Consider the following 144,179-nt stretch of genomic DNA (forward strand, 5'->3'; position numbering starts at 1 on the left):
GAAGCTCAGTGTGCTACAATGCGGCCTAGCCGGCCGGGCCAACCACCGTCTGCCATATCTTGTGCATCCGCGGCCTCTTCATCCTCTGTGACTGGGGGGACAGCAGTCACACCTGTTTTGGGGCGCAGACCTGCCACCTCTTTACCCGCAACAGCCAGCGTGATTGGCAGGTCATCATTTTCTTTGGAGGTGGGAACACCAGCTGGTGTTGAGCGCTGTCCGACATCGATAGCACAACCTTTGGATCAAGGCAACCTAACATGTCCGCCTGCATCTTCCTCACAGACCGGCAGTTTGCCGGGGACACCCTTATCAACCCCGTCTAAGCACAATAGCCAGCCCTCGGTCCCTCAGATGTGGACAAGTAAAAGACCATTTCCTCCTAGCCATGAGAAAGCTAAGAGGTTGAATTTCACCATCTGCAAGCTCTTGGCTACAGAAATGCTGCCTTTCCGCCTGGTGGACACAGAGGATTTTCGAGACCTTATGTCCGTCGCAGTGCCCCAGTACCAGATGCCCAGTCGGCACTACTTCTCAAAGAAAGGTGTGCCTGCGCTCCACCAGCATGTCGCACACAACATCACCGCTTCTTTGAGAAACTCTGTGTGTGACAGGGTGCATTTCACCACAGACACTTGGACGAGTAGGCATGGACAGGGGCGTTACATGTCGCTGACTGGGCACTGGGTAACTATGGTGACAGCAAGACAAGGGGCTGCTGTCCAAGTCTTGCCGTCCCCACGAGTTGTGCGTCAATCCTCTTTATGTCAAAGTTCCTCCACTGCTTCTGCCTCCTCAACCTCCTCTCGGTCTTCCACCTGCACCCAAAGCCTGTCTGGTCATGCCACAAGCTTTCTAACTGCGCAGAAGGGATCCTGCACACCTCCTTACTATGCTGGCAGTAGGGCTCAACGTCATCAGGCGGTTTTTACATTGAAATGTCTGGGAAATGTGAGTCACACAGCTGAGGAGTTGTGGTCAGCTCTGGAGAACCAATTTCATGAATGGTTGTCTCCACTGGACCTGAAACCAGGGAAGGCCGTGTGCGACAATGCTGCAAATCTGGGTGCGGCCCTTCGCCTGGGCAATGTCACACACGTGCCTTGTATGGCTGTCCAGCAATTTTTAGCCCACTATCCCAGACTATCCCAGACTAGATGGCCTTCTGCAGAGGGCACGGTCGCTGTGTGCTCACTTCCGCCGTTCGCATCCCGCAGCTCAGTGACTTACATCTCTACAGAAGTCGTTGGGCCTGCCACTTCACCGGCTAAAATGCGATGTGCCTACCCGGTGGAATTCAACTCTGCACATGTTGCAGCGACTGTGGCAGCACCGACAAGCCCTGGTGCAATACGTTCTGACGTACAGCCTGGGCCAACGAGATTCAGAGGTGGGGCAAATCACGCTGGAGGAGTGGTCTCAGATCAGGGACCTATGCACCCTTCTGCACAGTTTTGAAATGGCGACGAAGATGTTTAGTGCTGACGATGCCATTATCAGCATGACTATTCTGGTGATTTACATGCTGGAGCACATGTTAAACAGAATTCGGAGTCAGGTGGTGGCACAAGAGGAGGTGGAGGAAGTAGAGGAGGAGGAGTTGTATGCGGAAGGGCTAACATCTGCAAGGTCCAGACGGTCGGCAGCACCAAGGCGGCAGGCATGTGAGGGTGGGGGAGATGGTTTTACCAGGGCGCATGGTAGCAGCCAAACTAGTGAGGAAGGTGCAGGAGCCCAGGAAGAAGTGGAGGACGAACTGATGGAAGACTCATCAGATGAGGGAGACCTTGATCACATTTCTGTTGTGCGAGGTTGGGGGCAGAGGACAGAGGAAGGAAGCATGATTGTTACCTCGCCACCAACACAACAGGGACTTGGTGCTCCTGGATGCACAACACACATGAGTGCCTTCTTGCTGCACTACCTGCAACATGACCCTCGAATTGTGAGAATTAGAAATAATCCTGACTACTGGGTTGCCACACTGTTAGATCCCCGGTACAAAAGTAAATTTGCAGAAATTATTCCTGCCATAGAAAGGGATGCACGCATGCAGGAGTATCAGCAGAGACTGTTGCAGAATCTTACATGTGCTTTTCCACAAAATACCAGTGGTGCACGTAGTGAATCTCACAGTTCCAACTTGCCAACCGTGGGACCGTCAAGTGTTCAGCACTCAAACCGTAACAGAACCACAGTATCTGGTGGTAACATCAATTTTGCGGAATCATTTCACCACTTTTTTAGCCCATCCTTTGCAAGGCCACAGGAGACAAGAAGTCTGACACATAGTCAACGCCTAGAGACGATGGTACAGGAGTATCTCCAAGTAAACATTGAAGCCACGACTGTGTCACTGGACCCTTGCTCTTTTTGGGCTTCCAATCTGGATAAATGGCCGGAGCTAGCCACTTACGCCTTGGAGATCTTGTCATGCCCCGCAGCCAGCGTTCTGTCTGAACGTGTGTTCAGCGCTGCTGGTGGTGTGCTGACAGATAAGCGCACGCGGCTCTCCACTGATAATGTAGACAGACTCACGTTCATAAAGATGAACAAATCATGGATCCGAAACGACTTTTCTACCCTTGTGTCATCCTGGGAAGAGTAAAAGCTTGATGATTGTTTAAAATCACCCTACCAACCGTTTTAAGCTTTCAAATTACTAATCATGTTTATCTGTATCTTGACTGGAAAATAATTTGGGCTTTGTAGCAGTGTGCAGCACTGATCCTATTAGGCCATCTATAATAAGCTCCACCAGATTTAAAATTAAAAATAATTTTTAGCTGCATGTAGCCCGGAAAATAATTTTGGGGCTCCGAGATGCGCAAGACACATAAGTGCCTTCTTGCTGCACTACCTGCAGCATGACCCTCATATTGTCAGAATTCGAAGTAATCATGACTACTGGGTTGCCACACTCTTAGATCCCCCAAACTTTTCGATCAACCTTTTCATTTTAATAAAGACCAAAAAAATGGTCATTTTTGAAATTATAAGCATTAGCAGGTTGTTAGAAACTGAAATCAAACAGTTTTCAACTCAAAACTTTATTCTAGGTGATGTTACATTTTCACATAGGACCCCTTGTTCGAAAGGAGCTTCTGAACTCTCTCGTCCATTGAATTTGTCAGGTTTTGGATGGTTTCTGCTTCAATTGTTTTGCATGAGGACAGAATACCCTCCCAGAGCTGTTACTTAGATGTGAACTGCCTCCCGCCTTCATAGACACTCCTTTTAATGATGCTCCAAAGGTTCTGAATGGGGTAGAGGTCAGGGGAGCATGGGGGTCACACCATAAGTTTGTCCCCTTTTATGCCCATATCAGCCAGAGATGCAGATGTTTTATGTGCAGCATGAGATGGTGCATTATCATGCAGAAAAATGATCTTGCTGTGAAATACACGGTTCTTCTTCTTGAACCATGGCAGGAAGTGCTGTTTGAGAAAATCCACATACATTATGGAGTTCATCTTTAGCGCCTTCAGGGATCCTAAAGGGGCCGACAATCTCTCTCCCCATGATTCCAGCCCAAAACATTACTCCACCTCCTCCTTGTTGGCGCTGTAGCCGTGTTTGCGTGGGGTGTCCATCAACCAGCCATCCTCCACTCCATCCATCTGGACCATCGAGCGCTGCACGGCACTCATCCGTGAACAAAACTGTTTTGAAATCAGTCTTCATGTATTGTTTGGCCCACTGGAGTGGTTTCTGCTTGTGTGAAGTGGATAGAGGAGGTCGACAGGATGGCGTATGCACAGCTGCAAACCTCTGAAGGACCCTGCATCTTGTTGTTCGGGGGACGTTGGAGGCACCAGCAGCTTCAAAAACTTGTCTGCTGCTATGACAAGGTTTTTTTGCCGCTGCTCTTTCAACCTGACGTAATTGCCTGTAGGAAAGAGTCCTCAATTTGCCCTTATCAGCACGCACACGTGTGTACTGTGAATCAGCTACATACTTCTTGATTGCCAAGACACTTCATCCTGATCATCGCACAATGTTGATTGTAGTCATGCCTTGACCTAAACACTCCACAATTTGTTGCTTCTCAGCAGCCGACACATCCTTTTTCTTTCCCATTTTGGCAGAAAATGTAGGCTGCTTAATCATGTGAGAGAGCCTTCTTAAGTAGTCTTGCCTTTCATTGGACACACCTGCCAAACTAATTAGCACAGGTGTCTGCAATTGCTTACAGTGATATAAAGAGCCCTGACACACATCACCATCAATGAGTTTAACTGACAAACAAACAAATTCTTCCCTTATCACTCCTAAACACTTTTTGCATAATAATTTGGAACGCAGTGTACATGTGCTTTTCCACAAAACACCAGCGGTTCACGTAGTGAATCTTACAGTTCTAACTTGCCAACCGTGGTCTGTATGGAGTTGTTCAATAAAGGGCCCAAAATTAAGATAACATAGATGGGAGAGGTCTCTATGAATAGGAATTCCTAAGTATTTGATACCCTGTGAGGGCCAGGCAAAGGGAAAGTTGGACTGGATTTAATCCTATATGGATTTGGGGAGGGAGACATCGAGGGCCTCAGACTTCGCTGCATTGATTTTAAAATTTGACCATGTAACAAAGTGATCTATTTCAGCCATAACAGCATGGATGGATATATGTGATTGAGTGATGTATACTAGGACATCATCAGCAAATAGAGAGCACTTGTACTCGGTGCCTCCCACCTCAATCCACCTAATATTGGGGTTATGGCGAATTGATGAGAGCAGGTGCTCTGTCACTAGGATGTATAAGAGAGGGGACAGAGGACATCCCTGCCTTGTCCCATTGGTGATTGTGAAAGGTGATGAAAATGTTCTGACGCACCCCCTGGGCCTTGGGACACCCGGAGCCGGACCCTTTTTGGTGGATGCTGGTGGTTGTAGTCTTCGTGGCGGCGACCCAGTTCCGTGGCTCAGGGCGGTCAAACCATTGGAGAACTATTTATGTGGTTTTGATGTTTAAATGTATGACTACGCCACCCGTGGATTGCGGTCAGAGTGAACCGCCGCTACAGGGCAGACCGCTGAGGCTGGTGTTGTGTGTGCAGCAGAGCATAGCATAACTCCCCACGGGAGGAGTATAGCCTCAGGGCAGTGTATGCGGAGGATGGGGGTGATGGTGCAGGGCAGCAGCAGTAACGACACGGAGTCAGTGATGCAGTTCAGGGCCTTTACTCACAGTTCTTATTATCCAGACCACGTCTGCAGGTAACGGCTGCCCACGTCGTACTGTGCTCACCAGGTGAGGGGCTCAGACAACTCCCAGATAACTTTGGAGCACTTCACAGGACCCCCTTTGTGTGTCCTTTGTCTGGCCTTTCTTACCAACACTTCTGTCCGGCTGCCTCGGGCCTCCTCTTGGTAAACTTGGCGCCAGTTTCCCTGACCCTATGTGGTGCCTTCCTAGCGGGTGTAGCGAGGGGCTGCGCCACATAAAATGTCAGAGCCTCCGGTTTCTAGCTGAGGGTCATTTCCTGCCTCCACTAGTTCGGGGACCGGTCTCCCCCTTTGGCCTGACCCCTCCACGCAGGTGGATTCGGGCGTGCGGTGGCGACTCGCCCGTCCGCACCCCTGGGATCCCTTCATTCCTCGTTACTGGAGCCTTCTCCGCTCCTCTTCCTTCCTTCTCCCTCTTCCAGGCCTGGACCTCTGTTACTAGGCCCGCCTCCGGAGCAGTGCTCATGCAGAGCCCCTGCTCCCTGCCACTTCTGCTCAGACTTCTCTGCACTGAACTAAGATGGTGCCCACCTTTTATACTCCCTTCTCAATGCACCCAGGAACTGCTTCCTCCCTGCTCCTGCACTACAGGGTTCCCCTTCCTCAGTGTTCCCTCCCCCCACTCCAGCCAGGGACAGGGACTGTCGTGCCCATCTCAGGGGCATATTGGTCGCCCTGCCCCACGGCAATGTGGTGTAATGCATGCAGGTGTCGGGTCCTGATTCACACTCCATCCTTACCTGAGAGAGAGATATCACACCTCTGGGTGAGGTGCAATACGTCTGTAGCAACCGAGCCCTCAGGGTGCTACAGTTCCATTTATCTTCAGCCTAGGTGACGTATTGTGATACAGGGCCGTGATTTTGGCTATAAAAGGGTCCCCTAGACCCCTACCCCAAGCTTTTTAAGAGAATCATATATGGCGTGCCAGGAGACTCTATGGAATGCTTTCTCAGCATCCAACGAGAGTATCTAATTACAAATTTTTAACTGCATCTAGCCCAGGAAATACTTTGTGCCTAGTAGCAGTGTCTGCTAGTCAGCGGATTATCCCGGCTGTTAAGCAAGCTACACCACCTGTAGTTTAGACACTTAATTTTTTCAAAGGAAATGCTTCGGGACCATGGGATACTTAGTGAAGAGCATCAGGAGGCACCCCAAGGCATAGGGGCTGGGACTGGCAGTAGGATGCCTTGCGGTGGACAGCCGAGCTCGATCCTTATAAAAGCTTTTTAACTGCAGTAGCTTTAGTGGACGCTACTGGAGCTGGAATTACGCGGCTGCTGGCATGAGACTTGCCCTCCAATAGATCCTTGTAAATGGATTTAAAGTGTATTCATTCAAATTAGAGAGACAATTTAAATTAAAAAGCTTAGAGCTGCCTCCACCACAGGGGGGCTCGCTCGACCCACCAGCGGACAGGCACCAGTATTGGGAGAGGGGGGCTGGCCATCAGGGTTCACCGCGGCTCTGGCACAAACCCGGCGACACGGAGGTGGCACGGGCAGGAGCGGACTGGCCGTGTCGGCTTCTCACTTTTTGGATTTTAGAAGGGCATGACATGCCTATATCTGTGTCTCCCCCTCCTTTTACTCCTCCACCTCTTTTATTTTCGCATGACTATATGTACTTGTCACTTTTCCATGTGTTAGTTATGTCTTCTGAGCAGTTTGTCAGCTTTTGGACACCTTTGAAGGTGTTTTCTATGTGTTTCTATGTGTTTTTGTTTGCCTGCCATTGGTTTTAACGGTGTTCGAAGGTGTTCGACGAACAGTTCGGCGAACACACGGGTGTTCGACGAACCGAACCGAACTCGAACACTACGGGGGTGGCTCAACACTAGCGTATACCTATGTGTGGGTGTGAAGCGGTGCATGGGAATACACCTCCCGAAATAACACAGTGAATGTGACTTTATGTTACTCTGCTGTCATTTGGTGGTGATGAGAAGTCTGGCCCATTCTAGCCCTTGTTCATTTTGATAAGGGTCAGCTTGTCAGCATTGTCAGTTGACAGTCGAGTGCGCTCATCAGTTATAATTCCCCCAGGGGCACTAAAAACATGCTCCAATAACACGCTAGCGGCAGGGTAGGCCAGGACCTCCAAGGCGTACAGAGCGAGTTCATTCCAAGTGTCCAGCATGGATACCCAATAATTAAAAGGCACAGAGGAATCACGGAGGATGCTGGTACGGTCGGCAAGGTACTCCCTCACCATCTTTGAAACTTTCCACTCCATGTGAGAGTACCTCGCGCCTCAGGGCCTGTAAGCTGGGCGGGTCTCATAAAACTGCCCCAGAATGTTGACAGGGTTCCCCTGCCTCTGCTGGATTGGAGTTGCGTCTCTCTCGCTTGTATGCCTTGGTTGGTCAACGAACTGTGACCTCTGCCGCTAGCGTGTTCAGATGGGAATTTTTTTAACAGTTCTGCAGCAAGGGCCTTCTGGTACTGCCACATTTTTGTAGACCTCTCGACCTCAGGAAAAAGAGAGTGAAAGTTCTCCTTGTAGTGGGGGTCTCAAAGTGTCACCAACCAGTAAGGACTGTCACCAAACATTATGACAACGCGAGTGTCATGGTTAAGGCAGCGTAACATAAAGTCAGCCATGCGTGCCAGACTGGTAACGGGAAAGACTTCCGTGTCCTCACCAAGATGACAACTGACCATGCTCTCCTCCTCTTCCTCCCCCTTGTCCTTAGGCCACCCATGCTGAACCGACTGTATGACAGTTGTACAGGTACTACAGTCTACAGTGCATGACACCAGCTCCTGTACTTCCTCCTCCTCCTCCTCTCCCTCATTGTCCTGAAATGCACATTGGGATGAGATATGGCTGAGCTGTGTGTAATCGCCTATTACATCTTCTTGATCCATCTCATCATACTTTGGCTGCAATGCCTCCTCTTTAATTCTCTGCAGAGAGCGTTGCAAAAGACAGACAAGTGGGATGCTGACGCTAATGGTGGCGTCATCACCACTCACCATCTTGGTGGACTCTTCAAAGTTCGTCAAGATGGTACATATGTCAGACATCCAGGTCCACTCCTGAGGTCTTATGTGTGGACTCTGACCTGAATATCGACGGCCTTGTTGCAGCTGGTACTCCACAACTGCTGTCTTCTGCTCACAAATCCTTTGCAACATGTGGAGGGTAGAGTTCCAACGTGTGGGGATATCACACACCAGTCGGTGTGCCGGAAGCTGCAAACGCTGCTGCAACACAGCAAGGGCGGCGGAATCTGTAGCCGACTTGCGAAAATGAGCTGACAGGCGGCGTACTTTCACTAGAAGATCTGGAAGCTCAAGGTACGATTTAAGAAACGGTTGAACCACGAGGTTAAGCACATAAGCCAGGCATGGTACGTGTGTGATCTCGCCTCGCCTCAGAGCCGACACCAGGTTACGGCCATTGTCACACACGACCATGCCTGGATGTAGGTTCAGCGGTCTCAGCCACAGATCTGCCTGCTCTTTCACAGCTGTCCACAACTCACAAGCAGTGTGAGGTATATCACCTAAGCTTATGAGTTTCAGCACAGCCTGTTGCCGCTTGACTAAGGCTGTACTTCAGTGCTTCCAGCTTGTAACTGATGTGGTGATATCTGAGATGGAGGCTGAACATGAGGAGGAGGAGGAGGATGATGCGCAGGAGCTGTACACTGTGGGGGCAACTCTGACTGACATAGGGTCCGCAATCCTCGGTGTGGGGAGGATGTGTTCCGTCCCAAGGTCCGACTGGGTCCCGGTTTCCACTACGTTTAACAAGTGTGCCGTCAGGGAGATGTATTCTCCCTGGCCACAAGCACTTGTCCACGTGTACGTTGTCAAGTGGACTCTCCCAGTAACTGCGTTGTTGAGGGCACGGCAGATGTTTTGGGACCCGTGCTTGTGTAGTGCGGGGATGGCACACCGGGCAAAATAGTGTCAGCTGGGGACCGAGTACCGAGGGACGGCCACCGCCATAAGTTTGCAGAAGGATTCCGTCTCCACCAGCCTAAAAGGCAGCTTTTTCAACGCAAGCAGTCGTGAAATGTGCAAATTTAGGACTGTGGCCTGTGGGGCGTTGGCTGTGAATTTGCGCTTTCGTTCAAAGATCTGGGATATGGACAATTGAACTCTGGGTTGGGACGTGTACGTGGACGTTGATGCTGTTTCTTGAGAAACTGCCATAACAAGTGAAGACTGAGAGGAGGGGGCATCTTTGCATGCAGTATGGACAGGGGATTGTCTTGCACGCACAACAGGGGGTTCTCTTACACGCACAACAGCTGAAGAAGCAGTGGTGACACCCACTGACACTGGTCGTAGACCCTGGGGTTCGCCCCACAAAGTCTGATCATGCTGGTGGTGGTCAGGCTGGTAGTTTTGTCACCCCTGCTGATGCTGGCATGGCAGGTGATGCAAATGGCCTTTTTGGGGTTATCAGGAGAGTCTTTAAAAAAATTCCAGACTCTGGAAGACCTATAGGTTGTACTGCAACGTCCTTCGTGTTGGTGTTACGGGGAACTGTTGCCCGCCTTCTGTGTGCAGCCACCATACTGCTTCTTCCTGCCAGCGAAATGTGCGTCAAGGACGTTTATCCTAATATTTTTAATGTGGTGACATATTCCAATACCCATATACCACTCTCTGTCATGCTGTGTGCCGTCGCTATCTCACTCCAATTTCCACTCTGCCGGCTTAATATATAAAGCGGCATTGACCACGTGCAGATAACCGGCACGCGACCTGAGTGAGAACGCTGTGGGGGAGATAGGGTGCTCTGACCTCCATGTGCTTAAGCTAATGATACAAACTGGCGGTTGACCGCATGCTTAATCTCTGTAATCAACAAAAGTGATTGTAAGCAGACCATCCGCACACAGCCAGAACGAACACGCTGCGGGAGAGACAGAGCACTTTTATCTCTAGGGGCATGATTTAGTAGACCAGCGGTATTAACCGCTTACATTACCCATATGAGATTAACGCTTGGCTCTTAGGTGTAAGCTCAGCCATAATAGCTGTTGCTTTAATGCCATCTGCAGCAGTGAGATTGTACAAGCATAACATTTATATCTCCCTATGCAATACTCTTACTAATTTACTTACAGCTTAGAGAATGTAAGAAGCCACAAGAGGCTCACTAGTGGAGAATAAATGATCACCCCTCACTTTTCAACGGTATCCCATATATGGAATTAATAATAACAAAATTATCTGACAGAAAGGGTTGGGATACTTGGGATATATAACTTATAATACCCAGCCAACAATTATAGGGACATTGGCTGTGGACAATTTATCTCTGTGTCCTCACATTTAAAATAGAAACTTTTGGGCTATAACTGCTCAAAATTATATAGCAGTAGCCCTATATACATCCTTAGATGTATGATAATTCATTTACAAATAATTTTTATTAAACAAGAGTTTTTAATTATACTAATAAAAGCTAAATTTTATTCACACATCTTTCCTTTCCTTATACCCTTTCCAATTTACATTAGCTATTTGAATCAGTGGTGACCACTAGTGTGAATTTTGTCCATTATTCTAATCATTATTCTATGTAATTCTTCCTGCCTGTTGGGGTACTCTGCCTCCCTCCCCCTGTGTGCTGCTGGTCTCACTCTTCATGTCCTCCTGCCACGTTGGGTCAGTTACTAGATCATCCACCACCTCCTCCTCTTCAACTTGCGCACCACGATCCTCCTCCTCACTTCATGGCAATTGTGTCTTGTCACCGTCCACCTCTTGTGACAAATTGCCAGCGTCGACATCCTCTGGCCGTGGCTGTTCAAATATTTGGGCATCGCTACATGGGATCTCCTCTTTCACCACTTCAAGCGGAGCAGGCGAGGGGCACAAATATGGAAATGGACCAGTGAACAGCTCTTCAGAGTGTCCAAGTGTGGGATCAGTTGCTGTCTGACGACACTCGGCATGGTGGGAGGAAGGAGCATTAGGGTGAGGAGGAGTATGCGGTCGAGACTCACGGCTACTAAAACTTGACCATGTGGAAGACAGACCAAAGGTGGTGGTGCCCAGGTAACTGGAAGTATTATCTGCTATCCAATTAATAACCTGTTCACACGGATCAGTTCGCAATAGTGGTCTTGTTGTTGTGTGCTTCCCTAGTCATTCGGTCAAGAAGTGGGAGCGAGAAGATGTGGCTGTTGGTTGTGGCACATTTTCACCTTGGCCAGGGCCCCGACCTCTACACGTACCATCACCAGAACGTCCAGTTCCACGTCCCTTGCCACGTGCCTTGCCCATTGTAAATGAAGTAAAATAGCTTACACTCGCACTATCAATGGAAAAAGGGTAATAAAAAGGAGATTAGAACCATGGAAGAGGAAAACCACAGTTCTATTTCTCTGGCCTACACCAGAATCTTTTAAACAGATATATTTGTGTCTGAACACTGAGCGAGACACTCAATTTTTTTATTTTTATGTAAAAAAGGCAAAAAGGTGGATAATACAGAGATTTGAAAGGTGGAACTGCAAAACCACAGTTCTAGTTATCTGGCCAACACCAGACTCTTTTAAACAGATATATATGTGTCTGAACAATCAGAGAGACACTATTACTGTTTTTTTTTTCGGAAAAAATGCCAAAAGCAGGATAATACAGAGATTTGAACCGTGGAACTGCAAAACCACAGTTCTAGTTATCTGGCCTACACCAGACTCTTTTAAACAGATATATTGGTGTCTGAACAGTCACAGACACACTCAATTTTTTTTTGGGGGGGGGAAATATCAAATGGTTAATAAGATGCGTATTTGTACAGTCTAACTGAGGAAAAAAAAAATACAGGATTTAGATGAAAAAAAAAGGATTTTTCCTGGCCCCTGAAACCGGGGAATAAGTCTAGCAATTTGACAAGCAGGAGACACAGGACTGTAATGCAGCGTTTGTTTGTATAACCACTGTCTCCTATACAGCCTGCCTGTCTGCCTGATATCTGGGATGGATATTAGTCCTGAGAAGGACTGTTTGCTTGATTAGGCAGGCTTTAAAGACCCTACACTAACTTTTTCGGAGTATAAATCTCTCCCTAGCTTAGCAGCACTGACCCTACACTGGCTGATCCGGAGCGACTGTGTCCAAGATGGCGGCGCCCGGTTTTAAATACTCGAGGTGACTCTGTGCGGCCTGCCAATCACTATAATGCCCACAAACAAAATGGCTGCGGCATTACAGTGACTGGCTGGCAATCCCTGTATGTTCATTGGCTCTGTAAAGAGCGCCAAACGTGCAGGGCGGAGACCCGAGCTCCAGGCTAGTAACCCGGAAATGCTCGGTGCTCGCCGAACATCCCGAGTAGTGAGATGCTCAGGCGAGTACCGAGCAGTGTCGAGCATGCTCGCTCAACACTAATTATGGTCTTTCAGAGTAATTTCATTAAGCTCTGATTTCATCAAGCCCTGATTTTATGCATGGTCTCAGAGATCCATCTTTCTTTTTAACGAAGAAGAAACCTACACTGGCTAGGGATGAGGATTTTCAATAAATCCCTTCTCTAGGTCCTCTTTAATGTAGACAGTTATTGCCTCTGGAAGAGATAAAGGAAAAACTCTCCCTTTGGGTGCTTCTGTGCCTGAAATAAGGGGAATGGCAGTTATATGGCTGAGTAGGAGGTAGTGTCTCAGCCCTCTGCTTGGAGAAGATATCTGATAAGTCCTGATAGGGCACAGGCAAATTGGAGCAAGTTGATGCAGAGCAGAGTTTCAGAGGAGGTGGCTCTGAAAGAACTTTGAGGCAATTGCATAAACAAGATGGCCCACACTAGGTAATCTAGTCAGTCAACCAGTGACATGAATATGAAACCATAGCCACAGAAGTCCCAAAAGCACTGATGCATCAGAATGTGGCAAAATTAAAAAATAAATGTCCTCAATGTGTAGTGCACCAATCTGAGGAGTTATCTTCTCTGTTTGGAATTGGATGTGACCACCAGGAATTGCAGAGTCATTTGAGGAGAGAGCTTTAGATGGGTCAGCATCAAACAAAAGCCAAAGAGAAGATCATGAATTTTTCTGCTGCTCTAGAATCAATGAATGCTTGTTCTGTGAGCACAGAGGAACCAAAGGAAACAGGGAAATTTATCTTTAGTGGAGGACAGTTACTCTCAGGGCGACGATGCCTCCCTCCTTGCCTAGGAGCTGAAGTTCCCGCTTTTCCCTTTTTGGCCTTCAGTTTGGAAAAGTCTGTGCAAGAGTGATCCCATTCACCACAAAATAAATACATTTTTTGTGAAAGTTGCTGGGATCTTTTGACCGTGATGACAACCTCTTCCAAGCAATTTACATAAGTTGAGTGCAGCCGGCCAGGGAGGGGATTTTGAAGATGCTCTTGAAGGTGAGACACTAGAACCCAGAGTTCTTTCTCTAGATTGTTCTTTAAAATGTAAGTTCACATGAGTAGTGAGGGAAATGAAATTGTCAATTGAAGAAGGTAAATCTCTACCCACAAGTTCATCTTTGACATGGCTAGAAAGGCTAGCATAGAAGACAGACAAGAGGGTGTGATTCCAATTCAGCAGGCAGGGTATGGAACTGGATAGCATAATGTCCCACTGAATTATTCCTTTGTCTTAGGCCACGGCCCCACTATCAGTATTTGGTCAGTATTCAATCAGTATTTTATTTCAGGAATGGAAGACAAAACCTGGAGTGGGTGATAAATGCAGAATTGATGACTTGTTTTTATTATACCTTGTCTCTGACTGTTCCTCACCTGGTTTTAGCTCCCACTCCTGAGAAAAAATACTAACCCAATATTGACCAAATACTGATAGCGAAGCCATCGCCTTAGCAGCAGTATGGAATTAGCAGCTGAGTGAACGTGACTGGGTTCATCAAACACTCGACAAAATGCAGTCAGAAAAGAGCGTAGAGAATGCATCATCGGGTTGTCCTGTTCCACAAGGGCACAGCCCATGCCAAAGCATCTCTAGACAGTGAAGAAAAAATATATGGCACTTTGGGCTGGTCTGAAAAAATCTGCTGAGGACACAACTCAAAGTGTATATAGTTTTCTAGATTCACAAAACCCCCGCAGGCTTTAGGATCGCTATTAAAATGTGAAGGAGTAGGCAAATGTGGAGATGTTTCAGAAGCGGAGTGTAGCACATTAGGGTGTGGCAGGTGGTGAGAATGCAGGAGTCTGAGGCAGTGCATCCATGTGGGTTAAGAGGTTTTACACGACCTGACCAAGTTCACGTTGACAGCAAATTGAACCACAAGTCCAGGCAAATCGCCTATATCTCATGGCAACAATGTTGTTGCAGTGCCTTTGAGATCTATGTTCTTAAGATTTTGTAAGGCTCACCTTGTGATGTGGACCCACTAAACCCAGGTCCACCCGGATGTCAATGGCATGTGAGGAGCGAGGACGAGACTCGCTTAGGAGTCTTGAAAGCAACAGGAGTGTTGCAGTGAAGTCAGCAGCAGGATGATTGTAGCAAAGTCAGCAGTAGGATCAGACATGGATTACTACGGTGTGCACAGGAGGAGAATAGTAACACACTATATTCTATGATAACAATCAGAAGACACTGGTGTGTGTATCCTAATGGATCTTAAAAAGCCTAGGGAGATGATGTCAAATGCTAGACAACCTACAAAGTCCGACGTGAAGCAGAACAGAGGTCAGCTGACCGAGGCAAAGGGAGAAGAACCTGGACCCAGAACTTGTGTGTAACACTTCAAGTTACTGCTTTAATCAATTTCAAACCTCAAAATTTATTCACACAAGTCATTATGTTTAGATCTGAGGTATTGTTTGGCCGAGTGACATGTTGTAACCCTGTACACTTGAATAAGTGACAATATGTTCCCTAACACCAATAGTACTGCTCACTTGGGTGCCGGTGGCAACGGCCTGTGATGTAGTGTGGTGGAGGGTTCGAATAAGGAAGCAGGAGAGGCCATCAAAGTTGCCAATAAAACATCTGTTACTTAGGTAGATGTACGTGAACAGACATAACAAATGACTGGCATAAGATTAGATGGTATTCACACTTGGATTTAACTGTTTCCATACAGATAATTGTACATGGCAGCATTTTAAATTTCCTCTTCAAGACGTTCTCACGGTCAATTCATTTAAGCAAAACTAATATTTACTACATTCTTCACATCGATTACAGCAACTAGCTTTTCAGATGCTCCCATGTGTCAGGAAATAGAATTCCTTCTCTAAATTGTTCACAATAGGTTGGCAACTTTAATCCGCCAAGGTATACTTGTCTAACCCACAGTAGTCTCAAGACTACTAATAGCTCTGTATCACCATGGCTCCCAACTATCTTCCCGTTCAGGTTTCCCAGCTTCCCACTAAGCTGTACTCACTTCCAAGATGATGATTCTGCAGCTTTCTTGTAGTATTCATGGTTAATAATAATAATAATTTTTATTTATATAGCGCCAACATATTCCACAGCAGTCAGAAAGGTAGAAGGAGAACCAGGAGAGAAAAGTGTCCTTGAGGGGTATAGAGCAGAGCATAGCAAGGAGGAGCTGGTGATCCACAATCCACAGTGTCAAATGAGGCAGATTGATCCAGGAGAATCAGCAGGGAGCAGTGACCTTTGGATTTAGCCGTTAGTAGATCATTAGAGACTTTAGTGAGGGCAGTTTCAGTCGACTGTAAAGAGCGGAAACTAGATTGTAGAGGGTCGAGAAGAGAATTTTCTGAGAGATAGCGGATTAGACGGGAGTGGACCAAGCATTCCAGGAGTTTAGAGATGAAAAGAAGATTAGAGACAGGTCTGCAGTTAGCAGTGCAGTTCTGGTCCAGGCATGGCTTTTTAAGTAAAGGGGTTATGATGGCATGTTTAAATGAGGAGGGAAAGATACCTGAAGAAAGAGAGAGGTTAAATATTTTAGTCAGGTAAGTGGTGACCACCGGTGAGAGAGACTGCAGGAGATATGAATGAACGGGGTCAATGTTGCAGGTTGTAGGCCGAGAAGAAGTGAGGAGTAGAGATGAGCGGTGTTCGACTAGAACTGTTCGCCAATCTCAAATTCGAGCTGTTTTGGGCGGTGTTCGAGTTGTTCGACGAACCCGAACGATTTGCAAAAAATTCGGCTGTTCGAGGTTATGTTCGATAACTGTTCGTGCACCAAAAGCGTGTCCTGCATGTCTGGCGCTATTTAGAGCACCAATCATGCAGGGATTGTCTGCCACTCACTGTAATGCCACAGCCATGGTGGTTGTGGCATTACAGTGATTGCCCAAATCGATGGGAACAGTGCCAACAGTGAAACATGAAAAGCCGGCAATTCAGCAGCGGCATACACCTGTACCCGACAATTTAGAACAGAAAGAATAGAGCTTCACACATAGATTAGATAGATATAAACATGTCAGCCACATATATACGAAGTACAGTGAAAGTGCTGCTTACTGTACTTGTCATTTAGCATAAAGGATTTATCAAAAAAAATAATAGTGTTTTCATGCACCGTCTCTTTAAAAAAGCCGGCCGGCAATTCAGCAGCGGTACCCGACAATTTAGAATAGAAAGAATAGAGAATCACACATAGATTAGATAGATAGAAACATGTCAGTCACATATATATGAAGTACAGTGACAGTGCTGCTTACTGTACTTGTCATTTAGCGTAAAGGATTTATCAAAAAAAATAATAGTGTTTTCATGCACCGTCTCTTTAAAAAAGCCGGCCGCAATTCAGCAGCGGTACCCGACAATTTAGAATAGAAAGAATAGAGCTTCACACATAGATTAGATAGATAGAAACATGTCAGTCACATATATATGAAGTACAGTGATAGTGTTGGTTACTGTACTTGTCATTTAGTATTAAAATAAAGGATTTATTATTAAAAAAATTGGCGTGGGGTTCCCCTTAATTTTAGGCTCTAGCGGAGGTTAAGCAGACTGCTGGGGCAGATGTTTGAAGCCTGGGAAGGGGGTAATACCCACGGAGCTTCCCAGGCTACTAATATCAGCCCCCAGCTGAATACATAGCCTTTACTAGCTATTAAAATGGGGGACCCCCCCAAAAAAATGACGTGGGGTCCCCCCTAATTTAATAGCTAGCAAAGGCTAGGCAGACAGCTGGGGGCTGATATTAATAGCCCAGGAAGGGAGCCATGAATATTGGCCCCCTCCCAGGCTAGAAACACCAGCCGTCAGCCGCCCCAGAAATGGCGCATTCATAGGATGCGCCAATTCTGGCACTTAGCCTCGCTCTTCCACGCTGCCCTGGTGCGGTGGCAGGGGATAATAGGGTTGGGGTTGATGTCAGCTTATAATGCCAGCTGACATCAAGCCCAGGTTAGTAATGGAGAGGCGTCTATAAGACACCCCCATTACTAACCCCATAGTCAAAGTTAAAAAAAACACAAACACCCAGAATAAAGTCCTTTAATTGAAATAAAGACACAATCCTTTATTGTTCTAAATTAAACCATACTTACCGTCACGCCCATTCCAGCTGAAGCCAACGATCTCCTGCAATAAAAGAAAAATAATAAAGCAACCTCATCCTTACCTTTCCATGGTTCCCACGACAGCTTCAGCTCTGCTACATCGAGATGACAGGCTGGACCGCAGCAGAACGCCGCCATCCAGCCTCTCATCCCGCAGACACTGAGAAGCGCAGGCTTGCTTGCGCTGCTCAGCGTCTCTCTGTGACGACATCCAGATGAGCCGAGTTCATGTCCAATGAACTCGGCTCACCTCATGCACGTCACTGACAGCGTGGGAAAATTCTCACGCTGAAGCGGTGAGTGCAGGAGAATTCTCCCACGCTGAAGCGCTGAGTGCAGGAGAATTTTCCCACGCTGTCAGTGACGTGCATATGGTGAGCTCATGTCCAATGAACTCAGCTCACCTCCTGCACGTCACTGACAGCGTGGGAGAATTCTCCTGCACTCAGCGCTTCAGTGTGAGAATTCTCCCACGCTGAAGCGCTGAGTGCAGGAGAATTTTCCCACGCTGTCAGTGACGTGCATGAGGTGAGCCGAGTTCATTGGACATTAACTCGGCTCATCTGGATGCCCTCACAGAGAGACACTGTGGAGCGCAAGCAAGCCTGCGCTTCTCAGTGTCTGCGGGATGACAGGCTGGATGGCAGCGTTCTGCTGCGGTCCAGCCTGTCATCTCGATGTAGCAGAGCTGAAGCTGTCATGGGAACCATGGAAAGGTAAGGATGATGTTGCTTTATTATTTTTCTTTTATTTCAGGAGATCGTTGGCTTCAGCTGGAATGGGCGTGATGGTAAGTATGGTTTAATTTAGAACAATAAAGAATTGTGTGTTTATTTCAATTAAAGGACTTTTTTCTGGGTGTTGTGTTTTTTTTAAATACTTTACTAGAAATTCATGGTGGTCATGTCTAATATTGGCGTGACCCCATGAATTTCGGGCTTAGGGCCAGCTGATAATGCCAAGCTGGCCCTAACCCCTTTATTACCCAGTGAGCCACCGCATCAGGGCCCTGGATGAGTTGGGTACAGCGCCAGAAGATGGCGCTTCTATGAACGCGCCATTTTCCGGGGTGGCTGCGGACTGCAATTTGCAGCGGGGGTGGCCCAGAAAGCTTGGGCCTCCCTGCGCTGCGGATTCCAGCCCCCAGCTGCCTAGTTGTACCTGGCTGGACACAAAAACAGGGCGAAGCCCCACGTCAATTTTCTTTAAATTATTTCATGAAATAATTAAGAAAAAAAGGGCTTCCCTATATTGTTGTGTCCGGCCAGGTACAAATAGGCAGCTGGTGGTTGGGGGCAGCCCGTTCCTGCCTGCTGTACCTGGCTGGACACAAATATAGTGCGAAGCCCCACGTCAATTTTTTTTTAATTATTTCATGAATTTCCTGAAATAATTTAAAAAAATTGAAGTGGGGCTTCGCACTATATTTGTGTCCAGCCAGGTACAGCAGGCAGGAACGGGCTGCCCCCATCCACCAGCTGCCTATTTGTACCTGGCCGGACACAACAATATAGGGAAGGCCTTTTTTTCTTAATTATTTCATGAATTTCATGAAATAATTAAAAAAAAGTACGTGGGGCTTCGCCCTATTTTTGTGTCCAGCCAGGTACAACTAGGCAGCTGGGGGCTGGAATCTGCAGCGCAGGGAGGCCCAAGCTTTCTGGGCCCCCCCCCGCTACAAATTGCAGTCCGCAGCCACCCCGGAAAATGGCGCGTTCATAGAAGCGCCATCTTCTGGCGCTGTACCCAACTCATCCAGGGCCCTGGTGCGGTGGCTCACTGGGTAATAAAGGGGTTAGGGCCAGCTTGGTATTATCAGCTGGCCCCAAGCCCAAAATTCATGGGGTCACGCCAGTATTAGACATGACCGCCATGAATTTCTAGTAAAGTATTTAAAAAAAACACAACACCCAGAATAAAGTCCTTTAATTGAAATAAAGACACAATTCTTTATTGTTCTAAATTAAACCATACTTACCATCACACCCATTCCAGCTGAAGCCAACGATCTCCTGCAATAAAAGAAAAATAATAAACCAACCTCATCCTTACCTTTCCATGGTTCCCACGACAGCTTCAGCTCTGCTACATCGAGATGACTGGCTGGACCGCAGCAGAACGCTGCCATCCAGTCTGTCATCCCGCAGACACTGAGAAGCGCAGGCATGCTTGCGCTCCTCACTGTCTCGCTGTGACGGCATCCAGATGAGCCGAGGTCATGTCCAATGAACTCGGCTCACCTCATGCACGTCACTGACAGCGTGGGAAAATTCTCACGCTGAAGTGCTGAGTGCAGGAGAATTCTCCCACGCTGTCAGTGACGTGCATGAGGTGAGCCGAGTTCATTGGACATGAACTCGGCTCCTCTGGATGTCGTCACAGAGAGACGCTGAGCAGCGCAAGCAAGCCTGCGCTTCTCAGTGTCTGCGGGATGACAGACTGGATGGCAGCGTTCTGCTGCGGTCCAGCCTGTCATCTTGATGTAGCAGAGCTGAAGCTGTCGTGGGAACCATGGAAAGGTAAGGATGAGGTTGCTTTATTATTTTTCTTTTATTGCAGGAGATCGTTGGCTTCAGCTGGAATGGGCGTGATGGTAAGTATGGTTTAATTTAGAACAATAAAGGATTGTGTCTTTATTTCAATTAAAGGACTTTATTCTGGGTGTTTGTGTTTTTTTTAACTTTGACTATGGGGTTAGTAATGGGGGTGTCTTATAGACGCCTCTCCATTACTAACCTGGGCTTGATGTCAGCTGGCATTATAAGCTGACATCAACCCCAACCCTATTACCCCCTGCCACCGCACCAGGGCAGCGTGGAAGAGCGAGGCTAAGTGCCAGAATTGGCGCATCCTATGAATGCGCCATTTCTGGGGCGGCTGACGGCTGGTGTTTCTAGCCTGGGAGGGGGCCAATATTCATGGCTCCCTTCCTGGGCTATTAATATCAGCCCCCAGCTGTCTGCCTAGCCTTTGCTAGCTATTAAATTAGGGGGGACCCCACGTCATTTTTTTTGGGGGGTCCCCCATTTTAATAGCTAGTAAAGGCTATGTATTCAGCTGGGGGCTGATATTAGTAGCCTGGGAAGCTCCGTGGGTATTACCCCCTTCCCAGGCTTCAAACATCTGCCCCAGCCGTCTGCTTAACCTCCGCTAGAGCCTAAAATTAAGGGGAACCCCACGCCAATTTTTTTAATAATAAATCCTTTATTTTAATACTAAATGACAAGTACAGTAACCAACACTATCACTGTACTTCATATATATGTGACTGACATGTTTCTATCTATCTAATCTATGTGTGATGCTCTATCTTTCTGTTCTAAATTGTCGGGTACCGCTGCTGAATTGCCGGCCGGCTTTTTTAAAGAGACAGTGCATGAAAACACTATTATTTTTTTAAATAAATCCTTTACACTAAATGACAAGTACAGTAAGCAACACTATCACTGTACTTCATATATATGTGACTGACATGTTTCTATCTATCTAATCTATGTGTGATGCTCTATTCCTTCTTGTCTAAATTGTCGGGTACCGGTGTATGCCGCTGCTGAATTTGCCGGCCGGCTTTTTTAAAGAGAGTGTCTTCTGAGCAGTTTGTCAGCTTTTGGACACCTTTGCAGGTGTTTTCTATGTGTTTCTATGTGTTTTTGTTTGCCTGCCATTGGTTTTAACGGTGTTCGACGGTGTTCTAAGGTGTTCGACGAACAGTTCGACGAACAGTTCCTCGAACATCCCGGTGTTCGACGAACCGAACCGAACCCGAACACTACGGGGGTGGCTCAACACTAGTGAGGAGCAGGTTAACTTCTTCTTCTGCAACAGGCTCAAAGATGGCTAGTGAGCTTGAAGTGTGGCAGGGAAGGGGATCAAGGCACTGAGGAGATTGGGCTGAGATGTCCTGATGAATGTGGTTGATTTTTTCTAGGAAAAAAGTGGCCAGATCCTCACCTCACCAAGGGGCCTGTTCTTTAGGTTTCAGGGGGAGTTTAAGGTTTCAAAAAGTCATTTTGGATTGTTGAATAGTGAAGCGATGAGGGTGGTGAAATAGGATTGTTTGGCCAGATGAAGGGCAGAGTTATAGGTTTTGAGCATAAACTTATGGTGGATGAAATCCTCTGCTAAAAGAGATTTTCTCCACTGACGCTCAGCACACCTTGAACAATGCTGAAGAAAGCATGTTTGCATCGCGTGCCAGGGCTGCCATTGTCTGTGTCCGGTCTTTCTGCTTATAGAAGGTGCTGCTTGCTTCATCTAGGGCACTCTTTAGTGTATTATTGTGACTGTAAGTTAGTTTATTACACACAAACCGTGCGTTCCAGAGAGCACAATGGAAAGCGATAAGAGAGGGCATGCACTGAATGTTAATAAGATTAGCAGAGTTGCTATATGTAGCTGGAGGAGAATAATATATGCTAATGGAGGGAGGCCCAGGGTTGGGGGAGATGTCACCAGCGACTAGTAAAAGGAGAAAAAAAAGAAAGCGCAGGTGGTGCAATGATTTGTATGAACATCTTAAGTGCTGTATGGAGGTAGTGGATGGTTTGGAATGGGTGTGAAATTTCAGCAGAGCCTCAGAGTTATACATCGGAGAGGGGAGAAGGGAGGGGTGGATATGGAGAGAATGAACAGAATGTGTTAAAGGGAAGGTGAGTTTTGAGAAAGCAGAAGTTAAAACAAATAAGAAGCAGAGTGATATTACCAATGCATAATGCAGTATGACTGACCAAGAAGCATGTTTGTATGAATATCTTATGCACCTTACCTGTCTCCTGCCCTGTCCAACTGCCATTTTATAACTGCTAAAAGCACTTTAAACTATTGCACACGTGACCCCGCACGTGTGCTATCCCTAGCCAGAGCTGAATATATATGAAATGAAATGTCTGCTACAATCCAGCACCAATTGGCCACACTGAGTAATTAGCCAATTAGCACAAGGCCAGAGCAGGCATTACTATGCAGGATAAACAACCAATGTTGAACAAAGAGGTCAGAAACAGTGAAATAGATGGCTTTGAACACTTTAAAACAGAAACAAAAAAAAACCACAGGAGCAATGAATACAAAAATACCATGTAAAAAAAAACTTGCTAGATAATTTGACTCTGTTCACACTTACCAGATAGCACACAACGGATGTATGAATGAAATACCATGTAAAAAAACTTGCTAGATAATATCACTCTGTTCACCCCTATCAGACATCACTCAACGGCTGGATGAATTAAATACCATGTAAGAAAAACTTGCTAGATAATATGACTCTGTGTACACTTACTTATACTCAACAGATGGATGAATTAAATACCTGTGTGAAGAAGAGAGGAGAGAGGAGTATCAGCTACATGCCATTGTAAAACTGCTAAAAGCACTTTAAACTATTGCACTTAAAATCTATTGCATGACCCCGCATGTGTGCTATCCCGAGCCAGAGCTGAATATATACAGTATCTGGTTGACAGAACTTGCTTTCTGTATTGCTGATGTTCACTTGTGTTGCAACTATAGACACTCTGATGTAATAGGCCTCAACAGCACCTTATATGAAGTAGTGACGAAAAGTTTTGCATTTTTTTTAAAGTGTGATTACTTCTGTCTCGTTATTGTGAAGTCATTTCCCTGATGATGAATTGAAAGTGCATGTGGTTGTCAACAACATTGACCTTAATTTTAAGCAAAATGCTTTTGAATATAGGCAAGGTCATTTAATTAAAGAAAACTGACTGCCAAAAGTTTTGCATATACTATTTATTGATCATAACATAGAGAGTAATTCATTGTTTACAATGTCATAACTTCGTATTTTGTAGCATAAACTCTTGCTTTAATTACTGCACCACACCGATGGGGCATTAAAGCCACTAGGGTATTCAGGGTATTCAATACATCTTAAGGGATCTTGCTCCATTCCATTTCAAATCTGCAAACAATTCATCTTTATTGCTCTGGGTACGAGCTCTAACTCATCACCCTAACTCATCCCAAAGGTGCTCTATAGGGTTTAAATTAGGTGATTGGTTGGCCACTGCAACAGGCAAACTTATTTCTTTGCTAACCAATTTTTGACTAAATTGGATGTGTGCTTAGGATCATTGTCTTGCTGAAATTTCCATCCCTACCTACTTTGGTTTTACCATGTGGCAGCATTACTTTCTTCAGTATATCCTTCTACATGGTAGCATTCATATTTCTATCAATTCTATGCAGAGGGTCAATGGCAGATACAGAAAAGCAGCCCCAAACAATGACATTGCTACCACCATGTTTCACTGTAGGTGTTTGGTACCTTCCATCCTTATGTTTTCCAATTCGGGGGTATATATAGTGCTGCCATCACTACCAAACAGAATGAACTTGGATTCATCCGACCACAACACCTTAGACCAATCTGTCTCTTCCCATTGGCTGTGTTCTTTGGCAGACTCAAGTCAGGCCTTCTGGTTCTTTGCAGAGATGAAAGGCTTCTTGACTGGAACTCGTGCAATCAACCCTACTGCTCTTAGCTGTCGCACCACAGTTTGGCTACTCACTTTAACCCGATATTCTTCATTCATTTCATGCAAAATCTGTATAGCACTTTTACGCACATCAGATACTGACTTTTTCTGTGATCAACTCTGGAGGAAGTTTTCCTTGGTCGTCCGCTTCTAGGTTTGTCAGCTGTTCCATAACCTTCTTTTTCTCTCTTTAATATACAACCCATGGCAAAAATGATGGAATCACCGGGCTAGGAGGATGTTCATTCAGTTGTTTAATGTTGTTGAAAAAAAGCAGATCACAGACATGGCACAAAACTAAAGTCATTTCAAATGGCAACTTTAGGGCTTTAAGAAACACTAAAAGAAATCAAGATTAAAAATGTGGCACTCAGTAAGGGTGATTTTTTTCAGACCAAGCAGAGGGAAAAAATTATGGAATCACTCAATTCTGAGGAAAAAAATGATGGAATCATCAAAAACAAACACACAAAATAACACTCCAATACATCACTAGTATTTTGTTGCACCACCTCTGGCTTTAATAATAGCTTGCAGTCTCTGAGGTATGGACTTAATGAGTGACAAACAGTACTCTTCATCAATCTGGCTCCAACTTTCTCTGATTGCTTCTGATTGCTGTTGCCAAATCAGCTTTGAAGGTTGGGGCCTTATCATGGATCATTTTCTTCAACTTCCACCAAAGATTTTCAATTGGATTGAGGTCCGGACTATTTGCAGGCCATGACATTGACCTTATGTGTCTTCTTTCAAAGAATGTTTTCACAGTTTTTGCTCTATGGCAGGATGCATTATCATCTTGAAAAATGATGTCATCATCCCTAAACATCCTTTCAATTGATGGGATAAAAAAAACGTCCAAAATATCAATGTCAACTTGGGCATTTATTGAAGATGTAATGACAGCCATTTCCCCAGTGCCTTTACCTGACATGCAGCCCCATATCATCAATGACTGTGGAAATTTGCATGTTCTCTTCCTGCAGTCATCTTTATAAATCTCATTGGAACCGCACCAAACAAAAGTTCCAGCATCATCACCTTGCCCAATGCAGATTCGCGATTCATCACTGAATATGACTTTCATCCAGTCATCCACCGTCCACGATTGCTTTTCCTTAGCCCATTGTAACCTTGTTTTTTTCTGTTTAGGTCTTAATGATGGCTTATGTTTAGCTTTTCTGTATGTAAATCCCATTTCCTTTAGGCGGTTTCTTACAGTTCGGTCACAGACATTGACTCCAGTTTCCTCCCATTCGTTCCTCATTTGTTTTGTTGTGCATTTCCTGTTTTGGAGACATATTGCTTTAAGTTTCTGGTCTTGACGCTTTGATGTCTTCCTTGGTCTACCAGTATGTTTGCCTTTAACAACCTTCCCATGTTGTTTGTATTTGGTCCAGATTTTAGACACAACTGAGTGTGAACAACCAACATCTTTTGCAACATTGCGTGATGATTTACCTTCTTTTAAGAGTTTGATAATCCTCTCCTTTGGTTCAATTGACATCTCTCGTGTTGGAGCCATGATTCATGTCAGTTCACTTGGTGCAACCGCTCTCCAAGATGTGACCACTCCTTTTTAGATGCAGACTAACAAGCAGATCTAATTTGATGCAGGTGTTAGTTTTGAAAATGAAAATTTACAGGGTGATTCCATATTTTTTTCCTCAGAATTGAGTGATTCCATAATTTTTTCCCTCTGCTTGGTCTTACTGAGTACCACATTTTTAATCTTGATTTCTTTTAGTGTTTCTTAAAGCCCTAAAGTTGCCATTTGAAATTACTTTAGTTTTGCGCCATGTCTGTGATCTGCTTTTTTTCAACAACATTAAACAACTGAATGAACATCGTCCGAGCCCGGTGATTCCATAATTTTTGCCAGGGGTTGTACATGACACTTGACTGTGAGAACAGTTGAATTCCATAGCTACCTCTTTTTGGCTTTTGCCTGACTTCACTCTCAGAATAATAACCTTTCTGACATCTGGTGATAAATTTAGCTTTGTGTTTGCCAAAAACACATGCACACACACAAAAAATTAGCCAAAATTTGACTACCCATGACAAAATATGCAAAACATTTTGGCCCAGCAAATGTTTAAATCTAACATATCTTGGATCTCTTCAGATCACACACCACCTCCTCATCTCGCCCCTATCTGTCGGTGTCCCCATGGTTCAGTTCTAGGGCCCATGCTCTTCTTCAGCTACACCTTTGGCAAGTAAAAAACCTTCAAGAAGCAAAATGAGCATAAACCCTGCTGTAAATAAATAAAAAGCAAGTGCATTTCAATAAAATAGGGTTCTTAGTAACACTGTTTTTGATCAAAAATAATATGAAAGTTATCCCACGAGCGACAAGGTGAACCCGTTTGGGATAAACCTACACTGTCTAATATTAAAAACCTTACCATGTGTCAAAGTTGACCTCTGTGTGAATAAGGGCAGACAAAGGCCCGGGCCCCAAACTGTGAAAACCAGCCAAGGGAAGCTTTTTAAATGTATTATCCAACTCTAGGAAGGGAGGCCACACCCAGGTTTGCACAGAATACAAAAAATACAAAGAAAAAAAACTGAAGGGTTCAACTCCACGTGGTTGACAGGCGTTAGCCGTGAACAGGACATCTGCAGGCTCCTCGGGGTGATAGATGACCCCTTTGGCTGAGCCAGGCTGCTAGATGAAGCTACCTGCCTCTATGGAGCTAACCTGCCTAAGCGACCTGTGCTAATTAGCCGAGCGAACTCTGGCATCGGCAGGTCACGGAGTGAACAGCTAGGGAGCACGTGGAACAGAGTTGTCCTCACAACAGCATCACTTGCTCAAATGATCAGAGCACATCGCCATGTTTGTGGGCGGGCCTTTTAAAGACTAAGCCCTGCCCACCGACGCGCCATTGGTGACGTTACCCGTGGACCAATCAGGCGGTGCCAGGTCACCGGGTCAGGTGGGGGCCAACCCCCCAATCACGATCCGCTAGGTCACGGGCATGCTCAGTACGATGAATCCTGGACTTAAACTCCAAGCAGCCTGTCTCCCTCTGCAACCTATGCTTAACCTTGCTAGGTGCCAATACATGGGAGACAATCTGTATCTCTCGTGGACCAGCTAGGTGTTGTGGCTGATGATAATGCTGAGCAGCATCAGCCTTGGCTTGACTGAAATGGGAGACCACAGAAGGTCCTGGACCCATTTTGAATCCAGAACCAGACCGACGCCTAACATTATCCCCCCTCTAATATCCCCCTCCAGTTGACGCTCATTTTCCTCCATGAGCCGGGGGGCAAGGATGTGGTCCATCGAGTCACAGAGAGGATTCACAAAACTGTGACCCCTCCGGTGTACAGGATACCCTTTTTTAGGACGGGAAGCAGGATGGCAAGAAGTGACAACTGGTTCTCTATGTGTGGAATCCTTCACAGGTGACAGAGGGAAAGGACCCGCCGGTCTCTGGTGGAAAGATTTATCTCTCGCACAGATGGAACACGCGAGAACAAAGTCCTTGACGTCCTGGTGCCACCGGGGCCACCAAGAGGACCGTTGAAGGGACTTAGTGGTACGTTTGACCCCCAGGTGAGCTCCGGTTTTAGGGACATGAGCCCAGGAGAGCACCATACTCCGTAAATTAGGGGAAACAAACGTCCTCCCCGACGTAACCGAGTTGGAGGACACTGCAGTCACCCTCTCCTCCTGAGAGTTCTTTGCGACATAATATGACAAGACCTGGGTCCTGGAAACAGACAAGGAATCAGTACCGGATGGCGCAATGATAGGAGGATCAGAGACTACCCTCCGGGTGACTTTGACCAAACACTGAGATGCACAATTCTCTCTCCAGGAAGAAATTCTCCCCGTATTCCAGTCAATGTGTGGAGTATAACAACGTAACCAGGGGAGACACAATAACACCTCCTCTAATCCACCAGGAATAATAAGAAAAGAAATAATCTCCTGGTGGCCCTGAGGAAAAGACATGGTGAGAGGGATCGACTGATGGGTGATTTGCACATCCAGGAGCGAACCATTGGCCACACTAATGTTCATTGGACTAGAGAGTAGCTCAATAGGGATGGCATGCCTCTGGGCAAACATAGATGATAAAAAATTGCCCTCAGCACCAGAGTCCACCCATGCCTTGGCAGAAACAGCAGATTTACCAAAGGACAATGTCACATTATATGATAACTGGGAGGAAGAAGTCCCGGAATTTAATATACCTCCACCAATGGTGGTAAGACCTACTCGTTTTACCGACTGCTTGGAACCCTTATTTACGGGGTGCTCCAAAAGATGTGCAGGTCGGGAACGAGGGGGACTAGACTCAGTCCGGAAAATATCCATAGCCTCAGGCTCCGGGTCGAGAGTCTTGGGTTTGGATCTAAAGACGCCTGGTGCCAAAAGATACTGAGGACTGCCAACCTCTAGCTATAACTTGTGTTCTGCATGACACAAGTCTATATGGTCAGCGAGAGATATTAACTCCTCCAGAGAGGTTGGAATCTCTCTGGTAGATAAAGCATCTTTAATATGCCCGGCCAGACCCTTCCAGAACACCGGGATAAGCGACCGCTTAGACCAATCCAGTTCAGCAGCTAAGGTTCTGAACTGGACGGCATAGTGACTGGCGGTGTCCGAACCCGGGACCAATGTGGGGAGCTTAAGAGCCGTATCATGCGTGACCTGAGAACCCAGGAAAACACTTTTTAGGGTCTTAAGGAAAAGACCCGCATTTACTACAACTGGGTCGTTCCGCTCCCATAGAGGAGTAGCCTACTCCAGAGCCCTGTGAGAAAGCAATGAGATGATATATCCCACTTTGGCTCTTTCGCAGGGGAACCGTGCCTCCATCATCTCCAAATGAATGGAGCATACATTAATAAAACCCCTGCAGAGTTTACTATCCCCAGAAAATTTCTCCGGGAGAGCAAACCGGGGTAATGGAGTACTTGCAGTGGATGCAGTATTCACCGCAGCCAAGTTAATAATATTGGCTGCTAGAGTAGCCTCCTGGGAAGCTACTGCAGTGATATCAGCGTCTGGAGCAGTTTGTTCCAGAGTTCTAAGTCTGGTCTCCAGTTGCTGTATATAACGCTGCAGTTGCTGGTTGTCGGCCATGTTCGGCAAGACCCTGGCGCTCTGTTACTGTTAGGAGGGTGGTTGCAGACAACTTTAATATAATGGAACGCAACCAACCCCGGGGTCCGCGATGCAGCCTGGTGGACTGCTGCCGAACACTTTCCGGGTGGAAAGAAAAACAACCAACTTTAATGTAAAACCCTTCTGTGTTTCTGCACACTGGAACGAGTATAGCAATTTGCACTATCTCTGTTAGCAGCATGAGAGATAGGCAGAGAAAAACTATTTGTAGTCCTGTTACAGCACAGGGACTACACTGACGGCGCTAGGATGCATGTATGACTACGCCAACGGGTACTCGTGCCTCCAGCTGGCGTGCTACCGGACTGAAGGGTTCAACTCCACGTGGCTGACAGGCGTTAGCCGTGAACATGACATCTGCAGGCTGCTCGGGGTGATAGGTGACCCCTTTGGCTGAGCCAGGCTGCTAGATGAAGCTACCTGCCTCTATGGAGCTAACCTGCCTAAGCGACCTGTGCTAATTAGCCGAGCGAACTCTGGCATCGGCAGGTCACGGAGTGAACAGCTAGGGAGCACGTGGAACAGAGTTGTCCTCACAACAGCATCACTTGCTCAAATGATCAGAGCACATCGCCATGTTTGTGGGCGGGCCTTTTAAAGACTAAGCCCTGCCCACCGACGTGCCAGGTCACCTGGTCAGTTGGGTGCCAACCCCCCAATCAGGATCCGCCAGGTAATGGGCTTGCTCAGTACGACAAATCCTGGACTTAAACTCCAAGCACCCGGTCTCCCTCTGCAACCTATGCTTAACCTTGCTAGGTGCCAATACATGGGAGACAATCTGTATCTCACGTGGACCAGCTAGGCGTTGGGGCTGATGACGATGCTGAGCAGCATCAGCCCTGGCTGGACTGAAAAGGAAGACCACAGAAGGTCCTGGACCCATTTCGAATCCAGAACCAGACCGATGCCTAACAATCACCTCTATGCTGATGACGCACAGATCTACCTCTCTGGACCCAATATCAACTCCTTACTAACTAGAATCCCACAATGTCTGTCTGCTATCTCATCTTTTTCTCTGCTAGATTTCCAAAACTTAAGATGGATAAAACTGAATTCATGATCTTTCCCCCACCTCACTCAACCCCCTCATCTGACCTATCTGTGGCACCCCTGAGGGTTCAGTCACCACAGAGGTGCTGCACCTCACTTGAGGTGTGGCATTTCCTTCTCTCAGGAAAGGATGGAGTACTGCCCGGGACCCCAACACTCGCATTCAACACTACACTACACCAGGCCGGCTGGAAGGGCATTATGCACTTCTTCTGTTGCCCTGTCCCTGGCTGGAGTGGGGGGAACCAAAGAGAGGATGAGCCAGTAGTGGGTGTGGGTGGAGGACGCAGACCAGGGGAGCACTTGAATAGGAGGTATATATAAAGGGGAGCCATCTTAGGGTGGCAGTGCAGTAAGTAAGTAGCAGCAAAAGGAGAGGAGGGGAGCAGAGTCTCTTGAGGAGCTATGCTCCAGAGTGGGGCCTAGTAAGATAGAGGCTCGGGAGAGGAGTGGGAGCAAGGGAGGAATGCTCCGGTAACAGAAGGGATCCCAGGGGGTACGGTGAGTGCAGGACGGAACCCGTACGCCCGAATCTGCCAAGCATCAGAGGGATCAGGCCGCAGGAAGGGAACCGGTCCCTGGACCAGCCATGTTACTTCAGGTCTCAGCTGGAAAACCGGAGGCTTCTGCACTTCCATGGTGCAGTTGCCACAGCCTCACCCTAGTTGCCGTGAAGGGCACCAAGTAGGTCCGGGAACTCCAGGTTGCCCAGAGGGACCTCAGAGCACCCGATCGGGACTGTGTGTGGGGAGCGCAGGGCAGGAGGGAGAAGGCGCAGGGCAGGAGGGAGAAGACCCAGCGCAGGAAGTCAGCCAAGGAAAGATCATAAGGAAAGGGGGTCCCGTTAAGTGCTTCTAATATACCTGAAGGAGTGCTGAACCCCTGCCTGGCAAACGCAGTGCGACGCAGGAGTCTGACACCTGGACAGTGTACCCGAGGAACCTAAAAAGAACTGTGAGTAAACTCGGATGACTGCACTCTACTGTCTCTGTCAGTTATTTCCACCACGCTACCGCACCTGCACTACAACGCCCAGCATCACCATCTGCAACTACCCTGCCCCGGGGGCCCGCTCCACCTGTGGGGAGCAGAAACATCCCAGCTGCCATCCCATCACCCCCGGAGGTCTGCAGCAGCGCTGGTACTCATTACCAGGAACCACAGGCGGCGTCACGAGACAAACTGTTAACAAAAAAACCCTTTCAAAGAGTGACTCCAGAGGACGAGCCAGGGAGCCGACTGCCGTGACATCCTACAAAGAAGGTAAAGGCCCGGGTACCGAGTCGCCCCCATATCCCCCCTGGGCGAGTCATATCCATCACCGTTAATGACTGCCCACTCTCCCCAGTCCCACAAGCTCACTGCCTCGGGTAACCCAGGACTCTGATCTCTCCTTCAAACCACAGAATCCAAACCGTCTCCACTTCCTGCCGACTTCAACTCAAAAATATCTCCCGAATCCGCACAGTCCTCAGCAAAGACTCTGCAAAAACATTAGTGCATGCCCTCATCATCTCCCACCTCAACTACTGCAACCTCCTGCTCTGTGGCCTCCCTTCTAACACGCTCATACCCCTCCAATATATCCTAAACTCTGCTGCCTGACTAATCCACCTCCACAGCCTACCCCCTATGTCAATCTCTTCACTGGCTCCCCATTACCCAGAGACTCAGGTTCAAAACCCTAACCTTCGCATACAAAGCCATCCACAACCTGTCTCCTCCATACACCTGTGACCTAGTCTCCGGTATTTACCTACACGCAACCTCCGATCCTCACAAGATCTCCTTCTCTACTCCCCTCTTATCTCCTGTTCCCACAATCGCATAAAAGAGTTCTCCCATGCATCCCTCCTACTCTGGAACTCTCTACCCCAACACATTAGACTCTCGCCTACCGTGGAAACCTTCAAAAGGAACCTGAAACCCAACTCTTCCGACAAGCGGACAACCTGCAATAACCACCGCTCCACCATACCGCTGCATGACCAGCTCTACCCTCACATCCTGTATCCTCACCCATCCCTTGTAGATTGTGAGCAGTGATGAGCGAATATGTTCGAAATCCGATCTCCAAAGTTAAGTTCGACACGAATGTGGCACATTCGCATTTGTGATCGGAAAAGCGAGCAAAATTTGTTAAATTTGGGAAAATGGGTAACGTTCAGCGAATTTGCATGGTTACGTGATTGTGGGGCAACTACAGCATTTTTAACAGTTTTGCTAGCATAGTGCTTGTGTATGATGAGTGGGGGGACATGGTAGATGAGTGGGGGGGCTGGTGATGGGTCAGAACAAGTCAGATCAGCGGCGCCCTGTTTTTTTTTTTTTTCCTGTACCTTTAAGTCAGGAAACGTAACTAGCCAATCAGAGCGCAGGAAGCATCCACAGTGTTCCAGACACAAGGACTTCTGCAATTGGCTGCTGAAATCACATGTCATCTCCATATAAAAACCGGCCATGTTCCATCAGCGCCATTTTATGCATGTCACTCATGTTAGACGCTGCTCCTGCTACTGTGTAATGACAGATATTAGCTACATAGATGGGCGCTTCTGTGGAAGTCAGATAGTGTAGATTAGTCCTGTGCTGTGAAGCTGTTCAATCGACCTTGCAGCACTTTTTTTGTTTTTGTGCAGTTACTGAGATTCTAACAGAAAGAGCAGGGCCTATGGCATAGAACAGTGTTGTGCACCGGTTGTACTGTCTGTGCTCCATGCAGACCTTCAATCTATTTTTACACTTGCTAATATGATAAAGCAAGCAAGCAAGCCCTTGTAGGCCACTTTTTGATTTTGTGGGGTTGAAATTCAGCTATCTGCAGAGCTTGTCAGTGCAGATCTTCTGAGTGCAAGCTGAGTTAGCCCAGTGTGTCATTTTTTTTGGTGAGTGAACTTCAGTTGTATGCACAGTAAAACAAATATTTTTTTCCTATTGCTAGCCACAGTCCACCAAAGAATTTTTTGAGTGGCAAACATCATACACTCTGCTATATGTTAGCTACTACGTTAGTGGCGGTGAACTTCAGCTGTTTTCAGAGTAAAAAAAATATATTTTTTCTGTTGTTAGCCACAGTCCACCAAAGATTTTTTTGTGTCGCAAATGTGATACAGTCTGCTAAAAGCCACCTACTATCTTTGTGGCGGCGAACCTCAGCTGTTTTCAGAGTAAATAAATTGAGTCCAAAAAATATTTTTTCTCTTTTGCAAACATGTTACACTCTGCTATAAGCCACCTGATTCCATAATTTTTTCTCTCTGCTTGGTCTGAAAAAAATTACCCTTACTGAGTACCACATTTTTTATATTGATTTCTTTTAGTGTTTCTTAAAGCCATAAAGTTGCCATTTGAAATGACTTTAGTTTTGTGCCATGTCTGTGATCTGCTTTTTTTCAACAACATTAACCCCTTTAAAGCCCATGACGTACTAATACGTGTCTGTGCCCTGGGCTTTAAGAGCCTGACCCGTATTAGTATGTCATCGCGATCGCGAGCGCACACAGGCTGTGCGGGCGCGATCGCCGCCGAGTGTCAGCTGATTGTCACAGCTGACACCTGGTACTATGTGCAGGGAGCGGTCCTGCACCACTCCCAGCAAATTAACCCCCGCAATGCTGCGATCGAAGTCGATCGCAGCATTGCGGTGGCAAGGGGAGGTGATCGCAGATACTCACCTCCTCTTCCGGCCTCCAGCGCTGTCTGCCGCGGCTTCCCGGGTGTTGACTTGACGACCCGATGTCGTCATGACAACATCCGGGTCACCAGACAGCAGGAAGATTGTTTGGACATGCGCAGTGCATCTCCAAACTATCTTCTCCCTGTCCAACGCTGACAGCCTGCATGGCACAGGGATGGTGCTTCATTCCTGTGCCATGCAGGCGATCAGAATAAAAAAAGTGAAAGTCCCATAGTGGGACAAAGTAAAAAAGATAAAAAACTGTCTGAAAGTGAAAAAAAAAAAAAAATTGTAAAAATATTTTTAAAAAAATAAAAACAATAATCCACTAAAAATAAAAATATAATGTACCCATCAATGAATATTATTATGAAAAAAAACCAAACAAACAATAAAAGTACACATATTTGGTATCGCCGCGTCTGTAACGACCTGGCCTATAAAACTGTTCCACTAGTGAACCCCTTCAGTGAACACGGTAAAAAAAAAAAAAAAAAAAACAAAGCAAAAAATAATGACTTATCATTATACCGCCAAACAAAAAATGGAATAACACGCGATCAAAAAGACGAATATAAATAAAAATTATACCGCTGAAAATGTCATCTCGTCCCGCAAAAAACAAGCTGCCATACAGCTCCATCATCCGAAAAATCAAAAAGTTACAGCTCTCAGAATAAAGTGATGCAAAAAAATATTTTTTTCTATAAAATAGCTTTTACTGTGTAAAAGCGCCAAAACATAAAAAACTATATAAATGTGGTACCGCTGTAAACGTACTGACCCGAAGAATAACGCTGCCTTATCAATTTTACCACACCCGGAGCAGAATAAAAAAATTTAAAAAAAACACAATTCCTGAATTGTTGGTTTTTGTTTTTTCTGCCTCCCAAAAGCTGGAATAGAAAGCGATCAAAAAATGTCACATGTCTGAAAATGGCACCAATAAAAACGTCAATTCATCCTGCAAAAAACAAGCCGGCACATGACTCTGTCGGCCAAAATATGGCGATGCAAAAACTAGATTTTACAAAATGTGTCTTTTAGTGTGTGACAGCTGTCAATCATAAAAACCCGATATGATTCTGGTATCGCTGTAATCGCACCGACCCAAAGAATAAAGTCATCTCATCAATTATACCGCATGAGTAACGGCGTAAAAAATAAACGCTAGGGCTGGGGTTGGGGTTGTGCTAATGTTAGGGTTTGGGTTGTTTTTTTTTTCAAAAGTAAATAAAAAAAAAAAAAAACAGATGACGATATGGCAACTAGTGTTGAGCGCAAGTGCTCACTACTTGAGTTTGCATCGGGTGCTCGGGTATGCACTGAGTATCGCGGGTGCTCGAGTCTCTGCCCCATATGCTTCGTGGCCAAAAAAACCTTGCGGGGATTGCCTGCCATGCACGAGTGATCCCCGCATGTTTTTTTGGGGGTGTCTAATAACCATGAAACATGCGGGCGGGGACTCAACCATTTCACTTGAGCACCCATGAAACATGGTGCATACCTGAGTACCCGATGCAAACTCAAGTAGCGAGCACTTGCGCTCAAGACTAATGACAACTTATTCAATATGATGACCTAATGTTATCAAATTCTGTGTCGTACCTCTGGGTTCAAAATGTTCGCTATACCCCTTAATAAAATCCTTGAGGGGTATAGTTTCCAAAATGGGGTCACTTGTGGGGGAGCTCCACTGTTTAGGCAAATCAAGGCTCTCCAAACGCGACTTGGTGTCCGCTAAAAAATTGAATGGAAAATCGGCTCAAATTGTTAGCGTACACCATGTTGCGTTTGGAGAGCCCCTGTGTGCCTAAACATTGGAGCTCCCCCACAAGTGACCCCATTTTGGAAACTAGACCCCCCAAAGCACCTATCTAGATGCATAGTGAGAACATGGAACCCCTAGGTGCTTCACAAATTGATTCGTAAAAATGAAAAAGTATTTTTTTTCCCACTTTTTCATTTTTCCGAATCAATTTGTGAAGCACCTGAGGGTTCCAAGTGCTCACTATGCATCTAGATTGGTGCCTTGGGGGGTCTAGTTTCCAAAATGGGGTCATTTTGAAATGACTACTAAACTAGTTAGCGCTGACAATGATGTCATCAGCATCACTATTCCGGTCATCTACATGCTGGAGAAGATTTTGAATAGTGTGCAGCAGGAGGTGGTTGTTCCAGAAGAAGAGGAGGATGCGGAAGGGATAAGAATGTCTCAAAGTTACAGATAGTCGTCACACAGGCAGATGCCAAGTGACGGTGGCTTCCTGCGATCGAGGAGGTTTGGTGATACCAGACATACTGTTAGTGAAGGTGCAAGGGCCGTGGAGCAAATGGAGAAGGAAGAGGTGATGGGCGAGCAACAATCAGAAGATGAAGAGGATAATCATCCCCTCTCTTGTGAACGTGAAACATGCATCAGTGTTACGCAGCCAACAATAGAATGTGGCTTTGGACCATCTGGAAGAGCCCGACTTATGATTGCCTTCTTGCTGCACTTTCTGCAACATGAAACTCGTGTAATTAGGATTCAAAATAATGCTGAATACTGGGTTGCCACTCTGTTAGATCCATGTTATAAGAGTAAATTTTGCCAGATGCTTCCCGCACTGGAAAGGGACACGATAATGTTGGAGTATCAAAACAAGAGAGAAACAAGAGAGAGAGAGGCTTCAAAAAGACCTAAATAAACTGGAGCAGTGGGCAGCAACTAACAGAATGGTTTTTAACAGGGAAAAATGCATAGTACTACATCTGGGCAATAAAAATGAAAAAAGCATATACATAATGGGAGGAAAAGAGCTAAGCAACAGTACATGTGAAAAAGACTTAGGTATACTAATGGATCATAGACTGAACATGAGTCAGCAGTGTGATGCAGCAGCAAAAAAGGCAAATACAATTCTGCGATGTATTAATAGAAGCATACAGTCTAGATCATGTGAAGTCATTATTGCATTTTACTCCTCTTTGGTCAGACCTCATCTGGAATACTGTGTCCAGTTTTAGGCACCACATTTTAAAAAAAACATTGACAAACTGGAGCAAGTTCAGAGAAGAGCGACCAGAATGGTGGCCGGTCTGCAAACCATGTCCTATGAGGAACGGTTAAAGGATTGGGGAATGTTTAACTTGCAAAAAAGAAGACTGAGAGGAGACTTAACAGCTGTCTACAAATATCTCAAGGGCTGTCACATTGTAGAAGGATCATCTTTATTCTCATTTGCACAAGGAAAGACTATAAGCAATGGGATGAAACTGAATGGGAGGAGACACAGATTAGATATTAGAAAAAACTTTTTGACAGTTAAGGTGATCAATGAGTGGAACAGGCTGCCACGAGATGTGGCGAGTTCCCCTTAATGGACGTCTTCAAACAGAGGCTGGACAGACATCTGTCTGAGATGATTTAGTGAATCCTGCTTTGAGCAGGGGGTTGGACCAGATGACCCAGGAGGTCCCTTCCAACTCTACCATTCTATGATTCTATGATTCTATGAACAAGCTTTTAAGCAACCTTAATAGAGCTTTTCCCCAAGATAGGAGTGAGGCACACAGTGTGCATCGCAGCTATAGTCTTTCAACCTCCCGCACATCAGTTCGTCAATGCAAAAACATTAGCAGCAGCAGCAGCAGAGTAAGTGGCAGAAGCAATTTCTGTGAGTGTCTGACTCTGAGGGTGAGGAATGGGATAACACAATGGATGATGATGAGGTTGCACATCCAACTTGATGTGAACCCAGAGGCACGCAGCTGTGTAGCTTATCTGAGGAGGTGGAAGAGGAAGACGAGGAGGTTACGTTGCATCCTATGGCACAGAAACGGAGTGATGCAAGCACGAGGAGCACTACATCCTTAGCCACAAATGTGGCAGTGATCAGCAGCGGTCGTGGGTCTCACATGGGGGGCAAGGGATGCCTAGCCTGGGCCTTTTTTGAGGCTGCAAAGAATGAGCCAGCTCATGTTATCTGCAAATTTTGCAAGAAAAAACTCAGTAGAGGGAAAAAGAGCAATAATTTGACTACTACATGCATGAACCTTCACATGTGCAATCAACATGCGTTACTATGGCAATCTCACTGCGATAAAATGCGGACCAGTGCACCTCAACAACCATCAGCTGCCCCATCAACTGCATCCACTGCTTCTTCCTCCTCCTCTGTTATCGTGCCAATTATTGGCAGGTCTCCCACTGCAGAACGTCTGCTTCTCTACTTGCTCCAGTCAGGCTGAGTGAGAGCCAGTCAGCTGTAACGGAAGCGGACATGTATGCTGTGTTTGTTTCACTAAGCACACCACATGTTTCTCAGTCCACCTTAACATGTCCCCCTGCATCTCACTCATGGTCCAGCAGTTTGTCCGTTTCACTATACTCCGCACTCTCTCAGAACTGCAGCCAGCTCTCGGTCCTGCATTTGTGGTCACGTAAAAGATTTTTCCTCCCACAAATGACAAAGCTAAGAGGTGGAAATCCATCATCTCTAATCTGTTGGTCATGGAAATGGTGGTGTCAGGCCCTAATTTTTTGAACCATGAACACTCCTGAATGGCTGCTTTTTTTTACTAAGGAGGTAACCGGAGAACCTGGAGGAAACCCCCGCAAACACGGGGAGAAAGTACAAGCTACTTGCAGATGTTGTCCTCTATCATCATAAAAGAGTTAGCTTGTTGTCTAGGAGACCGACCACCGCTGCTGTCTACCTTGTGCACATTGTGTTGAAGCTTGCAGGTGTCACGGGTTTACCATGACAGTGAGGAGCCAGAAGACCACAGTGTTTGATTCCTCCCACTCATACAGTCATTAGAAAGAAGCCTTTCGCCTTCATATTAATTGGTGCAGGGATTAATCTGCTCAGTTGTGAGCTCCTGGAAGCTTAACGTGATTTAGGCTCTCAACAGATTTGTCCCGTGCATCTCCCCTACTGTGATAACTCTGTACCCCAACACATCAGACTGTCGTCTACCGTGGAAACTGTTATGATCTTCAACAAGTACTAAGGAAAGAAAGGGGAAGGCTGTCCCTACAATAAGACTAAGCTGAATCCCTACGATGTAGCGGGCTGCCTGTTCCTTGTGAACAGACCTGCCTTAGTCCTCGGCTAGTCTGAACGAAGACCTATTGAATAAGGGGAGGGGTCCCTAAAAGAACTAAGGACTGGAACAAAAATGGGACACCACCTTAACAAAGAAATTTGTTGCAGAACACAAAAAGATAAACTGCGAAAAAGGTACTAGAGGTCCCAGAAGGACCAAGCAAACTGACAGAAATAGGCACAGAAGCCCCTAACTAGCAAAACAGTCAAACAACACTGAAGTCCAGCACAGCCAAAAGGGCGGAGCTGGAATATGAAGGCAGATGGTCACGTGACCGCAAAACACAAGATGGAAAAAACAAATAGGATGGTTCTAACAGTACCCCCTCTTTTATGAGGATCCTCTGGATCCTCCAGGCCCAGGCCTATCCGGAAACCTCTTGTGGAGAGCTCTAACAAGCCTAGGAGCAGAGACATCATCCGCCCTTACTCAGAAGTTATCTTCGGGACCGAAACCCTTCCAGGAGACGAGATACTGTAATCTCCCTCTATGCCATCTAGAATTCAAGATACGAGAAATTTCATATTCGATGTCTTCCACCACAGGAGGAACTGTAACAGTGGCATCTCTATCTGATACATCAGCCTTTTTCAACAAGGAAACATGAAACACAGTATTAATCTTCCAGGAAGTAGGGACATCTAACCTAATCGCAGACGGGTTAACAACCTGAAGCACTTAAAATGGCCCCACAAACTTAGGACCCAGTTTTTTAGAGGGAATCCTCAACCGTAAGTTCCTTGAGGACTACCAAACCATGTCACCCAGAGTAAACAAAACCTCCTTACGTTTCCTGTCAAAATAATACTTGGAATTCTTGTTAGCCTCTTGAAGGTTGTAACGTACATTAGTCCAAACTCTCTCCAAATCACCGGAAAAATTCTCCTCCTCCGGCACCACCGACCAAAATTTGGAGAATGAACCAAAAGACGGATGTCTCCCAGTACAACAAAAAAAAGGAGAACACCAAGCTGAGGAGGATGTATGATTGTTAAGAGCAAATTATGCAAGAGGCAGAAACTCAGACCACACTTCTTGATTGTTCGCCACAAAACAACGCAAAAACTATTCTACATCCTGTTTCTTTCTTTCAGTCTGTCCATTAGACTCAGGATGATACCCAGACGAAAATGACAAATGAACTCCCAACCTGTCACAAAAAGCATGCCAAAAGCGAGCCACAAACTGAGATCCTCTATCAGAAACAATATCCGTGGGAATGCCATGAAGCTTGACAATCTCCTTAACAAATGCTTTAGCGAGAGTCTTGGCGCAGGGTAAGGGGGAGACTCGGTACCCGGGCCTTTACCTTCTTTGTAGAATGTCACGGCAGTCGGCTCCCAGGCCCGTCCTCTGGGGTCACTCTTTAAAAGAGGGGGGTTGTTTTTGTTAACAGTTTGTCTCCTTACACCACCTGTGGTTCCCAGTAATGAGTACTGGCGCTGCTGCAGACCTCCAGGGGTGATGGGATGGCAACTGGGATGTTTCTGCTCCCCACAGGCTTAGCGGGCCCCCGGGTCAGTGTAGTTACAGATGGTAATGCTGGGCGTTGTAGTCCAGGCGCGGTAGAGTGGTGGAAATAACTGACAGAGACAGCGGAGTGCAGTCTTCCGAGTTTACTCACAGTTCTTTTTAGGTTCCTCGGGTACACTGTCCAGGTGTCAAACTCCCGCGTCGCGCTGCGTTTGCCAGACAGGGGTTCAGCACTCCTTCAGGTATGTTAGAAGCAGTTAATGGGACCCCCTGTCTTTATGTTCCTTCCTTGGCCGACTTCCCACGTTGGGTCTTCTCCCTCCTGCCCTACACTCCCCACACACAGTCCCGATGGGGTACTCTGAGATCCCTCTGGGCAACCTGGAGTTCCTGGACCTACTTGGTGCCCTTCACAGTGACTAGGGTGAGGCTGTGGCAACTGCACCATGGAAGTGCAGAAGCCTCTGGTTTTCTAGCCGAGACCTGGAGTAACACAGCTGGTCCAGGGACTGGTTCCCTTCCTGCGGCCTGATCCCTCTGACGCTTGGCAGATTCGGGCGTACGGGTGCCATCCTGCACTCACCGTACCCCCTGGGATCCCTTCTGTTACCGGAGCCTTCCTCCCTGACTCCCATCACACTCCTGGGCCTCTATCTTACTAGGCCCCACTCTGGAGCAGAGCTCCTGAAGACACTCTGCTCCCCTCCTATCCTCTTGCTGCCACTTACTTACTGCACTGCACTGCCACCCTAAGATGGCTCTCCTTTATATATACCTCCTATTCAAGTGCTCCCCTGGTCTGCATCTTCCACCCACACCCACTACTGGTTCCCCCTCACTTTGGTTCCCCCCACTCCAGCCAGGGACAGGGCAGCAGAAGTGCATATTGCCCTTTCTGCCGGCCTGGAGTAGTGTAGTGTTGAGTGCAGGTGTTGGGTTCCCGGGCAGTACTCCTTCCTTACCTGAGAGAAGGAGATGCCACACCTCTGGGTGAGGTGCAGTACCTCTGTGGAGAGTGAACCCTCAGGGGCACCACAGAACCAAATGACACATCTCACTAAAACGGTCCACGACCACCCAGGTGACAGTAATACCCTCGGATACAGGCAGATCAGTAATAAAATCCATTGTGAGATGCGTCCAAGGCGCACTAGGAACCTCCAGAGGGCAAAGCAACCCCGCAGCAGGAGTATGTGAAGCCTTTGACGTAGCACACACAGTACATTGACGCATCCACTTGATGACTTCTTTCTGCCATCTAGGCCACCAAAAACTGCGACTGATAAGTCTCTTAGTCTCAAAAATTCCTGGATGACCTGCCAACCGAGACTCATGGCACTCCACAAACAAATCTCTCCTAAAGGTTCTAGGCATGAACAACCTCCCATGGGGAGTGTTAGATGGAGCATCATCTTGAGCTTTCACAATACCATTCTCCAAAACGGAGTCCAATGCCGCCACCACAACTCCTTTCTGTAAAATACTCTCCTCCTCCTCGGCACCGACCGTAGGAGAGAAGCTGCGAGATAAAGCATCGGTTTTAACATTCTTAGTACCAGGGATATAGGTAACAGAAAAATGAAACCGAGAAAAAAAAAGTGCCCACCTAGCTTGACGGGCATTCAAGCGCTTGGCAGCATCCAGATAGATCAAATTCTTATGATCTGTGAAAACCCGAATAGGAAATCTAGCGCCTTCCAAAAAATGACACCAATGTTCAAACGTGAGTTTAATAGCCAGCAACTCCCGATTTCCAACATCATAATTCAGTTCGGTTTCCGAAATTTTTTTCGAAAAGAAGGCACAAGCATGTACTCCACCCTGTTCTTCTGAGACAAAACTGCTCCGACCCCCACCGATGAAGCATCGACCTCGACCAAAAAAGGCTTGGTCTCATCAGGCTGCATAAGGATAGGGGCAGAACTGAACCTCTCTTTGAGATACTTAAACGCTTCAATGGCCTCAGTAGTCCACTGGGCCGTATTTGCACCTTTCCTGGAGTGATCGGTTAGAGGCTTAACAATTACAGAAAAATTCTTAATGAATTTCCTGTAATAATTGACAAAACCCAAAAATCTCTGTATAGATTTCAAACCAATAGGCCTAGGCCATTCCTGAACAGCCTGAACCTTCACCGGGACCATTTCAAAGTCCTCGCTGGAGACAATGTAGCCCAAAAAACTAATTTTCTGCACAGTGAACTCACATTTCTCCAACTTAGCAAAGAGTGAATTATCACTCAATAACTGCAAAACTTCACGTACACTCTGCCAATGGGACTCTAGATCTGGCGAATAAATCAAAATGTCATCCAAATACACAACCACATTCTTACCAATCAAAAGTCTCAGGATGTCATTAATAAGTTACTGAAAAAATGTAGGTGCATGGTAAGACCAAAAGGCATCACCAGATTCTCAAAATGACCTACCGGAGTGTTAAAAGCAGTTTTCCATTCATCACCCTCCTTCACTCATAACAAATTGTATGCCCCCCGGAGATCAATCTTAGAGAACCACTTGGCCCCCAGTAACTGGTTAAACAAGTCAGGAATTAGCAGCAATGGGTAGGAATTGCGTACGATAATCTTATTAATTTCACGAAAACTAGACATGGACGTAAACCCCCGTCCTTTTTTTAATAAAGAAAAATCCAACTGCCACAGGTGACTTAAAAGGTCTAATGTGACCAGCAGCCAGGCTAGTCTGTATGTTCTCCTCCAAGGCCTTTCGTTCAGGGATAGTCAGATTAAACAAGCGACTCTTGGGAAGAGCAGCTACCGGAACAAACTCAATGGCGCAATCATAATCCCTATCAGGAGGTAAAACTTGCCACTCCTCTGAAAAAAACCTCCAAAAATCTTGAAAAGGTACAGGTAATTTCCCTTTTTCCACAGCCGCAATGCGACCATTCCAACATTTATCATAGCATTTCGGACTCCAAGACTTTATCATATTAGTAGAACGTCCAGCAAAGGATTGTGAAGTTTTAACCTAGGCAATCCTAGAATGACAGGAGAGGGTAAATTATTTATTACAACCAAGTCCAAAATTTCTTGGTGAAGTCCATTGATAGTGAGGGGAAATGCAGCAACATTGTGAGTAATACATTTCAAGGGAGTGTTATCAATTGCAATCACAGAAATAGTTGACGACAAAGGTTTCGATATCAAATTAAGTTTTTCCATAAACTCTTTATCACTCACATACAAGTGTTGAACCACAATCCACAAATACCTGAAATTCAATCAAATTTTCCTGCAAAGAAGTACTCCCTGGAAGAAATACTCCTGCAGAGCGTAAACAAGCTATACGGGTGTACCTGACCTTTTTTTTTTCTTTACTTAAACAAAGCTCACAATACTTAATCAAATGGTCAGCTTTGCCACAATAAAGACACAATCCCTCGGCGAACCTCCAGTCTCTTTCCTGAGAGCGGAGCGACATCGCCCCAACCTCCATCGGTTCTCCACCGTTTGAGCAGATTTTCTGGGGACTAGGTCCTGGCATTACAGGAGTCTTTACCTCATTCTGCCTAGATCTCAGCCTCCTATCCACACAAACAGCTAATTGCATGGCATCCTGCAGAGTCTCAGGTGGGGCGAATTAAATTAGCAAATGCTTAAGCATTTCACTCAGACCAGCAATAAATAGACATTTCAGAGAAGGATCATTCCATTTGACTTCTGAATCCCACCTTCTAAAATGTGTGCAATAATTTTCAACATCACCTGACCCCTGATTCAAGCGCCTGAGTTCTGCCTCAGCAGATGAGATTCGATCAGGATCGTCATATAATAGACCCATAGCAGAAAAAAATTCTTCTACCGACCTTATGCATGGATCATTAGGTTGGAGAGAAAAGGCCCACTCCTGTGGTTCATTGCACAAAAGTGACATAATAAAACCAATGCCCTATGATTCATTCCCAGAGGACCTTGGTCTCAAACCAAAATTTAAACAAATAAACATTTTTAAAGGAAAAAAAATCTTGCTGTTTACCATAAAAAACATCCGGCAGTCCTACCTTTGGTTCCACAAAATGCGCTCCGGAACAGCTACTCACGTTTTGCTGGATCTCGGTCACCTCCAGAGTCAACCCCTGCAAGCGTTGAGCCAAATCCTGGACGGAAGCCATACTGATCCCCAAATTTCTTTCCTTTTAGTTTTTCTGGGCTGGACTTACTGTTATGATCTGCAACAAGTACTAAGGAAAGAAAGGGGAAAGCTGACCCTACAGTAAGACTAAGCTGAATCCCTACGATGTAGCGGGCTGCCTGTTCCTTGTAAACAGACCCGCCTTAGTCCTCGGCTAGTCTGAACGAAGACCTATAACATAAGGGGAGGGGTCCCTAAAAGAACTAAGGACTGGAACAAAAATGGGACACCACCTTAACAAAGAAAGTTGTTGCAGAACACAAAAAGATAAACTGCGAAAAAGGTACTAGAGGTCCCAGAAGGACCAAGCGAACTGACAGAAATAGGCACAGAAGCACCTGGCTAGCAAAACAGTCAAACAACACTGAAGGCCAGCACAGCCAAAAGGGCGGAGCTGGAATATAAAGGCAGATGGTCACGTGACCGCAAAACACAAGATGGAAAAAACAAATAGGAGGGTTCTAACAGAAACCTTGAAAAGGAAGCTGAAGGCCCACTTCTTGTGACTAGCATACAATCTGCGATAAGCCTTGCTCCAGCATATTGCTGCACGACTAGCTGTACCATGACCTACTGTATCCTCAGCCATCCCTTGTAGACTGTTGTTGCGCCCTCGCGGACAGGGTCTTCTCTCCTCTTGTACCAGTCGATGACCCCTTTTGCAATGTAAAGCACCTCAGAATAAATGTCGCTGTAATAGTAATAATAATTATAGTTCTTGTACTCTGGGTCAATTGATGGCATTTTGCAGGTGTCTACCCCTAATTTGATGTGTTTTGTCAGCCTTTGGGCCCGTTTGAAGGTGTTGTGTATGCGTTTATTTTGTCCTCTCATTGAATCCTATGACGTTCAGTAATGTTTGATGATAATTCAACGAATAAATTGGCCAATATTGCAAATTCGGCGATCATAATCTGAATCGAGTATTGAAACATTCGCTCATCTCTAATCACAACAACCTGACAGAAGTAATCACACATTTTAAACAAATGCAAAACTTTTCTTCGCTACTGTAGACAAAGCTCCTCCCTGAATTTCCCATTAATTGCTTTTCCTGACCAAAACTCCTGCAGCTGGCCATAGTTTTCACAGTAGATTTGTAAAATAAATGCAACAGTTCAGAAATGCATCAACATAACACAATACAATTATTATATGATCTTCAGGGGGTGCAGGTCATTCTTCCAGTCTTTTACACAGTTGCCTTTTGTCATAATTTCTAAACTACATACAGAAGAATTTGTAATCAGATATGATGCAATCAGGGCTATTAATCTTCCTCCAGCAGCTAATAACTTTGCCTCTTGTTTTGATATTTAATGTGTTCCACCCTATATGTAGTATATATATAGAGCGATGAGCCGCCTGTATAACAGAATATTTACTATATCAAGGATACAAGAGCCAGGTAAGTGTACTGATATTCAGCAAAAGATAGTGTGGTGGTTCTGAGTTAGGGAAAATATATCTAAGTCATGTAATACTGTATATTTTTATGTCAAAAAAGCAAAAGTAAGATGCAAGTAATATATTTACAGGCTAATAAGAAAAAATACAATTTCAAGCTTCCTGAGGCCAGAGGATCTTTTATTAGGCAAGTTATGACAAACCTGCCAGATGAATGGTCCTTTATTCTCAGAACTTGCATATAAGATTTTTCAGGTAAGCTAATAAAGGTATCCCTCCAGTAATACTTTTATCTTTTGAACAAAAATATATTAAAGTTTTTTTTTTCAGGTTCAGGACAGAGGTTTAGGCCACAGCCCCACTATCAGTATTTGGTCAGTATTCTGTCAGTATTTTTTCTCAGGAGTGGGAGCCAAAACCAGGAGTGGGTGATAAATGCAGAATTGGTGACTTGTTTCTATTATACATTTTCTCTGATTGTTCCTCACCTTGTTTTGGCTCCCACTCCTGAGAAAAAAATACTGACCGAATACTGACCAAATACTGATAGTGGAGCCATGGTTTATAGTCAATCTGTGACTGAAGATTGCCAAACTGTAACAGGGTGCGGTGTGGACACTGTCACTATTCCCCAGTATTCCCCTTGCTAGTCGGCAGTTACATGGCTGCAAGTATGTGATTTGAATGCTTGCAAGAGTGCAGATTTTTTGTCCCAAGCCTGGACAGCCCCTTTAATGTCACATAGGTAAGTGTTCTTTATTGTATTTACATTGTGAATAACTGACACCAGGTTACAATTAGAAATTTGGAAACTTGTAATGCTCCTTGCTCAGTTATTTATAGTCACTGAAACCTGTGAAGCATGTTGTAGCTGTTTTTCTTTTGACCCAATAGTCAGATATGGCGGATGACCAGTGAGGCCAAATTAAGAGATTAGGCCCTCCAATATAACGAGCGCTCAGATAGACATGACTACATACAGATCGTGAGCACAACAGTTTCTGTTTATTCACACAAAGAGAAAATTTTTATACCATTTACAAACAATGCATATCAATGCACCGCTCGTAGTTCCCCCCCTGTCCAGGTCATGATGACTTTATTCATCCTGTTTCATATCATGATTTTAGCAGGAGTTAGCAGAATGCTACTTATGAGATAAGAAGCATAAGATCCTTGAGCGAAGACAGCGAGACGGGATAACTCTAAACAAAGTATGAAATAGAGAAAAGTTAGGCATCAAGAGAATGTAGAGAAATATAGAGCTGAGAGGAAAAACATCAGTGACTACTAGGAGTAGGGTATGTGCACATGAAACTGCAGAGTTTTTTTAAGTAGAAGATGCTTCAGGAAGCACAGCCATTTTTTTTCTGAAGTGTCTTTTGTGGTGATTTTTCTGTTTTTGCCATGGTATTCACTGCAAACATTTGACTTTCTTTCGGGTTTTCCCAAGGTTTTTGTGACTTTTTTTTACTTATGTTTTTTTTTTTATGCATTTGAATAAAGAAGAAACCAATAGTGTTTTTATTCAGAAAAAATGCTCCAATAGATGTCTGGGCACTTTCTGGGTGTCCTTTGAGCTTTCCCATTAACTTGTATTGTAAAGAGTGTCTTCCAAGTGGAAAACGCCCTAGAATTGTCTAATCACTTCTTATAGCTGCTTGGCGTCTTTGGAAACCTGAACCAGTTAAAAGAAGTTCTAAAGCCTGAACATATGAACAGAGCGTCGTTCTTACACAGTAATGCATATGTTCATTCTTTTGAGCATTTTCTGATTCACAGTGGAATCCACCTGAAAAAGACGTTGTGTGTAGTGTTGAGCGATACCTTCCGATATCAGGAAATATCGTATCGGATTGGATCGGGCCGATACCCAAAAAGTATCGGATATCGCCGATTCCGATACCGGAAACCAATGCAAGTCAATGGGACACAAATATCGGAATGAAAATAAACCCTTTCTTTCCTTGTAGGTTAATTCTACATGAAGTAAAACAACTAAGAATAATGTAGAATGACATGAAAAGCCGGCAATTCATCAGCGGCATTCACCGGTACCCGACAATTTACAACAGAAAGAATAGAGCTTCACACATAGATTAGATAGATAGAAACATGTCAGTCACATATATATGAAGTACAGTGACAGTGTTGCTTACTGTACTTGTCATTTAGTGTAAAGGATTTATTAAAAAAAATATTAGTGTTTTCGTGCACCGTCTCTTTAAAAAAGCCGGCCGGCAATTCAGCATCTGTACCCGACAATTTATAACAGACAGAATAGAGCTTCACACATAGATTAGATAGATAGAAACATGTCAGTCACATATATAAGAAGAACAGTGACAGTGTTGCTTACAGAACTTGTCATTTAGTGTAAAGGATTTATTTAAAAAAATAATAGTGTTTTCATGCACCGTCTCTTTAAGAAAGCCGGCCGGCAATTCAGCATCTGTACCCGACAATTTAGAATAGAAGGAATAGAGAATCACACATAGATTAGATAGATAGAAACATGTCAGTCACATATATATGAAGTACAGTGACAGTGTTGCTTACTGTACTTGTCATTTAGTGTTAAAATAAAGGATTTATTTAAAAAAAAATTGGCGTGGGGTTCCCCTTAATTTTAGGCTCTAGCGGAGGTTAAGCAGACAGCTGGGGCAAATGTTTGAAGCCTGGGAAGGGGGTAATACCCACGGAGCTTCCCAGGCTACTAATATCAGCCCCCAGCTGAATACCTAGCCTTTACTAGCTATTAAAATGGGGGACCCCCCCAAAAAAATGACGTGGGGTCCCCCCTAATTTAATAGCTAGCACAGGCTAGGCAGACAGCTGGGGGCTGATATTAATAGCCCAGGAAGGGTGCCATGAATATTGGCCCCCTCCCAGGCTAGAAACACCAGCCGTCAGCCGCCCCAGAAATGGCGCATCCATAGGATGCGCCAATTCTAGCACTTAGCCTCGCTCTTCCACGCTGCCCTGGTGCGGTGGCAGGGGGTAATAGGGTTGGGGTTGATGTCAGCTTATAATGCCAGCTGACATCAAGCCCAGGTTAGTAATGGAGAGGCGTCTATAAGACACCCCCATTACTAACCCCATAGTCAAAGTTAAAAGAAAACACAAACACCCAGAATAAAGTCCTTTAATTGAAATAAAGACACAATTCTTTATTGTTCTAAATTAAACCATACTTACCATCACGCCCATTCCAGCTGAAGCCAACGATCTCCTGCAATAAAAGAAAAATAATAAAGCAACCTCATCCTTACCTTTCGATGGTTCCCAGGACAGCTTCAGCTCTGCTACATCGAGATGACAGGCTGGACCGCAGCAGAAAGCTGCCATCCAGCCTGTCATCCCGCAGACACTGAGAAGCGCAGGCATGCTTGCGCTCCTCAGTGTCTCTCTGTGACGTCATCCAGATGAGCCGAGTTCATGTCCAATGAACTCAGCTCACCTCATGCACGTCACTGACAGCGTGGGAAAATTCTCCTGCACTCAGCGCTTCAGCGTGAGAATTCTCCCACGCTGTCAGTGACATACATGAGGTGAGGTCATGTCCAATGAACTCAGCTCACCTCATGCACGTCACTGACAGCGTGGGAAAATTCTCACGCTGAAGTGCTGAGTGCAGGAGAATTTTCCCACGCTGTCAGTGACGTACATGAAGTGAGCGGAGTTCATTGGACATGACCTCGGCTCATCTGGATGCCGTCACAGCCAGACACTGAGGAGTGGAAGTATGCCTGCGCTTCTCAGTGTCTGCGGGATGACAGGATGGATGGCAGCGTTCTGCTGCGGTCCAGCCTGTCATCTCGATGTAGCAGAGCTGAAGCTGTCGTGGGAGCCATGGAAAGGTAAGGATGAGGTTGCTTTATTATTTTACTTTTATTGCAGGAGATCGTTGGCTTCAGCTGGAATGGGCGTGATGGTAAGTATGGTTTAATTTAGAACAATAAAGAATTGTGTGTTTATTTCAATTAAAGGACTTTTTTCTGGGTGTTGTGTTTTTTTAAATACTTTACTAGAAATTCATGGTGGTCATGTCTAATATTGGCGTGACCCCATGAATTTTGGGCTTAGGGCCAGCTGATAATGCCAAGCTGGCCTTAACCCCTTTATTACCCAGTGAGCCACCGCACCAGGGCCCTGGATGAGTTGGGTACAGCGCCAGAAGATGGCGCTTCTATGAACGCGCCATTTTCTGGGGCGGCTGCGGACTGCAATTTGCAGCGGGGGTGGCCCAGAAAGCTTGGGTCTCCCTGCGCTGCGGATTCCAGCCCCCAGCTGCCTAGTTGTATCTGGCTGGGCACAAAAATAGGGCGAAGCCCCACGCATTTTTTTTTAAAATTATTTCATGAAATTCATGGAATAATTAAGAAAAAAAGGGCTTCCCTATATTGTTGTGTCCAACCAGGTACAAATAGGCAGCTGGTGGTTGGGGGCAGCCCATTCCTGCCTGCTGTACCTGGCTGGACACAAATATAGTGCGAAGCCCCACGTCAATTTTTTTTTAATTATTTCATGAAATAATTTTTTTAAAAAAGGGCTTCCCTATATTGTTGTGTCCGGCCAGGTACAAATAGGCAGCTGGTGGTTGGGGGCAGCCTGTTCCTGCCTGCTGTACCTGGCTGGACACAAATATAGGGCGAAGCCCCACGTCAATTTTTTTTAAAATAAGTCCTTTATTTTAACACTAAATGACATTTGAGGAGTTAATAAAGATGCAGTCCCTAAATTATTATTTATTTTTTAATTAATTTTTCCCAAAACTTTTGACGTGGGCTTCGCCATATTTTTGTATGCCAGCCAGGTACAGCATCCAGCTTCTATGAACGCGCCATTTTCCGGGGTGGCTGCGCACTGCAATTTTCAGCGGGGGGAGGTGGGGGGGCAGAAAGCTTGGGCCTCCCTGCGCTGCAGATTCCATCCCCCAGCTGCCTAGTTGTACCTGGCTGGACACAAAAATAGGGAGAAGCTTCACGTATTTTTTTTTTTTAATTATTTCATGAAATTCATGAAATAATTAAGAAAAAAAGGGCTTCCCTATATTGTTGTGTCCAACCAGGTACAAATAGGCAGCTGGTGGTTGGGGGCAGCCCGTTCCTGCCTGCTGTACCTGGCTGGACACAAATATAGTGCGAAGCCCCACGTCAATTTTTTTTAAATCATTTCAGGAAATTCATGAAATAATTTAAAAAAATTGATGTGGGGCTTCGCCCTATATTTGTGTCCAGTCAGGTACAGCAGGCAGGAACGGGCTGCCCCCAACCACCAGCAGCCTATTTGTACCTAGCCGGACACAACAATATAGGGAAGCCCTTTTTTTCTGAATTATTCCATGAATTTCATGAATTTAAAAAAAAAAAAACGTGGAGCTTCGCCCTATTTTTATGTCCAGCCAGGTACAACTAGGCAGCTGGGGGCTGGAATCTGCAGCGCAGGGAGGCCCAAGCTTTCTGGGCCCCACCCGCTGCAAATTGCAGTCCGCAGCCGCCCCGGAAAATGGCGCGTTCATAGAAGCGCCATCTTCTGGCGCTGTACCCAACTCATCCAGGGCCCTGATGCGGTGGCTCACTGGGTAATAAAGGGGTTAAGGCCAGCTTGGAATTATCAGCTGGCCCTAAGCCCGAAATTCATGGGGTCACGCCAATATTAGACATGACCACCATGAATTTCTAGTAAAGTATTTAAAAAAAACACAAACACCCAGAAAAAAGTCCTTTAATTGAAATAAACACACAATTCTTTATTGTTCTAAATTAAACCATACTTACCATCACGCCCATTCCAGCTGAAGCCAACGATCTCCTGCAATAAAAGAAAAATAATAAAGCAACCTCATCCTTACCTTTCCATGGCTCCCACGACGGCTCCAGCTCTGCTACATCGAGATGACAGGCTGGACCGCAGCAGAACGCTGCCATCCAGCCTGTCATCCCGCAGACACTGAGAAGCGCAGGCATACTTCCACTCCTCAGTGTCTGGCTGTGACGGCATCCAGATGAGCCGACAATGAACTCGGCTCACCTCATGTACGTCACTGACAGCGTGGGAGAATTCTCACGCTGAAGCGCTGAGTGCAGGAGAATTTTCCCACGCTGTCAGTGACGTGCATGAGGTGAGCTGAGTTCATTGGACATGACCTCGGCTCATCTGGATGACGTCACAGAAAGACACTGAGGAGCGCAAGCATGCCTGCGCTTCTCAGTGTCCGCGGGATGACAGGCTGGATGGCAGCGTTCTGCTGCGGTCCAGCCTGTCATCTCGATGTAGCAGAGCTGAAGCTGTCCTGGGAACCATGGAAAGGTAAGGATGAGGTTGCTTTATTATTTTACTTTTATTGCAGGAGATCGTTGGCTTCAGCTGGAATGGGTGTGGCGGTAAGTATGGTTTAATTTAGAACAATAAAGAATTTTGTCTTTATTTCAATTAAAGGACTTTTTTCTGGGTGTTTGTGTTTTTTTTAAATACTTTACTAGAAATTCATGGCGGTCATGTCTAATATTGGCGTGACCCCATGAATTTCGGGCTTAGGGCTAGCTGATAATGCCAAGCTGGCCTTAACCCCTTTATTACCCAGTGAGCCACCGCACCAGGGCCCTGGATGAGTTGGGTACAGCGCCAGAAGATGGCGCTTCTATGAACGCGCCATTTTCCGGGGCGGCTGCGGACTGCAATTTGCAGCGGGTGGGACCCAGAAAGCTTGGGTCTCCCTGCGCTGCAGATTCCAGCCCCCAGCTGCCTAGTTGTACCTGGCTGGACACAAAAATAGGGCGAAGCGCCACACATTTTTTTTTTAATTATTTCATGAAATTCATGGAATAATTAAGAAAAAAAGGGCTTCCCTATATTGTTGTGTCCGGCTAGGTACAAATAGGCAGCTGGTGGTTGGGGGCAGCCCGTTCCTGCCTGCTGTACCTGGCTGGACACAATTATAGGGCGAAGCCCCACATAATTTTTTTTTAATTATTTCATGAATTTCCTGAAATAATTAAAAAAAAATTGACGTGGGGCTTCACACTATATTTGTGTCCAGCCAGGTACAGCAGGCAGGAACGGGCTGCCCCCAACCACCAGCTGCCTATTTGTACCTAGCCGGACACAACAATATAGGGAAGCCCTTTTTTTCTTAATTATTCCATGAATTTCATGAAATAATTAAAAAAAAAAAAACGTGGAGCTTCTCCCTATTTTTGTGTCCAGCCAGGTACAACTAGGCAGCTGGGGGATGGAATCTGCAGCGCAGGGAGGCCCAAGCTTTTTGCCCTCCCCCCCCCCCGCTGAAAATTGCAGTCCGCGGCCGCCCCGGAAAATGGCGCGTTCATAGAAGCTGGATGCTGTACCTGGCTGGCATACAAAAATATGGCGAAGCCCACGTCAAAAGTTTTGGGAAAAATTTATTAAAAAATAAATAATAATTTAGGGACTGCATCTTTATTAAGTCCTCAAATGTCATTTAGTGTTAAAATAAAGGATTTATTTAAAAAAAAAATGGCGTGGGATCCCCCATAATTTTAGTCTCTAGCGGAGGTTAAGCAGACGGCTGGGGCAGATGTTTGAAGCCTGGGAAGGGGGTAAAACCCACGGAGCTTCCCAGGCTACTAATATCAGCCCCCAGCTGAATACCTAGCCTTTACTAGCTATTAAAATGGGGGACCCCCCAAAAAAAAATGACGTGGGGTCCCCTCTATTTTAATAGCTAGCAAAGGCTAGGCAGACAGCTGGGGGCTGATATTAATAGCTCAGGAAGGGTGCCATGAATATTGGCCCCCTCCCAGGCTAGAAACACCAGCCGTCAGCCGCCCCAGAAATGGCGCATCCATAGGATGCGCCAATTCTGGCACTTAGCCTCGCTCTTCCACGCTGCCCTGGTGCGGTGGCAGGGGGTAATAGTGGTGGGGTTCATGTCAGCGCCAGCTGCCATGAAGCCCAGGTTAGTAATGATGGCCGTCTATATGACACCCCCATTACTAACCTACAAAGTGTTAAAAAGAAAAAACACACTACACCCAGAAAAAAATAATTTATTTGAAATAAAACACCATTTTATTTAATTCTTAGTTTACTAAAAAAAAAATAGTTACCTGTCCACGTTCCTGCGCTGATCTCCCATGCACAGCTGTCACATCTGGAGATGGTGACAGCTGTGCATGACTGCTGTAAGCTCACGCTGCCGGGAACACGTCCGCTCCCGGCAGCGGGAGCCACTGACTGAGGTCACCGGAGTGCATTCAGGCAGCGCAGCTCCGGAGACCTCCTTTACGGCAGTGCTGTACCGTGGGAATTTCTCACGATACAGCAGTGCCGTAAAGGAGCTAACCGGAGCAGCGCTGCCTGAACTCCGGTGAACCCTTACGGCCCCGTCATTCTAGCGGCGGCAGCGGTTCAGAGCGGTCACATTCTATGTGGCTGCTCTGAACTGGAGATCTTCGTGGGACACTCGTGGACTACTACGGAGGGGTAAGGATAAGGTTGTGGTTTATTATTTTATATTTTATTACAGGAGATCGATGGCTTCGGGGAATTAGGTGTCTTGGTGAGTATAGGTGTAGTTTTTTATTTTTTACTTTATTTTAGGTGGCGATCGGCGGGGACAGGTAATGTATGAACTAATTTCTTTTAGGTAACCACTGGCCACCAATGACATGTATTTAACATTTATTGGGGACACAGTAGGGCAATTTAAATAGCAGGATCAGGCTGATGGGAACTACTGCTCCCATCGAGCTGATCCTGCTGGCAGGAGTGGACGGGGGACAGACATAGGCCGATGGGAGTAGTAGTGTCACATCGGCCTATGTCTGCCCGCACACACACCCGCACACACACACCCCGCACACACACCCGCACACACACCCCGCACACACACCCGCACACACACACCCCGCACACACACCCGCACACACACCCCGCACACACACTAATCATGACGGGTCCGGGAGGTGAGGCTGACCTGTGCGGCCGTGGGAAAGTTGATGTGAGTTCATGCAGTGAAGCATGAACTCACATGAACCCTCTGAGGGCACCGCGGCTACTTCAAATGAACAGCTGATCGGCATCACCTGATACCTCAGCTGTTCATTTGAAATAACCGGCGGGAAAGCGCAGCACAGAACGGGAAAGCCGGCGGTGAAGTCTTTTCACTGCCGGCTTCCCCGCCCGGGTCCTTCGCTCCTTGGTGCTGCGCTCCCCGCCCGGTCCTAATTTACGATCGGGATGGGAGGTGGCGAGGGGAGCGGAGGATCGGGGTGGGAGGCTGCGGGGAAGCAGTATGGGGCTGCGTGATTGTTTAAAAGCCGGCGGCTTTTTACCGCGCGCCGGCTTTTAAACAATCAGGAGAATTCTCCCACGCTGGGATGGCATTCTGATGACAAGCTGGATCGCAGCTGAGCGCTGCCATCCAGCTTGTCATCCTTCAGAGACACTGCAGAGCGCAGGCATTATGGGAACTTCCGATTCCGGTATTCGATATTATAAAAGTATCGGAATTAAGTATCGGAATTCCGATACAGTGAATATCGGCCGATACCCGATATTTCAGTATCGGAATGCTCAACACTAGTTGTGTGCACATACCCTAATTTAAATAGGATAAGTAGGAGTGCTCTTATACGATACTTATGAATAGGGTTTTTCATTTCTGTTCTTTTTATTGTTTTGTGACTGAAGGTAATATTAAAAAGTCTTTATGTAAATTTCGTATTTTTTTTAACTAAAAAATATATATAAATAAATAGCAGTTATTATGATTTTTATTCGACTAGGTTTCAGAAAATGTTGTGCCTAGACGTAGAGAAAAGATGAGGGCATTCAAAGGATATTTACATAGTCCCTGATTCATCATTGTCTGTGCACTTTTTTTCTGGAGTGAATTTGGTTCTATTAGTGATATTTATATTTATGCTTAGTGTAGCACTCCAGCTTTTATTTTTATTTCAGTGCTAGAAAGGTGCCACTAATCTTAACTTCCCCGACCCTAGTCTTATACTTAACAGCTGCCATCTTCAGCTGCTCATGGCGCCACTCCAGTCACATGCTACCATCTTGTGACCATAGCTTCTGAATGACCGGAAGTCAGAAGTAACGGTCACAAGCTTTCAATGCATGTCTAGGAGAGCGCCGTTCCGATCTCATTCTGGCTCTCATAGACATACATTGAGTTGTGACTTCTGGACTTGCCCAGTAAACACTGGAGAGATCCAGTAAGTCACAAACTGCTGGACCAGAGCGGCGCAAATAACAGATGAAGACAGCGGCTGGTGAGTATGAGACTAAAAGCAGGGAACTTAGATTAGTGGCACAATTCCAGTGCTGCAATAAAAAAAACAACAATGCTGGAGTGGTGCTGTAAGCCTACAAGGTCACATCCATGTGAACTGTCAGTGCACTGTCTGATTTTTTTCTTAGAAAGCACACAGACCCATTGAGTATATACTATCTGATCCTCAAAATCAGATTAGAATAGGAGTCTCTTGGATATCGCACTCAGATCTGTGATTTTCACGGGTTTGGGAATAGATCCATGAAACTCTATGGGTACATGAGCTGTTCAATGAAAAATCGATCCGCACACGAACATTTTACATGGAAGTGTGAATGTAGCATTATTTATTACTTGATTTGTGCCTTTTCAAGTTAACGTTACTTAGCTTTTTTTTTTTATTATTCAACAATGTGGGTGTGGTTTTCTATATACAGATATTTTACTCAATTTCATCATTTGTCGCTTTGGATTGTAGAATTGGTCCCTTGGTTAGGCCAGGAGGCGATGGACATCTCCCGATAAGCTGACTGGCCTGTAGATGTGGTTTAGCTGCAGGATCATCTTCTCCCTTCACACACTGTGGGTATGGACATTTAGCACTCACTCTGTGCTTCTGTCCCCAGCTCTCCAGGATCAGACTCTCACATGTCTGACAAGGTGGAGACTGCTGAGACCCGCCAACCGTATTATCCAAAAAGTCCCATGTAAATAAAAACAAGACAAAATCTTAATCAAACTTTTTCTTTTAATGGATGGAGGTCGGTCATAGCTAAGGGGGCGTGCGCAGCACGTAGTAATATGAAATCTCAAATCAAGGCACTATTGGCCAGCAGCAAGTACGAATCATTATGCCCAGCTGGATTCCCGGCGCAAGTCAGACTTTGTACATAACAAACACTATAATGGTAAAACAAATGACCGCCAAGGAGGAGCAAAGTATTTATACTGCGCTCCGACCCCCACCTATTTGGTACAAGGTCTGCTCACTGCCATTGTGGATAGCGGAGAGGAAAATATCCAGACCTATTTCCGTGAGGTGAACACCATCAGGAAACATGAGACTGGAATTGTCTCCCTCCAGCTGACGATGCCTGATGACCATTCCAGCCTTAAAGTGAACAAAGTTGTAGATACGTGCATTAAGTGTGCGCCAAGATCGCTCTACCGCTGCGGCTTCCCTCGCGCCCTGCCATGCAACACTTGAAATGACCTCCGACTAGTGATGAGCGAGCACTAAAATGCTCGGGTACTCGTTGTTCGGGTCGAGCAAATTGGAATACTCGGGTGCTCGACCCAAGCAACGAGCCCAATGTAAGTCTATGGGAAACTCGAGCATTTTTCAGGCAGCTCCCCCCGGCGGTCTGCAGAGGGCCTAAAAATTGCCCAAATCGATGGGAACAGTGCTCAAATGACATGGGGAAAGCATGGGAAAGACCCCTGGAAGCATTTCTGACTCCCAGGTCACTTCTGTCAGCAACGTTGTCAGAGGTATTACGCCACTTTTACGGACTCACAATAAAACATACCAAAACGAAACTAAAATGGATTTTCCTGGGAAATATGTTAAGGAACATCCTTTTCATGACATGTACAATGTATATAAAGCAAAATAAATAACCAAAAACAAAAATACTCCTCCACACGTTGGGCTATGTTCACATGTAGCGTTTTTGATGCATTTTTGCACTTTTGCATTGCTTTCAACCATGACAAATGCATTCACCAGGAAATTTAATTTTAACATTTTACAACCTTATCTGGACATGTGGTGTGTGACACATCATCAGACACATGCATACAGTGCTGAAAAGTCATGGGAACAGCATGGGGAAGACCTCTGGAAGCATCTCTGACTCCCAGGTCACTGCCTAAAGTGTGCCCATCATAAGTGATCCTTGGCCCATGCGAAGATGCCTCCCGCCATGAACCACTCGTTGCAGTTTTGCAACAATCACCGTCCACGTCCTTGTCCCACTGCAGCGTTCAGTTGTCCCTACCCCATTCCTTGGAATGCAAGTTCAAGTATGCAGCCAGCCAGCCACCCACCCACCCACAGGCTGCAATACTATACTGCTAAATTTTTGACAGCAGCTTGTACTTGAAATGTGGCCTTTTAGGCTCGTGGAGGCGGAAGCTTTTTACAACCTCATGCCGGCGGCGGCCGGGTGTCCATACTCGGTCCCCAGCCGCCACTATATTTCCCGGTATCGCCTCCGCCTTCCACAAGCACGGGTCCTACAACATTACCCGTGCCCTCCCCAGTGCACTTACTGGGAAGGACCGCCTAACCACAAACACGTGAACAGGTGAATGTGGCCAGGGACAGTACGGAGCCAGTCCACAACTTTTTTTGCTTACAGTTGTATTTAGCTCTGTGAAAGGACTGGCATAGAGAGAAACCCTATCTACCCTGCATGTCATTTCTCACAGGAAGTCCTGTAATGAAGCTTGTTGCAGAAGCAATGCAGCCCCTCCAACATAAACTCGCCCTTGTCGGTGGTGCTTTGACACACACACACATCTTTCTTTGCGCATTTAATTTCTTGAATACAGAGTTGGACAATGGCCTGATCAGTAATACGGTTTGAGAAATAACATGCATAAGCATGGCCGATGCACATTTAAAAAGCAGCCATAGAGTGTCCGGGAACCTTCCCCCACACTTTTCTTAGCCAGGGCTGCTTTTCGGCAGGGTTGGACTGGCCCACCAGAGAACCAGAGACTCCTCCGGCGGGCCCTGGCTTCTCCTTCAGGAGAGTTCATAGTGCCGAGGTGAGGCCATGATGATGATAGAGGCCACCATCTGCTTAGCTTTCTGCTACTTGGAATGCAAGTGCAAGTATGCAGCCAGCCACCCACCCACCTACAGGCCGCAACATTAAACTGCCAGATTTCTGGGCAGCTTTTTGCACTTGAAATATGGCCTTTTAAGCTCGTGGAGGCAGAAGCTTTTCACAGTCTCATGCCGGCGGCGGCCGGGTGTCCATACTCGGTCCACAGCCGCCACTATATTTCCCGGTATCGCCTCCGCCTTCCACAAGCACGGGTCCCACAACATTACCTGTGCCCTCCCCAGTGCACTTACTGGGAAGGACCGCCTAACCACAAACACGTGGACAGGTGAATGTGGCCAGGGACAGTACAGAGCCAGTGCACAACTTTTTTTGCTGGCAGTTGTATTTAACTCGGTGAAAGGACTGGCATAGATGGAAACCCTATCTACCCTGCATGTCATTTCTCACAGGAAGTCCTGATATGCAGCTTGTTGCAGAAGCAATGGCCGCCCGTCCAACATCAACTCGCCCTTGTTGGTGGTGCTTTGACACACACACACACATCTTTCTTTGCGCATTTAATTTCTTGAATTGAACCTTCCCCCACACTTTTCTTAGCCAGGGCTACTTTTCGGCTGGGTTGGATGGGCCCACCAGCGAACCGGAGACCCCTCCGGTGGGCCCTGGCTACTCCTTCAGGAGAGTTCATAGTGCCAAGGGGAGGCCATGATGATGATAGAGGCCACCATCTACTTAGTTTTTTGTTACTTGGAATGCAAGTGCAAGTATGCAGCCAGCCAGCCACCCACCCACAGGCCGCAACACTAAACTGCCAGATTTCAGGGCAGCTTTTTGCACTTGAAATGTGGCCTTTTAAGCTCGTGGAGGCGGAAGTTTTTCACAACCTCATGCTGGCAGCGGCCAGGTGTCCATACTCGGTGCCCAGCCGCCACTATATTTCCCGGTATCGCCTCCGCCTTCCACAAGCATGGGTCCCACAACATTACCTGTGCCCTTCCCTGTGCACTTACTGGGAAGGACCGCCTAACCACAAACACGTGGACAGGTGAATGTGGCCAGGGACAGTACGGAGCCAGTCCACAACTTTTTTTGCTGACAGTTGTATTTAGCTCGGTGAAAGGACCGGCATAGAGGGAAACCCTACCTACCCTGCATGTCATTTCTCACAGGAAGTCCTGTAAAGCTGCTTTCACTTGAAATGTGGCCTTTTAGGCTTGTGGAGGTGGAAGCTTTTCACAACCTCATGCCTCGTGTCCACACTCGGTCGCTATTTCTCCCGGTGTTGTCTCCGTCTTCTACAAGCGTGGGTCCCTGAACATTACTGCTGGTACTTTTCTGTGAGAATTTGCCTTCTACCAGCCTGGAATATTTCCAGCAAACTATGGTATGACGCCATGGTATTAGCACTGCCCCCAGTACCAGTAGCAAAGCCATCCCCAATTTCCTTCTCAGGAATTTTATTTGGTAGTCTGAGTGGCTGCCCAAATACATTTTCTCACAAAGGAGCTGAAGATAGAGTGGCAGTAGGTGCAAGTTTCTCCAGCCTGTTAGATATTAGAGGGTGAACAGCAGCACATTGGATCAGTGGTTAGCACTGAAGACTTGCAGCGCTGGGATCCTGGGTTCAAATCCCTGCAAGGACAACATCTACAAGGACTTTGTATGTTCTCCCCGTGTTTGCGTGTGTTTCCTCAGTAAAAAAAAGCAGCCATAGAGTGTCCGGGAACCTTTCCACACACTTTTCTTAGCCAGAACTGCTTCTTGGCAGGGTTGGACAGTCCCACCAGAGAATCCTCTGGTATGGCTTGGCTACTACCTTAGGAGAGTTCATGATAGCGCTAACTTTGCAGGTGCTATGGGGCTCTTGAGTGGGGGAGAAAGGTTAGCCCTCAGAATCAAATCCTCTGGTGGGCACAGTGTTTTTCAATCTGAAACAGCTTCTCAGTGGCAGTTGTATTTCACCATAGCCATATTCTTTAGCTTGGTGAAAGGACTGGCATAGAGGGAAAGCGTATCTACCCCGGTTGTCATTTCTCTGTCACCAGGTTCCGCACATTGTCACACACGACCATGCCTGGCTGTATGTTCAGCAGTGAGAGCCACAGATCAGACTGCTGTGTAACAGCTTTCAACAACTCTTCAGCGCTGGGCAGTTTGTCAATTAAGCATGTTATCTTCAGCACAGCCTGTTGCCGCTTGGCCAAGGCAGTGCTGTCAGCTTGTGACTGATGTGGTCATTTCGGAGATGGAGGAGGGGGTGCATGAGCTGAACAATGTGATTACATTGTTGTTAAATTGGTGACGCTGTTTTTTATACTAAAGAAAGATCCTATTGTTTTGTTTTTTTACGTTTCCTTTTAAGACAAGTGCATTCACCGGGAAATGTCATTTTATCATTTTACAACCTTATCTGGCAATGTGGTGTGTGACACATCATCAGACACATCCTGTTTTATTTATGATGGAGGGACTCTAAAAGTCATAAAGCCTATTTTTGTAGGGACATCAGATGGCCCTTACTATTCGTAAAAGGCCAGCAGTCGGCCCTAGCTATTATTAGAGAGCCATCAGCTGGCTATGCTTTGTTGCTTCCATTATTAACAAGTGGGTCTCCTATATTGTTATTGCGTATCCAGTGACTGCAATGGCTGCCAAAAATTTGGACGTAACCCAAACCCCTTTGAAGAGACATAGAGGAGGGTCTCAGTAAAAAAAATATTCCCATTATAAAGGAGCGGGTCTCCTATAGTGGTACTGACCATGCTGTGACTGCAAGGACTGTCAAAATTTGGGAAAAACCGCACTAAGAATTTAAAGACACATAGAGCAGGGCCACATTAACAAGGTATGACTTGTTCCCATTGGAAAGGAGAGGGTCTGCTATACAGTTATAGGGTATGCAGTGAGTCCAACAGCTGACAATTTTAGGAAAAACCACACTAAGAATTTAAAGACACACAGAGCAGGGCCACAGAAACAAGGTATGACATGTTCCCATTAGAAAGGAGAGGGTCTGCTATACAGTTATAGGGTATGCAGTGAGTCCAACGGCTGATCAATTTTAGTAAAAACACCACTAAGAATTTAAAGACACATGGAGCAGGGCCACAGTAACAAGGTACGACATGTTCCCATTAGAAAGGAGAGGGTCTGCTATACAGTTATAGGGTATGCAGTGAGTCCAACAGCTGACAATTTTAGGAAAAACCACACTAAGAATTTAAAGACACACAGAGCAGGGCCACAGTAACAAGGTATGACATGTTCCCATTAGAAAGGAGAGAGTCTGCTATACAGTTATATGGTATGCAGTGAGTCCAACGGCTGACAATTTTAGGAACAACCCCATTAAGAATTTAAAGACACACAGAGCAGGGCCACAGTAACGACAAATTTGCCATTAGAAAGGAGAGAGTCTCCCATAGTGTTGGCCTATGCAGTGAATGCAAGGGATGCCAAAAATTTGGAGGCACTTCAATGCCCCTTGGAAGAGACGTGGAGGAGGGCCTCATAAAAAAATGCTCCCATTAAAAAGGAGCAGGCCTCCTATACTTGTAATACCCATGCATGTTTGTGGGCTGACAAACATTTACCCATGGGGCGTATACATGAACATACTGTATAAAAAAATTTTTTTACGGGCATCATAAACACCCCTTTAAAAAATTAGGTGGGTGTTGCATCACGGACCACGGTCACTCTGGTGATATGGTGGAAGCGTATACCCATGTGTGGGTGTGAAACGGTGCATGGGAATACACCTCCCAAGAAAAGACACTGGATTGGAGTTTATGTTACGCTGCTATCATTCAGTTGTGTTGAGAAGTCTGGCCCAATCCAGCCCTTTTTCATTTTTATAAGAGTCAGGCTGTCAGCATTTTCAGTTGACAGGCGGATGCGCTTATCAGTTATAATTCCACCAGCGGCACTAAAAACCCGCTCTGATAAAACGCTGACGGCAGGGCAGGCCAGGACTTCAAAGGCATAGAGAGCCAGTTCATTCCATGTATCCAGCTTGGATACCCAATAATTATAAGGCACAGCGGAATCACGGAGGACGTTGGTACAGTCGGCAAGGTACTCTCAGCATCTTCCCAAACTTTGCACTCCTTGTGAGAGTACCCCGCGCTTCAGGGCCTGTCCGATGGGAGGGTCTGAGAAAACTCTCCCAGTACTTTGACAGTGTTCCCCTGCCTCTGCTGGATTGAAGTTGTGTCTCTCTCGCCTGTATTCCTCGGTTGTCCAACGAAGTGTGCCCTCTGCCGACAGCGTTTTCAGATGGGAGTTTTTTTAATAGTTCTGCAACAAGGGCCTTCTGGTACAGCCCAATTTTTGTAGACCTGTCCGCCTCAGGAATAAAAGATATAAAGTTCTCCTTGTAGCTTGGGTCTAGAAGTGTCACCAACCAGTAATGACTGTCAACCAAAATTTTGAAAACGGGACAGTCATGGGAAAGGCAGCGTAACATAAACTCGGCCATGCGTGCCAGACTACTAACAGGCAAGACTTCCGTGTCTTCACCAAGAGGATGACTGACCATGCTCTCCTCCTCCTCCTCTCTGTCCTCTGGCCATCCACGCTGAACAGACGGTTTGACAGCTGTGCAGGTAGTACCGTCTATAGTGCATGAAACAAGCTCCTGTCCTTCCTCCTCCTCCTCCTCCTCATTGTCACCCAATCCATGTTGGGATGAGATGAGGCTTGGCTGTGTGTAATCACCCTGTATGGTTCCTTGCTCCATCTCATCGTGCTCCGCCTGCAATGCATCCTCTTTGATTGTGAGCAGAGAGCGTTTCAGAAGACAGAGAAGCGGGATGGTGGCGTCATCGCCACTCGCCATCTTGGTGGAGTCCTCAAAGATTTGGAGCATGGTACATATGTCTGACATCCATGTCCACTTCTGAGGTCTTATTTGTGGAGTCTGAACTGAATACCGATGGCCTTGTTGATGCTGGTACTCAACAACTGCCCTCTTCTGCTCACAAATCCTTCCCAACATCTGCAGTGTAGAGTTCCAACGCGTGGGGACATCACATACCAGTCTGTGAGCCAGAAACTGCAAACGCTGCTGAAACACTGCAAGGGCGGCGGAAGCTGTAGGTGATTTTCTAAAATGGGCACACAGGCAGTATACTTTAACAAGCAGATCTGGCAGCTCCGGGTAGAATGTATATGTGATCCGGAGAAAAAAGAGTTTTAAATACCTGGCCTGTAGGTAACTGTTTTGAACAGCAAACCAGTGTCAAAAAATTTATTGACACACTGAAGAAATTTTTTAATGGAGGCCAGAAATGGCAGTATTGTCTGAAAACGTATATGTGATCCATGTGATGGAAAAACACAGTTTTCAATACCTGGCCTGTAGGTAACTGTTTTGAACAGCAAACCAGTGTGAAAAACTTTGCTGACACACTGAAAAATTTTTTTAATGGAGGCCAGAAATGGCAGTATTTTCTGAAAACGTATATGTAATCCGTGTGACTGAGAAAACACAGTTTTAAATACCTGGCCTGTATGTGACTATTTTGAACATCAACCTGGTGTCAATTGCTTCACTGACACACTGAAATTTTTTTTTAATGGAGGCCAGAAATAGCAGTATTTTCTGAAAACGTATATGTGATCCGTGTGACGGAGAAAGCACAGTTTTAAATACCTGGCCTGTAGGTAACTGTTTTGAATTTCAAATCAGTGTCAAAAACTTTGCTGACACACTGAAAATTTTTTTTTATGGAGGCCAGAAATGGCAGTATTTTCTGAAAACGTATATGCGATCCGTGTGACGGAGAAAACACAGTTTTAAATACCTGGCCTGTAGGTAACTGTTTTGAACAGCAAACCAGTGTCAAAAACTTTGCTGACACACTGAAAAAAAAATTTAATGGAGGCCAGAAATGGCAGTATTTTCTGAAAACGTATACGTGATCCATGTGACGGAGAAAACACAGTTTTAAATAGATGAATTTTTAGCGCTGTAATATGGAACGGATCTGGCTGTATTCTGCAGTGCCAACAAGCGAATGGCGCAGAAAAAACTTGTTCTCTGGATTACTTTTTAAGCAAATAATGAGGATTAAGATGCAAAAAAAATTATTCCTGGCCCCTGAGACCTGGGCCTATTTCCAGAAATATCTAACAGCAGCAGCCTACAGAACTGGAATGGAGCCTCTTGTGCTATGTGCACTGCAGTCTGTTATATACCCTGCCTGCCTGCCTATATACACTGCCTGTCTGATATCTCTGCAGATGGATTAGTTAGTCCTCAAAAGGACTGTTTGTTAAGATGGATAAGTGTAATGTATGGTTTATCTCCCTATACTACCTAATACACAAGCAAATCTCTCCCTAGCTCAGCAGCAGCTCTCCCTACACTGTCTGATCCGGAGTGACTGTGACGAGTATGGCGGTGCCAGGTCTGATATACACCTGATAACGCTGTGTGGCTAGCCAATCACTGAAATGCCCACAGCCAACATGGCTACGGCATTACAGTGCATGGCAGGCAATCCCTGCATGTTCATTGGCTCTCTAAAGAGCGCCAAACATGCAGGGAGGGAACCAGAGTTCCCACCCGAGCAACCCGGAAATACTCGCCGAGCGCCGAGCTTGTCGAGCACCATGATGCTCGGGTGAGTACCGAGTAGTGGCAAGCATGTTCGCTCATCACTACCTCCGACCAGACCAGGGTTGGTTCCGGGAAGAAACCATGGAATTTGTCAATGTCCGAATGCATCATAGTGAGGGGTTCGGTAATACGGAAAGAGCAGAGATCATTCCCGCCCTCATGGAGGACTAAAATTATGGGGGAAGAAGATTCCTGAGCGATTTGAACAACCTTCGGGAGAACTTGGGACCAGGTCAACCCCCGAATTCCTTTCCAAAAGACATCAATCCCGTGAAAGCCGAGACCTCTTCCACCCGGACGACGTTCTGCCCTCTGGGACGTCCAAGAGATGTATGAGTATCCCAGGATCCACACTGTGGGTTTCAAACCACCTGGAAAAAAAGGTTAATGGAGTAATAAATCCGGTCTGATGTGACTGGAAAAACAAGAGGAATGCCATCTACCAATGCGCTGAATTTTAGTGTTAGATAAACCAGCTCGGGCTGCTTCCGTGGCAGCTCCAATCCTGAAGGAATGGATTCCAAACTCTTTAGGAGGAAGACCCAAGGACAACAAGCATTTACAAAAAATAGATTGGAACTGAAATATTGCAAGAGGGGAATCATCCTCATGGGAGAAAAAGGACTGACCAGAACGAAGAACAGATAAATAACTGTTAACGAGGTTTAAAGGACAAATAGGAGCGGGAATGGCAAATAGTGGAACCCATGAACCAATACCTGACGGGTCAGTTTTTGATTTTCGAATCCGAATAAGGTGGCCTCCATCACAGGGGGAGACGTAATAATTTTGAAGGCCTCCAGAATTGTGCTTTGATGAGGAAACTAACTCGCTAATGCATAGGGCACCGAAAAATTCAAAGGATACAATGTCTAATTTTGCCATTAAGGCACCAGGGCCAGCCTCTCTGATCAAGGAGATAGCCCAGTCAAAGCAAACGTATGTTACAGATGTGTCGCTTTCTGAAATGCCATCATTTACCGATGTTCCCCTGGGGAAAGAGAGATGTTGAATTAAACAAAACTTTCCAGGGTCTTTTTTGGGAACAATTCCTATAGGGGAAACACGTAAATTATAAAACAGAGGAGTTTGGAATGGACCTATTATTCTACCTAAGGAAACCTTCTGCATTTTTTCTGTAAGAATTAGAGGGAATTCTTTGGCTGATTTCAGGTTGGCAGAAAACAATGGTTGGCTACAGAAAGTGAAAGAAATGAAGAAACCATAACTGAAGCCAAAATGTAACTGGGCCCCTGCTTCCTTATTGGGATAGAGATTGAGCCAAGGCCCCATTGTGGTTGCGCTCACCGGGGTCCTTGGGCTATGATTGATTGGGGGGTTTTGTTGCCAATTTTGGAGAGGGACAGGGGCATTTGACTGCAGCATGGGGTCCTCCACAGGCTGAACACTCATGTCTGTATTTTCACAAACCGAAGAAATGCAGTGTCCCTCTTTAAACAGCCAACAGGAGCTGGGTCTGCAGACGGCCACTGACATTGTGCCCGCGGTATGACCAGAGGCCGCTGAGTGAAAGGTGGTTGTGGCTTTCTGGGCTAGCATAAGACGAATCCATGTGTCCGTCGCTTTAACTCCCCAACCCAAATGAGGCTGTAGGGCCAAACGCCGCCTGAACTCCTCATCATAGCGCCACCAAGCGCCTCCCCCCGTGGGCCTTATAGGAGTGATAAATGGTGTCTATGTAAATAAACATTTCAGAACAGCGCTCTGGATGCTTTTGTCCCATGACGCAGCCCATAACAAAAAATGCTTGCAACCAATTGTTAATGTTTTTTGCAACTTTTGGTTTGCGCTCAAAAGGCCTATCAATGGGACGGCTCTCCTTGTCAACCATATGCTGATCAGGAGACACCAGGGACGAAATATCAACATAATCGTTGGCCCAGATTTTGTTAATGGTCTCCTCGTCTAAGTGAGACCCAAGAGGAGAAATACCACAGAAAAAGACGTCCTTGTGTATGCTAGCATGGGTGAGAGGGGGGTCTTTTTGAGGGTTTTGGTTTAGCATAAGAGCAAACCATCAAATCTCGTTCCGTGCTCCAAGAGACCGCTTGTCCTCAGCCTTAACTCAGTTATGATAAGGAGTGGTGCTATTGCGGCGGTGGTGAGGGGCATCCCATCTGTCTTTGTCTTGAGAAGCTTGAAAAACTTCTAAGCCTTGGGTCAGTAGGAGAGGCTACCTTTGGCGAGAGTATTCCCTCTCTGCCTATGACTCTGACTCTATCTATTTCATGTGGAGACTCCAGGTTGGCAGGAAAGTTCTGGCTGCACCAGGATCCCGGCCACCATCTCCAGAATCTGGTAAGGGTATTGTTCATGAAATGGAAACCCCTATCTGAAAATAGTCACGTCGTTGCTGTGCAAGTTGAGCTCCAGATTGGAGCTTTGCCTCCGGACAAGTTGCTATCTTCTCAACCAAGTCTGCTGGTAGTCAACTTGTTGTGTGCTGGCATCTCCGAAAGAAGGAAAGCGGAGGCGATGTCTCCACACAGTCTCGACGATTGTTCCAATGATCTGTGTCCTTTGTGGACAACAGGTTGAAGATCGACCCATAGAAGGTACCTTCAGTTTTCAGGTGGTTGGATGACGAGATCTTCAAGGAGGAGGCATTTTCCAAGTCTCTACTATCCACCAACCAGGAAGAACTCTAGTTTGTCTTTGTATATTCCAAGGTGGTAGTTTTCTTGCCGGGCAGAAAGAGACTTCGCAATTCAAAGTCTCTGGTACTACACCCGTTTTGTCCTGCTCTAAGGATGTCTTGATGGAGAGAAGCGTCCTAGTCATGAAGAAGGTGATAGAAGTAACCTTTCTTCCAGTGGACAGAGAGAAAGTGGTCCTGAAGAGAAGTTGTGAAAGGCCAAGAAGAAGAGTCTGGCTCCACTTCTTCCACAGACGATCCTCGCGGGCTTGAAGAAGATAGAGCGTAAGAGGCCTACTGTAATACTAATGCCGGCAGCCCTATATGGTTCCCCTTCCACCTCCATTCAGGGACGCCGACATACTTACAGCTGCGGCCATGCGGTCACTTCCCCGTCTCCAGTACATCTCCCTGCTTCCTGCTCACTGATTTCCAGTTACGCGCTTAGTGCAATTATGTTCCCCTGCTCTTAAAGGTCTTGTAAATGCCCCCAACCAATAGCTGGGAGGCATCTAGGTATAAAATGGGCAGGGTCCGGCCAGGTACAAATAGGTAGTTGGTGGTTGGGGGCAGTCCGTTCCTGGATGCTGTACCTGGCTGGCATACAAAAATATGGCGAAGCCCACATCAAAGTTTTTGGGAAAAATTAACTTAAAAATAATTTTTAAAAAATAATAATTTAGGGACTGCATCTTTATTAACCCCTCACGTGGAGGGGTTAATAAAGATGCAGTCCCTGAATGTGTTTTTTTTTTAATTTTTCATTTAATTTTTCACCAAAAATTTGACGTGGCCTTATTTTTGTGTCCAGCCAGGTACAGCAGGCAGAAACGGGCTGCCCCCCACCCCCAGATGCCTATTTGTACCTGGCTGGAAACAAAAATACAGGGAAGAGCTTTTTTAATTATTTCAAGAATTTCATGAAATAATTAAAAAAAATTGTCGTGGGGCTTCGCCCTATTTTTGTGTTCAGCCAGGTACAGCAGGCAGGAACGGGCTGCCCCCAACCACCAGCTGCGTATTTGTACCTGGCCGGACACAACAACATAGGGAAGCCCTTTTTTTTTTAAATTATTTCATGAATTTCATGAAATAATTAAAAAAATAAATAAATGGGGCTTTGCCCTATTTTTGTGTCCTGCCAGGTACAACTAGGCAGCTGGGGGCTGGAATCCGGAGCGCAGGGAGGCCCAAGCTTTCTGCCCCCCCCCCCCTGCTGCAAATTGAAGCGCCATCTTCTGGCGCTGTAACCAACTCATCCAGGGCCCTGGTGCGGTGGCTCACTGGGTAATAAAGGGGTTAGGGCCAGCTTGGCATTATCAGCTGGCCCTAAGCCTGAAATTCATGGGGTCACGCCAATATTAGACATGACCGCCATGAATTTCTAGTAAAGTATTTAAAATACACAACAACCAGAATAAAGTCCTTTAATTGAAATAAACACACAATTTTTTAATGTTCTAAATTAAACCATACTTACCATCACGCCCATTCCAGCTGAAGCCAAAGTCTTCTGCAATAAAAGTAAAATAATAAAGCAACATCATCCTTACCTCTCCATGGTTCCCAGGACGGCTCCAGCTCTGCTACATTCACATGACCGGCTGGATCGCAGCCGAAAGCTGCTATCCAGCTAGCCATGCCGCAGACACTGAGAAACACAGGCATGCTTGCGCTCCTCAGTGTCTGGCTGTGACGGCATCCAGATGAGCCAAGGTCATGTCCAATGAACTCAGCTCACCTCATGCACGCCACTGACAGCGTGGGAAAATTCTCCTGCGCTCAGCGCTTGAGCAGGAGAATTCTCTCATGCTGGGATGGCATTGAGATGACAGGTTGGATCGCAGCTCAGCACTCTGCAGTGTCTATGAAGGATGGCATGCTGGATGGCAGTGCTCAGCTGCGATCCAGCCTGTCATCTCAATGCCATCCCAGTGTGTGACGCTTGCAGCCCTACCCTGGGAAGATGGGGTACTCGGAGCCGGGTCAGATGATTGGTGGGGTTGCAGCCGTGGCCTGGACCCGTTCCGTGCCCAGGCCCGTCACATTAAAAAAAGGATGTATGGGCTATTAGGGTTGAGTGGTTGCTATCGACTACGCCACCTGTGGTACCTGGTGAAGGCCACCAGCGCTGCTGCAGTCCTTTGAGGTGGGATGTTGTGGCAGCTGTCATTGATACTACTCCCCACAGGCGGAGCAGGGCCTCAGGGCAGAGACAGAGTGGGAGGGGGTCGTAGTGTAGAATGTCTGGTGCTGCACGGTGCAGTGCAGAAATAAAGAGTCCGGAGGCCATAGGGGTTGACTTCCAGGGTGTTTACTCATGGTGGAGAGTGCAGCTGCAAGGCTTCTCCCTGCTCCTCACGGAGTTCTGCGATCACCAGGGACGGGGGTCCGACAACCTCCGAGTAATTCAAGTGCTTAATCAGGACCCCGCACCAGAGTGTTCCTAGACTTCAGACCGAGTCCTCTCCTGTCTGTGTGTGTAGATTGGCCAGGTCTCCCTCTGGACTACGCTCAGAAAAAGGGTACAGGTGGCAGCTCCGCTCCGTCCGTTACCCGGTGGGATCCTCAGGGCCTGCCGGGCTTCCCTGAATAGGATGTGGAGTAGCAAAGTCATGTGTCAGGGGCCGGTACCCCTTTTGCAGCCGGAATCCCTCTGACTAGATCAGAATAGCGAGGACAGGTGGCGTATACCGCTACGTCTGCATCCCCCTGGGATCCTTTTGCGGTGGAGCTACACTCCTAAGCTCCAGGCCTTCTTGGTCATGGTCCTTGACCGGGTTGAGACATGTGTTAACTCGAACCTGCCCCTCGACCCAAGGCCAGGGTACGAGGGCCGTGTCTCCATCCGCTGCAGGTTCACCCAGAAGTCACGTTCAGGGATGGAGATCACAATCAAAGAACCATGAGGCCAAGATGGCTGTGTATTGTGCCGATAGCCCCAAAAAGGCTATTTGCACCACCTGCCAGGCCAGCATCAACAGGGGTGGAAAAACGACCAGCCTGACCACCACCAGCATGATCAGGCACATGGCAACAAAGCACCCGACTATGTGGGCCGAACTCCAGGGTCCAGGAACAGTGTCTGCAGGTGGCACCATTGCTTCTTCCGCTGTTGTGCATGCAAGCCAATCCTTTGTCCATGGTGCATTCGAAGATGCCTCCTGACCTGCACCTGTCATTGCACTCTCTCAAGTAGCAGCATCAGGAAGCAGATCCATGTCCTTGTCCCAGCCCAGCATTCATTTGTCCATACCCCAGTCCTTGGAACGCAAGCGCAAATATGCAGCCAATGCCCCACAGGCCACACTACTAAATTCTCACATTTCACAACTGCTTGTGCTCGAAATGTTGCCTTTTAGGCTCATGGAGACAGAAGCATTCCGCATCCTGATGGCAGCTGCCGTCCCTCGGTACTCAGTCCCCAGCTGCCACTATTTCTCCCGGTGTGCCATCCCAGCATTACACAAGCACGTGTCCCAAAACATTAGCCAAGACCTCAACAACGCAGTTACCGGGAAAGTACACCTAACCACGGAAACGTGGACAAGTACAGGGATGGTACATCTCGCTGACGGCACACTAGGTTAACATAGTGGAAGCTGGGACTCAGTCGTACCTTGGGATGGAACATGTCCTCCTGACGCCAAGGTTTGCAGGCCCTATGTCAATCAGGGTTGCCCCCACGGTCTACAGCTCCTGCACCTCTGCCTCCTCCTCCTCTTCAGCCTACATCTCCGAAATGACCACATCAGCCACAAGCTGGAAGCACTGCAGTACTGCCTCGGCCAAGCAGCAACAGGCTGTTCTGAATCTAATATGCTTAGGTGACAAACCGCACAATTCTGAAGAGTTGTGGACAGCTCTGAAAGAGAACGCAGATCTGTGGCTCACATCACTGAACCTACAGCCAGGCATGGTCGTGTGTGACAATGGCCGCAACCTGGTGGCGGCTCTGAGGCGAGGTGAGCTCACACACGTACCATGCCTGGCCCATATGCTTAACCTCGTGGTTCAGCGGTTTCTCAAATCCTACCCGGAGCTGCCGGATCTGCTTGTTAAAGTATGCCGCCTGTGTGTCCATTTTAGAAAGTCAGCTACAGATTCCGCCTCCCTTGCCGTGTTTCAGCAGCGTTTGCAGCTTCCGGCTCACAGACTGGTGTGTGATGTCCCCACGCGTTGGAACTCTACACTGCAGATGTTGGGAAGGATTTGTGAGCAGAAGAGGGCTGTTGTTGAGTACCAGCATCAACAAGGCCATCGGTATTCAGTTCAGATTCCACACATAAGACCTCAGGAGTGGACATGGATGTCAGACATATGTACCATCCTCCAAAACTTTGAGGACTCCACCATGATGGGAGCGGCGATGACGCCATAACTAGCATCACCATCCCACTTCTCTGTCTTTTGAAACGCTCTCTGCTCACAATTAAAGAGGATGCATTACAGGCGGAGCACGATGAGATGGAGCAAGGAACCATACAGGGTGATTACACACAGCCAAGCCTCATCTCATCCCAACGTGGATTGGGTGACAATGAGGAAGAGGAGGAGGAGGAGGAAGGACAGGAGCTAGTTTCATGCACTATAGACGGTACTAACTGCACAGCTGTCATACCGTCTGTTCAGTGTGGATGGCCAGAGGACAGAGAGGAGGAGGAGGAGAGCATGGTCAGTCATGCTCTTGGTGAGGACACGTAAGTCTTGCCTGTTAGTAGTCTGGCACGCATGGCTGAGTTTATGTTACGCTGCCTTTCCCATGACCCTTGCGTTCTCAAAATTTTGGTTGACAGTCATTACTGGTTGGTGACACTTCTAGACCCACGCTACAAGGAGAACTTTATATCTTTTATTCCTGAGGCGGACAGGTCTACAAAAATGGGGCTGTACCAGAAGGCCCTTGTTGCAGACCTATTAAAAAAATTCCCATCTGAAAACGCTGGCGGCAGAGGGCACATTTTGTTGGACAACCAAGGAGTACAGGTGAGAGAGACACAACTTTAATCCAGCAGAGGCAGGGGAACACTGTCAAAGTTCCAGGAGAGTTTTCTCAGACTTTCCCATCGGACAGGCCCTGAGGCGCGGGGTGCAAAGTTTTGGATGCTAAGGGAGTACCTTGCCGACCATACCAACGTCCTCTGTGATTCCTCTGTCTCTTATAATTATTGGGTATCCAAGCTGGATACGTGGAATGAACTGGCTCTCTATGCCTTGGAGGCCTGCCCTGCCTGGCCTGTCCTGCCGCCAGCGTTTTATCAGAGCGAGTTTTTAGTGCCACTGGTGGAAGTATAACTGATAAGCGCATCCACCTGTCAACTGAAAATGCTGCCAGGCTGACTCTTATAAAAATGAACAAGGGCTGGATTAGGCCAGACTTCTCAACACCACCGAATGATAGCAGCATAACATAAACTAAAATCTAGTGTCTTTTCTTGGGAGGTGTATTCCCATGCACCGTTTCACACCCAGACATGGGTATACGCTTCCTGATTTTGGCCAGTTGATCTTGTCCTCCTCCATCTCCTCATCCTCCACCACCATGTCACCAGTGTGACCGTGGTCTGTGATGCAACACCCACATAATTTTTTTAAAGGGTGTTTATGATGCCCGTAAAAAAAATTTTTTTTAGAGTATGTTCATGTATATCCCCCAGGGGTAAATGTTTGTCAGCCCATACACTTAGTGCATGGGCATTACAAGTATAGGAGATCCGCTCCTTTATAATGGGAACATTTTTTTATGAGGCCCTCCTCCACGTCTCTTCCAAGGGGCATTGAAGTGCCTCCAAATTTTTGGCAGCCCTTGCATTCACTGCATAGGCCAACACTATGGGAGACTCTCTCTTTTCTAATGGAACATGTCATACTTGTTACTGGGCCCTGCTCTGTGTGTCTTTAAATTCTTAGTAGGGTTTTTCCTAAAATTGGTCAGCCTTTGGACTCACTGCATAACCTAAAATTGTAAAGCAGACTCTCTCCTTTCTAATGGGAATTTGATGTTACTGTGGCCCTGCTCTAAGTGTCTTTAAATTCTTAGTGGGTTTTTTTCTAAAATTGGTCAGCCTTTGGACTCACTGTATACCCTATAACTGTATAGCAGACTCTCTCCTTTCTAATTTGAATTTGTCGTTACTGTGGCCCTGCTCTATGTGTCTTTAAATTCTTAGTGGGGCTTTTCCCAAATTTTGAAATTTTGGCAGCCCTTGCAGACACAGCATGGGCATTACCACTATAGGAGACGCGATCCTTTATAATGGGAACATTTTTTTTTACTGAGACCCTCCTCTATGTCTCTTCAAAGGGGTATTGGGTTGCGTCCAAATTTTTGGCAGCCCTTGCAGTCACTGGATACGCAAGTATAGGATACCCACTTGTTAATAATGGGAACAATAAAGCTTAGCCGGCTGATGGCTCTCTAACAATAGCGAGGGCCGACTGCTGGCCTTTTAAGAATAGTAAGGGCTATTTGATGGCCCTATAAAATAGGCTTTTTGACTTTCAAAGTCCCTGCGTCATAAATAAAGCAGGATGTGTCTGATGATGTGTCACACACCACATTGCCAGATAAGGATGTAAAATGTTTAATGACAATTCCCGGTGAATGCATTTGTCTTAAAAAATAACGTAAAACAAAACAAAACAATAGGATCTTCCTTTAGTATAAAAAACAGCATCACCAATTTAAACTCAATGTAATCACATTGTTCAGCACCTGCACCTCCTCCTCCATCTCTGAAATGACCACATCAGTCACAAGCTGACAGCACTGCAGCACAGCCTTGGCCAAGTGACAAAAGGTTGTGCTGAAGATAACATGCTTAATGCTTAATTGACAAACCGCCCAGCGCTGCAGAGTTGTTGAAAGCTGTAACACAGCAGCCTGATCTGTGGCTCTCACCGCTGAACATACAGCCAGGCATGGTCATGTGTGACCATGGGCGGAACTTGGTGATGGAGGAATGACACCCAGAGTAGATATGGTTTCCCTCTATGCCAGTCCTTTTACCGAGCTAAATACAACTCTTAGCAAAAAAAGCTGTGGACTGGCTCCATACCGTCCCAGGCCACATTCACCTGTCCAGGTGTTTGTGGGTAGGCGGTCCTTCCCAGTAAGCCACTAGGGAGGGTACGGGTAATGTTGTGGGACCCGTGCTTGTGGAAGGTGGAGACGATACCGGGAAAAATAATGGTGGATGGGGACCGAGTATGGATACCCGACCGCCGCCGGCATGAGTTTGTGAAAAGCTTCCGCCTACATGAGCCTAAAAGGTCACATTTCAAGTGAAAGCAGCTTTAGAGGACTTCCTGGTTGAAATGACAGCTGGGTAGATATGGTTTCCCTAGTCCTTTAACCAAGCTAAAGAATATAGCTGTGGTGAAATACAACTAAGCAAAAAAAAGCTGTGGACTGGCTCCGTACCAACCCTGGCCACATTCACCTGTCTATGTGTTTGTGGTTAGGAGGTCCTTCCCAGTAAGTGCACTGGGGAAGGCATGGGTAATGTTGTGGGACCCGTGCTTGTGGAAGGCGGAGATGACACCGGGAGAAACAGTGGCGGCTGGGGACCGAGTATGGACACCCGGCCGCCGCCGGCATGAGGTTGTGCAAAGCTTCTGCCTCCACGAGCTTAAAAGGCCATATTTCAAGTGCAAGCAGCTCCCCAGAAATCTGTCAGTTTAGTATTGCAGCCTGTGGGTGGTTGGGTGGCTGGCTGCATACTTGCACTTGCATTCCAAGTAACAGAAAACTAAGCAGATGGTGGACTGTATCATCATCATGGCCTCACCACGGCGAAATATGAACTCTCCTGAAGGAGATGCCAGGGCCCACCGGGAGAGTCTCCGGTTGTCTGGTGGGCCCGTCCAACCCTGCCGAGAAGCAGCCCTGGCTAAAAAAAAGTGTGCGGGAAGGTTCCTGGACACTCTATGGCTCCTTTTTTAATGTGGATCGGACATGCTTATGCATGTTATTTCTTAAACCGCATTGCAGATCAGGCCATTGTCCAACTCTGTATTCATGAAATTAAATGCGCAAAAAAAGATGTTTGTGTGTCAAAGCACCACCGACAAGTGCGAGTTAATGTTGGACGGGCTGCCATTGCTTCTGCAACAAGCTGCATTAGAGGACTTCCTGGGAGAAATGACACCCAGGGTAGATACAGTTTCCCTCTATGCCAGTCCTTTCACCGAGCTAAATACAATTCTCAGCAAAAAAAGCTGTGGACTGGCTCCGTACCGTCCCTGGCCACATTCGCCTGTCCATGTGTTTGTGGGTAGGCTGTCCTTCCCAGTAAGTGCACTGGGGAGGGCACGGGTAATGTTGTGGGACCTGTGCTTGTGGAAGGCAGAGACGACACCGGGAGAAACAGTGGTGGCTGGGGACCGAGTATGGACACCCAGCCGCCGCCGGCATGAGGTTGTGAAAAGCTTCCGCCTCCACCAGCCTAAAAGGTCACATTTCAAGTGCAAGGAGTATAGTATTGCAGCCTGTGGGTGGGTCGGTGGCTGGCTGCATACTTGCGCTTGCATTCCAAGGAATGGGGTAGGGACAACTGAATGCTCCACTGGGACAAGGACGTTGACGGTGATTGTTCCAAGTCTGCAATGACAGGTGCATGGCGGGAGGCATCTTCGCATGTGCCAAGGATCACTTATGATGGGCACACTTTTAGACAGTGACCTGAGAGTCAGAAATGCTTCCAGAGGTCTTCACCATGCTGTTCCAATGTCTTTTCAGCACTATATGCATGTGTCTGATGATGTGTCACACACCACATGGCCAGATAAGGTTGTAAAATGTTAAAATGATAATTTTCCAGTGAATGCATTTGTCTTGGTTGAAAGCAATGCAAAAGTGAAAAAAAGCATCAAAAACGCTACGTGTGAACATAGCCCAAGGTGTGGAGCAGTATTTTTGGTTTTGGTCATTTATTTTGCCTTATATACAAGTTATTACCCTGGAAAGGATGTTCCTTAACATATTTCCCAGGAAAATCCATTTTGGTTTAGTTTTTGTATGTTTTATTGTGAGTCCATAAAAGTGACATAATACTCTGACAACGTTGTTGATATCAGTGACCTGGGAGTCAGAAATGCTTCCAGGGATCTTCCCCATACTGTTCCCATGTCATTTGAGCAATGTTCCCATCGATTTGGGCAATTTTTAGGCCCTCTGCAGACCGCCTGGGGGAGCCGCCTGAAAAATGCTCGAGTTTCTCATAGACTTACATTGGGCTCGTTGCTCGGGTCGAGCACCCGAGCATTCCTATGTGCTCGACCCGAGCAACGAGTACCCGAGAAATTTATTGCTCACCCATCACTAATAATCAGGGCTAATAATCTTCTTCCAGAAGATAATAACATTGTCACATTTTTTTGTTATTTAATGATAACAGAATATTTACTACATCGAGAATACGACAGGTAAGTATACTGATGTACAGCAAAATATGATGTGGTACTGAGGTGGGAAAAACATGTAAGTGATGTTATATAATTTTATGTCAAAAAGGCAAAAGTAAGAGAGAAGTAATAGCTTTACTGACTGATCAGAAAAAATACAATTTCAAGCTTTCTGAGGCCAGAGGATCTTTTATCAGGCATTATGACAAATCTGGCAGATGAATGGTCCTCTATCCTCGAAAAGATTGCATATATAATTTTTATGGTAAGCTAATAAAGGTATCACTCCAGTAATACTTTTACTTTTTGGTCAAAAATGCATTAAAGAGGTTTTCCAGGCTCAGGACAGAGGTTTAAAGTCACTAAGTGACTGTGGATTGTCGAACTATGACAGGGTGCGGTGTGGACACCGTCACTATTCCCCATGCCAACAGTGGTCACAAGGCTGCACGTATGTGTTTTCATGCTTGAAAGAGTGCAGACTTTTTTACCCAAGCCTGGACAACCCCTTAATGTCATAGACGTGTTCTATATTGTTTATACATTGCGAACAACTGACACCAGGTTAGAATAATACATTTGGAAACTTTTCATGCTCCTTGCTCAGTCATTTATAGTCACTGTAACCAGTAAAGCAGAATAGTAAAAAGTTTCAGAGTTTTTACAATTGTAAACTTTTTTTTTTATATATACTTGCAGCACAATGGGGTCTATTACTGACATTTTATCCTCTAAGGATATTGATAAAGCCATGGCTGATGTAGAAGGTACGTAACAGATTCCAAGTGAAGAAATTATGCTTGGTTTATTGTTTATTATTGTGATTATTATTTATTGGGCCAGGTTCAGATCATCAGAATTGACATAGGTCTTGAAATTGGATAGCAAAAGGGGGTTGGATTATACAATTCTCATTCCATTTTTGGATGAGAATTGCCCATTCACATCATCAACCTTATTATATTATTTTTTACAGATACTTACTTTTCATACACTTGTCTAAACCTGGCCTTACTGTCGAAAAATAGAGATATATAAAGGTGTCCATATTACATTTTGTGGGTAAGTAGGAGTAGGGTATGTGCACATGGACCTGCACAGTTTTTTTTTTAAGCAGAAGATGCTTCAGAAAACGCAGGCATTATTTTCCCTGAAGTGTCTTCTGTTGGGGGGTTCTGTCTTTTCCATTTTTTTTTAGGGCTTTCCCAAGGTTTTTGTGACATTTTTTACTGTCGCTTTTGGTCTTTTTTTGAAGCCATTGAATAAAGAAGAAACTGCTAGCGATTTTATTCAGAAAAGATGGAAAAATGCTCCAAAACATGTCTGGGTGACTTTTGAGCTTTTCCATTTACTTGTATTGTAAAGTAAAGAGCATCTTCCAGGCAGAAAACGCCCGTAGAATTGTCAGATCACTTCTTCTATCCGCTTGAAGTCTTTGGAAACCTGAAGTAGTTAGGCCATGGTCACACATTCAGTATTTGGTCAGTATTTACATCAGTATTTGTAAACCAAAAAAAGGATTGGGTGATAAATACAGAAGTGGTGACGTGTTTCTATTATACTTTTCCTCCGATTGTTCCACTCCTGGTTTTAGTTTACAGATACTGAGGTAAAAAAACTCAACGTGAGCATGTGGCCTAACGGCTCGGGCGTACGACCATAAAAATTGGATGAGTGCTATCCCTGGTTTTGACGGATAGCACTCATCTCTATGTTATTCTTTGGTGCTGTGCACATGTCTGATTTTTTCCACCTTAAACCGAGTTGGTCCGAGGAAAAAAATCTCAGCACACACGATTTGACTCTGAGAATCGGTATTCTATGTTATACGTGTGAATAAATTGCTACATTTAAGCATATAATTCCTTTGTTCCCCTTTTTGCAATATTAGCAGTATTTAATAGTAGATTTATTACGCATTTCAAGTTCGTACCTACCAAACTCTTTTTCACAAATAGACTACATACCATTTTTTTTCTCTTTTTAAATGTTTTAGTAATTGTCAGGATTTATAATACTTTTTTTATTTATGTTTTTTACATGGTTATTAATGTACTTGATAAATGTGTTAAGGAATGTTTAAATAAATAAAATGAAAAAAAATATATCAAGAAAAAAAGTATGGAATACAATTTCTTAAAGGGATATAAAGAAGGATAAAAGGGGAGACAATGGGCGCAGAGTCTAAGTGTAGATGAATATATGCATTTGCCACAACATTTTTTTTTTTTTTTTGCACTCACCCTTTAGATGTCTTGTATTTTCACTCAAATGATCTGTATAGTGGATCAGCTCTTTGCAATCCTCTGGTCTGCAGCACAAATGCAGGAGCTATGTCAGCCCTGGTATAAGGCTTGCATGTTGGATAGTGTAGTGGAGAGAAGATTTCCCTTTTTCGGCGCTTCCAGAGGATAAGGATGGTTAAAGATGAATTGTTTTTCTCAAAATCAGATTTATTCGGACACTATACTAAGAACAAACAATGCGTTTCTGCCAGCAACATCCTTCTTCAAAGAGAAAGAAAGGAGGGGAAATGGAAGGAAATGAAAAGAGAAAGGAATTATTGTATTATACATATGTTCATTCTAATATAAAAAATATACCATTCTAGTACACAGAATGGTGTTAGAATGTAATGTTGAACAACTACCCACTCTCCTAACTTAATTGGGGTGCGGTGTCAATCCTAATTAATTTAATTAAGTTAAGGGAAAGAAAAAAGAAAAAAAAAACATGACATCTTAAGAGTAACCAGTCTATAAAGATTGTCTTCCTTTAAAGTCCTTACAAATGCATATTATACCTGATGAAGGCCGTTGCCGCCAGAAACGCATTGTTAGTTCTTAGTATAGTGTCCGAATAAATCTGATTTTGAGAAAAAGAATTCATCTGTAACCATCCTTATCCTCTGGAAGTGCCGAAAACGGGAAATCTCTCCTCTACAATTTCTTAAAGGGAACATGTGATGTAAAAAAATGCTATTAACCTGCAGATATGGGGTTAATTTGAAGTTTAATAGCATTTTAAAGCCTTGAGGCCGTTGCACTGAAAGCCCAGATACTGTGAGGAAACTAACTTTATTCTTCCTGGCAGCTGCCTGTTCTCAGTCATTGAGGCACGGCCGGCACAGGTTCAAGTCACTTCTCAGTACATAGTGAACAGTGGCTATTACCACACCTAGCAATGACTGACAGCCAGCGCAGCAGTGCTGATCACTATGACTGAAGCCGCTCAGTGCACACCTCTATAAAAATAGTTCATTTACTTCTGGTACCCATGCTTTCAGTGCAGCAGCCGCTCGCTTTTAGAACACCATTAACTTGCAGATAAACACCTTATCTGCAGGTTAATAGTGTTTTTTGATATAACAGATTCCCTTAAATTAATGTTAGTCTACCATAGTTATATTACTTATTTTTTTTTTTTTATACAGCTGGCGGCTTCTTTCAGTACAAACCTTTCTTCCGCACGTCTGGTCTGAGCAGCAAGTCTGTTAAACAAGTCAGGAAGATTTATGAGTTCCTGGACAGAGAATTCAGTGGATTCATTGAGGAACAAGAACTTACGTAAGGATGCAGCTTAAATTCTTTATTCTAAAATATCAGAAGTAGATTATTATATTGCATCATACATAAATCTAATATTTTCGGAAACTTCTAACCAAGCACCAAATAATCTGAACCTTCAGGTATTGTGATAACAAATATGAAAATATTAAGACTCACACAACAATGTTCTTATTATCAGAAAATTCCTGAAGATCTTAAAGCATGGTGCCAGGGATCTGACTCCTGCTGAGACTGCAGCTTTCATGAAGGCTGGTGACCCTAATGGTACAGGCAAAATTTCACCGGATGGTAAGGAAGGTTTTTATTACATAAACTTTATACAGGTTTAGGTTCTTGCTTAATGCCTTGATGGTGTATTTTTTGTAAATAGGTGCCTTACCACTTACATAACTTTGCTATATAAAATAGATATGCTGTATAATGCACATTATTCATACTTGCCAACGTTTAGGGATACCTTTCAGGATTCTGATGATTGTGGAGTGAAACACAGTGTTTTTTTCCTGTGACCATGCCCCCATTTTCCCCCATTTTCCAAGCATAGCACCTCACCAAAACTTATGTACACACCCATTAAACATAGCACCTCACTGCAACACCCAATAGATTTGACAACTTTTCTTGGAGTTCAGGAGATCTCCCCTTTTTCTTGGAAAATTTTGAATATTCAAGCAAAACTGGAAAGTATGACTTTTTTTTTATTTAATGGTGGTATATGACACGTCCAGGGGATGGGGACAACTCGGCGCCCGGGCCTTGCTGTTGCCTGACCAAGGGGGATGTCGCGGTGGTTGGCTCCTGGGTCCGTACCCTGGGGTCACTCTTAAAAGGAAAAGGGGAAAGTTGTATAGGATAGGGGAATGTTCGTGACGCTACCTATGGTGTCTGGTGAGGATCACCAGCGCTGCGACAGTCCTCTGAGGCCGGTTTTCAGGCAGCTTAGTTGGTGCGGCTCCCCACAGGTGGAGCGGGGCCTCAGGGCAGCGTAAGTGTAGGGATGCAGGACAGAGGGGACCCAGCCAGGTCAGACGAAGAATAGGCACACACACAACAGTTCACTTCAGTACCTTTACTGGTGGTGTTTCTGGCACGGTCCAGGGTACTTCAGGGTGAAGGATGCATATCAGGACTCTCCCCAGTGAGCGGGTGTGGGGTATCCTGTTCTTTGCCTTTCCTTGATAAGTTTCTGGCCTGCCTGGAGCTAGGCCTAATTGGTCTCTGTCTTGCACCTGCTGACCTGGTGGTAGGGCCTTCTGTTGGAGATCACGGTCCCTGGTCTCTTGGGCCTCCGTGACTCCTGGTTAAGCTCCTCTGCCCCCTATGTTGCTTGCTCACTCCACTCGCCTTCGGCCACGCTCAGGGCCCTCACTAGGCTTCACACGGGCAGTAGGCCTCGCTAGTCTTCACCGCTCTTTTGGCGTCGGCACGCCCTAGGCTCACTAACTCGAGCTCTCTGAGTCTGGACTGAACTGATTGAGCTCCACTGCAGGCTAGCATCTGCAGGAGCTCCTCTCAGCAGACTGACCTTCTAGCAGACTGAAAACTAAGACTCAGACTGCGCTGCCTAGCTCCACTCTCCAGTATATATATATATCCCTATCCGGGCTCCCTCTGGTGGTCTGAGGTGGTAGGGTGGAGGTTTGTGAATGCTATGAGGGCCTCTTGTGGAGAAGTCTGTCCATGCACCCCTCTGGGATCTGTGGCACCAATGCGCAGCAGGGTGCCACATATACTCACTTTCTGGTTTCTAGCAGGACGGGCTCTCCTCCTTGAATGACAGCTCTCGTGATCAGATTTATAAAGCTCAGCACAAGTTCTGCTACAACACATTCAGTGATTTGTTCTTGAGAGTACACTGCTATCACTATATTTACCCATAGAGAAAATATGGCATTTCAACAAGAAAAAAACTCAAAATTGATCAGCATCTCTGAACAGTATAAAACAAGTGGGAACAGGTTCAAGCTGCTATGGCTGCATAATATACAAATAAAAGAATACACCATTACTCTAAGTGCTAACAAGTATTCAAACATTGAGTATTTGTAGCTATGCTGTTCAAATTTCAAAGATTCAATTTTTGCATACATTTTATCCCTTACAAAGTACTTCCTGAATGATTTTGTTTGTAAATTTGAACAAGCACACACCTTTGACAGTGATGGCAAACTGTGATAAGGACACTTCTGAAAGCTACAGGGCTGGTGATTTATAAGAGGAACTCTTCAGAAACAGAAAAGGAAGATGGGTAGAAGGTGAGCAGCTAACTGATATACATAAATCAATGGGCTGGAAAGAGGTGGGAGGGATATTAGGAGTTAAACTCTCTCCTGGAATGTAGCTACTGCACACACACACCAAAGTGTGGGCAGGCACTAGTGGTCGAGCCCCATAGAAACCAGCTGTACACTATGAAAGATAAAAGCTGGTCTTTCAGCATGAATTTATTCAGTCTATGCCTGGTCTCATAGACCTATCTTTATTTTGTATGGAGAAGAAGCTTGCACCATCCAGAGAAGAGAATTTTCCGCTAAACCCCCTTTTCAGATTATCTTTGATGTAGGTGGGCAGCTTCTGGGAAAGATAGAAGATAAAATCTCTCTTTAGTTGGTTCAGTAACTGGAAGAAGGGGAATAGCTCAATCAAATGGTCGATGAGGAGTTAGTATCTTGGTCCCTTGCTTAGAAAAGACATCTGCAAAGGCATGGTGGAAAGTAGATACATTGGAAGAAATGGAAGCAGAGCAGGGTGTCAGAAAAGGTGGTTGAGGTAACGCTTTGAGGCAATTATGAAAACAAGATGATCCTTACTCGACCATCTGGTCAGATAACCAATCAGTGACTGGAGCACATAGCCATAGCCGAGCAAATCTCAATAGCATTGTTGAATCAGAAAGTGGCAAAATAAAAAAATATATATATCCTCAACGTGTAGAGCTCCAATGTGGGGAACCACTTTTTCTGTTCGAAATTAATTGAGGAGCCATTTGTGGAGTTTAGCTTCAGAGGTGTCCGCAAAGGAAAAAAAGGAATTTTCAGCCTTCTGGCCAAATAAAATTCTCTGAAGCTCAGGAATCAATAAACTCTTGTCCCATGAGCACTGAGGAACCGAGGCAAACATTCACAAGGAGTTTGTCTTTTGAGGAGGATAGATTTATTCACAAGGTGAACCCGCCTTCCTTGTCTAGGGTCCGACGTTTCCCTGTTTTGGCCTTCAGTTTGTTTACATTGTGTTGAACTGGATCATTTACAAATAAATTGTTCCATAGTCCTTGTATAAAGCCAAGGATGGATCTTGTAAAAAGTACTATGTTCAAAGGACAACCCCTTTAAAGGGAATATGTCATGAAAAAAACTTTTTCAACAATTGATAAAATGGAAAGTATTAATGTTTTAACTTTTTTTAAAAAAATATTAACACTTTTTTATTGGTACAAAATACGAAAAACAGTTCAACCCCTTCACGATGGGCCAATTTCCATTTTTACTTTTCTATTTTTCTATTTTTCCTCCCCTTCTTCCCAGAGCCATAATTCTTTTATTTTTATGTCCACATAGACATATAAGGGCTTGATTTTTATGCAGGATGAGTTGTACTTTTGAATGTCACCATTCATTTTACTACATAGTGTACTGGAAATTGTGAAAAAAATTCCAGGTTGGGAGAAATTGGGAAAAAAAACAAAACACAATTCTGACATTGTTTTAAAGAAATTGTTTTTATGTATAAAATGACCTTGCAATTTCATTTTGCTCATTAGTATGATTATGATGATACCAAACATATTTTTTATTATTTTAGTGGTGAAAAAAAAATCTGAAGTTTGTAAAAAATGATTTTTGAGAGTTGGGTTGCCATTTTCTGAGACCCGTAACATTTTTTCTTTGGCCGATGAAACGGTCTGAAGGCTTATTTTTTGCAGGACAAGATTTCATTTTCTGTGATACTATTTTGGGATATATATGACATTTTTATCGCTTGTCACAGCATTTTTTGTTTTATTGCAGTGACCAAACATACATAAGTCTTGATTTTTTTTTTTTTCATTTACGGTGTTTACCAATCGGGTTAATTGTTTTTATATTTCATAGATCTGACTTTTCTGATCATGGCGATACCACATATGTGTATTCTCTTAATTCTTTTAATATCTTTATTTTTAATGGTGGGAAAAGTGGGTGATTTGCACTTGTGTTTTTTTATTTTTTTTTCATATTTTTTAAAACATTTTACTTTTTACTTTCCATTGTACTTGTTAGTCCCCTTAGGGTACTTGAAGGTGTGATCGTCTGACTGCCTGAGCTATATACAGCAACGCTGGTACAGCAAAAATCACTGTCTCCTTTGAAGCCCGGCCATGGGCAGGGTTTCAAAGGAGCTCCTTAATGACAAGCACAGAGGGCTTCATCAGACTCCTGGTGTAATAGCAACCCATTTGTGACCCTCGAAGTGACCCCATGCCAGCACGTGTTAAATGCCACTTTCAGAATTTGAAAGCAGCATTTAAAAAGTTAACAATCGAGGACTGTGTAACACACAGCCATAATTTGCACCCCATGAGCCATCTCCATACACCCGCTTCCGACTTGCGCTGTACATGTACAGCAGATGTTGTGAAGGGATTAACAGTTTAGATATTTTCCAATTTAAACACTAGGGGGAGCAGCTGCTGAAATTTGCCAAGAAAACCTAGTGTATTGCCAGCTCACATTACAAGGTCATATGGCAATGTTCGTTAAAGGGTTGATATTGACTTTTTGGATTGTTACTTCCAATAAATGGCGCTAGAGTTCTAGTCCTATTCCTTTATGAAGAGGCAATTTGCATATTTAATTTCCCAGAGAAGCATGCATAGCCTATAAGTCTCCTCACTCTGACATGTCAGGCTTGTCACTCTCCACAAGGAGAAACGTTACCCCTTAGATCCCAGCCTTTAAAACAGTACATACCATTTTGTGTTCAAAATAATTGATTTTATAATCCATAAGTATTGATAAAAAAAAATGCGCTCCTTTTGAAAGGAAACGGGTGTATGGAGTGGACTCAAGCAGAAAGTCCGCCCCATATCCAGCAGGTGATTGCTTTGTATTAAAAACTAACAAAGTTGCACTCTGTAGCACTATAGTAAGCAAACATGAAATATATGAAATTGGAATTGCATTACTGCTCTAGAAAATAGGAAACAATGAGAATACTTAACGCATAAATTGGCCAATTCATGTGTACTCAGCATCCGCTATATGGTGATTCTCTTTGGTGGGAACCTAACCTAATGTGAATATAATAAACATCAACTTTGAAACGCTAATAATTTTCCTCTGAAAGAATCAATAAGATTGTAGGACTCGGAAGGATTTTAATGACAGCTACAGCTTCAGGGGGAATTTATTTATTTATTTTACTCCCTTATATAGCGCCATTAATTCCACAGTGCTTTACAGACATCATCATCATTGTCACAATCTAGATTCCCTATCAGTAATGTCTTTGGAGGAAACCCAAGCAAACACGTGGAGAACATACAAATTCCTTGCAGTTGTTGTCCTTGGTGGGATCTGACGCCATCATTATTCACTCAAATCTTTCTACATAAGTCCTCTGTACCAATTGGTTGCTCTCAGGGTCAACCTAGCTACACTTCTCGAAAAGAAATAAGTTGTGGAATTATGGAAATTGAAAGATGCATTAATGAAATGCAAATATAAAAAAAAATAGAAACAAAATATTGAAAACATCTTGATTAATTCTGTATTGATCATGAATGGCATGCACAGAAATCCTCGCACTTACCCACCCTGATTGCTTTCAGTGAGTTTTTTTTTAAACTGTTAATTTTTATTGAAAGTTTTAGAGACCAACATAGAGAAAAAATCTCAAAGTGAGGAGAGTACAAACTTTTGATTACTTAGAATGTAAGAGAAAAATATTAACCCCTTTCTGACTTGAGACATATCCATACATCCCTATAGCCTGATACTTACTTACCTGGGATGTATGGAAACATTTAGGTGATTTTGCATGTACAGAGGCTGTCGCGCGCGATTGCCGCTGGGTGACAGCTGACACCCGTCACTCAGTGCCAGGAGCGGTGCCTGCACCAATCCCGGCACTTCAACCTCCTAAATGCTGCGATCACAGCATTAAGCGAGCAGGCAGAGGGACAAAAGCCCCTCTGCTCTCGGATCGGAGACCCCGTGACATCATCGTGGGGTCCCGATCGCTACAATGCTGACCCGATGTCATCATAATGACAACTGGGTCACCAGGCACTAGCAAGGTAGTTAGATGCACAGTGCATGATCTAACTAACTTATGTCTGCAGAGCTGACAGCTATAAGGCATAGCAGTGATCCTGTTTTGCTATGCCTTATAATAGCAATCAGACTGCAGAAAGTGAAGGTTCCATAGTGGGACTAAGTAAAAAAGTTGTAAAATATTTTTTAAAAAATCACAAAATAATAAAAAAAAATAAAAGATATATAGTACCCATAAATAAATATGATTATGAAAAATAAATAAATAAATAAATAAACAGTAAAACTACACATATTTGGTATTACCGCATCCGGAACGATTCAACCTATAAAACTATCCAACTAGTTAACCCCTTTAGTGAACACTGTAAAAATAAATAAATAAAAAAACGAGGCAAAAAACGGTGCTTTATCATTATACCGCCGAACAAAAAATGGAATAAAATGTGATCAGAAAGACAAATGTAAATAAAAATGATACTGCTGAAAACGTCATCTTGTCCCGCAAAAAACAAGCCACCATACTTCTCCATCAGCCGAAAAATAAAAAAGTTATAGCTCTCAGAATAAAGCGATGCAAAAATAATTATTTTTTCTATAAAATAGTTTTTATTGTGTAAAAGCGCCAAAACATAAAAAACAATATAAATGTGTTATCGCTGGAATCGTACTGACCCAAAGAATAAAGCTGCCTTATCAATTTGACCATACGCGGAACAGCATAAAAGAACAACAGCAACAAAAAAAAACCTGAATTGCTGGTTTTTGTTTATTCTGCCTTCCAAAAATCAGAATAGAAAGCAATCAAAAAATCTCATGTGCCTGAAAATGGCAACAATAAAAACGTCAACTTGTCTCACAAAAAACAAGTCCTTACATGACTCTGTCGGCTGAAATATAAAGCTCTCAAAGTATGGAAATGCAAAAACTATTTTTTTGCAAAAATAAAGCGTCTTTTAGTGTGTGACAGCTGCCAAACATAAAAATCTAATATAAAGCTGGTATTGCTGTAATCGCACTGACCCGAAAAATAAAGTCGTCTAATCATTTATACCACACGGAATGGCGTACAAAATAAATAAAACCAATTCTTTACTTGCTGCTGATTTGTTCATTCTGTCTCCCAAAGATCGCAGTAAGGCTCAGCTCACATTTATCCTGCGCTCTACGCTGGGCACTTACACCGGGGTTTCCGTGTTAGTCTGTGAAATACGTGATTCAGACAGAACCCCCAGCGGAAGATTCCCTATAATGAGGCAGATGAAGCACTGTGGACGCCGTCTGGCCTATGATCCGGCGGTGTTATTAGGCGTGCATAAAAGTGCCGTCGGCCACAGTTTTGTGAACCTCTGAGAAAAAGGACACCGCTAAAAAGAGGGCAGACAGAGTCCAGTGTAAACCTGCCTCACTATAGTGAATTGATCCCCCAAGGAATTTATCTAGATGTGTGGTGAGCACCTTGATCCCACAGGTGCTTCACAGAATTTTACAACTTTGATCTGTGAAAATGAAATAAATATTTTTCCTACAAAAATGTTGTTTTAGCCCCCAATATTATCACTTTCACAAGGATAGTAGGAGAAAATGGACCCCAAAATTTTTTGTGTAATTTCTCCTGAGTACATTGATACCCCATATGTGATCGAAAACTACTTTCGAGCACAGTGCAAAGCTCAGAAGGGAAGAAGCGCCATATTGGAGTTCATATTTTTCTGGGCTGGTTTGATGGTTTCATGTCACATTGGCAGAGCCCCTAACTTGCCAGAACAGCAGAACCCACATAAGAGACCCCATTTTACAAACTACACCTCTCAATGAATTCATCTAGGGGTGTAGTGAGCATACAGTACTGCTTATCGATACGGTGAGACTCAGGAGGGACGGAGCTCTATTTGCCTCCTGGAGTGCATATTTTCCTAGAATAGTATGTGGACTCCATATACAGAGACCCTAAGTGCTAGAAGAGCAGAATCCTCCAAGTGACCCCATTTTGGAAATTATACCCCTTTGGGAATTTATCTACAGGTGTGATGAGGATTTTAATTACATGGGTGTTTTCCAGAAACCAGCAGCAGTGGATGTTGCTGCGTGAAAATTGCAAATTGCCGTTGTAGTGAACAGTACGTTGTAGGGCCAGTATGTTATGCCAAGTTCGTGCTTCTGGAGACATGAACCCGTAAATTAGGCGGGCTCTCATTGCTTCAGAAATGCCAAACATGTGGACGCTAACTGCGGTTTAGGCATGCTGTCGGGGTCAGAAGGGAGGTGGGCATTTGGATTTGGAGGCACAGAATTTGCTGAATTTCTTTTGGGGGACAAGGGCCATTTCACTTTTCCATAGGCTTTGTGCTACTATTAACGTGGATTTTTCCAATAATTCTGTTAACAGATGACAGACCTGAGTGGAGACTTGCTTTTTTTGTGGATTGAATCAAAGCTTTTATTGTGATCCAAAATGTTATGTAAAATGTTCCCATTTATCCTGTTACGCTGAGCACTGATAACGGGGTTTCCATTTAAATCTCCGAGTGATGTAATTCAGATAAAACCCCCAAGTGGTCTAATTTTCCAAAATGGGGTCCCTAGTGGGCGTTTTCCATTGTTTAGGCACATCAGGGATGGCAATATGACACTGGCAGACCATTCCATCAAAGTTTGTGTTCTCTGCTACGTGCCCAAACAGTAGTTTTCCTCCACATGGGGTATCTGCATACTCAGAAGAAATTGTGCAACAAATTTTAGGTTCCATTTTCTCCTGAAACCGTTGGGAAAATAAAAAAAATGGTGCTAAAAAAGCATTATTGTGGGAAAAATGTGAAATTTTTATTTTCTCGGCTCAATATTATAAACTTCTGTGAATCACCTGTGGATTCAAGGTGCTCTCCACTGATCTAGATAAATTTCTTGAGGGTCTAGTTTCCAAAATATCACCTGAGGCGTTTTCCACTGTTTAGGCACATCAGGGGCTCTCCAAATGCAGCATAGCATCCGCCAATTATTACAGAAAATTTTGCATTCAAAAAGTCAAATGCTGCTCCTCCCCCCCCCCAAGCCATGCTGTGCGCCCAAACAGTAGTTTTTCTCCACAAGTTACTGCAAAAGTAATGTGGTCCCTTGAAAAATGGTTTTGTAAATTTTGCTTGAAAAATGAGAAATCGCTGGTAAATTTAAACCCTTATAATTTCTTAACAAAAAAAATGTGTTTCAAAAATTGCGCTGATGTAAAGTAGACATGTGGGAAATGTTATTTATTAACTATTTTGTGTGACATATCTCTGTGGTTTAAGGGCATAAGAATTCAAAATTTGAAAATTGCTACATTTTTGCCAAATTTCCATTTTTCACAAACAAATGCAAGTCGAAGAAACTTTATCGCTACCATGAAGTAGAATATGTCTCAAAAAACAGTCTCAGAATCAGTGGGATCCAATGAGGCATTCCAGAGTTATTACCTCATGAAGTGACACTGGTCAGAATTGTAAAAATTGGCCTGGTCATTAACGTGGAAACAGCTTTGGGGGGTTGAGGGGTGAAGGGGGGTAGCTGATGGAAGGGAAAAGAGAAGTTGGAGGAGTGCCCAAGAGGGAGACAAGACTCACTCAATGAGATTATTAATGGTTTTCTGAGGAATGTTCCACGCTGCATGCACTTAGGTATACAAATTATCAAGATCCATTGCTGGCAGCTCCCTTTGAAAAATTGAGAGAACTCATGCTCATTATACTCTTTGGACATGTTCACCTATCTGAGTTTTTTGTAGACTAAGTAGTTTAAAAAAAATAAAGGATTTGTCCTATTTAAATCCCACTCTGGACTTAAACTCACCAATGCAAGTCTATGTGCCTGAGAAAATGGTAGAACACTATCTTAATTGCATTTTAGTGCTGTCCTATTTTCATGTTTAATATACACTACAGTTCAAAAGTTTGGGGTCACCCAGACAATTTTGTGTTTTCCTTGAAAACTCATACTTTTATTTATCAAATGAGTTGCAAAATGATTAGAAAATATAGTCCAGACATTGACAAGGTTATAAATAATGATTTTTATTAGAAAGAATAATTTTCTCCTTAAAACTTTGCTTTCGTCAAAGAATGCTCCCTTTGCAGCATGTACAGCATTGCAGACCTTTGGCATTCTAGCTGTTAATTTGCTGAGTTAATCTTGAGAAATTTCACCCCATGCTTCCTGAGGCCCCTCCCCCAAGTTGGATTTGGCTTGATGGGCACTTTTTGCGTACCATACTGTCAAGCTGCTCCCACAACAGTTCAATGGGGTTGAGATCTGGAGACTGCACTGGCCACTCCATTACAGATAGAATACCAGCTGCCTGCTTCTTCCCTAAATAGTTCATGCAGAATTTGGAGGTGTGCTTTGGGTCATTGTCCTGTTGTAGGGTGAAATTGGCTCCAATCAAGCGCTGTCCACAGGGTATGGCATGGCGTTGCAAAATGGAGTGATAGCCTTCCTTATTTAAAATCCCATTTACCTTGTACAAATCTCCCACTTTACCAGCACAAAAGCAACTCCAGACCATCACATTACCTCCACCATGCTTGACAGATGGCGTCAAGCACTCTTCCAGCATCTTTTCAGCTGTTCTGCGTCTCACAAATGTTCTTCTGTGTGATCCAAACACCTCAAACTTTGATTCGTCTGTCCATGAAACCTTTTTCCAATCTTCCTCTGTCCAATGTCTGTGTTCTTTTGCCCATATTAATCTTTTCCTTTTATTAGCCAGTCTCAGATATGGCTTTTTCTTTGCCACTTTGCCCTGAAGGCCAGCATCCCGGAGTCGCCTCTTCACTGTAGATGTTGACACTGGCGTTATGCGTGTACTATTTAATGAAGCTGCCAGTTGAGGAGCTGTGAGGCATCGATTTCTCAAACTAGAGTCTCTAATGTACTTGTCTTGTTGCTCAGTTGTGCAACGGGGCCTCCCACTTCTCTTTCTACTCTGGTTAGAGCCTATTTGTGCTCTCCTCTGAAGGGAGTAGTACACACCGCTGTAGGAAATCTTCAGTTTCTTGGAATAGCCTTAATTTCTAAGAACAAGAATAGACTGTCGAGTTTCACATGAAAGTTCTCTTTTTCTGGCCATTTTGAGAGTTTCATAGAACAAACAAATGTAATGCTCCAGATTCTCAACTAGCTCAAAGGAAGGTCAATTTTATAGCTTCTCAAATCAGCCACACCGTTTTCAGCTGGGCTAACATACTTGTGCAAGGGTTTTCTAGGGTTCTCTAAACATCCATTAGCCTTCTTACACAGTTAGCAAACACAATGTACCATCAAAACACTGGAGTGGTAGTTGTTGGAAATGGGCCTCTATACACCTATGCAGATATTGCAATAAAAACAAGACGTTTGCAGCTAGAATAGTCATTTACCACATTAACAATATATAGAGTGTATTTCTGATTAATTTAATGCTTCATTGAAAAAAAATGTGCTTTTCTTTAAAAAATAATGAAATTTCTAAATGACCCCAAACTTTTGAACGGTAGTGTAAGTAATGGTAAGAATATTTATTTTCAAAATGGTTCCATGTTTTCAGATTTCATTAATAGTATTAGAAAATGAATTTCTGGAAAAAGAGTAAAAAAAACAAGTCACAATTCTGTCTATTCTATTTCAGCTTTTGCAGCTATGGTGAGGTCATCAAACCAAGAAGACTAAAAAGACGACAAGAATTTAACCCCTAATATACTCTTAACAGGCAATACATTCATGGCTGGCATTAATCTCTGTATTTGTATACTCATGGCATTGATAAAATGTCTGTATGTAAACTCTTCTTGCAAATATCAAAATAACTCCTAATGTAGAGGAACTATGAGTATTTAAAGGGGTTGTCCACTACTTTACATGTCCCATTCATGTAAATTAACTGCAGTAGATAAACACTTCACTAAATACCTTTCTTTACCAAATACTGCTGTAACCTGAGTTGTTCTTCTGGTCCCATCATTACTGGCTGAGAATCTCCTGGCTTCATGTGATGTCAAGTCAGATTCTTCCTCAGTTCTGGCCTCTGGAAACTGACACATGGGTGGGACTTGCCATACGGGTGGGCAGGGCTGCGTTCAGAAGAGTTTACTCTCTAAGTCAATACTGCCAGCTCTCCCATACATCTGAATGTATACAGCAATGTGTGTATATACGTGTACTCACACAACTGTATACCCTGTGTAATGTATATACACCCTTCTGTATACCCTTTATAATATGAATACATTCAGATCTCTCCCCATCCAATCGATCAATCTCCTTCATCCATTGATCCATTCCATCCATCATTCATGTCAGTGAGGGGAGTAGGGTATAATCTTTATTGCCAGGACTGGTGTAATGGTGCTTTGTGCATTACTTCTATTCCCTGCAGTGTCCTGTACAGGAGGTTGTGCTGGGGCTGTGTGTGACTCTGGGGGAGGAGTGGGAGGGGTGTAGGCAGAGATACAGGTCTGGGGTCAGTGCTGGCTTACCGCCCAGCACAAGGAATGATGGGAAATGTAGTAAGAAGGGAGCAGGGGATTATTAAAGCACCACTACAGACTTTTTTTATTTTTGTATTTCTAGTTCCCTGACCCTAGTCTTAGCAGAGGTACAGAAGTATAAAGCAACATGAAACTTGATAGAAAAGGTATATGTGGTTATTTAGGGGCATTTATGGCAAAACCAGTAGCTGAGTCAGGGTAGTGGACAACTTCTTTAATGTTGTGTCTTTACTCCCCAAGAGACCAGAGAGTACCAGAGGAGCTACGTACAGAGCACTGAATGTGTATGAGGTCTAGGGAAAGCAAAATAGAAACACTAAGCAGTAACCATTGTATTAATTATTTTGTTAATCAATAATACACATGAAAATAAACAATTCTGTAATATATCTTACCAGAGAAATCTGCTTCTTTCTCCTCCTGGATGGATCTTTCATTATCATTGCAGGGGTAAAATCTACATTCAGTAAAGACATATTTTCCCATTAATGAGATAGGAGATGACAGTTGGTGCTTTTAAAATTCTATGGAGAAGGGAGGAGCTAGAGGAAGACACAGACATCCTGCTGTAAGTTCCATAGAAATAACTGACATCTCCTATCTCAGTAATGGGCAAATCTGTATAAAGTGAAGACAGTTGTTGCCATGATTGGAATGAATGGTCAGTCCAGGAGGAGAAATAAGCGGATTTCTCTGATATAGTACAAAGTTTATTATTTTCATGCGTATTATTTATGCATGCAATAAAACGGCAGTTACTTGTTATGTGCTATAAAAAAAAAAGCTGTATCTGCTTCTAGCAATACTGAGAGGATTGTGATCACCCCCTCCAAGGCTATGTAGCACAACTGAAAAGTACATGGTCTATTTTGGTACTCATGGTGGCAAATTACTGCTTTGTCCAATTCCACTCCTTATTATACTTTATTTGACACCTTTTATACAAGAACTAAATCACACAGTTTACATTGCGTGATTTAGAGTTTCGTGGTGATCCTCCTGTCAAATCCCTGGGGGTTTTGAGGGTCTTACCAGTTAGTGCCTATTATCTATGTTGGCCTGGAGGGAATAAGGGGTTAATCCTGAAATAAATTGTCTGTGATGGTGTTTGATGGCTAATATTTACGATGATTTAATGATTTGCACAGTATATTATATCATCAAAATATATTGTTTGCAATACTATGTTTTAGGATGATGAAGGTATTAATGGTGGTGGGTCCAGTGCAATAAAACTTATCTATAGCATACCTTACCTGAATGTTCCTTCATATAACAATCAAATTAAATGCTGACAATCAATCTGCCTCCTTCTGCCTCTTTTCGAAATGTGTTGGAATTTATATTACTTCCATCGACTCCTTAATAAATCCCTGTCTGTATGTATATGGGAAATCGGTGTAGTGGATTTCAGGAATTAAGAATCCCTTGCCCAAAGTTGGCCCATAAAGTAAACTGTAGAAAACAGGTAATATCAATCTACTCCAGCACTGGCAGCAGCAGCAACAGCGCTGTAAACTTTTAACATGATAGCCAGGCAGTTGATGCCCGGCTGTGAGGGGGCATCGCCACTGGCAGGAGTAGAAAAGTGTGGACAGGCAGATGCTATGGCTGAGCTAATCATTGTCATTGGCCATAGGTCAATGAAAATCTACACGGATTTATGCATGATTCATTTTGACAAATGGAAGTTTTTCCACATTTGTCAAGGACAATCTGGTCCACCTAAGTGTGACAAAGACAGTCCATGGATTTGAGGTTCAGGGCAACTGCTGTATACCTGTATTAATTGCACCTGTTTGAACTTGTTACCTGTATAAAAGACACCTGTCCACACACTCAATTAATCACACTACAACCTCTCCCCCATGGCCAAGACTAAAGAGCTGTCTAAGGACAACAGGGACAAAATTGTAGACCTGCACAAGGCTGGGATGGGCTACAGGTCAATAGGCAAGCAGCATGGTGAGAAGGCAACAACTGTTGGTGCAATTATTAGAAAATGGAAGATGACTGTCAATCTTTTCTTGGTCTGTGGCTCCATGCAAGATCTCGCCTCATGGGCTAATGATGATTATGAGAAAGGGCAGGAATCAGCTCAGAACTACATGGAAAGACCTGGTCAATAACCTGAAGAGAGCTGGGACCACAGTTTCAAGCATTACCGTTAGTAACACGCTACGCCATCATGAATTAAAATCCTGCAGGGCACGCAAGGTCCCTCTGCTCATGCCAGCACGTATCCAGGCCAATTTCAAATTCACCAATGATCATCTGGATGATCAAGAGGATCCATTGGAGAAGGTCATGAGGTCAGATTAGACCAAAATAGAACTTTCTGGTATCAACTCCACTTGCAGTGTTTGGAGGAAGAAGAAAAATGAGTACAACCTCAAGAACACCGTCCCAACAGTGAATCATGTTGGGGGAAACATCATACTTTGGTGGTGTTTTTCTGCAAAGGGGACAGGACGACTGCACTATATTGAAGGGAGGATGGATGAGGTCATGAAGAGCAAGATTTTGGCCAACAAACTCCTTTCCTAAGTAAGAACATTAAAGATGGGTGGTGGCTGGGTCGTCCAGCATGACAATGACCTGAAAGACACAGCCAGGGAAACTAAGGAATGGCTCTGTAAGAAGCATTTCAAGGTCCTGGAGTGGCCTAGCCAGTCTCCAGACCTGAACCCAATAGAAAATCTTTGGAGGGAGCTGAAACACAATGTTGCCCAGTGACAGCCCAGAAACCTGAAAGATCTGGAGAACATCTGTATAGAGGAGTGGGCCAAAATCCCTGCTGCAGTGTCTGCAAACTTGGTCAAGAACTACAGGAAACGTCTGACCTCTGCAAACAAATGTTTCTGTACCAAATATTAAGTTGTTTTTCTATTGTATCAAATAATTATTTCATGCAATAAAATGCAACTTAATTATATAAAAATCATATAATGTGATTTTCTGGATTTTATTCAAGATTCTGTCTCTCACAGTTGAAGGGTAGCTACGATAAAAAACTACAGACCTCTCCATTGTTTGTAGGTGGGAAAACTTGCAAAATCGGCAGTGTATCAAATACTTATTTTCCATACAATAATTATTGCTTAAATGCCCAGGTCCTCTTTTTGCCATGGCCACCACCTTCTTTAAGCACTATTAAATTTAGAATATTTGCTATGGAGGGAACATGAGCTGCTTTCTCCATTCTTAGTGCAGTCACAATGTTCTGAGCACTGTTGCTTTTAAGGCTGTGTGCCCACTAAGCATTTTCCAGGCGTTTATGCTGCAGAATTTACGCAGCGTAAATGCTTGGGAAACGCTTGGTAATCCGTCCCCCATGGTCCCCAATGACAAGCCGCAATGTCAATGCCCATGCTGCGGATTTTTCCGCAGCATTTATACTGCGCTCAAAAATCCGCAGCATGTCCATTAATTTTGTGGACAAGCAGTGTAATCGCCGCCATTGACTTGCATTGGACAGCGTGACATCCGCATCACTACATGTGGATAAGCGGATATCACACGGTTCAATGTGCGGATGGTACCCCGGTCTGGAGGAGAGTAGACTCTCATCCAGACCCATGTACCATAGAAACTGTAAAAAAAATTATTTAAAATAAAAAATAAAGATTTTACTCACCTTCCGATGTCCTTCCGGTGTTTTGTCCGGTCTCTTGCATTGCTCGCGCTGTTGTGAAGGACCTGCCATGAAGTCATTGAGTCATGTGACCTGACACATGACTGAATGACGTCACCAGAGGTCCTTCACACCACCGCGAGCAATGCAAGAGACCGGACGCAGCAGAGATAACACCGGGAGGACATCGGAAGGTAAGTATAATCTTTTTTTTTTATTTTTTACCATTCTTATTCTTTTTTTTTAACTAACTTGGTCAAACTACTATAAATCCATGCCGGTTGTATGGATTTATATAGTGTGAACAAGTTGTCAAGCACTTTTCCAAGTGATGCTAAAATCGCTTGGAAAAGCGCTTGTTAACCCGCATGCAGAAATGCATGCAAAAACGCTTGACAAACGCTTCTACCTGGTAGGAAAAACGCATGTAAAAACCGCATGCGTTTTTCCTACCAGGGAGAAGTGGAAAAAATATACAGCATTTCTGCATCGTGGGCACATAGCCAAACAATACCCAGTTGCAGTTGACGGGCAGCCACCCAGCATGAGATTTGCTGCTTCATGCAGAGAAGCAACTCATCCAGTATATGCATTTTGTCGCTCATGTTAATGACAGCGGGAATATGCGAGTCATGGGGTTAAATATATATCCCTCCCATAATTAACCAACCCCCTTTTAAAATAAACACACCACACATTATATGTTGGATTAAATTGGCCACAGCAGCCGTTTATTAACATATAAATACAAACATTATAAACCATATCCTAAATGGGTGGTCCTCGAATCCCCAAACCATTTTAAACCAAGAAAACCAAATTGTGTCTTTATGTCTCAGGCCAGATTGCGTATTACCTCTAGCCGCTAAGCACCAGCTCAGAGGCACAAATTCAAACAGCCTGGCCAATGAAACATGCCCCAAACCACGGGCCCTCTGATCCATTCCCCACGGGATCAACCACGCGAGACCACTGAATACCATGTAGGGGGGTCCAGAACTTCCCGAGGTTCCCCCCCACTGATCCACCATTAACCATGAACACCAACTTCGAGGATCCCCCCACGCCAGCTGCCATGAAAAAGCATATATTAACAAATCCATAAAACAGTCCTCAAAATTTCTGAAATTGTCCCACCGAGGATTCAAAAAAGGGGTGGGTGGGTGGGAGATAATGCTTAAGGGAAGACGGCAACTTAAAATGGCTGCCAAACCCCAAATGGCCGTCCCTTATATACCTCACTCCTCCCCCACAAATGCCCCTACCCCAAAATACCCTCCCCTACAATACACACCAATCAAATTAAATGTAAATACATCCACAAACCCTAGTCACCCATACCTTGGCAAACCCTCCCCCTATATCCCGCATTAACCCTGTCATGCTGGCCTCCTTCTAAAGCCTGTGGCTGAGTCCGGCCCCTGTCATTCTAAAAAACAGCTTAGCAGTGCTTAATCTTACAAGAACTAAATGACTGAGGGCAGGTAGTGGACACATTGTTCGGCCCTGTTACTGTTGGAGATGGGGTCATCGAGGAGGATGCAGAGAAGGTAAAAGGATGAAGTGGATGAGCGCCACCTGGTGTTGTAGCAAAACATAGCACCCTACTGTGGAGATTTCACCACTTATCCACCACCACAGCAGTGCATTATTGCATACACTCAAAACATTGACAAGGTGGATAATGAAAGACATGTTTTGTCCTTGTCTGTTTTTGCTTGTCTGCATACCAATGGTGCAATGGATTTTCAGGCTGCGTGCCCACTACGCTTTTCAAGCGTTTTTGCCGTGGAATTTCCGCAGCAAAAATGCTTAAAAAACGCTTGGTAATACGTGCCCCATGGTCCCCAATGATAATCCACATGTGCTGTGCACATGCTGCGGAAGTTTCCGCTGTGGATTATCATTGCAGAAAAATCCGAAGCACGTCCATTATTTTTGCGCAAATGCAGCGTAATTGCCGCCATTGACTTGCATTGAATTGTTTAATATCCGCATGACTACATGTGCACATACGGATATTAAGTGATTCAATGTGCGGATGGCACCCAGGTCTGGAGAAGAGGAGACTCTCCTCCAGACCCGAGTACCATAGTACCTGTTAAAAAAAAGAATTTAAAATAAAAATATACATTATACTCACCTTCCAATGTCCCCCGGTCTCCTGTACGGTGTGTCCTGGCTCCCCGGCAGCTCGCGGTGGTGTAAAAGGACCTTCCATGACGTCATTTAGTCATGTGACAGGTCACGCGACCGCTGACGTCGGAGGTCACATGACCTGTTACATGACTAAATGACATCATGGAAGGTCCTTTTACACCACCGCGAACCGCCCAAGACACCGGACGCACCAGAGAGAAGACCGGGGGCCATCATAAGGTGAGTAAAATGTTTTTTTTTTTATTTTTTACCATTTTCATTCTTTTTTAACTATTAACTTGGTCACACTATATAAATCCATGCCGGTTGCATAGATTTATATAGTGTCACCAAGTTGTCAAGCACTTTTCCAAGTGATGCTAAAATCGCTTGACAACCCGCATGCGAAAAGGCATGCAAAAATGCTTGACAAATGCTTCTACCTAGGAGGAAAAACACATGTAAAATCCGCATGCGTTTTTCCTGCCAGGGAGATACAGAAAAAATCCGGAGCATTTCTGCTTCGTGGGCACATAGCCTTAAGCTTAATGCCAATTCTAGAAAGCAGCCGACATTCTCCTGCATGAGTTTGCCTTTCCCACATGAGCAGGTAATGACATTTCATGCGCTGATAGAGAGCTGTAGTTCCTAGATTATTTAAAGGGGTTGTCCACTACTTTTATATTGATGTCCCCGCTGATCAGCTACTATCTGTGCCGGCGGCGGCGGCCGGCCGGAGGTGGTTATCTGCGGGGCTGAAGTGGATGAGCACCACCTGGCATTGTAGCAAAACATAGCACCCTACTGTGGAGATTTCATCACTTATCCACCACCACAGCAGTGCATTATTGCATACACTCAAAACATTGACAAGGTGAATAATGAAAGACATGTTTTGTCCTTGTCCATTATTGCTTGTCTACATGCCAATGGTGCAATGGACTTTCAAGCTTAATGCTAATTCTAGAAAGCAGCCAACATGAGTTTGCCTTTCCCACATGAGCAGGTAACCACATTTCACGTGCTCATAGAGAGCTGTAGTTCCTGGTTTATTTAAAGGGGTAGTTTAGTACTTTTACATTGATGCCCTATCTGTAAGATAGGGCATCAATGTATGATTGGCCGGTGTCCCGCACGCGGCACTCCCGCCGATCAGCTGTTATCTGTTCCGGCGGCGGCTGCCGGACGGGAGTGCTCACCTGCAGGGCTCCACCGTCAAGTGGTAGTGGCCGCCGCGGTGTACTGCACATCTGCCTCCTATTCAATTGAATGGGAGGCGGATCTGCAGTACACCGCGACGGCCCCTACCACTTGACGGCGGAACCCCGCAGGTGAGCATTTCTGTCCGGCGGCCGCTGTCGCCGGCTCCGATAACATCTGATCGGCGGGGTTGCCGTTGCCGCTTGCAGGACCCCGGCCAATCATACATTGATGCCCTATCCTACAGATAGGGCATCAATGTAAAAGTAGTGGACAACCCCTTTAAGCCATGACGGCTATGGCTTAGTTTTCTCTACCCCAAGTATGACCAGAGCTTTCACGCGTTGTAGAGCCACCTCTACCAACATCAGCTGCCGCATCACCTATTTCCAAGCTAACCGCAGAAGAGGCAGATATTTTGGCTGGACATCAGCTCCACACTTTATTGTTGACGACACCACCACCCTCCTCCTCTAATGTCATCACCTCCTCTTCACCCCGATCTGGTTCCCTGGTCCTGTACACCACACAATCATTATCACCACCATCATCATCATCATAATCTTCTGGTTGTCTCAGTACAGGCAAAAAAGGCAAAATATTTGTTGCATAAAGCAGACAAATACTGAAATGCGCACATTTAAATAGTTAAAAAGGTTGACAAGAGACATATCGGGATAAGGATTATACTTGATTAACAGTTAGTGATCACAGTTATAAACTTGCATATTAAGTTACTGGCAGTACATGGCTTATATATCTGTCTTGAGCACTTCAATTTGTGCTCTATGACAGATATGTACATGATGATGATTGCACAGCACAGCTTGTATACTGGCACAATCAGCTGCAGGAGCCCAACTCGTATACATAGCTGGGCTCTTATGGTAAGTGATAGGATTGACATTCTCACAAAACCCAGAATTATAACCCATCATTGCTGTAGTTAATAGTAACAGCACCACAAGAGGTGTTAGCCAGAGGAAGATCGCTCCCTCTGTCAGCCAATCGACATCCCTCAACCACGCTGCACTGGTGCCGATTGGCTGACAGTGGCAGCCCATCGGAAGGCTTACAAAATGTTTTTAAGTGATTAAAATAAAAATAAAAACACTCTTCCAAAAATCCCAGTTCTCTATTGGAGTATTTACAAAATAAAAACTGCCACAAAAAATGCTTGAAAAAAAAAAAAATAGAAAAACACTTTAGTTTTGTGATGTTTTTAAGCGTTTAAAAAAACCCCGCAAAAATGCTGTATCACCCATTGCATAACAAATAAAGAAATACTTATGCACATCCACAGTATACACTTGTATGGGTTGTGCACGCGTCTTCTTGTGCAAAGTGGTTTCGGAGATAAGTGGCAGTTATTTCAGAGGCAGTTAGTCAGGGCAGGATTCAGGTAACCAACACTTTGACCACTTACTCTCTTTTAACTATGTTTCTGTTAGCTCTCACTTTTTCCTCTATAGTCCTCCACTTTCTAGTAACCCCTCAAATCCCTACACCTAGTAAGAAACTCTTCATCTCTCCCTCCATCCACCCGATTCATCTCACCTCCTCCTTCGAATTATTCCTCAACATTCAATCCTGGATCTCCAAACACAGACAGCCACCTCATGCTCTCTCTTGCTCCCACCTGCTAACACTTTCTCTGCTCCTCCTCACTGCTGGAGATGTCTCTCCAAATCCTGGTCCTCCTCGCCATATCCCCACAGTTACTTCTACCTCCTATCCACAACCTTCCACAAACTGTCGCAACCCTGCTAACCTCATACCCATCCAATTAATCCCCACTTCCTCAGTTGCACTAACAGGAGCTCTATGGAACGCTCGCTCCATCTGCAACAAACTTTCCTACATCCACGACCTTTTCATTACTAACAAACCTTCCTTACTCGCCATCACCAAAACATGGCTCACCCCCTCTGACACAGCCTCCCCAGCTGCAATTTCATATGGCGGATTCCACCTTTCCCACACCCCCCGCCCCAATGGCAAACATGGCGGAGGCGTAGGTTTTCTCCTGTCAGATACCTGCGCTTTCACCCAAATATCACCCTCCGTTATACTCCCCTCTTTTGAGGTGCACTGTGTACGCATCTATTCCCCCTCTGACCTCCAACTGGCCATCATTTACCGACCCCCAGGGCTAGCCACCACTTTCTTAGACCACTTCACCACCTGGCTGCTTCACTTCCTTTCCACTGACATCCCCACTATCATAATGGGTGACTTCAACATCCCCATTCACACTTCCCCCCCGTCTGTCTCTAAGTTCCAATCCCTCACTTCCTCCTTCGGCCTTGCTCAATGGTCTTTGGCAGCTACTCATAAAGATTGCCACACACTGGACCTCATCTTCACCCGCCTCTGTTCCCTATCTAACCTCTCTAACTCACCCCTCCCTCTCTCTGACCATAACCTCCTCACATTCTCTACCCTCTCCTCTCCAGGTGCACAATCCCCACTCCACAAACTTACACATGCTCGCAGAAACCTCAAACACCTTGACCTACACTCACTCTATGAATCCCTCCTCCCTCTTACAGACATAAATTCCTTACACAATGCAGATGTTGCTGCCGCTTCATATAACACCACAATAGCTGCAGCTCTCGACTCGATCGCCCCTCTCACACATACCAAATCTCTCACAATCAACAGGCAACCCTGGCACACCAAACTTACTAAAGAACTGCGACGGGCCTCCAGGGTTGTGGAGCGGAGATGGAAAAGGTCTCACTCCATCGAGCACTTCATCACATTCAAACAATCCTTCACTATTTTCAAGTCCGCACTCACTACAGAAAAACAAACCTACTTCTCATCTCTCATATCCTCCCTGTCTCAGAACCCTAAACAGCTATTTAACACTTTCAATTTTCTCCTTCGTCCCCCAGCACCTCCTCCCTCTTCTCTCATCTCAGCCGAAGACTTTGCCTCATTCTTCAAGCAGAAGATTGACACCATCAGACAAAGCTTTTTCCTAAAGTCTGCACAACCCCTCCTCATATCTACTCAACCTTCCTCCTTCAAACCCCACTTTTCCACAATTACAGAAGGTCAAGTCTCCTCTTTGCTCTCCAAATCACACCTCACCACCTGCGAACTTGACCCAATCCCATCCCACGTCATCCCTAACCTTACTACAGTATTCATCCCAACCCTAACCCACCTCTTCAACATGTCACTAACAACCGGTGTCTTCCCCTCATGTTTCAAGCATGCCGCAATCACACCCATCCTCAAAAAGCCCTCCCTTGACCCATCCTCTCTGACTAGCTACCACCCCATATCACTTCTCCCCTTTGCCTTAAAACTACTAGAACAACATGTCCACCTTGAACTGTCCTCCCACCTCTCCTCCTGTTCCCTCTTCTACCGCCTGCAATCTGGCTTCCGACCGCATCACTCGACTGAAACTGCCCTGACCAAAGTCACCAACGACCTACTAAACGCCAAATCCAAGCGACACTACTCCATCCTCCTCCTTCTGGACCTGTCATGTGCCTTCGACACAGTGGACCATTCCCTCTTACTACAGAGTCTCTCATCTCTTGGCATCACGGACTTGGCCCTATCTTGGATCTCCTCATACTTAACAGACAGGACATTCAGCGTCTCCCACTCACGCACCACCTCCTCATCTTGCCCCCTATCTGTCTGTATCCCCCAAGGTTCAGTTCTAGGACCTCTGCTCTTCTCCATCTACACCTTTGGCCTGGGACAGCTCATAGAGTCTCACGGCTTTCATTATCACCTCTATGCTGATGACACACAGATCTACCTCTCTGGACCCGGTATCTCCTTCCTACTAACCAAAATCCCACAATGTATGTCCGCTATCTCATCCTTCTTCTCTGCCAGATTTCTAAAACTCAACATGGATAAAACAGAGTTCATCATCTTTCCACCCTCTCATTCATATCCCCTATCTGACCTATCCATCAATGTCAATGGCTGTTCACTCTCCCCAGTCCCACAAGCTCGCTGCCTTGGGGTAACCCTGGACTCTGATCTCTCCTTCAAACCACATATCCAAGCCCTTTCCACTTCCTGCAGACTCCAACTCAAAAATATCTCCCGGATCCGTGCATTCCTCAGCAAAGACTCTGCAAAAACACTAGTGCATGCCCTCATCATCTCCCGCCTTGACTACTGCAACCTCCTGCTCTGTGGCCTTCCTTCCAACATTCTTGCGCCCCTCCAATCTATCCTAAACTCTGCTGCTCGACTAATCCACCTGTCCCCCCGCTATTCCCCGACCTCCCCCCTCTGTCAATCCCTTCACTGGCTCCCCATTGTCCAGAGACTCCAGTTCAAAACCCTAACCATGGCATACAAAACCATCCACAACCTGTCTCCTCCATATATCTCTGGCCTAGTCTCCCGGTACTTACCTGCACACAACCTCCGATCCTCACAAGATCTCCTTCTCTATTCCCCTCTTATCTCCTCTTCCCACAATCGCATACAAGATTTCTCCTTTGCATCCCCCCTACTCTGGAACTCTGTACCCCAACAAATTAGACTCTCGCCTACCATGGAAGCCTTCAAAAGAAACCTGAAGACCTACCTCTTCCGACAAGCCTACAACCTGCAGTAACCACCACTACACCACATTACTGCATGACCTCCTCTACCCCCACCTACTGTATTCTCACCCATCCATTGTAGACTGTGAGCCCTCGCGGGCAGGGTCCTCGCTCCTCCTGTACCAGTAGCTGACTCGTTTTGTTAAGATTATGTGAATGTTTTTGCTATGTATATCCCTATCACATGTAAAGCGCCATGGAATAAATGGTGCTATAATAATAAATAATAATAATAATAATAATTTGTTGGAGTATAAACCACCGACAGGCTTATTCTAGATGACTATCTTGAGCAGACTGCAGATGGAGCTGTGGTAAAGGGAACCTGTCTACTTGCACAAATTTAAGCAGCTTCTTAATTATAGTCTTCACAATGTTCTATGGTATATTTAATGAGCATGATTTATTTCACCAAAAGCAGATGAAAGTTCTGACTAATGGAGACCCAGCAATGGGTAGCTTTATAAACGTAATGTCCAGCTCAAGTAAAAGGGAGGCCATACCCTTATTTGCACAGAGTGGAATATAAGTTGATATGCGTGTAACATGTAGGTGCATGTTCATACTGGCCACTAAACATACAAAATGTAATAATTTTTTATTAAAATTATGTTACCCAAGTATCCTATGTTATTGTCATGCACTATTGCTATTTATATACTGCAGAGTATTTGCCAACATACCGTAGTTTTTTATTTTAGGTTTAATATTGGACATTGTATGGCATTAAAGTAAAAAATAAAGGAATGGTCGATTTATTTTCCAATTTCCCAAACAAAACAATAAACCACATGTACCCCAGTATAATGGTAAAAAAAACACAAAAAAGTACACAAGAATCACAAAAACCCATTCACCACTAAACATGCAGCCTTTGTGATAAAACAAAAATAAACTAAATAAGTACACATAATTAGCTCTCTAAGACTGGAATGTTATTTATTCCGAACGTCGAACATCATAAAAAAAATTAAAAAACACATAAAAAATGTCACTTTTTCATCAAACAGCTCTCAGAATATGAAGATTCAAAAACAAATTCATATTTTGTAAAATATTGTTTTTAGTCCGCAGAAGTAGCAACACATAAAAAAAAACTATATAAAACTGGTATCGCACTAATCATACTGAGTGAAAGAATAGATCAGTCACTTTTATTGCATGGTGAACCGGGCAAAAAAAAAAAAAGTGAAAACAATAACTGAATTGCTGTTCTTTGTTCATTCTGCATCTGAAAAATCGGAGTAAATCTGAGTAAAAAATGATGAAAAAAGCATTATGCACCCCATAATGGTACCGAAAAAATCTCCAACTCGTCATTCAAAAATTAATCCGTCTGCTCTGTTCACAAAAAAAGAAAAAAGTTACAGCTCTCGGAATATGGCAACTAGTGATGAGCTAGTACTAAAATGCTCGGGTCAAGCCCCCGAGCCTTACGATTTGCTCGACCCGAACATTTTAGTAACAGTAACAAGTCCAATGTAAGTTAATGGGAAACTCAAGCATTTTTCCTGTGCCCCCCCCCCCCCAGAGATCTGAATGGGGCCTAAAAATTGGTCAAATCGATGGAAACAGTGCTCAAATAACATGGGAACAGCATGAGGAAGACCCCTGAAGGTATCTCAGACTCCCAGGTCACTGCTGTGAACAATGTTGTCAGAGTATTACGCCACTTTTATGGACTGACAATAAAACATACAATAACAAAGCAAAAATGGATTTTCTTGGAAAAAATGTTATAAAAATGTTGCCTTATATAGAAGGCAAAATAAATAACCAATAACAAAAATGTTCCTCCACACCTTTGACTATGCTCACACGTGGAATATTTGATGCGTTTTTGCCCTTTTGCATTTCTTTAAATGGTGAAAAATACATTCACCGGTAAATGTAATTTTAACATTTTACTATCTTATCTAGTCATGTGTTGTGTGAGACATGAATGTTAAGTAAAGCAAAAAACTGACCAGCAATTCTAATGGTGAGAACACATACCTGCTGCAAAAGACTGCAAATACTATATAATGGAAGAGCAGCGGCAATATATTGTGTTAGAGGTCAAAATACATGAATACATAGGAAATATTGCATCTAGACTGATATGTCACTTAATGAAATATACTTACAAAATGAAGCTTTTTTGCGCATAATTTGGCCAATTCATGTGTGCCCATAAACCATGACAAGGTAACAAATCAGTCTAGATGCAATATTTCCTATGTATTCATGTATTTTGACCTCTAACACAATATATTGCTGCTGCTTTTCCATTATATTGTGTGAGACATGATGATCAGACACATCCAGAATGAACACTCATTTCCAGCTGATAATACAACCTAGCACCTGTCCCTATTTTAAAAGCAGCTAACACCGTTATCAATAAGGAATAGAATTTTTTTTTCAGCACAGAGTATAATACAATAATCCCTGACCAAAGAGTGCATGGAAAAATCTATCAAGTTATGAACTGTTGCAGAGATGTATGCGACCAGAATGAACACTCATTTCCAGCTGATAATACCATCAATCCAGTGTTATCGATAGGGAATTTTTTTTTTTCACCACGGAGTGTAATACAATAATCCCTGACTAGATGCCTGTAAGACAGTATCCCAACTGCTATAAGTCACCTGTACACGAATCTCAGATAAGAGAGGTAATATAGTACAATGGAAGCTAGAATTTAACCGGCTCCAAAGAGGTTTTTTTGCTACGTTCCACCACCAAACTGTGAAGGAATGCAAGTAACCCTGTCTGCTTTCATCATTTTATAATTACAGATCACTGTTAAAAATTATGAATCGGTCAACAAGTGCATGGAAAGTATCGAGTAATGCACTGTTGAAGAAATGGATTAGATGACAATGAACAACACTCATCTCCAGCTGATGATACCTTGCACCTGTCCCTTATGTAAATGCAGCTAACAGCGGTATCAATAGGGAATTTGTGACATGCAGAAGTAGTGCTGTTGCAGAGTGTGACATGCAGAAGCAGTGCTGTTGCTTTAAAAGCATTCAGCAACTCTTAGAAGTAACACAAGCACATGAGCAGGAAGTATTGTGCTCCAGAAGCATCCAGCAACTAGAGGGGTTAACACAGTCACAGGAGAAGGGAAGTGTTTTAGCAGAGCCCCAGGAGATTGTGGGGAAGTTGTTTACTGTCTGGCCGGAGTCGAAGAGAAAGGTGGCTTATTATCTGTATCTGACAGAAGTCAAGGGAACAGAATTCAGGTCAGAAGAGAAGCTAAACAAAGGTCAGTTAGACTCCCTGTGCTTACAGTGTGGAGTATTATCGGCCAGGAAGATAAGGAGTGGAAGGAATCCTGTCATAGGGATCATCTCCCTCATCAAACCCTCCCCCCATCCATCTTCATGCTGGATAAAGAATGCTGTGTACTATTGAGTCCTTGTGAAGGAAAAGCCTGTGGTTGTGTATGCATTAAAACTGTGCTGTACTTTGCTACTGGATAATAGACTGTGTACTGCTGTGCTGCAAAGGAGACTGTATTGTTATTACTGGAGATTGTTGCTCAAAGAGACATTTACATTGCACTGGCTGTGCCTCATTAAATGTTACTGTTCTACCATTTATGAAGACTCTTTTCAGATGTGTCTCGTCAGCAACTGAATCTATTGTGTACCTGAGAGAATCTGCAGCCTATGGTCGCCCTGAGTAATGGTTCCCCCAGGATTTCAAATAATTCAATAAACCCATCTCGCCCTATCAGAACCTAGTGGCGTGCGTGTAAAATTGGTGGCCCGTACAGGGAATCCTTAGCGGGAATTAGCGTGTAGAGAGAGAAGAGGAAAAGTGTCTGGAAAAACACAGCAGCACAGCGCCTCAACTCAACTCTACTACACCAGTTATAGGGGACCAGCCCTAAAGAAAACTCACTAGCAGCAATGGATGTGGAAATACAAATGGACAGAATTAGTGAGATGCTTCTTCAGTTAACCTGTGAAGAGTTGAGAACAGTAGCAGAACATATAAAGAGGTTAGAAGAACAGATTTCTAAAGCATACAACCGCAGGCAACTGTTAGCTACCATTAATGCAAAAATGGATGAGCAGGGGGATAAATAAGCTTAAGACGTCATGGGGACGTTCTTCCAGGAGCAAACACAGTTTCTAACCAGGTTGAAGTTGGAGGATAGAGTGGCGGCACCAATTAACAAAAGCGGGAATCTCGGTCAGCAGACAAAACTACAGGAATTGAAAGAACAATTCAAAGCCCTAACAACAACCCTGCAGGAATCGACCTCTCTAACACCACAAATCACCATAATGAAAGAATTCAAGATCCTGGGACAGATTGGAAAGTGTGAACAGAAAGAGAGACTGTCTTATATGAACTTGTTGCACCAGATCGATGCAGGCTTACGGAAAGGCTACCAGCCAGATCAGATTGTTGAGGGGGTGGTGAAAGCAATCAGCCCAGGACTTAACCTCCGTAGTATGCTAGAAATGAAGAGTCAATTGACCTTGCAACAGCTGAAGATGATTTTAAATGGGCACTATAAAGAAGAGAGTACTTCAGAATTGTTCCACCGACTCATTAACCTCTCAAAGAAAAATAATGAATCACCCCAAAGTTTCTTGTTCAGAGCAATTGAACTGAAGGCTGTTGTTTGCATTCAGAGATGTAGTAGCGGAAGAAAAGTTTGATGCTGGACTAGTCCAGAAGAAGTTCTTGAGATCATTTGGGAATGGGATTAATCAGCAAAGACATCAAGTTGCAGCTGAAACAGTACCTAGAAGATCCTGGCATTCTGGATGAAGTCCTAATTAAAAAAATGAATGAGGCAGCTAGTTTGGAGTCAGAGAACAAACATAAGTTAAAGAAAGGCTGTGCTTCTAAAATCACCAAAATTAGTCAGCTGAAGTTGGAGACCCCCAGTGGCCAGTCAGAAGATCATCATGGAGACAATCCCATGCCGCCTCCCAGAGGGAACCTTAAAATTACCAACAAAAGAGAACCGCCAGTGCTGATTGGGAGGAAGTAATAGGAGAACGGCGAACCGAGTTGATTGAGGTGAAAAAGTTATTTCGTTCCAGGCCAGAACCGGTACGATATCCCTCAGACTCAGGAGTGGGTTCCAAAACAGAAGATACCTGTCTGGGGAAGCATGCCGTTCATGAAATCAGAGTACGGTGTGTGTCCACTGTCTAAGATGTGGTGAGGAAGGACATTATGCCAAGGAATGCCAATGGTCACAGTCATTTGGGTTAAAAGACAGGAGGTTACCAGTGCGGGGCGACTGGTAACTGCAACATGGAGGAGTCCCCAGGAGCAAATCCAAATCTCACCAAACCCCAGAATGGCGCATGAGGTAAAATGGCTGCGTCACTTTTCTCCCCAAGTGTTTTCCCATCTTCAACAGCTGCAAGAGAGACAGGGGCATCAGTTACTTAATGCCCAGTGTGGGGGTCAAACGATGTACTGCTGGGAGGAGGATTCCTCAGTTAGTAAAGCTAGCCTCAACAGCCTAATTGGTGAAAGGTGCTTTATACAGTGCCAACTAGATGGACTCCTGGTAAAAGCACTGTGGGACACAGGAGCCCAAGCGAGTCTTTTAAATGAAGAATGATGAAGGTACTACCTGCCACACACTTGCCTTCGGTCACTAAAAGAACTCTTAGGAGCATTGGAACTCTATGGCAAAGCTGTCAACCAGACCGAAATCCCTTTCATAGGCTGGGTGGAAGTGAATTTCCAACTGAGGGCCACATAGAACAGCAACACCATTGAGCTTTTGGTACCTTTTCTTGTGACCAGTGATCAGAATGTGGCAGAGGATCCTATCAATGTAATAAGTGAGGTCATCACGAAACACAAGTCAGGGACGCTGGTGGTGGATGCAATTGCCACATCACTTGCCATATCCAACGCCATGGCGGAAAATGGGATTCATAGAGAAAAAAAAACACAGAATACAATGGACCTAAAGAAGTCAAGGTAAGCTGGTGCCCAACCATCATCCCTGCAAACCAAATGGTGGGGGTGAGGTGTGGAGTCCGGGTAGAACCGGGAAGAACAGTTCATAAAAGACTATTCGTGCCAAAAGACACGTCAGAACTTCCGGAAGGCCTAATTCAAGGTGAGACTGTACTTACGACTCCTACTGGTGGGTTTGCTCGAGTGACAGTACCAGTGATGAATATTATGAAACACGAAATTAGACTGGATCCAAAGACTGTGCTAGGTCACATTGAAACCGTTAAAAGTGTATATCCAGCCAGTGTGAGACCTGCCCAGGAGTCTACCATGAATTCAGTCTCCCCACCAAGGAACAAGAGTTGCCCAGGGGAGGAAATTGCACGACCCACATCAGGGTCCTGTGATCCCCCAGTGTCCCTGGAACACTTGTGTGCTGAAAATATAGTGATAGCAAAACAGCAGTTAGCGGCTCATCTGCTGCGTGGAGGTCAGCGGCGATGCCGCCGGCCGTGACCAATCAGAGATACTGGCGCCAAATTTACACCCTCACCCTCACAAGCACCCCCACACCTGCTCACACGCACACCCACAGACGCTCACACTCTCACCCTCACTCACTCACGCTCACACCGTCACCCTCACATGCTCATCCTCACACGCTCACCCTCACGCGCTCACCCGCTGACCCTCACACGCTCTCACGACCACACGCTCACCCTCACCCGCTCACCCTCACCCTCACACACTCACACGCTCACCCTCACACGCTCACCCTCACCCTCAGACACTCACCCTCAGACGCTCACCCTCAGACGCTCACCCTCATCCTCACACGCTCACCTTCACACGCTCATCCTCACACGCTCCCTCGCTCACCCTCACACGCTCCCACGCTCACCCTCCCACGCTCACCCTCACAAGCTCCCACGCTCACCCTCACACGCTCCCACGCTGACCCTCACACGCTCACCCTCACACGCACACCCGCACACGCTCACTCTCACCCGCACACCCTCACCCGCTCCCCCTCACACGCACACCCTCACACGCTCACCCTCACATGCTCACCCTCACACGCTCACCCTCACCCTCAGACACTCACCCTCAGACGCTCACCCTCAGACGCTCACCCTCATCCTCACACGCTCACCTTCACACGCTCATCCTCACACGCTCCCTCGCTCACCCTCACACGCTCCCACGCTCACCCTCCCACGCTCACCCTCACAAGCTCCCACGCTCACCCTCACACGCTCCCACGCTGACCCTCACACGCTCACCCTCACACGCACACCCGCACACGCTCACTCTCACCCGCACACCCTCACCCGCTCCCCCTCACACGCACACCCTCACACGCTCACCCTCACATGCTCACCCTCACACGCTCATCCTCACAGTCTCACCCTCACACCCTCACACGGTCACCCTCACCCACTCACACGCTCACCCTCACAAGCTCCCACGCTCACCCTCACACACTCCCACGCTCACCCTCACACGCTCACACGCACACCCGCACATGCTCACTCTCACCCGCTCACCCTCACACGCACACCCTCACACGATCACCCTCACACGCTCACCCTCACACCCTCACACGGTCACCCTCACATGCTCACACGCTCACCCTCACAAGCTCCCACGCTCACCCTCACACACTCCCACGCTCACCCTCACACGCTCACCCTCACATGCACACCCGCACATGCTCACTCTCACCCACTCACCCTCACCCACTCACCCTCACACGCACACCCTCACACGATCACCCTCACACGCTCACCCTCACCCGCTCACCCTCACACGCACACCCTCACACGATCACCCTCGCACGATCACCCTCACACGCTCACCCTCACACGCTCATCCTCACACGCTCACCCTCACACCCTCACACGGTCACCCTCACCCGCTCACACGCTCACCCTCACAAGCTCCCACGCTCACCCTCACACACTCCCACGCTCACCCTCACACGCTCACCCTCACATGCACACCCGCACATGCTCACTCTCACCCACTCACCCTCACCCACTCACCCTCACACGCACACCCTCACACGATCACCCTCACACGCTCACCCTCACACCCTCACCCTCACACGCTCACCCTCACATGCTCACACGCACACCTCCACACGCACACCCTCATCCGCTCACACACTCACCCTCACACGCTCACCCGCTCACCCTCACACGCTCATGCTCACTCTCACACGCTCACCCTCACATGCTCACCCTCACCCTCACACGCTCACCCTCACACGCTCACCCTCACACGCTCACCCTCAACTGCTCACCTACTCACCCTCACACGCACATCCAAACACGCTCACCCTCACACGCTCACCCTCTTATGCTCACCCTCACACGCTTTCACCCTCACATGCTCATTCTCACACGCTCACTTTCACATGCTGACTCTCACACGCTCACACCCTCACACGCTCACCCTCACACGCTCACCCTCACACACTCCCACGCTCACCCTCACACGCTCACCCTCACATGCACACCCGCACATGCTCACTCTCACCCACTCACCCTCACCCGCTCACCCTCACATGATCACCCTCACACGATCACCCTCACACGCTCACCCTCACACCCTCACCCTCACACGCTCACCCTCACATGCTCACACGCACACCTCCACACGCACACCCTCATCCGCTCACACACTCACCCTCACACGCTCACCCGCTCACACTCACACGCTCATGCTCACTCTCACACGCTCACCCTCACATGCTCACCCTCACACGCTCACCCTCACATGCTCACCCTCACACGCTCACCCTCAACCGCTCACCTACTCACCCTCACACGCACATCCAAACACGCTCACCCTCACACGCTCACCCTCTTATGCTCACCCTCACACGCTTTCACCCTCACATGCTCATTCTCACACGCTCACTTTCACATGCTGACTCTCACACGCTCACACCCTCACACGCTCACCCTCACACGCTCACCCTCAACCGCACACCCTAACCCTCAGACGCTCACCCTCAAACTCTCTAACGCTCACCCTCAGACGCTTACACGCTCACCCTCAGATGCTCACCCTCACACGCTCACCCTCACACCCTCAGACGCTCACCCTCAGACGCTCACTCTCAGACGCTCACCCTCACATGCTCCCACCCTCACACGCTCACCCTCACACGCTCCCACGCTCACCCTCACACACTCCCACGCTCACCCTCACACGCTCACACGCACACCCGCACATGCTCACTCTCACCCGCTCACCCTCACACGCACACCCTCACACGATCACCCTCACACGCTCACCCTCACACCCTCACACGGTCACCCTCACATGCTCACACGCACACCCTCACGCGCTCACCCGCTGACCCTCACACGCTCACGACCACACGCTCACCCTCACCCACTCACCCTCACCCCCACACACTCACACGCTCACCCTCACACACTCACCCTCACCCTCAGACACTCACCCTCAGACACTCACCCTCAGGCACTCACCCTCTCACTCGCACCCTCATCCTCACCCTCAGACACTTACCCTCAGACGCTCACCCTCTCACTCTCACCCTCATCCTCACACGCACACCCTCACACGCTCACCCTCACACGCTCCCTCGCTCACCCTCACACGCTCCCACGCTCACCCTCACAAGCTCCCACGCTCATCCTCACACACTCCCACGCTGACCCTCACACGCTCACCCTCACACCCTCACACGGTCACCCTTACATGCTCACCCGCACACCCTCACGCGCTCACTCGCTGACCCTCACACGCTCACACGCACACCCTCACGCGCTCACCCGCTGACCCTCACACGCTCACGACCACACGCTCACCCTCACCCGCTCACCCTCACCCCCACACACTGACACGCTCACCCTCACACGCTCACCCTCACCCTCAGACACTCACCCTCAGACGCTCACCCTCTCACTCTCACCCTCATCCTCACACGCTCACCCTCACACGCTCACCCTCACACGCTCCCACGCTGACCCTCACACGCTCACCCTCACACGCTCACTCTCACCCGCTCACCCTCACCCGCTCACCCTCACACGCACACCCTCACACGATCACCCTCGCACGATCACCCTCACACGCTCACCCTCACACGCTCATCCTCACACGCTCACCCTCACACCCTCACACGGTCACCCTCACCCGCTCACACGCTCACCCTCACAAGCTCCCACGCTCACCCTCACACACTCCCACGCTCACCCTCACACGCTCACCCTCACATGCACACCCGCACATGCTCACTCTCACCCACTCACCCTCACCCACTCACCCTCACACGCACACCCTCACACGATCACCCTCACACGCTCACCCTCACACCCTCACCCTCACACGCTCACCCTCACATGCTCACACGCACACCTCCACACGCACACCCTCATCCGCTCACACACTCACCCTCACACGCTCACCCGCTCACCCTCACACGCTCATGCTCACTCTCACACGCTCACCCTCACATGCTCACCCTCACCCTCACACGCTCACCCTCACACGCTCACCCTCACACGCTCACCCTCAACTGCTCACCTACTCACCCTCACACGCACATCCAAACACGCTCACCCTCACACGCTCACCCTCTTATGCTCACCCTCACACGCTTTCACCCTCACATGCTCATTCTCACACGCTCACTTTCACATGCTGACTCTCACACGCTCACACCCTCACACGCTCACCCTCACACGCTCACCCTCACACACTCCCACGCTCACCCTCACACGCTCACCCTCACATGCACACCCGCACATGCTCACTCTCACCCACTCACCCTCACCCGCTCACCCTCACATGATCACCCTCACACGATCACCCTCACACGCTCACCCTCACACCCTCACCCTCACACGCTCACCCTCACATGCTCACACGCACACCTCCACACGCACACCCTCATCCGCTCACACACTCACCCTCACACGCTCACCCGCTCACACTCACACGCTCATGCTCACTCTCACACGCTCACCCTCACATGCTCACCCTCACACGCTCACCCTCACATGCTCACCCTCACACGCTCACCCTCAACCGCTCACCTACTCACCCTCACACGCACATCCAAACACGCTCACCCTCACACGCTCACCCTCTTATGCTCACCCTCACACGCTTTCACCCTCACATGCTCATTCTCACACGCTCACTTTCACATGCTGACTCTCACACGCTCACACCCTCACACGCTCACCCTCACACGCTCACCCTCAACCGCACACCCTAACCCTCAGACGCTCACCCTCAAACTCTCTAACGCTCACCCTCAGACGCTTACACGCTCACCCTCAGATGCTCACCCTCACACGCTCACCCTCACACCCTCAGACGCTCACCCTCAGACGCTCACTCTCAGACGCTCACCCTCACATGCTCCCACCCTCACACGCTCACCCTCACACGCTCCCACGCTCACCCTAACACGCTCCTACACTCACCCTCACACGCCCATCCTCACAAGCTCACCCTCACACGCACACCCTCACCCGCACACCCGCACATGCTCACCCTCACACAGTCACTCTCAGATGCTCACCCTCACATGCTCCCACGCTCACCCTCACACGCACACCCGCACACGCTCACCCTCACACGCTCACCATGACACGCTCTCACCCTCACATGCTCATTCTCAACCGCACACCCTCACCCACAGACGCTCACCCTCAGACGCTCACCCTCAAACTCTGATGCTCACCCTCAAACTCAGACGCTCACACTCTCACCCTCAGATGCTCACCCTCACACGCTCACGCTCACATGCTCCCACGCTCACCCTCACATGCTCCTACGCTCACCCTCACATGCTCATCCTCACCCTCACACGCTCACCCGCACACGCTCACCCTCACATGCTCACCCTCACATCCTCACACGCTCACCCTCACTCTCACACGCTCACCCTCAAAAGCTCACCCGCTCACCCTCACATGCTCACCCTTACACGATCATCCTCTCACACTCACCCTCACATTCACACCCTCACATGCACACCTTCACACGCACACCCTCACACGTACACCCTCACATGCACACCCTCACACGCTCACCCTCACACGCTCACCCTCACACGCACACCCTCCCATTCACACACTCACACCTTCACACCCTCACACACACATCCTCACAAGCACACACTCACACGCTCACCCTCACATTCACACCCTCACATGATCACCCTCACACCCTCAGACGCTCACCCTCAGACGCTCACTCTCACACGCTCACCCTCACATGCTCACCCTCACACGCACACCCTCACGCTCACCCTCACACGCTAACCTTCACCCTCTCACACTCACCCTCACCCGCTCACCCTCACCCGCTCACCCTCACCCTCACACGCTCACCCTCACACTCTCACCCTCACATGCTCACCCACACACGCTCACCCTCACACGCTCACCCTCACACGTTCACCCTCACCCTCACACGCTCGCCCTTACCCGCTCACCCTCACACGCTCATCCTCACCCGCTCACCCTCACCCGCTCAGCTCACCCTCTCACCCTCACCCGCTCACCCTCACACGCTCATCCTCACTCTCACACGATCACCCTCACCCTCACACACTCACCCTCACACGCTCACCCACACACGCTAACCCTCACACGCACACCCTCACCCGCTCACCTTCACACACTCACCCTCTCCTACTCACCCTCACCAGCTCACCCTCACTCGCTCACACGCACACCCTCACATGCTCACCCTAACCCTCTCACACGCACACCCTCAGATGCTCTCACCCTCACACGCTCACTCTCACACGCTCACCCTCAGATGCTCTCACCCTCACACGCTCACTCTCACACGCTCGCCCTCACATGCTTACCCTCACACCCTCACCCGCTCACACGCACACCCTCAGATGCTCACACCGTCACCCTCACACGCTCATCCTCACATGCTCACCCTCACGCACTCACCCGCTCACCCTCACGACCACACGCTCACCATTACCCCCACACACTCACTCTCTCATGCTCACCCTCATCCTCACATGCTCACCCTCACATGCTCACCCTCACAATCTCACCTCACACGCTCTCCCGCTCACCCTTACCCTCACACGCTCTCCCTCACACGCTCACCCTCACACGCTCACGACCAGACTCTCACCCTCACACGCTCACCCTCACTCTCACACTCTCACCCGCTCACCGTCACACGCTCCCACGCTTACCCTCACACGCTCACCCGCACACGCTCACCCTCACACGCTCACCCTCACACGGTCACCTTCACACGCACACCCTCACGCTCACCCTCACATGCTCACCCTCACACGCTCACCCTCACACCCGCACAAGCTCACCATCACACCCTCACACGGTCACCCTCACATGCTCACGTGCTCACCCTCACACGCACACCTCCACACGCTCACCCTGTGCTAGCCGGTCATCTCCCGGCGGCTCGCAGCTGAAGTACCCCGACCGGCGGCCTCACTCCCCAGTCCCCCAAAATTCATTAGGGGCCCTGGGGGATACATTGGGGGGTTAATTTAAAGTAGTGCACAACCCATTTAAATACTGCTTCGCTGATTAGTCGCGCCCGATCGGCCGCATACATATTCTAGATTACCCAATGCGTTAGAATCGGGCCACCATCTAGTGATATATAAGGATGCATTTAATAGAACCACTGATCCTTCCTTGTCTGCAGCTGGTATGATTAAATTATTGTTGTTTTTTATTCCTGAAATTGCTTTATTTCATTTACTGATATATGAGAGGGTACCCCAAAAAACGAGAATTATTTTCTGTAGGCAAGTGAGTTGGCAATACTACTCTCTTCCGTTAGGTACGCTTACTAGACACTCCCCCTGCTCAGTTGGCCAAGTAGTGTTCGTGAGAAACCATTGCAGCGGAGAGAGCGATTGTTTCCTTAAGCCCATCCCACTGCTTATTGCGATTTTGCAATGGCAAATGTTATGCACACACTAATGTCGTGCGTACACGTGGATCATGAACTCACTGTGCCAAAGGGCCGGGCTTACTTAGGAGGGGCGGAGGTAAGCTGCTACCTGGTTTTCACTGGAGCTCCTGATGTTCTAGTCAGGCTAGAGATGCAGGTAGCCACCAGGTACCTCTCCTAGGAGGCCCCAGTACTACAGCTGCTGATCGCAGAGATAGACATGGGCTCAGAGTTGCTGACAGGACTGGATTTGGGTACTGGAGCAGACTCTAACAGTACAGACTCTGGAAAGCTAACCAGGACAGACACTGGTGCTCGTTCAAGCACTGCCGGAACGGTTTCAAGCTCAGCACCGTGAATGCGGCTTCAGGATAATGTGCCGCCGGTACGGCTTCAGGTACCACTGGTGTGGCTTCAGGGTTAGGTACCACAGGGAGCGGTGTCAGGGTTCAGATGCCCTGGGTCCAGCCTCAGGCACAGGTGCCGCTGGAGCGACATTAGGCTTCAGGTACAGCAGAGAGCGACTTCAAGCTCAGGTACCACAGGGAGCAGCTTCAGGCACAGGTACCGCAGGGTGCGGCTTCAGGCACAGGTGCCGATGGAGCGACATCAGGCTCAGGTACCGAAGGTGCAGCTTCAGGCACAGGTACTGCCGGAGCGGTGTCAGGCTCAGGTAACACAGGATGCGGCTTCAGGCGCAGGTACTGCCAAAGCGGTGTCAGGCTCAGGTACCACAAGGAGCGGTGTCAGGCCTCAGGTATTGCAGGTGTGGCTTCAGGTTAAGGGACCACCTATGCGGATTCAGGATTCAGGTAACAGATCTCAGGGACAGGCTTGGGACAATAAATACCACGCGGAATCTATCGCAGGTTCAGTTTCAGGTCCTGGATACACATCCCAGGGGTTCGGGATCAGACCATGGTCACACAGGTCCAGTGGTTCGAGAGCAGTCCCTAGCCACACAGACCCAGGGGTAAAGGATCAGATTACACAGGAACAAGGAACAAGCACAAGATTAGGGACAGGGACCTGGCAACACACTAGTTGCACAAGCACTCACTAATGGGAGAATGTTGCTCTGGCACCTCCCTACTGGGGAGTGTGCCTTAAATACAAGATGCCTCCCAGCTATTGGCTGGGGGCATTTGCAAAATGTGCGTGCAGCCCCTTTAAAATTGGCAGTACACAGGCACAGATGAGCAGTAAGGAGCATGGTAGGGAAAAGGAACGCCGACACGGCTGGGACAGTGAGTATGTCAACATCCCTGTCGGGAGGAGGGAGAGAGACCACAAAGTGACACCAGCACAGTGTTACAGAAAACTTTAAGGAGCAACATGCCCTCATCAAATTCTGTTTCCTGTTAAAGAAAATAGCTGCAGAAAATATTTCAATGCTTCAGAAAGCTTATGGGAAGGAAACTCTAAGCAAGGCAAGAATTTATGAGTGATTTGCCCAGTTCAGAAGTGGCCAAATGTCACTTAAAGATGAACTCTAGTGTTGAACGAGTATGTTCTATTAACCCTTTCGCCGAGTACGCTCGGGCCGAGCTCCGAGTATTTATAGCTGCTCGGTGATATGGTTGAATTGCTCCCATGTGCCTGATTTGCAACTGTTTGACAGCTTTATTACATGTGAGGAATGTCTATTTTTTACACATTCCTCACATGTAATAAAGCTGTCAAACAGCTGCAAATCATGCTCACGGGAGCGATTCAACCTCATCACCGAGCAGCTGTAAATACTCGGAGCTCGGCCCGAGCATACTCGGACAGAACATACTTGCTCAACCCTAATGAACACCGTTCAGGTCGCCCCTCAATGTCCCGAACAGATGAAAATGTTCAAAAAGTGCGTGATGCCATCATGTTTGATCGTCGCAAAACAATCAGCGAATTGGAGAAAATAAATGGAATTTCCTGGAGTTCATGCCAAAGAATCTTAACTAAAGATTTAAAAATGAGATGCGCTGTGGCAAAGTTTGTTCCACAACTGTTTTCCGATGACCAGAGGTAGAATCGTCTGAGAGGAATTTAAAGAACAGGCACAAACTGACCCTGATTTTTTGTCAAAAGTTTTTACAGGGGATGAATCTTGGTGTTATGTCTAGAATCCTGAAGCCAAACAGCAGTCCAGCCAGTGGAAGACAGCTTTATCTCCCAGACCAAAAAAAGCACGGAAAGCGAAATCAAATTTGAAGTCCATGATGGTTTGTTTTTTTGACATCAAAAGGAGTCATTTACGTTGAATTTGTTCCTCAGGGCACCACAGTGACCCAGCATTACTATCTGCAAGTGCTGAAGGGATTGCGTGAGGCAAAAAACAACCTGAATTGTGGCAATTGGGGGACTGGCTGCTTCATCATGACAATGCGCCTGCCCACACAATATTGAAAATTAATTAGTTTTTGACGAAAAACAGCATGACAACAGTTTCTCACCAAAACCTAAAGGGAAAGCATTTTCAGGATGTAGAAGATGTTAAGAAGAAATACCTGGAGGCACATAACAGCATTAGTCCAGAAGAATATAAAGAATGTTTTGAACAGTGGAAAAACCACTGGGACAAGCGCATGTCATCTAATGGACAGTATTCTGAAGGAGATTAATGTTTTCAAGATGTTATCTTGAATAAAAAATATTTAAATAAGTACTGTAATTCTCGTTGTTTTTTTTTTGTACCCCCTCGTATTATCAGTTTCTATGTGATCTGTCTTTTCATGTAGTTCTATAAGTTCTTCTTGAACTATCTCTTGAAATCTGTCGAGAATTGCTTAGATTGTAGTCTGGGTTGATCTAGATCAGGGGTCTCAAACTCGGCTGGGTATATGGACCGCACATGGAAAAAATTTGAATTTGGGGGGCCGCATTCTTTGCAGGTCAAAGTGACATTTTTAGTGATACCATTTTTTTTGTATTCACCTTTTGAACATTTTTGCCGTGTTTATTTTATTTTTTTATAGCTTGGGTTGTTACGGACGTGGCAATAATAAACGTGCACTTTTTTGTGTTTGCTTTAGTTTATATATAAAACAGCATTTTAGTGCCAAAATATTTTTCATGCTTTATTTTTATTTTTTTAAATTTTACAATTTTGTATCCCCCAATTGGCCACATACATTATTATTGGCACCATATAGTAATTATGCAAACATCTTGTAGTAATGTTCTTCATCCTGGTCCTCATCTTGTAGTAATGTGCCCCATCCTGGTCCCCATCTTGTAGTAATGTGTCCCATCCTGGTCCCCATCTTGTAGTAATGTGCCCCATCCTGGTCCCCATGTTGTAGTAATGTGCTCATCCTGGTCCCCATCTTGTAGTAATGTGCCCCATACTGGTCCACATCTTGTAGTAATGTGCCCCATCCTGGTCCCCATCTTATAGTAATGTGCTCATCCTGGTCCTCATCTTGTAATAATGTGCCCCATCCTGGTCCCCATCTTGTAGTAATGTGCCCCATCCTGGTCCCCATCTTGTAGTAATGTGCCCCATCCTAGTCCGCATCTTGTTTTAATGTGTCCCATCCTGGTCGCCATCTTGTAGTAATGTGCTCATCCTGGTCCCCATCTTGTAGTAATGTGCCCCATACTGGTCCCCATCTTGTAGTAATGAGCCCCATCCTGGTCCCCATCTTGTAGTAATGTGCCCCATCCTGGTCCCCATCTTGTAGTAATGTGCCCCATCCTAGTCCGCATCTTGTTTTAATGTGTCCCATCCTGGTCGCCATCTTGTAGTAATGTGCCCCATCCTGGTCGCCATCTTGTAGTAATGTGCTCATCCTGGTCCCCATCTTGTAGTAATGTGCCCCATCCTGGTCCCCATCTTGTAGTAATGAGCCCCATCCTGGTCCGCATCTTGTAGTAATGTGCCCCATCCTGGTCCCCATCTTGTAGTAACGTGCCCCATCCTGGTCCGCATCTTGTAGTAATGTGCCCCATCCTGGTCCCCATCTTGTAGTAATGTGCCCCATCCTGGTCCCCATCTTGTAATAATGTGCCCATCCTGGTCCCCATCTTGTAATAATGTGCCCCATCCTGGTCCCCATCTTGTAGTAATGTGCACCATCCTGGTCCCCATCTTGTAATAATGTGCCCCATCCTGGTCCCCATCTTGTAATAATGTGCCCCATCCTGGTCCCCATCTTGTAGTAATGTGCCCCATCCTGATCCTCATCTTGTAATAATGTGCCCCATCCTGATCATCATCTTGTAGTAATGTGCCCCATCCTGGTCCCCATCTTGTAGTAATGTGCCCCATCCTAGTCCGCATCTTGTAGTAATGTGCCCCATCCTGGTCCGCATCTTGTAGTAATGTGCCCCATCCTGGTCCGCATCTTGTAGTAATGTGCCCCATCCTGGTCCGCATCTTTTAGTAATGTGCCCCATCTTGGTCCCCATCTTGTAATAATGTGCTCCATCCTGGTCCCCATCTTATACTAATGCCCCATCCTGATCCTCATCTTGTAATAATGTGCCCCTTCCTGGTCCCCATCTTGTAGTAATGTGTGCCATCCTGGTCCGCATCTTGTAGTAATGTGCCCTATCTGGTCCGCATCTTGTAGTAATGTGCCCCATCCAGGTCTTCATCTTGTAGTAATGTGCCCCATCCTGGTCCTCATCTTGTAGTAATGTGCCCCATCCTGGTGCTCATCTTGTAGTAATGTGCCCCATCCTGGTCCGCATATTGCAGCTATGTCCCCATCCTGGTCCCCATATTGTGGCTATGTCCCCATCCTGGTCCCCATATTGTGTCTATGTCCCCATCCTGGTCCCCGTATTGTGTCTATGTCCCCATCCAGGTCCCCATATTGTGGCTATGTCCCCATCAATGTCCCCATGCTGTGGCTTTGTCCCCTATTGTGCTGTTCTTCACACACATAAAAGAGGAAAGAAAAAAAGATTATTCTCACCTGTCCTCCATTCCCTCGGCGTCCTTTCTGCACTTGTGGCCCGCAGGCGCCACAGAGTCAGACCCCTTGACGATCCCGACCTGGTCCAGGAGGAGCCGCCGACAGCAGCGCTGCATTGCCGCTCACTCCGCAGAGACAGTCTCCCAGAACCGCATTACCAATGCCAGCTGCCGGCCAATCAGAGGCCAGCAGCTGACATCTTTGTGGCGGCGCAGCGGCGTATGACATCACTGCCATGCGCAGATGTCAGCTGCTGGCCTTTGATTGGCCGGCAGCTGGCATTGGTAATGCGGTTCTGGGAGACTGTCTCTGCGCAGTGAGCGGCAATGCAGCGCTGCTATCGGCGGCTCCTCCTGGATCAGGTCGGGATCGTCAAGGGGTCTGACTCTTTGATGCCTGCGGGCCGCATAAAGCAGCCTCAGGGGTCGCATGCGCCCCGCGGGTCGTATGTTTCAGACCTCTGGTCTAGATTGTACTGGATACAAAAAAATGATTTTTTTCTTTGTAACAAACGTAGCAGAAACTCCAATTTCACATTGTACCTGTTAATTTTTCATAGCCAACAGACACAAATCCAGAGAAACAACCGGATTATTAAAATGAGTAAAAGTATCAATCTTAGGCAGGGTGTGAACAGGTTTAGAAGAGCTTAAGATATTTAGGCAGTGTGTGAACAGGTTTAGAAGTGCTCAAATAATTAGTCAGGGTGTGAACAGGTTTAGAAGAGCTCAAATCATGGAGAAACTCCTGATCATCAAAAAAATGTATCTTTAAAAAGGTAAGAGCCCTTACAAACCTGTTCACGTCAAAATCGGATTTTATAAATCAAAATGATATGACAGGGTGACACCCAAACCTTTGGACAAAAGAGACAACTTTTTGTTGTCAATAATATAAGATGACAAATTAACAACATTATTTTCACCCGCCCTTAAGCCATTTTCTTGCGATTTCTCTTGGGATATCTTCCTTCAGTGTTTAAATAAAAAAATTAATTAATTTAGAATAATTGTTACAATTAAAAATAGGATAGGTAAAGAAAAGAGATTGAACTATGTATATGGAGACCTCTATGGATACGTGAGGGACAGAGATTTGACCTGATGGAAGGTTGCAGTAGATGAACATTATCTTACAGGACATTCTAACAATGTCTGCAGGCTCAGCCTTTGTTTCTTCTCACTAAAACAAAACATTTTTTAAAGCCGGTATATAGTTGCCTTATAAAGGGTAAATAGAATATTTTGGCAAATTATAGATTATAAAAGCTGCATTTATTATTTTCTTTATTAGCAGATGAGTAAGACCAAAGTAAAGATTTCTGATGTTTCTGTGCTGTGTCTTGGAAGTAAGACATTGCTATATTTTAAGGTTTTCTATGTTACAACTCGTACGAGCATGGGATTATCTTGTATTACAATCTGTGATGGATTTTGTACGCTGTGGGTAAATGAGGATTGTTACCCCTAACACTAACATTCAACTTTACTTTTATTACAGACTTTCAGGGACAGAAAAAGTTCAGACATGGAGGAAAGCTATGTGCGTTGTGCACGAGAAATTTTATGAGTACGCAATGGAGAAGATTTATCAATACTGTCTACTTCTTAAAGTGAATCTGTCAGCAGGTTTTTACTATGTAACCTGAGAGCAGCATGATGTAGGGGCAGAGACCCTGATTCCAGCGATGTGTCACTTACTGTGTGTTTTTGTTTCAATAAAATCAGTTTATCAGCAGGAGATTATCACTACAGAACTAGGTGTCTCCTGTCTCCTTGTCCACCCCTGCCCCCAACCACTGATTAACAGCTTTCTGACAATATACAGGACAAGCTGAAATATTCTGTCAATACAGAGGACAAGTTGAAGTTTTTACTGTTACTAATTTTAGGTACATACAACTTTTAGATGACTGTTTAATTCTTACTTTTGGTGGCCAGCAAGAACAAAAAAAAAACATTAGGTCTGGAATTATTTTTAAATTTCATGTTTTTGACAGAGTTCATTAGAGTATAACTTAATTCTGCAAGTAGATCTAATAAAACAGCCAGCTAAAAGTTCTATGTACCCAAAAATAGTAATCGTAAAAACTTCAGCTTGTTCTGCAAAAAAACGCGACCTCATATGGCGTCTTCTACGGAAAAAAAAAAGTTATGGGTATCAGAATATGATTACCTAACTAAAAATTAATTTCTTGTGTAAAATTAACAGAACATAAAAACCTATATAGAAGCCTATCGGGACGGTAAGGAGTTATCTGACAGTCAAACGATGGAGCAGCGCTGCAATGGAAAGTGGGACAAATAGAGAATGCCCTGCGCGGTATTTCCAAGGCGTCAGCAAGCAGAGAAGTAAAGTAACGGCTATAGTGGCACAAGCAGGTCCCCTAAGGCTATGTTCACACATCATGTTTTTTTCAGTGTTTTTTGTGCCTAAACCAGAATGAGATTTTTTTTTCACTGAACTTTATGTACATGCATGACAGAGACAAAAGGACAGTGAGAAAAACTGTGAAAAAACGCACTAAAAATGCACCAAAAATATAAAAAAGCAAGAAAACAACAACAAAAATCCTGAACAACCTCCTTGCAAGAGATCAGGTTTTGCTGCAGAAAATTAAAGCTGAAAAAACCATGATGTGTGAACATAGCCTAAGAGGAAAATGAAGCAAAGCTGTGGGTTGAACAATAGGACTCTCACTTACTGGTTAGTGGTGCTGCGGTTGGAGACCATTAAAGCTCCCAAAGCGTTGTGCTGGTTGGTGGTGAATCTAGAGAGAAAAGCTAACGGACAGAAAGAGAGGAGCAAGGTCAGGACGGAATGGCATGTGTAGGAAAATGTCACACGTTCTAAGAGAAACGTCCTAAAGGTTTTGCACTCACTGTCCACTGTACATACTGTACTTCTCCCCTACGTTATTGTTCAGTAAAAGACAGTTTATTTTTGAGTACTTCTGTGGCACCCTGCTGTTCACAGGTACCACAGGACCCAGGGTGCATGGATGGACTTCTCCACAAGAGGCCCTCACTACATACAAACACCTCCACCCTTCCACCTCATACCACCAGAGAGATGTAGATATATGGAGGGTGGAGCCAGGCAATTCAGTCAGAAGAGAGAGTCAGTCAGACAGAGTCAGAGAGTCTGAGACGGCGAGGAGGAGAGGAGAGAGGAGTTGAGGGTGCAGAGGAGCATCATAGGCTCACCCCGAATATACAAACCAGACACCGGGTCCGCGCCTACAGGGTCCTTTATACCCAGTAGGGATCACTGGCATACCAGAAGGACTACAAGTCCCTGGCCGACCTGAAGCTAAGCCCTTAACAGGATCAGGAACAATGAAGGCCCCAGCATTACCAGGGATAGTGGTTGCCAGCAGAAGGTCCTACTACCAAGCGACAGGTGAAGGAACAGCATGACACATAAGCTAGGCCCAATTGCAGGCTGGCCAGGAGCATACAGAGAGGCAGACATGGACCAGGAGGCCTTATACCCGCTCACTGGGGAGAAGTCCTGAAGTGCACCCATCCTACTGAGTACCCTGGACCGTACCTGACATCCGCACCAGTAAAGGTATTGAAGCGAATCCGCTGTCTCTGTCAGTTACTCCTGCTGCGCCATTACGCCTGCACTACAGGTCCCAGCATCACCACCCACCACCAAACTCCACACTACCCCGGGGGCCCGCTCCACCTGTGGGGAGCAGAAACACCTCAGCTGCCATCCCAACACCCCCGGAGGTCTGAAGCAGGGCTGGTAATCAGTTTGTGACGCCACCTGTGGTACCTGGTAATATTTACTTTATTTTTATCTCTATCCAAGTTACAATCCCCTTTTTGGTTGACCGCCCTGGGCCACGGACTGGACCATCCACTGTGACATATCCCCCCAGCATCCATAGTACCCCATTGCCCCGTGGGCACGTCAACTTCTGGTGTCATGAACAGGATTTCGTGCCCGTTGCCACTGGGTACTGTGCACCTTAGAGAACTGTGTCACATACCGTGGTGAAGTTTTCCCGCCAATTGCCGCTGTTTCCCGCCATTGTCTGCCATTTTCGAGTCGCCGTGGGGGAAGAAGAGGGGCGTAACCACGGGAATCGGAGAGGCGTGATTGCTGGAAGCGCGCGAAGCTCATGCCCCACCTCGCATTCTGACGCATCACCAGGAGGCGTCAGGTCCTGGAAGGAGACCGTCGTCTGCGGAGCTGCGGCCTACCCGATTAAAGAAACAGGAAGTAGGCTACGGTTCACTAGGGGGGTGCAACCATGGCCGACGATTAGCAAGCCGCCAGAGCACTGGTTAATGCTCCTGATGCTCAACTTGCGCCCGGCGCTGTTCAGGCCAGAGCGATGGCCCCACCAGCAGGGGTCATGACTCCCTTGATACCAATTGGCCTGCTGTGCATCCCTGGAGCAAAATGGCTTCCCCAGTATGATGGCAAACCAGACACCCTGTCTGGGTTCAAGAGAAAAATATGTGGTGTACTGGATATGTTCTCAATGACTGGTAAGCAGAGAGCCGCTGTTGTGCTGGGACAATTGACTGGTGCCGCAGAGCGGGAAATTGAAACCTGGCCAGCCGCAGACCAGGAATCAGTATCCATTACCTTTTAGAGACTGCAAACTGTCTTTGAACACCGCACTGAGACAGATCTCCAGATGAGGTTCTACCACTGTACCCAGAAACCTGAGGACAGTATCTGGGACTATTCCTGGCGCTTACAGGAAGCCCTGCAGGCCCTGAAACAGGTTAGTCCAGCCAGCATACAAGATGAGAATAAAATGCTGACAGAACAATTCATTCAGGGGTTGAGGTCCCAGGAGGAGAGCAGAACCGTACGGTAGTGGGCCTTAGATCATCCAGATGCCACCTTTGACACCCTGAAGGACATGGCTATTAAGGGTCTGCAGCCCCTGGAACCATCAGATACTGCTATCCAGCGTTACCAGGGTGGGGCCACCCCAGTGCCCGCTGCACCCACTGCTCCTTCATTAATGACTGAAACAAAGATGCAAACAGTACCCCCTAGCGAGCTGGACAGCTTGCGATCTGAAGTGCGTCAGCTAAGTAAAACCCTGGATGAGGAGAAGAAGGAGGACACCACCCCGTAGGAGGACAATACCACCCCGTAGGAGGACAACGCCACCCCGTGGGAGGACCAACAACCAAAGTCACCCTCCAGGAGACTTCATCTGCTACCGCTGTCACAAGGCAGACCACACTGCGCGGAACTGTCCTTTAAACGGGCAAACCCTGGGGTCGAGGGCCGACACCCAGGAGTAAATCAACCAGGCCCATCAAGCTGGTACCACCGGTTCGTAAGAGGAAGGCCTTTCCTGTCCATCATGCTGGACGGCATAGCAACACCTGCGTTACTGGACACCGGCTCACAGGTAACCATCATACCTGATGTCCTCTACAAAAGGTGCTGGTCCATAGATGAACTCCACCCGCCAGCACCGAACCTCTCTGTGTATGCCTCTAACGGCCTTCCTCTTAACCTAGTAGGGGTTAAGGATGTGACAGTGAAGGTGGGGAGAGTGGAACTAAAGGACCAAGGACTAATTGTCATAGAATCTAACCCTGGTGATACAGACTTGTATATGATACTTGGTACAAATATTGTTGGTAACTGTTTGGGAGAAGTGTTGTTTTTGCTCCAACAGATTGCTGACACTGCCAAACCAGGGCAGAGGAAGGTGTTCCAGAGAGAGATTTGAGCCCTCCTGTACCAGCAACAGGTAAAGCTAACAGGTGGTGAGATTGGTAATGTACGGGTGACAGACCTGATACCCATTGTGATTCCCCCAATGAGTGAAATGCTGATTTGGTGTAGGGTAGCAATAGGTCTCAAGGGACAGAACTACCAGGCGGTAGAGGAGCCTATTAGCTCAGAGCACAGACCTACACTCTTAACTGCTAGAGGGGTAGTTGACGTACGCAATGGGATGGTGCCCGTACGACTCCTAAATTGTGGGGAGGAGGAAGTCAAATTGCCAAGGTATTCCACTGTTGCTAGATTGCATACTGTGAATGATGATGCCATACACACAGTGGAAAACTTGACCCCACCAGATGCAGTGGAGGACAATGACTCCGAAGCTCAGCTGGACGATTGGTGTCAACAGCTCCATGTTGGGACTGACGCCACTCCTGTCCATCAGAAACACGGTGTTTACAGAGTGGCTCAGGAATATGAACAAGTGTTTAGTAAACACCCACTTGACTTTGGAAGCGTTAAAGGGGTATGACACCACATACCCACCTGTAACCATCCACCCATTAAGCAGCGTTACCGACCCATACCACCAGCACATTACCAAATAGCCAAGGAAATGTTGCATGACATGAAAAAGGTAATGGTAGTAAGGGATAGCTGTAGCCCTTGGGCAGCTTCCCTGGTCCTGGTCAGGAAAAAGGATGTGCAGCATGAGGATGTGTGTAGATTATAGACAGATTAATTGCATAACAAATAAAGATACATACCCTTTGCCCCGTATAGAGGAATCCCTGGCTGCACTAAAATCTGCCAATTACTTCTCTACACTGGATCTCACTACCGGGTACTGGAAGGTCTCTGTTGCTTAGGAAGACCGGGAGAATACGGCCTTCACCACCCCGATGGGACTGTGCGAGTTCAAAAGTATGCCGTTTGGACTCTGCAATGCACTCGGAACGTTCCAGAGGCTGATGGAGTGTTGCTTGGGACTTCGGAACTTCGAGACAGTGCTGCTGTACCTGGATGACATTATCATGTACTTGAGGACGTATGAGGACCATCTGAAGCACCTGGCAGAGGTATTTGAAGCATTGTCCCGGTATGGGATGAAACTAAAGCCTTCTAAATGCCACTTGCTCAAGCAGAAGGTTCAGTACCTGGGGCACGTATTCAGCTTGGAGGGAGTAGTACCAGACCCGGAGAAGGTCACTGCCACCCAGAAGTGGCCTGAGCCGAGAAGCATCAAAGAAGTACGGCAATTCCTGGGACTGGTCGGGTACTACAGGAGGTTCATAAAGGACTATACCAAAAAGGTAGCACCTCTACAAGACCTCCTGGTAGGACAGTCCAAAAGAGGAAAGAGTCCCCCATTCCAGTGGGGCAAAGAACAGACTGAATCATTTGAAGTAATGAAGGAAATCCTGACTGGTGAAGAAATTCTGGCTTACCCTGACTACAGCCAGCCTTTCCTGCTGTACACCAACGCCAGCAAAGAGGGACTGGGAGCTGTGTTGTCCCAGAAGCAAAATGGAAGAGAGAAGGTAATTGCTTATGCCAGCAGGAAGCTACGCCCTACTGAGAGGAACCCGGAGAACTACAGTTCCTTCAAGCTGGAGTTCCTGGCCTTAGTCTGGGCTATCACTGAAAGGTTCAAGCATTACCTAGCCTCAACTAAATTCACAGCCTTTACTGACAACAATCCCTTGACACACCTTGAGAAAGCCAGGTTGGGAGCCATGGAACAGCGTTGGGTGGCCAGACTGCCAAATTATCAGTTTACCATCAAGTACCAGGCAGGTCACAAGAACACCAATGCTGATGCCCTTTCAAGGATGCCTCACCAGTCAGACACTGAGGATGAAGTGGATGATTTAGAGGAAGTTGAATTACCTGCTTTCCACCAAAGCGGAGTGGTCCATGAGCAACACGTCACCAGAAAACGTCAGGGAAGGACACTGAATCCTCTACCCCACCACAGTTGGAAGGAGACCCAGGACAGTGACCCGGTTGTCAGCCTTATCAAAAGACTGATCACCCAGGAAGGTTCTCACCTGGAGAAGGATGCTCCTCCACAAGCCAAGCAACTGTTGAATGAAAGAAGCCGGCTGTTCATCTACAGAGATAAGCTGTGCAGAAGATATGTCAACCCCAAGACCCATGAAATGGTGTGGAAGATTGTTGTATCCAGGACAGGTATCCAGATGGTGTTAGAGGCCTACCACGATCAAGCAGGTCACTTTGGCTGGTAGAAGCTGGAAACCCTGCTGAGGGACCGGTTCTAGTGGGTTGGAATGCGGAGCTCCATAGAGAGGTGGTGCTAGAATTGTGGGCCCTGTAGCCTCAGAAGAAAAGACTACGGCAGCCAGAAAGCACCCTTTCAGTCCATCAAGACAACCCATCCCCTGGAGATCGTCGCTCTGGATCAAGTCAAGCTGTCACCCAGCAGGTCAGGCTATTCCTATGCACTGACCATGGTGGATCATTATTCCCGGTTCCTGGTGGTAGCCCCTGTCAAGGATCTGACAGTAGAAACTGCAGCAAGAATGTTCCAAGCATACTTCTGCAGGCCCCATGGATACCCGGACAAAGTGCTGACGGATCAAAGCCCTGCCTTTGAAGCCGAGCTGTTTAAAGAATTCTGTCATTTGTACGGATGCAAAAAAATCCGGACTACGCCGTATCACCCTCAGACCAATGGTTTGTGTGAGAAAATGAACAACATCGTCATAGACCTGCTGAAAACCTTACCCTTGGAAGAAATGAACCAGTGGCCAGACAAACTACCTGACCTGGTAGATCTGTACAATCACATACCTGTGAGTTCTACTAATTGTACCCCAGAGTACCTCATGAGAGCAAGACCCGGAAAGTTGCCCATGGACCTGGAACTCGGAGTTGTAGAACCTGAAGCAGATATGTCCACTGAAGACTGGGATACAAATCGGCAAGAGCAGTACAGGAGAGTACAGGCCTGTGTCGAAGACAGTCTGAACAGAGTAAGGGAAAGGCAGGAAGAGCAGTACAATAAACATGCACCAGCAGAACCCTTGGCACCTGGAGAGATAGTGCTAGAGCGAAAGAGAAGAAGTCACAAGCTCGATGACCAGTGGGAAAGAGAGCCCTACACAGTACTGAACTCCAAGTTTAACAACAGTGAAACCTGCCTGATTAGCGAAGATGGAGGTAAAACAACTGCAACAGTCTCAAGAGACCACCTGAAAGTGTGCCCAAGTCTACTGAAGACAACGGAAGAAGTGCCTCGTATAGCACCAGAAGAACCCAAGGAAGAAGTGCTTCACACAGTTCTAGGAGATTTCCCTGCAGACTGGCCTCAACTTGATGGAGCAGTGATTATACCCGTAATACACTTCTATCAGCCACAAGAAGAACCTGTGAGCGCTCTAGAAGAACCTGCTCAGGAATAGGAAGAGTCCCCAGTTAGAGGAGGATTACCCGTTGAGATGGAGCCTGAAGGCCCAGTGGACAGTGTACTTGCCAGTCCCATAGAGAGATTAAGGCAGTTCTATAATCTACCAGCGCGTACACCTGCTAGATTAACAGAGAGGGCATGCATAGACACTAGTGACACCCCAGTGCTACGAAGGTCCACACGCAGCACACAAGGACAAATCCCTGCCAGGTTTAGGGAATAAACACGAAGTGTCTACTGTAACATACCTGGCGGCGTCCTTGCATGGTGGTCCATCTCCCACTGTGCAAGAGCGCGCACTTGATCTCCAGTCCAGAATGTCTCTCTGGCTTCCCTCCATGCTGTCTGTTTGTGTTTGTTTCTGCTGCTTAAGGGCGGCGCCCGATCACTTCCTGCTTTTTGTACCTGCTGTGGGTCACACCCCTTGTGCGTCCTCAGCCTATTGCTGTCTGTCGCCTGGTATATAGCTCAGCTGCTCCCATCTATCCCTGCCTGAGCATAGTGTTTCATTCAGTGTGTGCTTGCACTCTGAAGGTGCCAGGTCCCGTTCTTTGTCTCCTGCTTTGCGGTATCAGTTCCCGTGTCTGAACTGAGTCCTGTCTATGTCTCCTGCCTTGCGGTATCAGTTCCCGTGTCTGAACTGAGTCCTGTCTATGTCTCCTGCCTTGCGGTATCAGTTCCCGTGTCTGAACTGAGTCCTGTCTGTGTTCTCTTGTCTGCCTATCCTGGAGGCTGTATTTCCAGTCCTGTCTGAACACGCTCTTAGCCTGTTCCTCACGCCTTCTAGGGGTTGATTACCTAGATCCGTTCCTGTATCTTGTCTGTCCTGTCTGAACACGCTCCTAGCCTGTTCCTCCCGCCTTCTAGGGGCCGATTATCTAGACCCGCTCCTGTATCTTGTCTGTCCTGTCTGAACACGCTCCTTGCCTGTTCGTCCCGCCTCTCTGGGGTCCGTATTCCCAGACCCGCTCCTGTATCCCTCTGCAGTGTCGGTCTCCTCCGTACACTCAGTTCCAGTCTGAACTCTCTCCTATCCTTTACCTGTTTTGCCTCTATGTCCGTTCCCTTCCTTTTTCTGCAGAGTCTGAACTCGTACCTACTCCTGCTTGTTGTCTCTGTACTCCCGTTTGTGAGTTTGTGGTCCACTCGCTACTTCACTGCAAGTACCCTGTGGGTATCTGGCTCTGTCTTTCTCTTCCTGTCTGTTCCGTGTGAACAGAGCCCTGTCCTCCCTGCTCCGGCTCCTTTGCTCACCGCTCCGGCGGTTCTAGCCTGCTCTGGCTCCTTTGCTCACCGCTCCGGCGGTTCTAGCCTGCTCTGGCTCCTTTGCTCACCGCTCCGGCGGTTCTAGCCTGCTCTGACTCCTTTGCTCACCGCTCCGGCGGTTCTAGCCTGCTCTGACTCCTCTGCTCACCGCTCCGGCGGTTCTAGCCTGCTCTGACTCCTCTGCTCACCGCTCCGGCGGTTCTAGCCTTCTCTGACTCCTTTGCTCACCGCTCCGGCGGTTCTAGCCTGCTCTGACTCCTTTGCTCGCTGCTCCGGCAGCCTTGCTCCGCTCTTACCCTTTTGCTCACTGCTCCGGCAGTCTCGCTCCGCTCTTATCCTTTTGCTTACTGCTCCGGCAGTCTTGCTCCTCTCTTGCTCACCGCTCCAGGCGGTCTCGTCCTGCTTTACTCTTGCTCACTGCTCCGGCAGTCTTGCTCAGCTCTGACCCTTTGCTCACCACTCCTGGCGGCCTTGTCCTGCTCTACTCTTGCTCACCGCTCCAGGCGGTCTTGTCCTGCACTGTTCTCGCTCACCTCTCTGGGCGGCCTCACTCTGCTGTGTTTGTCCGCCACATCTGTGGTTCTGTTCCTGAGTCCCAGTGTGTACTGGGTCCTATCCCGCCAGTGTTCCTACCTGCTAGTGCCTCCCTGTCTGCACTCTAGCTGTGCTTGCCTGTACACCTCTGCCTGTATTGTTCCTGAGTCCCAGTGTGTACTGGGTCCTATCCCGCCTGTGTTCCTACCTGCTAGTGCCTCCCTGTCTGCACTCTAGCTGTGCTTGCCTGTACCCCCCTGCCTGCATACCCGCCTGCCTGCATGCCAGTCGTGCCTGCCTATACCCACCAGTCTGTGCGCCAGCCTAACCAGCCTGTTCCTGTATTCCCCTGTGTGGGTCAACAGCCGTGTCCGGGGTCTGTCCTGGAGTAGCACCTGGTCCCTCTGCTCGGTTCCTCCTTGGTGCACTGGCGTCGTATGCCGTCGTGCGACCCTGGTCCGATCGGGTGAATACCTAGTTACGCCCCTCCAGGCATTCACTCTCCGGCACGGTCCAGTGGAACCACTACTCCCGCACACGCCAGTCAGTCCGGGCGTGTGCATAACATCTACCATGTAAATAGTTACCTAGTTGGGTATTGCCTATTATTTATTGTATAAACTGTCCATAATATGTGTGCATTTAGTTACCCGTCAGGGTACAAAGACTTGTAGGCTGAGGACTGTGAGCAGCCCAAAACTGTCCTTGTATATAGTTTGCACTTATCAAAGTGCCCTATAAATGACCACAGAACAAAAACCCGTTTGGCGTGGCCGAAGACATGGTCCTGTTTCTAGATCACTTATGCCCTGTAGCCACGCCCATGGCCTACATTGAGGGTTTTCAGGCGGGTCCCTCATGTTTCTCCTGTTGTTACACTTTCATAGGTGAAATGGACACCTGGTTACAGGACATACTGTAACTCTATTATTGTTATTATTATTATTGTTGTTGTTATAACCTGTTATAAAATGCTTCAGTCTAGGAGTACTGAATTGTACTAGGGGGGAATGAGGCACCCTGCCGTTCACAGGTATCACAGGACCCAGGGTGCATGGATGGACTTCTCCACAAGAGGCCCTCACTACATACAAAGACCTCCACCCTTCCGTACTAGGGGGGAATGTGGCACCCTGCTGTTCACAGGTACCACAGGACCCAGGATGCATGGATGGACTTCTCCACAAGAGGCTCTCACTACATACAAACACCTCCACTCTTCCACCTCATACCACGAGAGGGAGCCTGTTAGGGATATATATATAGAGAGTGGAGCCAGGCAGTCAGTCAGAAGAGAGAGTCAGTTAGACAGAGTCAGAGAGTCTGAGAGCAGCGAAGACGCAGCACGTCTGCTGTCGTATTGAGGGCCCCGGGTGTGGCTGATGGAGAAGAGGAGAGGAGAGAGGAGTTGAGGGGGCAGAGGAGCAGCATAGACTCACCCCGAATATAATAACCGGACACCGGGTCCGCGCCTACAGGGTCCTTTATACCCTGTAGGGATCACCAGCATACCAGGAGGACTACAAGTCCCTGGCCGACCTGAAGCTAAACCCTTAAGAGGATCAGGAACCACGAAGGCCCCAGCGTTACCAGGGATAGTGGTTGCCAGCAGAAGGTCCTACTACCAAGCGACAGGTGAAGGAACAGCATGACACATAAGCTAGGCCCAGTTGCAGGCTGGCCAGGAGCATACAGAGAGGCAGACACGGACCAGGAGGCCTTATACCCGCTCAATGGGGAGAAGTCCTGAAGTGCACTCATCCTACTGAGTACCCTGGACCATACCTGACATCCGCACCAGTAAAGGTATTGAAGCGATTCCCCTGTCTCTGTCAGTTACTCCTGCTGCGCCATTCCGCCTGCACTACAGGTCCGAGCATCACCACCCACCATCAAACTCTACCCTGCCCTGAGGCCCGCTCCACCTGTGGGGATCCGTTCCAACCCAGCTGCCTTATCAACTGCCTCAGAGGTCTGCAGCAGCGCTGGTACAAATTACCAGAAACCACAGGTGGCATCACAATCGAACTATAAACCCCATATAAACTTTCCCCCTTTTAGTTGACCACCCTGGGCCACGGACCGGGCCAGCCACTGTGACATATCCCTTTCCCACAGCATCTATCGGCCCCGGCTCCGGGTACCCCATTGCCCTAGGGGCGCGACACTTCTCCCACAGCTACTGCCCCGCACCACGTTACATAGGAATAAAGAAATTCACAATAACATATTGCCAAAAGGGACAAATAAAGGACTGTGGATTAAAATATAACTTTTAATTAATGCTATTAATAAAGAAGCCAATCCTACTTATTAAAAACACAAGTGCTTTAGATTTAGAGCTGTGCTGATATGGTATAAAGATCTTCTATCCTATTGGTGACTACCTATATATTCTATAAATGTTACTTATAAGTATATTAGATGCGCTGCCATGGCTACAGTCTTGACATAATATCTTTTCTATTTTTCTATTACTATATCAAACAACCTCATTTGCTATGAAAAGTGATATCACGGCTTCCCCAACATGTTTCGTCCAAATGGCATCATCAGGGCAAATGAGGCTAAAATGAGCGGCCATATGGACTTGGGGACTTTTTAAACCCTTTGGTATGACCTCATCCAGAGGTTATCCAGTAAGATAGTAAATTCAAAACTGCTAATAGAGATCAGTCTTTCATACAGGACATATCTATCACAGTATTCCTTGTAACTGTGACAGGTTACCATTGATTATCTACATCAAATAACTCACGCTCCTCCATTTATATGCGTCCCATATTAGCGCACAGATAGTGTCCTTCACCGTCGTCATACACTGCAGTAGCAAATTTGCTGTGAGAAGCGTCAAGGGTTGAGTGATGTGTCCAATCGCAGTATACTACCGAGTCACATGTTATCATATTTGCCTCCATCAAGTGAGCATGTCGCCGGGCTTAGATTTTCGCCCTTCATGAATTTATCCCCTTCATGACATTTGACATATATTTACGTCATATTTCATGTCCCTGACCCCCACCCACAGCTTAAACCAACTAAATCCCACTGTCAATCTCTGGCAGCAGGATGTAACACGTGCCGATGGGGCGTCGATGGATTGTCATGACAGCCGGGCGTCTGCTGATGCCCCCCCCATGCCAGTCATTACGATCCTCCTGTGAACGTCAGTGTGTGGACAACGCTCATAGGAGATCGTAATTTCTGCTAAACTTAGCAGTGTTGAAACACTGCTATATATAGCACAGGCGATAAGAGGGAATCAAAACATCGTATCTACCCCAAAATAGTATCAATAGAAAGGTCACCTCATGGTGCAAAAAATAATCCCTCATAGCCCCAGATCCTTAAAAATGAAAGCTCTACGGGTCTCAGAAAATGGCGACAAAAAAGCGAAAACTTTTTTTTGTACAAATTTGGGAATTTTTTTCACCACTTAAATAAAAAATTAACTATTTATGTTTGGTATGTGCAAATTCGTACTGACTTGGAGAATCATATTGCTAGGTCAGTTTTACCATATAGTGAACATGGTAAATAAAAAAAAAAATTGTGGAATTGCACCACACTTGGATTTTTTTTTTCTGTTTTCCAGTACACTATGTGGTAAAATCAATTATGTCATTCAAAAATCCAGCTCATCCTGCAAAACATAAGCCCTCATATGGCTATATTGATGGAAATATAAAAAAGTTATGGCTCTTGGAAGGAGAGGAAAAAACAAAAATGAAAAATGGTGAAGGAGTTATACTTACAATGCACAGGTTTATATGTATATCTATATATCTATATATCTATATATCTATATATCTATATATATATATATATATATATATATATATATATTGTAATGCAGCAGCTTGCTAGCATTACTGTAAATGGTCCAGGATGTGTATTACCTGACCATGTACCTTCCCCTTTAACTGACTGGTCACATGACTGTGACATAGTACAGGTCCTGCGTGCACAGAATGTCTGTCTGATCACATGACTGTGACATCAGCAAGGTCCTGTCAGTATGTGTGTGTGTGTGTGCACAGGATGCATATATAAACCCTGCTTGCTGGGAGACAGGTGTGTTTGGTGTGAGAGGCATGAGGCCCGTTCCCCATGTGTGTGGGACACCGTTCTGCCTAGTGAGGCTGAGTGAAGCCTGGCAGCCTGAAAGGCTGAGACTGGATCCTGTGAGTGGATGCTAGTGGCCTTGGAAGGCAGAGGCTTGGTGAAGAGTCCGGAAAGGCGCAGACTGGATGTGTGTGAGTGAAACATTCCAGTAGCCTTAGACGGGATGACAGCTAGAGACCCCTACCTGGGAAGCCACAAAGCCACAGTGGTGACGGATTAAATGGACTGCAGCAACTAAACCCGGCAAAGGTAATACACTTTGTTACATGGACTGTGTTATGGACATTGCTATAGTATTACCTTGCTGAAGGCTGTGACCTGGGCCAATTGGGCCTGTCTGCTACTTGAGAGACTCCCGGATGTTAAGTGTGTGTAAACATGCCGGTGATGAACTAAGAAGGACTGTGTGATATGCGGTTTATGATAATATAATAAACTGCTGAATTGTGAAATACCGGAAGGACATTGCACGTGTGCTTAATTTACCCGGTGCAGCGAGTATCCCCCAGGATGATGACTAGCGCTGCCTTACAATATGTATATAATTACACACAAGTTCCTCCCATCTCAACATGAAAATATTATCAAGGGACAGAGAATATTTCACACACATCGTTGACCATTGCTTCTGCTTAAAGAATTTATTATTAAAAGAGAAATAATTATGTTTTAGTAAGAACTCTAATGCCAAAAGTAGAAATGATTTGATTTCCTCTGAAAAGGAGTATTTATACAAATGATAGGTAGGTTCAAATTTCATGTCCTCATTAGTGATAAGCGAGCACTAAAATGCTCGGGTGCTCGTTACTCGAATCGATCACGTCGGACTGCTTGAGTGCTCGGCTCGAGTAACGAGTATAATGGAAGTGATAGGGAAACTCTATCAATTTTCTGGCAGATCCTCCGCAGTAAAATTGCTGAAATGGATGGAAATAGTGCTCAAATGGAATGGAAACAGCATGGGGAAGACATCTGGAAGCATCTCTGAATCCCAGGTCACTGCTGAGAACAATGTTGTCACAGTATTACGCCACTTTTACGAAGTGGCAATAAAACATCCACTAAAAATGAATTTTACTGGAAAAAAATGTTAGGAAACATTCTTTCCAGTATAATGACTTGTATATAAGGCAAATTAAAAAAAAAAGAGACAAAAATATCTGCCTCCTCCAACCCTTAGGCTATGTTCACACAGCCTTTTTGCACTTCTCATTGTTTTCAATGGTGAAAAAAACATCCACAGGTATTGTTAGGTAGTCTTAGGGACTCCTAGACTCATAAAACCTATACACTAAGTGCAAGGGCTGCCAAAAATTAGATGGAGATACTGAAATACACCCTGGAAGACATGTAGAGGAGGGCCTCAAAATAAATAATTTTACAATTGTGAAAAGGTTGTAAGTTTTAAATTGCAAAAAGATTGGGAATTTTACATTTTAAAAATATTGCACAAATAGACAGAATCTATCAATGAATGCATGGAAAGAAGCTACCATGTTGTGGACTGTGGAAGAGATTTATGTGACCAGAATGAGCACTCATTTTCTTCAGATGATACAGACATTTGACAATGAGAAATATAACAAGATAGGACAAAGCAAGAACTTGACTTGGCCTCAGAATACATTTTTGGATGATTTTAAAAAGAATGTGTATTGGATAAGATTGGAAGATGAGGCCCTCTCCCACAACTACCGCATACACATGGATGGTACAGTGAAACTGTGAATGATCGTTAAATCAGTACAATTTGCCTTCCTTTGTGAATTTCTGTTTACAGATGACAATAAACAGCCTGAATCTGTCAATGAATGCATGTAAAGAAGCTATCATGTTGTGGACTGTGGAAGAGATTTGTGTGACTGACCAGAAAGAACACTCATTTCCATCAGATGATACTCATATGAGACAACGAGAAACAGAACAAGATGGCAAAAAGCAAGAACTTGAATTGAATGAAACTAAAGCTGTTGACTTTGATAGTAAAGACTATGTGGATAGTAAAGATCTTACCACCATTGCTGTATTAAAAGTTGAAGAAACAACACAAAACAACAATAGGATGGAGAAGGCTGCATTTACTATAACTAGTGAAGAACACAGGGTCAGAGCAGTTCAGTTAAAGAAAGTGACTGGCAGATCGGCACCCGAAAGAGGCGCACCTACGGAAGTGAGTGGCAAGTCACTGCTCGTGGCCATTTTCTCAGAGATTCGTGTCCAGAGAGAATTTTAAAGCCAATGGGACTCCTACACTGCTAAAACCTATACACTTAGTGCAAAAAATGAAAGGAGGTATTGCAGTACACCCAGGAAGAGAATTAGAGGAGAGCCTCAGAAAACATTTTAGAGGAGAGCCTCAGAAAACATTTTTTTTTTACCATTTGAAAGGAGTGGGACTATTTGCAAGTGCGGTGAGCCAAGGGGGAAGTGCCAGATGTTGTAGAGGGGCCAGCTTGGAAATGTAGTTCCACTGGCAATGGATTTTAAAATCACAGTTGCTGATGTGGGTCGCTGGACCCCTGAACATTTCCCTCGCATCCACAACAATTGTCAACAGCGGGAGGTGGCACTTATGGAGATGGTATAGGACCTCCCGGGGGAGCGCTCCTGTAGAGGTGGTATCTTGGTGCAGGTGTTGGAGCGCCCGTGATGTTTGTGCAATTTCAAGCAGCCAGACAAAGGTGTGAACTTGTAAATGTAACGAAGCAGAAAACAGGGCGCAGTCTCTCACTTAAAGGCAAAGTGGCGGTAATTCACAGTATAAATTACACTGCATATTGTGTGGATGAAAGAAGGTGCCTTCTCCTTTGAAAACAAGCAAGTTTAGTCCTCAGGTGGCTGGAGCACAGTTCTTTTCATTTGCTATTGGAGGTAATATTATGCACAGTCCAGGTAATGCTACACTGATGGAGGGACCATCACGGGTTGGCTCTCTGGGGCAACACACAAGTTATGTGGAAGCACTCATGGTTTAGGCCCTACCGTTCCCTATTGTAGGGGTAGGTCAGACACAATTTGTGACGTGGCAGACAAGATGGAACTGGTTCTGGCTAGAAGCACGTAGGAAAACCAGTATGCAGGAGAGCACTTGTCCAGCCTTATTTCTCCTGACTGTTTGAGGCTTCACTCCTTTGTGGAGGAGATTATGTGGAGAATGATGTCCTCTCAGCATGGACTGGAACAATGGAGCTTTCTTCCTCTGACTTTGACTAGACTAATCTGGTTTCTACCAGCTCACAGGAAGTGTGTGCAGTGAGCTGGGAAGCTTCTCCCAACCGTTTCAGCTTGTTGTGAGGAATTTTGTCACCGAAATTTAATACACAAAAATTGACCAGTAGATGGCAGCAAAGTACAATTTACAATTTACATGTATAAATCCTCAGTGCATGCACATTACAGCACTCAATGTATCACATCTCCTAACTAACAGTGGCACACTGGAACAAATCCACTGCCACACGACAACTGTTTCACTCAATAGCAGTAGACGGGGGACTGGGATACCACAAACTCCCCATTTTAAGAAAAGAGGTCCTTGGCATATAGTTGGAGGGTGGAGCCTTGTACTTAATTATTTATTTTACTCACTTATATAGCACCATTAATTCCACAGCGCTGTACAGACATTATCGGCACTGTCCACATTGGTGCTCAAAGTCTAAGTTCCCTATCAGTATGATAAAGAGCATACAAACTCCTTGGTGGGATTTGAACCCAGGACCCCAACACTGCAAGGCTGAATCACTGAGCCGCCATGATGATGACAAAGTTAGGAGTACAGAGGAAAAAGTGCTATACACAAGTGCAAGAACAAATCACAGTATATCAACAGAATGAATTACTAGTAGAATAAATTCAGAACACTGTTGAATTAAAGTCTCAAGGCATTTTAGAAAAATATGTCTATACCTAGGAAAAAGTTGATATAGTAGATAAATATTAGCATAACCAACATCTTTAGCAATAATTATAATACTCCTACATGTAAGTGGGGGGAATTAAGTTTAAGAGTTCTTGGCTTTGTAAACTAGGCACAGTTCTTGATCTGTTACATTAACTGGAAAATGAGCACACATTAATGTGATAACTCCTAGTATATAAGTGCCAACAGGGCATATCATTCAAAAAGGATACATGCAGATACTTAGTCCCTGTGTAAGAGGAAGCTGTGATACCCCTGAACAGCCCTTGCATGATGTGGCATTAGTGAGGAAAGACTGACACCTGCTGGCTGGGCGAAATCAGGTGGAACCAATTTGTACCGGAAGAATTGCAGGGGGAGCAACTTATGGTGCTGGACCTGGTCAGGTGACTCACATGCCAGAGTTCCTGGATAAAAAAAGCCCTGCGCGCCAAGCCGCAAAGAGATTTGGCGCCAGGAAGGAGTGCAGAGCAGATGCAGAGCAGATGCAGACTCAGCAGGATGTCTATGCCACCAAGGTGCCGGTCACTGCCTGACAAGGCC

At 46.0% G+C, this 144,179-nt stretch overlaps 1 protein-coding gene across 1 annotated transcript; it reads left to right on the plus strand.

The window, feature by feature from the left end:
* The first annotated feature begins 46,110 nt into the window (after positions 1-46,110).
* On the plus strand, positions 46,111-95,052 carry LOC141162179 (parvalbumin beta-like). The gene is made up of 5 exons (XM_073647996.1): positions 46,111-46,197; positions 78,647-78,714; positions 81,381-81,513; positions 81,695-81,804; positions 93,409-95,052. The coding sequence occupies exons 2-5, from the start codon at positions 78,651-78,653 to the stop codon at positions 93,447-93,449; spliced, it is 348 nt and encodes a 115-aa protein (XP_073504097.1). The 5' UTR covers positions 46,111-46,197; positions 78,647-78,650; the 3' UTR covers positions 93,450-95,052.
* Positions 95,053-144,179: the final 49,127 nt, after the last annotated feature.

Source organism: Phyllobates terribilis, unplaced genomic scaffold (assembly GCF_046119375.1).
Source record: "Phyllobates terribilis strain yellow unplaced genomic scaffold, ASM4611937v1 Scaffold_9__5_contigs__length_417890890, whole genome shotgun sequence".
NCBI lineage: Eukaryota > Metazoa > Chordata > Amphibia > Anura > Dendrobatidae > Phyllobates > Phyllobates terribilis.

Bases quoted from the DNA above. Each gene is read 5' to 3' on its own strand.
- LOC141162179 (XM_073647996.1), top strand. From the start codon at position 78,651: ATGGGGTCTATTACTGACATTTTATCCTCTAAGGATATTGATAAAGCC. The intron at 78,715-81,380 runs GTACGTAACAGA...TTTTTTATACAG, and splicing joins AGCCATGGCTGATGTAGAAG to CTGGCGGCTTCTTTCAGTAC. The intron at 81,805-93,408 runs GTAAGGAAGGTT...ATTCTATTTCAG, and splicing joins AGGCAAAATTTCACCGGATG to CTTTTGCAGCTATGGTGAGG.